The sequence below is a fragment of the Nicotiana tabacum genome, chromosome 1 (assembly GCF_000715075.1).
Source record: "Nicotiana tabacum cultivar K326 chromosome 1, ASM71507v2, whole genome shotgun sequence".
In the NCBI taxonomy this organism is placed as follows: Eukaryota; Viridiplantae; Streptophyta; class Magnoliopsida; order Solanales; family Solanaceae; genus Nicotiana; species Nicotiana tabacum.
This window is the reverse complement of record NC_134080.1, coordinates 113,271,833-113,416,011: the sequence shown is the minus strand read 5'-3', so window position 1 is coordinate 113,416,011 and position 144,179 is coordinate 113,271,833. Positions and strand designations below refer to the sequence as shown.

Here is a 144,179-nt window from a genome sequence, read left to right as displayed (position 1 = left end):
GGTCATTCTACTCGTAGTGTTATCTCTTATGTAAAGGCTCGGCGTATGGTTGAGCAGGGGTGTTTGGCCTGTTTGGCCTATTTGGCCTATGTTTGTGACTCTAGTGCTGAGGTTCCATCTATTGATTCTGTGCCCGTTGTTCGTGAGTTTCCTGAGGTATTCCCTTCAGACCTGTCGGGTATGTCACCCGATAGAGATATTGACCTTTGCATTGATTTGGCTCTGGGCACCCAGCCCATTTCTATCTCGTTGTATCGTATGGCCCGCCTGAGTTGAAACTGTTGAAGGAGCAGTTGCAAGACTTGCTTGAGAAGGGTTCATTAGGCCGAGTGTTTCTCCTTGGGGTGCGCCGGTGTTGTTTGTTAAGAAGAAGGACAGATCGATGAGAATGTGTATTGATTATCGGCAGTTAAACAAGGTTACAATCAAGAATAAGTATCCATTGCCGAGGATTAATGATTTGTTTGATCAGCTTCAAGGTGCCAAGGTATTTTCGAAGATTGACTTGAGATCTAGCTACCATAAGTTGAGGATTAGGGCACCCAATGTCCCTAAGATAGCTTTCCGCACTCGGTACAGGCATTATGAGTTCTTGGTGATGTCATTCGGGTTGACAAATGCCCCAGCAGCTTTGATAGATTTGATGAAACGAGTGTTCAGGCCTTATTTGGATTCGTTCGTGATAGTCTTCATTGATGATATTTTGATTTATTCCCGCAGCTGGGAGGAGCACGAGCAGCATCTTAGAGTGGTTCTTCAGACCTTGAGGGATAATCAGTTATATGCTAAGTTCTCGAAGTGCGAGTTCTGGTTGAGTTTAATTGCATTTCTATTTCATGTTGTATCAGTAGAGGGTATTCAGGTTGATCCGAAGAATATTGAGGCAGTCAAGAACTGGCCTAGACCAGCATCAGCTATAGAGATTCGGAGTTTCTTGGGATTGGCAGGCTACTATCGTCGGTTCGTGGAGGGGTTCTCATCTATCGCAGCCCCGATGACCAGGTTGACCTAGAAGGGTGCCCAGTTCATATGGTCGAATGAGTGTGAGGCGAGCTTTCATAAGCTCAAGACAGCTCTGACTACGGCACCGGTGTTGGTTTTGCCCACAGGTTCAGGGCCCTTTATAGTCTATTGTGATGCATCTCGTATTGGACTTGGTGCAGTGTTAATGCAAGATGGCAAGGTCATTGCCTATGCTTCGCAGCAGTTGAAGATTCATGAGAAGAACTATCTGGTTCATGATTTGGAGTTGGCAGCCATTGTTCATGCATTGAAGATTTGGAGGCATTATTTGTATGGCGTGGCATGTGAGGTATTCACGGATCAAAAGAGTCTTCAGTATTTGTTCAAGCAAAAGGAGTTGAATTTGAGGCAGAGAAGGTGGTTGGAATTGTTGAAGGACTATGATATCACCATTTTATATCATCCGTGAAAGACCAATGTGGTGGCCGATGCTTTGAGTAGGAAGTCAGCCAGTATGAGCAGTCTTGCTTATATTCCGATCGGTGAGAGACCGCTTGCTTTGGATGTTCAGGATTTGGCCAATCAGTTCGTGATGTTGGATGTTTCTGAGCCCAGCCATGTGCTAGCTTGCACAGTCGCTCGTTCTTCATTACCGGAGCGTATCCGAGATCGGTAGTATGATGATCCCCATTTGTGTGTCCTTAGAGACATGGTGCAACACGGAGGTGTCAAGTAGGTTACCTTGGGTGATGATGGAGTTTTGAGATTGCAGGGTCGAGTTTGTGTGCCAAATGTGGATGGGCTTCGAGAGTTGATTTTAGAGGAGGCCCATAGCTCCCGATAATATATTCATCTGGGTGCCGCAAAGATGTATCAGGATCTGAGGCAGCATTATTGGTGGAGAAGAATGAAGAAGGATATCGTTGCATATGTGGCTCGGTGTTTGAATTGTCAGTAGGTTAAGTACGAGCATCAGAGGCCCCGTGATTCATTTCAGAAGATTGAGATTCCTGAGTGGAAGTGCGAGCATATCACTATGGACTTTGTTGTTGGACTCCCACAGACTCAGGGGAAGTTCGACGCAGTGTGGGTTATTGTTGATAGGCTGACCAAGTCAGCGCATTTCATTCCTGTGGCAGTCTCCTGTTCTTCTGAGAGGTTAGCTGAGATCTACATCCGGGAGATTGTTCGCCTTCATGGTGTGCCTGTGTCTATCATTTCGGACCGAGGTACACAGTTTACCTCACATTTCTGGAGAGCAGTTCAGCGAGAATTGGGCACACGGGTTGAGTTGATCACAGCGTTTCATCCTCAAACGGACGGACAGTCTGAGCGGACTATTCAAATTGTGGAGGATATGCTCCGAGCTTGTGTCATTGACTTTGGAGGCTCGTGGGATCAGTTTTTGCCTTTAGCAGAGTTTGCCTACAACAACAGCTACCAGTCGAGTATTCAGATGGCTCCGTATGAGGCTTTGTATGGTAGGCGATATCGGTCTCCGGTCAGATGGTTTGAGCCGGGAGAGGCTCGATTGTTGGGTACGGATCTGGTTCAGGATGCCTTGGACAAGGTCAGGATCATTCAGGATAGGCTTCGTACAGCTCAGTCCAGGCAAAAGAGTTATGCCGACCGCAAGGATCGTGATTTGGCATTCGAGGTTTGGGAAGAAGGTCAAGCTTAGCCCTAGGTTCATTGGCCCGTTTGAGATTCTTGATCGAGTGGGAGAGTGGCTTATAGACTTGCATTGCCACCGAGCTTATCAGCCATGCATCTAGTGTTTCATGTGTCCATACTTCGGAAATATCATGGCGATCTATCCCATGTGTTAGATTTCAACACTGTCCAGTTGGACAAAGACTTGTCTTATGAGGAGGAGCCGGTAGCAATTCTACACCGGCAGGTTCGTCAGTTGAGATCGAAGAGTTTTCCTTCTGTTCAGGTTTAGTGGGGAGGTCAGCCTGCTGAGGCATCAACCTGGGAGTCCGAGTCCGATATGCGGAGCCGTTATCCCCATCTTTTCCCCAACTCAGGTACTTCTTTCTTATGTACGTTCAAGGACGAACGGTTGTTTTGAGGTGGAGAATGTGATGATCCAAAAGGTCATACCTTGTTTTTAAAATGAATTCTGCTTTTCGAGGCCTTTAAAACCTCTTTTAGCATCACCTCAATTTGCGTGCGTAGTCCGGGCGCGTAGCCGGAAAGACTATATGTGAAAATCTATGAAAAATGATAAATTTTGACTATAAAATAAATTAATTTGACTTCGGTCAACGTTTTAGGTAAATGGACTCGGAACCGTGATTTGACAGTTCTGAGGGTCCGTAGGAAAATATGGGACTTGGGCATATGCCCGGAATCGAATTCCGAGGTCCCAAGTCCGAGAAAGGCATTTTTGAAAGAAATTATTTTCTGAAAAATATAAAGGTTTTTTAAAGTGAAATGTTATGTGAAACATGTGGTATCGGGCCTGTATTATGGTTCTGGAGCCCGGTACAAGTTCAATATGATTTATATGTGTTAACGGTAAAGTTTGGTAAGAAACGGAATCCATTTTGACTGGATTCGGACCTTAAATGCAAAATTTTATGTTTTTAGAAGTTTTGAGAAATTTCATTGATTTTGAGGTTTAATTCGATGTTCATGATGTTATTTTGGTGATTTGATTACACGAATCAGGATTTTTGCTGGTATGCGAAGCCTGGCTTGCAAATGCGATATCGCAAATGTGAGGACTTGGTCGCAAATGCGAACCAGCCCAGGCCTGCCCTTCCTCGCAAAAGCGAGATGTTCCTCGCAATTCCGACCTCGCAAATTCACCTGCGAGATGTTCCTCGTAATTCCGACCTCGCAAATGCGAGGGTGCATTTGTGAGGGTTCCTTCGCAAATGCGATGTATGCTGGAAATGCTTAAAGTCGCAAATGCGACATGTTGTTCGCAAATGCGAAAGTCCAGATTTCCGGAAGGGTTCGCAAATGCGAGTCCTGTTTCGCAATTCCCAAGCTAGCAGAAGTCGGGGTTCGCAATTGCAAACCCCTGTTCGCAATTCCCATATCTGCGACCTGCAACATTTATGCTTAGATGAATTTTAACCCATTTTCATATCTTTTCAAAACACAACTCCCTATGGCAAGTTTTCAAGAACAACTCTTCTTCCAAATCGATTGTAAATTAATTTTAACCCATTTCCTTCAATCATTAACATCTTTTAACATGATTTCAACTCTAAATCAATGATTTTCATGGGAGAAATTGGGTGTTTTGGGTAGAACTTAGGTTTTTCAAAAATTGGGAATTTGGACCTCGATTTGAGGTCCGACTTCAAAACAAATCATATATTTGGGTTCGTGGGGGAATGGGTAATCAGGTTTTGACCATGTGGGCCCGGGGGCGATTTTTGACTTTTGGGTAAAACTTTGGAAAACTCATTTTCATGCATTGGGGTTGATTCATTTAGCAATTTTTTTGATGTAATTAAGTAACTTGTGACTAGATACGAGCAAATTGGTGGTGGAATCAAGGGGTAAAGCTATAATTGAAATGTGAATTGTGTTCGTGACATCGAGGTAAGTGTTTGGTCTAACCTTAGCTTGAGGGATTAGGAGTTGTATCTTATTTGCTACATGCTAATTGTGGAGTACGACGTATAGGCATGGTGACGAGTATTTATATGTCGGTGTCAAGCATGCCCGTGAGTCTTGTATTATAATTGTTATGACTCTACTGTGGTTTATTGTGCCTCACATGTTATTATCATCATTGTTCCCTTGCCGAGATGTCTATTTTGATATTATTGTTCCCTTAACGGGATATTGTTGAAATATCATTGTTCCCTTGTCGGGATGTTGTTGAAATATTAATGCCCCCTTGTCGGGAAGTTGTTTTATTGCTCTTGTTCCCTTGCCGGGATTCTTTGTGATTGTTGTTGATTTGTAACTGGGATCGGGTGGCACGCCGCCACGGAAATACATGAAATGGGAGCGGGTGGCACGCCTACCACAAGATAAATGAAATGGGAGCGGGTGAAACGCCTACCACAAGATAAATGAAATGGGAGCGGGTGGCACGCCTGCCATAAGATAAATGAAATGGGAGCAGGTGGCACGCCTGCCACGATATAAATGAAGTGGGAGCGGGTGGCACGCCTGCCACAAGATAAATGAAATGGGAGCCGGTAGCACGCCTGCCACGAGATAAATAAAATGGGAGCGGGTGGCACACCTGCCACAAGATAAATGAAATGGGAGCGGGTGGCACGCCTGCCACGAGATAAATAAAATGGGAGCGGGTGGCATGCCTGCCATGAGATACATGAAATGGGAGTGGGTGGCATGCCTGCCATGAGATACAGGAAATGGGATCGGATTGCATGTCTGCAACAAGATGTGAAATGAAAGTAAAATCTGCCTTTGTTTTCCTTATCCTTGTTAGTAGTTGGATTTTTTGTCCCTTTATAATTCTTTTAATATTCTATTTTTACCTGTTATTCCCCGAAGCATGTTTTTTCCCCTCCCATCTTTATTTGTTTATTTCTACTTTAATTTCCGTTGTATATTATATAACTGCACAGGTTTATTTGGTAGTCTGGCCCTAGCCTCATCACTACTTTGCCAAGGTTAGGCTAGGCATTTACCAGCACATGGGGTCGGTTGTGCTGATACTACACTCTACACTATATGCATGTTACGTCCCGCAGTATTATGTCGATGTTATGCTCTGCGGTAATATATTACGGTGATGTTACACTTTGCAGTAATAAGTTACGACGATGTTGCACCCTGCAGTATTTTACGTTAATTTTTTGTAAGGTAATTGGTATCAGTCCAAGAAAAAGATTATTTGGAGATTACAAGGATTGTAAGTGATGAATAAATTCGTGAAGGTGAGAGGGGAAGCAAGTCGAAGAAAATGAATTTCATTGAAATTTGGTATTTTGGGATAATATACGGCTCAAGCTAAAATACTCGGTATTTATAGACTAGTACCATACAACGTACCACATGACCATAATAGTAAGGCGTATAAGGTATGTGAAAAGTGAGTAATATTTCAAGTGAGTGGGAATAATTCTCAATTATGTGGATAATTGGTTAATTATTAATTTGACTAGGGAGTTAACAATTAATTAGAAATTTATAGATAAATGTTTAAGTGAAATTCTTGGATAATGATTAAAGGGACAACATCCATCTGAGATTATAGGAATTTGGCCACAAAATTTCCAACAATTCATTTGCTAAGTAAGTGGTGCCAGCAAGTGCCATTCTTAATCAACTTAATAATGACTCTTCCAATTAAGAGATTAGGTGGCAATTTAAAATGTCATACACATGACACATTAAAAAAAGGTATTATAAGTGCTTTAATAATGATGCATACTAGCACTGAGTTCATGAATGCAAAAAGGGTTCATAACTATATAATAGATGCTTACATTTGAATCTCCAGCTACAAAAGTGTTTTTAAATTTTCCCAAATAAAAAGCTCATGTGCTTACCAATTTACTCTCCTTGTGCAATTATGATTTGATCACGTTTATAGTGATATCCATACTCATTAGCTTCCTAAGTCAAACGAGAGAGAGCATATAGTATGTTGCTCTTGAAATTCCTTTGTTGTTTCGGTGCCAACTGAGTACGGTCATGAATTGAGGTTAAGGAGTATCTGGGTGCTTGAGGCAGCATTCTGACACATTCTTCTCATAGTTCAAGTTCGAAGAATATTGGAATTTTAATGACAGTAATCTCTTAGTAATAAAAAAGTGAATACATTTGGATAGATTCGAACACTTTGCTTGAGGAAAGGACAGAGACTGAATACGAATAAGAGAGATCAAGGTGGAGAAGACAATATCTACTACAATATGGAGTAGCATTCTTCTACGAGTAAAGTTTTTGAAGGTTTCTTTTGGTTTTAATATGGACATATTGGTGTTTGAAAGGTGAATTGCTAAGGAAAAGACTCAATTTGGGAGATCAATTGACCCTTGCATCAATTACTAAGACAAGGCTAACCAGAATTACACCAATACCCTACATGTCATAGAGAACATTGCTTAATAATTGAGTCTAACAATCCTTCTCAAGAATATCGTACGGATTTTTCCCTACTCCATATATGTTAAGGCTATCCCTTCTTTCTTTTGGCATGGTCCAAATTATACTGAAGAAACGAGCAAATACACAGTTTCTATAAGTTACTCTATTTATAGAAATAGTAGGGGTGTCTCCATTCTTGATTCCCCATGAGAATTATTATTATCTTCTGTTCATGGGTCTTAGAATAATACGCAGTTGGAAAAGTTTATCCGGGAGAAATATCGAGATTATTACGTATTTTTCATGCATTTCATACATGTGCATTGACTCATGACCAGATGGTGTTATACACACATATATATGTAAATATATGTATATGGGATATGGGAAAAGGTTACGGCGTTATGTACACACCACCACCTGATCAGCTGATATATGATGATGATGATGTTTCCCACAGTGGCTGTATGTGTTCAAACGACGTTATATACGCGTATATATGTATGTATATGAGATATGGGAAAGGTTATGGCGTTATATACGCACCACCACCTGATCAGCTGGTATACGATGATGATTTTGCCCACAGTGGCCGATATGATATGATAGGATGCCCTTAGAGGCTGATGATGTTATGAAATATGTACCTATGCACGACATGACATTCATACGCATATGCATGACGCTAAAAGTAATTTATGATTTACAAAAGATTTTCAGATTTACAGGTTGAGCCATGTACTCTATATGTTTTCCATATCTCTTATGTATTTATTTATGTGCCTTACATACTCGATACATTATTCGTATTGATGTCCCTTTTGCCTGGGGACACTGCGTTTCATGCCTGCAGGTCCCGATAGACAGGTCGAGAGCCCTCCAAGTAGGCTATCATCTCAACGAAAAAAGTTGATGCGCTCCATTTGCTTCGGAGTTGCCTGTTTGGTTAGTATGATTTAGACGTGTATTGTTTGGTATGGCGGCATTCTGTCCCGACCTTTATGATATTTATGTACTCTTAGAGGCTTGTAGACATATGTCGTGTACGTGAAAAATTGTACAGCCTTGTCGGCCTATGTTTTAAGTTTATAAATGATTATGTTGGCCTATTAGGCTCGTATGTCATGTGTATATGATGATGTAATAAGAAAGATACTTTACGTTGGTGCTCAGTTGAGTAAGGTATCGGGTGCCCGTCGTGGCCTATCGGTTTAGGTCGTGATAGTGCAGATCCCGGAGCAGCTCTTGGACCGTAGTTGGAAGTTACCTTCAGTCCACGCGGAGATCCAAGGTAGACCTGCAGGCATCCGCAGGCCCTAGCGTCTCCTCTATCTTTTATTTCCTGTTTCATCTTTTCGCTTCAGAAACAGTGTATTGATATTTTCTTCAGACTTTGTATGTAGTAAATCTTAGGTCGTCTGTGACACTGTGACACCAGGTTTTGGGTGATTAAGGCCTAAGTAGTTGTAATAGATACAGATTTCAGATATTTCATTATTTTCTTCCGCTTAATTTAAATTTCTGTTGTTTATACGTTTTCGCTTTATGTTTGTTAAAAATAAGTAAATGGATAATGAATCAATTAGCTTAAAGGTTTGGCTTGCCTAGCTTATATTAGTAGGCACTATCACGACTCCCGAGGGTGGAAAATCCGAGTCGTGACAAGTTGCTCTGGAGCTTGTGACTCTTTATTTTTTATTGTGTATTCATTCAAATTGGGCATGTATTATATTACCTCATTCATTTTGGTATATAATAATTTATTTGTAAACAAATAGATAAGAGGATATAGTGAAATGGATGGGGATATATTTGTCACGATCCAAATCCCATAATAGTTCGCGATGGTGCCCAACTATGAGGTTAGGCAGGCCAACGGTTGTCACGCCCCAAAAATTGAGAAACGCGACCGGTGCTCAACCGAGTAAACCCGACTGAGCAAGCCTGCTAGGTTTCATTCTACCCAAACTAATTCACGAACAAGTAGGAGATGGACTCCATTAATCATATTTAGTAAGTATTTCATTATCAACTTCCATTTCATCTCTATTAGTAGCATAAATCATAATTATCAAAATATTACAAGTTTTATAAATCTTTGCCAAACATCAATATTTCTACTTTAATTCCAATACCCGACACTACCCACAACCTATCTACGGAGCCTCTAAACACAATTGAAGAGTAGTGTAATATGGAAATGCCGGTAATAAGGCTCTGGCTATACCTCAAATACAAAGTACATGATGAACATATGAAATATGACCCTGAAACGAAGTGGGGCTCACCAAGTCAGCTGAAAGGATGATGCGGCACTTGTTGCGACCAACACTGCCTGCTATAGAAACACCTACATCCATTTAAAGACGTAGCGCCCCCGGCAAAAGGGACGTTAGTGCCATCGAATAGCACTAGTATGTATAACTAAACGCCATCTAGTTAGAAAGAACTTTCATACGAGAATAAAGAGGAAATCATAAAGACAACAAAGTTTCAAATAAGCACCATGTCAACAATATAAGGAGGTTCACAGGATTATCACATAGTTCTTGAAATTTTAGTTTGGAGCATCCCACACTGTTGTATCATTATCCACTTTGCCACCGCTTCTTTGAGCGAAGTCCGATCACGGCCCGATAGGCTAAGCTGTCTCCCAGAGATGTTATCATTATTTCATTCACACTTTCCAGTTTTCAATCATCAATACATTACCACCATGTGTATATATCATGGCGTCCGATCACGGCCCGATCGGCTAAGCCGCCTCCCCGAGACGTTACCACTTTCCATTATTCCTCTCACTCCAATCCTTGGATACACATGTATGAGTTTAACGGCACTTGGGGCCACAATTTCCACATTTCATAATTCACGTTTCACATTGTTCACATTTTAAACATTTGCTTTGCCACTCAAGATCAGAGGCACATACAAAGGCAATTTAAATCATAAGCATAGAGAGGAATTCGTCAAGTTTGGCATCTTAGCCCCAACGTAACCTTGGCATGACATTTAGGCATTTAGCACATAGATCATGTTCTCCACACATCCTCAATTTACAAAGAATGACACAATAAACACATGAAGAAGTACCTACCACATACACTCTCACAATAATAATCCACTTAACATAACAAGTACTGTATCAATCACGTTTCGAACTTACAACATTTCCACGGGCTCCATGGAAGCTCAATTTCTAAGAGACAGGGTTTTAGCCAATCATACCTCAATGGAGCTTTCCTTAAATTTTTACAATACACCAACACCTCTAGCAATAACAATCTATAAGGAAATAGAGGAAATCGATTAATAATTAGGAAGATTATCCATGGTGTAACTCTCTTAGGAATTTCATCAAACACCTAATATGTGAAGTAGACTACAAGGTTTAGAAATGGCAATTCCTTCCTCCCTCAACCAATTTTAACATGAACTACCCATATTAGTTATTTAACATCACATACTACAACTTAGTCCCACATGCATGGCCTATTTTTGACCCCCCCCACAACATATTTGAATCTTTAACCTATTGCACGAAGTTTTGGAAGTAGGACTTACCCGGATGGAGGACAATCTATGGTTATAATCCTTGATTCTTGAAGACTTGAGCAAGATTTGGATGATTATGAAGCTAGGCCCCTCCTTTATCTCTCTATATGCTCTCATCTTTCTCTAAAATCAGTAGAAAATGACCCCAAAATGAACCCCAAAGCCTATATATTTAAATGGGATCGGGTTATAAAAATAGAAAAAATAACCCTTCGAAACCGGATCTGCGATCGCAGAATGGACCACAAAACAAGAATGTGGGCTGCAGAATGCACCACAAAATAGGTGCCCAAAACTGGGCAACACTGGCCCAATTTGTGACAGATCTGCGATCGCAAAGTCAAAAATGCGACAGATTTGCGATCGCAGATTCGACACAGGATCGCATTTTTCCAGCCTTTGGTAATTTGATCATAACTTTGTGTAGGAATGTCCAAATGATGAACGGTTTGAAACATTGGAAACTAGACTCAAAGATATTTCATTTGATAGTTTTTACATCAAATAAAACCTTATACATATTTAGATATACTTGTTCAAAGTGTGATCTTGTGCAAACTTGGTTGGAATCTTAGCCTATTATGAAATTTTCCAATGTGACTTAGGCTTAGGCCTTTCCTTGGGCCCCAAATTACTTACCATAAGACTTGTACACTTATTTACCAAATCCAATTTATGCCCACCATGTTAATAGCACATAAAATATTATAATTAGCCTATGTGGCACCACGAAATCCTAGATTACTTAGTGAAATTTTTCGGGGCCTTACAACGGTGAACCTCCAATTTAATTATCCAATTCAGCCTTTAAATTTAAGATTTTCAGTAATTAAATGGGAATTAAACATGAAACTCATGGAAATATATACACTGCTTTACCAAAAATAATGGGTAAGAATAGTACATAGAGTAACGTGATAGTAACAATAAGTAAAACTGTGAAAGTCCTCGAGAAGCCCCCAAAACCTGGTGCCACAAGTGCATGAGCAATTTAGGGAATATACAAAACTACTACCGCTACTATCTAAAATAGAATAGACAGAAACAATAAATAAGGTAGAGGGAGACTCTGGATGTTGTAGATCGAAGCAAGGCAAGCAGCTCACCACTAAGTCTCTGCGAAACTGCATCTACGCGCTTGTGTGACCACGGGAAGTACCTGTCTCAGTACCTACACAATTAATGCAGGAATGTAGCATGAGTATGTAAATCAATGCATACCCAATAAATATCTAGTCTAACCTCGAAGAAGTAGTAACGAGGGGTCGACTTGACACTTACTAGTGGTCAAATAACAAAATACATAAAGTAGATGTGTATGAAGTGCAACAAGTAGCAATAAACATATAAACTTTAATAGTAAATTTTCAAACAATGATTAATGAAATCACTAACATGTCATAAACGGCCTCGAAGGCACGAACTCAGTTAATATCAATATCAAATCAAGTCTCAAGTATGAAGCACGAGTCTGCCGAGGCGAACCGTCTGATCCCATGGGAATAGTGATACACAGTACTGCCGAGGCAAACGACCCAATCCCATAAGAGTAGTATTTCATAATACCGAGGCGAACGACCCGATACTATAAGAGTAACTTACAACACTATCGAGGCGAACTGCTCGATCCCATTAGAATAGAGAAAATATCTCACTCGCGAAAATACATGCGAGTTGGAAAGACACAGATATATTATTTTATCAAATATTCTACAATTTCAAAAGTAAGAGTACCAGTCAATATTTTATTCTAGCCTCAGTCCCAGTCATAACTTAAAGAAATCAAATATACATGGTGAATGCAAATAACACATTTAAGGCATGATGTGAATCTAAGTCTACCCCGACATAACATGAATATAGCTACATACGAACTCTTGTCACCTCATACGTACATAGATCCCATGACAAGTAGCACACAATAATTAACACCTAAGGGAATAATTCCCTCTTACAAGGTTAGGCGAGAGACATACCTCGCTTCCAAGTTCACTATTCAGCTCTTAACCTCACTAGAAATCCTGAAACGATGTCGAGCAATCAAAAACTAGTCAAAAGTCGCATAAACTAATCAATATATGCTCAAAAGTTCATAATTTAACTATTAAACTAATTTCCCAACCAAATTCAAAAAGCCTATAAAAGTCACTCACGGGCCCACGTGCCCAGATTCCAGAATTTTTTGAAGATAAATGTTACCATGACACAATCTCATTTTTACCAAACCCTAGATTTCCAACAAAATCCCACAAATTTACAATAATTCCATGTTAAATCTACCTATAATCCATGTATTTAACTCAAAAGTGGGTGAACTTCACTTACCTTGTGTTGCTTGATGAAAATCCCAAGGGTTTTCTTCATTGCGATTGCGGAAGGTCCATCGCAATTGCGAAGCACAATTGTTCCAGCTGACCAGCTTACCCTTCGCGTTCGCGATCCCGAGGTCACGTTTGCGATGCCTAATAAACCCAACCCTTCACGTTCATGTTCGCAATTGCCCAGACGCGTTCGCGAAGGCCAAGTGTTACACCCCATATTTTCATACGTGAAAGTACGACGTAAGTCAACTGATGTAAGCTCGAAAATGAGATCCCCTTTGAAAGTATATAAATTAATCTAATGATATTACATCTCGTATTTTCGTTCAACATACAAAAGACTAGGTTGAGGACGAATGCGCTTAAACGTGAGAAAGGAGATTCTGGACAAATTAAAAAAAGCTGCTTTGTTACCCGATGTGCCTACTTCACCAACTTACACTTAATCAAGTAGGTGACAAGTAGGTGCATCACCTACTTAAGAGTTTGTGGACCAAACTAAAAGGGAAAGGAAAAGGATAGAGATGGGTAGCTCAACCCATCTGCCCAAGCCCATTAGTAGGGCCATATATACATAGATATTTCACTAAGAAAACAATTTAGAATCCCTCTCTCTCTCTATTAAAACATGAAGGAGCTCCAAAACATTATCCCAAGGTCTCTCTCAAAGTTATCCTAGGGTTCAAGACCAAATCCACAAGTTGGTAAGGTGATTTCTCTCTTAGAAGGTCAATATCACCTAGTTATCTCCCTCTACTTTATTGTTTGGGGTAAAGAGCTTGTTTGAGCTTGAAGTAAAGCTTAGTTGGACAAGTACTCTTGCTTCCAAGGTAAGGTTTAACTCTTCTATATGTATTTAAGATCATCTATATATATCTAGTTGATTTGTTAAAGGAAACTTGTGAAGTAGGTTGAACTTTATGTTGAGGTGTTGCAGTTGTTGGATTATTTTGGAGTTGAATTCTTATTTTTTTTATGGCTGGAAATTAGTAGAAATAACTTCAGAATACTATTGCCATTGTGGTTGATGTGTTTGGAAGAAGAGAAGGCTTGGAAAGTGCAAGTTAGAACTTAGTTGTTGGGTGAGATGGTGTGGATTGTTTTGGTGATGTATTATAACGAATAAGAGGTTATATATATATATATATATATATATGGACATATTGGTCTTCTTTGTGGATTTGAGGAAAAAGAAAAGAATAAGGGGAGGTGTTGTCCAAAAATTTGTAGATGAGCTAGTCGCTCATTTGTGCTGAGTTTTAGCTTCCGTAAGCTTAACAATGGTCCCTTATTATTTGTTGCAAATTGAAGTATTAATAGACTGAACCAACACTGTATGGATAAGCAAACAACAAAGGTATGTTAAAGTTATCCCTTCTTTCATTTTGGCATGATCCATATTGTAACGACCAGACCGGTCATTTTGAGCTCTAGCACGTCATTTAGCGGTTTGAGGCCTTGAGCAGCTTTACTTCAGGTATTATGACTTGTACGCATGGTCGGAACTGGAATTTCGGAAGCTTAAAGTTGATTTGGAAAGAGAATTCTCATTTCGGAAGCTTTAAGTTGGAAGAATTGACTAAGGTTGGATTTTTGAGTAAACGACCTTGGAATCAATATTTAAAGGCTCCAACAGGTTCGTATGATGATTTTGGACTTGAGCGTATGTTTGTATCGAGTTTTGAATGACCCGGGAGCATTTCGGCATCTATTGTGGAAGTTGGCATTTTGGAAGAAATTCATAAATTTGGGTTGAAGTGCATTTCAATATTATCGATGTCCGTTTAGGATTCCGAGTCTGGGAATAGCTCTGTATGGTGATTTCGATATTGGGAGCACGTTCGGATGTGGATTTGGAGGTTCGTAGGTCATTTCGGGTCGTTTGTCAAAAGTTAGAAATTTGAAGGTTTATGAGAAGTTAGACCGGGAGGGGACTTTTTGATATCGGGGTCGGATTCCGATTCCGGAAGTTGGAATAGGTCTGTAATGTCGAGTGTGACTTGTGTGCAAAATTTGAGGTCAATCGAACGTGATTTGATAGGTTCCGGCATGATGTAGAAGTTTGAAGTTCTAAAGTTTATTAAGCTTAAAATGGGGTGCGATTCATTATTTCGATGTTGTTTGATGTGATTTGAGGCCTCAAGAAAGTTCGTGTCATGTTTTGGGACAGGTTGGTGTGATTGGACAGGATCCTGGGGGCCGCAGGTATGTTTCCGATCATTTTTGGCTACTTTGGATGCTGATTTACTGATATCTGGTGTTGTTCTTCATGTTCGCAAGGATCCTCTCGCGTTCGCGAAGAAGGATTTGGCTTTTTGGATTTTGTTCTTCACGTTCGCGAAGAGGCTCTTGCGTTCGTGAAGAAGGAAATCTCTGTTGCACATGTCTGACTACGGAGGCTCATATCTCTCAATCTATAAAAAATTTGGAGATGATCCAAAAATGAAAATTGTAGTCTTTGTGTCTAGTTTTCGAAAAAGTAAACCATTTAGCATTTGGATTTGTCTACAAAAAGTTATGGCTGGTACACTACAAGCTGTTCGGGAAGATGAAGAAGGAATTTGTGTTACACAGGGCTGACTTTGGTAGCTTATATATCAAACTCTGTAAGAAATTAGGGGATAACTAAAACATGAAGTTATAGATCTTGGTGTCTAGTTTTCAGAAAGTTAAACCATTTATCATTTGGAGATGTGTACAAAAGGTTATGACCATTATACTATAGGCTGCCTGAGAAGAGTTTGGAAATGGATTTCGAGAAATTTGTTCATCGCGAACGCGATGGGAGGCCTGCGAATGCGAAGAAGGGTTGTCTAGCAATGTATAAGTTTGCAAAAATGGGTTTGGATCATTTCATTATATTTCCTCCATGGGAGACGACCTAGGAGCGATTTTGGAACTCCGTCTTCATCATCTATGTCAAGATAAGTGATTCCCACCTATTGCAAGTTAAATACTTGGATTATATATAGATTTTAACATGGAAATTCGGGGAAAATTAGTGCAAATTTGGAGTTTTGGTATAAAACCAAAAAACATGGTATTTTTGGATTTCGACCACGAATTTGGGCATGGAATTTAGAATAAATTATGTATTTGAGTTCGTGATGTTACGGGTAATGTTTATCTTCGAAAACTTTCGGAATTCGTCCACGTGAGCCCGAGGGTGATTTTTATCAACTTTTCGATTGGGGTTAAAAATTGTTATAAATTGGATTATAATGAGTATTTGAGTATATATTTGTTGGTTTGCACAATTATTGACTAGTCTTGGAGCGTTGGGCATCGGTTTGAGCCGTCGGAAGGGCTTGGGAGCCGAATATAGAACTTCAGAGCGAGGTAGGTCTCCTTTCTAATCTTGTAAGATGAAATTTACCCCATAGGTGAAATAATTCAATATGTGCTTCTATTTGTGGGGGCTACGTACGCACGAGGTGACTAGAGTCTGTGTGTAGCTACTATTATGCTTATGTGCGGGTAGTCTAGAACCCAAATCACGTTATATTTGTGATGCTTGCATCCTACTTGTTAATTTAACCATTTAAAACATATTGGAACTTGATAAAGGAATTTCAAAAGGTTAAACTTCACCTACTTGGTGTTTTGGATGGGTCACTTGACCGTTAACGAGAACTGATACTTCTTTGAACATCAAACCTAAATAAATCCTTGATTTGTTTGTTTGAATGTGTTTACCTTTGTGGAACGGGTGGAACGCCTCGGCAGATTAAATAGATGCATCTATGATTCGTGACGTTCGACCCTCCGGCAGTGCACAGTTTAATATTATGTTGGATCGGGCTATACGACCTCAGCATGATTTGCACATGACTTAATTGATTGTTTTGGAATTATTGATAATTGATGTGGCCTCATTGGCCGGAGATATAAATTGTTAAAAGATGAAAATAAATTTGAAAATCTCCTATTAACAAAAGAATTGTTTACCTGCTTCATGTTATTGAGTTTACAGTTGCCTTATAAAATCCATAATTTATCATATTATCGGTATATTATTGTTGGCAATAGTAAGTGTTGGAGTCGACCTCTTGTCACTACCTCTTCGAGATTAGACTGGATACTTACTGGGTACGCATTGTTTTCGTACTCATACTACATTTGTTGTACATTTTGTTGTACAGACACATGTATGTCTAGTGGCCTTGTGGGCTCAACGGCGTGGTTGGTATGGGCACTTAGCTGAGCTGCATCTTATGAGACGATTTGCAGTCAGCAGAGTCTCCCTCAGAGTACTTGTATTTTTCTTTTCTGTCCAAATTTGTATTCTTGACAGTTATTGTATTTTATTTTATTTCCTAGTAAATGCTCATGTACTTGTGACACTGGGTTCTGGGAGGATTATGGGATACTCAGTATTGAAATTGGAAAATATAATTATTATTCTGTAAAGTTTGCCTTTTTACTAGTTAAGTTGAAGGAAATTTATGATTTCAAAAAAATATTAAAATAAGAATTTAATTAATTAATTAGTGTTGGCTTGCCTGATAGTGGTGTCCGGCGCCATCACGATCTTTAACGGATTTTGGGTCGTGACAACATGGTATCAGAGTACTAGGTTCACTTAGGTCTCAGAAGTCATGAGCGAGTCTAGTAGAGTCTTACGGATCGTTACGGAGACATCTGTACTTATCTTCAAGAGGCTCAAGGCTGTTAGTAGCACTCCCCTTCTTGATTCCTCATCATGCAATTTGATTCCTTTGAAGCTTATGCCTTTGTTTCCTTCCTATTCAATCTTATGTGATGCTAAGCACTTGTTATAAATTGGTTATTGAGGAATTGTAATGGTACTACAGATGTGGTGTAGGATGTTTCTTCCTACGTATTTGATTGGGTTATTGTCTTCACCTTGTGGAAGGCCATTCTATCGTTTTAGCTCAGTATCAGTATAACCTAAAGTTTTGAGATTTGGCATTGATTGTTATGATGATTCGCGCATTGCTATCGCACAATGTCGTGTAATGGTAGGATGTTTGTCTATGCGTTGAAGAAGTGAATGACTTGGAAGGATGTTTACTCGGTGCAAGATTCAGTGATTCAGTATTTTATTTAAAGCGTGGTGGAATCTTCATCCGTGATGTGGTGTCGTCGTCCTTGATTGAATATGAAGTGTTAAGTTTGTTGGTGTTTTGGTTTTCTTCAATTCGCCTTTGGAACAGAGTATTGTGAAAGGTGGAGGGGCGGCTGTCAGAGATCATAGTGTGTGGTGGTTCAGGATCGAATCGGCATTCCTAGTGTTGATGGATCGAGAAAGATGATTTTCAAAAGGGTTTAGAGCTCGTGGCGATCTTCTAGTTCAAGTGCTACAAAGATGGATTTTGACCGAAGGCAACAACTGGCCAGCGAAGGATGAGAAAGGACATGTGGGAGGTTTCTTGCGGTGGTTAAACTTCTAGAAGTCCAAGTGTGAAAAGTAGGAGTCGGGTAGTTGCTAAAAGGATGAGTTTGACCAAAGTGGGAGAGTGGTGGAGTAGCATATGGGTTATGTGGTAGAGAGATTTGGGATTCATGGTGGACAGTGACAAGGTCTACGGACTTAATTTGGAATATTGGCTATTATACGGGGGAGATTGGATACGACAGGATGGAGTTGCTTGATATGCAGAAGGATACAACATGAATTTGGATTCGAATGTGTCACCGCACCTTTAGTTGATGTCAATGGGGAGTGAACAGGTTTGTACAGCTGGTGAATGGAAACAGACCCGGGATGGTTTATTGGCTTCGTAGTGATTGTGCTCGGTGCAGCATCATTGGAAGGTTTCGAGGAATTTAGGAGGTTGATGGCGCAAGGTCATGTCAGAGAGGAAGAATTAACCTTGGTGGTTTCCAGATTTAGGCAATGGTAGCTTCGAGCTAAGTGGGAGAGGCCCACCGCCTACAATTGGATTGCATGGCTATCTACTTGTGAGATTTCTGATCATTGGTGTATTGGTGGGTTATTACGTCTAAGGGAATGGAAACATTAGTGGTGATTTGAGCAAAGGATTGAGAAAAGTGTGATATATTGGGCCTTATCGGTTCATGTGCTAGCAGAGTCTTGGAGTTGATTATATCCAGGACCAAGTCAGAGTAGGTGACTCTCAACAACGGTCCTAGTGAATTCAAAAGTTAAAATGTGGTGACTAAGGATTTCAAGCCCGCATGGGGCTTGGAGTGCTCTATGTTATCTTCGGCTTGCAGTGTAGCATTAGGAGGAATGAGGGAAAATGATTTCGCATTTGTAGAGGAATTTTCAGAATGGGTGTACCAGTTGAGGATGTGAATATGCGCGCAAGAAGGTATGAGATGGTTTGTGGTATTTGAGATAACATGGTCTCGTGGTATAAGGTTACTTAGGATGAGTGCGGATTTGGGTTCGCGATGTTTTGAATGAAGCTATGATTATTCCTAAGGCATGTCTAGAGTAAATTAGAAGAAGTCGGATCGGTTAACAATGGTTGGATTGGCAAGATGGTGGCAATGATCAGTTCCTTCAACGTGATGAGTTACACATGTGTTTTGTGGCAGTACGTGCGAGGCTTGACGGCCACCGTAATTGATTTTATTTGGAGGCATTCGAGTATTATGGACTATTATGTGTAGATGGATCCCAGAAGAGTTATTGTGGTTTAGACCACTACTTGAGGTCGGTATTTTCTGTGGATATGAGAATTTAGTCACGTGTTGCCATGGTTCTCTTGAAATGAGTTGAGTAAAAGGTTTCTATATGATAAAGTGTTTACCCTATTAGTGGTTCGGGAGTTATGATGCAATTCTTGTACTCTTGCGCATTGGCATGATTAAGTGTATCGAGTAGCATGGGATTTGGAAGTTGGGGATCAAGGTTGTAGTTTGGTGTTGACAAGAATGTCACCAGCTTGGACGAGCAAGGAAAGGGGATTTAGATGATTAGAGTGAGCGGGTATTGTCTTCAGGGTCATCTGAGATCGGTGACATGTGTTAAAAGTTTCGTGTATTTATTTGCGGATCTTTGATTTGCTTTACAGCATTAATATGGCTGGTGGTATGGAGGTGCAAACTTGATAACCGGTGCATAAGGTCATGGGAGCGTATCCCATGGGAAGATTGTATCAGTGTGACATGTAGTCACTTGATTGAGTGAAGGATTGAAACCAAGTATGGAGATTGTGGTGCTATCGTTCATGTGAGAATTTATGCCTGAAGGGCACTAGGTTCATTTGGTTGTGGATTGTGGAAGTTTGTTCCGAATCAACGGTTGTTCTTGTCTGTCATAGGAAGAAGGGTTATTGTGGATCCTCGAAAGGTTATTGGCCCAGTGCGGTATGATCAGAATCGGCTTGACTTCCGTGGATGGATCTGAGATATAAATGTGGTCTCTATATCAGGCCGGATGTGTTCACTTCGGCATAGCGCTTCTTATGGAGGAGTATCCGAATGTTGTATGTTATTTTGTCGTTGTCTATCTATTGTGCCGTGTGGGTTGTGAGACGGCTTTATTAATTGCACATGTGTCGAGGTTCTGCATAGCGATGGTGTTATGTGAGCAAGATGACTCTCGAGATGCAGATCATATATCGCACCTTCGTCGTGTTTGAGTTTTGTAGCGTACGGCTATCTGTCTCCCCAAGATTTGTATTATGCACTTAGTATGCTTGCAGCTGATATTTGGGTATTTCATAGTCATGAGCATTTTAGCTCAGTAAAGTCTTTCCTTATACGGTATTATGTATGGATCGGGTTGCACGCCGCAACTGTGTGATGTTAAGTACAGTCCCTTATATCTATTCTTGTGTGCTTTGTTTCCCATTTTCTGAGGGAAGTTCATGACATCCTTTCGGTTGTTCAATTAGTTATGTGGGTCGAGTGGTTCTTTCTAGAGTTCGTTCTCCTTATGTATCACGTTCGAGTTTGTAGCTTGATGGCACATTATGGCATCATATGAGAATTTTGGCAATGTTTGAGGTGGCTTATTGCCTGAGCAGCTTGTACTGGGTGAGACGAGATTATTGGACCTGGGATCAGTGCGATCGAATTTATATGAAGTATATTAAAGAGCAAATATAGTTATTTGGTTCATAACGAGGCAATGGTTCTTGTCAAAAGAAGGAACTCAATAAATTATTGACTCAGCAGGTTGTCGTGAATTTCTACATATCTCTTCCATCGTGGTAGTATTGCAAGAGTTGGAACAGGACTTATATGAGTCATGAGGTGCGTGTGAGCATCAGATTCATGAAATGTCGGCTATTATTATCAGAGGATGTTATTATGGTCATATGAATTTTCCGGTGCATGGTGTTAATTCAGCAAAGGCATGCAATAATATTTTTGTACATCGTGTAGTCATTAATACGGTGTTCGTATGTTGGAAACAGTCCTAGTAGAGAATTTCGGGTGTTGGAATTTGGCTCTAAGGCTTATTTGGCTAAGTAAAAAGGGAGAATCTTCAAATTTGTTCGAGCAAATGTGCTCAACTGAGTTTTGGTAGCACGGGTAGGTGCACGAGGTGTTAAATAGTTATTTCAGACAACTCCAGCGCAGTTCTTAGCACGTTCGAGGACGAACATATGTTTAAGTGGGAGAGAATGTAATGACCCAACCATTCGTTTTGAGCTCTAGCGCGTCATATGGTGGTTTGAGGCCTTGAGCAGCTTCACTTCAAGTATTATGACTTGTACGCGTGTTCGAAACTGGAATTTTGAAAGTTTAGAGTTTATTTAGAAAGAGAATTCTCGTTTTAGAAGCTTTAAGTTGGAAGAATTGACTAAGGTTGGAATTTTGAGTAAACGACCTAGGAATGGGGATTTGAAGATTCTAGCTGGTTCGTATGATCATTTTGGACTTCGGCGTATGTTCGGATCGGGTTTTGGATGACCCGAGAGCGTTTCGGCGTCTATTATGGAAGTTGGAATTTTGGAAGAAATTCATAAATTTGGGTTGAAGTGCATTTCAATGTTATCCATGTCTGTTTGGGATTCTGAGTCTAGGAATAGCTATGAATGGTGATTCTGGTATTGGGAGCTCATTTGGATGTGGATTTGGAGGTTCGTAAGTCATTTCGGAGTCGTTTGTCAAAAGTTAGAAATTTGAAGGTTTTTGAGAAGTTTGACCGGGAGTGGACTTTTTGATATTTGGGTCGGATTCCGATTTCGAAAGTTGGAGTAGGTCCGTAATGTCGAATGTAACTTGTGTGCAAAATTTGAGGTCAATCGGACGTGATTTGATATGTTTCGGCATCGAATGTAGAAGTTTGAAGTTCTAAAGTTCATTAAGCTTGAATTGGGGTGCGATTCATGATTTCGATGTTGTTTTATGTAATTTGAGGCCTCGAGCAAGTTTGTGACATGTTTTGGGACAGGTTGGTGTGATTGGACGGGGTCCTGGGGACCTCGGGTGTGTTTTGTGTGTGTTTCGGATCATTTTCGGCTACTTTGGATGTTGATTTATTGATATCTGGTTTTGTTTTTCGGTTCGCGAAGAAGGATTTAGTTTCTGGGATTTTGTTTTTCGTGTTCACGAAGAGACTCGCGTTTGCGAAGAAGGAAATCTCTATTGCATAAGTTTGACTTCGGAGGCTCATATCTCGCAATCTATAAGGAATTTGGAGATGATCCAAAAAGAAAAGTTGTAGCCCTTTGTATGTAGTTTTCAGAAAGGTAAACCAATTAGCATTTAGACTTGATTACTAAAAGTTATGGCTGGTACACTACAGGCTGTCCGGAAAAATAAAGAAGGAATTTGTGTTGCACAGGGCTTTTGGCAGCTTATATCTCAAAATCTATAAGGAATTGGGAGATGACCAAAACATAAAAGTTGTAGATCTTGGTGTATAGTTTTCACAAAATTAAACAACTTGCCATTTGAATTTGTACAAAAGGTTATGACCATTATACTAGAGACTGTCTGAGACGAGTTTGGAAATGGCTTTCGAGAATTTTATTCATTGCGAACGCAATGGGAGGCCCGTGAACGCGAAGAAGGGTTGTCTGGCAATGTATAAGTTTGCAAAAATGGGTTTGGCTCATTTTATCTCATTTCCTCCATGGGAGACGACCTAGGAGCAATTTTGGAGCTCCATCTTCATCATCTATGTCAAGATAAGTGATTCCCACTTATTGCAAGTTAAATACTTGGATTATATATAGATTTTAATATGGAAATTCATGAAAAATTAGTGAAAATTTGGGGTTTTGGTAGAAAACCTAAAAAAATTGTATTTTTGGATTTTGACCACGAATTTGGGCATGGAATTGAGAATAAATTATATATTTGAGTTCGTGATGTTATGGGTAATGTTTAACTTCGAATATTTTCGGAATCCGAGCACGTGGGCCCGAGGGTGATTTTTATCGGCTTTTCGATCGGGATTAGAAATTGTTATCAATTGGATTATAATGAGTATTTGAGTATATATTTATGGGTTTACACAATTATTGACTAGTCTTGGAGCGTTGGGCATCGGTTTGAGCCGTCGGAAGGGCTTGGGAACCGAATATGGAACTTCGGAGTGAGGTAAGTCTCCTTTCCAACCTTGTAAGAGGGAATTTACCCCATAGGTGACATAATTCAATATGTTCTTCTATATGAGGTGATGAGAGTCCGTGCGTAGCTACTATTATGCTTATGTTCGGGTAGTCTAGGACCCAAATCACGTTATATTTACAATGCTTGCATCCTACTTGTTAATTTAACCATCTAAAACATATTGGAACTTGATAAAGGAATTTCAAAAGGTTAAACTTCACCTACTTGGTGTTTTGGATGGGTCACTTGACAGTTAATGAGAATTGATATTTCCTTGAACATAAAACCTAAATAAATCATTGATTTGGTTATTTGAATGTGTTTATCTTAGTTCACAGTTTAATATTATGCTGGATCGGGCCGTATGACCACGGCATGATTTGCGCATGACTTAATTGATTGTTTTAAAATTATTGATAATTGATGTGGCCTTATTTGCCGCAGATATAAATTGTTAAAATATGAAAATAAATTTAGAAATCTCCTATTAACAAAAGAATTTTTTATCTGCTTCATGTTATTGAGTTTACAGTTGCCTTATAAAATCCATAATTTATCATATTATCGGTATATTATTGTTGGCCATAGTAAGTGTCGGAGTCGACCTCTCGTCACTACTTCTTCGAGATTAGACTGGATACTTACTGGGTACGTGTTGTTTTCGTACTCATACTACACTTGATGTACATTTTATTTAACAGACACATGTATGTCTAGTGGCCTTGTGGACGTTGTATGTTATTTCGTCATTGGCTATTTCATGTAATACTCTATTATGCCGTGTGGGTTGTGAGACGGCTTTATTAATTGCACATGTGTCGAGGTTCTGCATAGCGATGGTGTTATGTGAGCAAGATGACTCTCGAGATGCAGATCATATATCGCACCTTCGTCGTGTTTGAGTTTTGTAGCGTACGGCTATCTGTCTCCCCAAGATTTGTATTATGCACTTAGTATGCTTGCAGCTGATATTTGGGTATTTCATAGTCATGAGCATTTTAGCTCAGTAAAGTCTTTCCTTATACGGTATTATGTATGGATCGGGTTGCACGCCGCAACTGTGTGATGTTAAGTACAGTCCCTTATATCTATTTTTGTGTGCTTTGTTTCCCATTTTCTGAGCGAAGTTCATGACATCCTTTCGGTTGTTTAATTAGTTATGTGGGTCGAGTGGTTCTTTCTAGAGTTCGTTCTCCTTATGTATCACGTTCGAGTTTGTAGCTTGTTGGCACATTGTGGCATCACATGAGACTTTTGGCAATGTTTGAGGTGGGTGAGATGAGATTATTAGACTTTGGATCAGTGCGATCGAATTTATATGAAGTATATTGAAGAGCAAATATAGTTATTTGGTTCATAATGAGGCAATGGTTTTTGTCAAGAGAAGGAACTCAATGAATTATTTACTCAGTGGTTGGTCATGAATTTCTACACATCTCTTCCGTCGTGGCAGTATTGCAAGAGTTGGAATAGGACTTATATGAGTCATGAGGTGTGTGTGAGCATCAGATTCGTGGAATGTCGGTTATTATTATGAGGGGATGTTATTATGGTCATGTGAATTATCCAGTGGTGCATGGTGTTAATTCAGCAAAGGCATGCAATCATGTTTTGGTACATCGTATGGTGATTGATACGGTGTTTGTATGTTGGAAACAGGCCTGGTAGAGAATTCCGGATGTTGGAATTTAGCTCTAAGGCTTATTTGGCTAAGTAAAAAGGGAGAATCTTCAGATTTGTTAGAGCAAATCTCCTCAACTGAGTTGTGGTAGCACGAATAGGTGAACGAGGTGTTAAACAGTGATTTCAGACAACTCTAGTGCAGTTCTTGGCATGTTCGAGGACGAACGTATGTTTAAGTGGGAGAGAATGTAACGACCCGACCAGTCATATTGAGCTCTAGCGTGTCGTTCAGTGGTTTGAGATTTTGAGCAGCTTCACTTCAGGTATTATGACTTGTACGTGTGTTCGGAACTGGAATTTTGGAAGTTCAGAGTTGATTTGGAAAGAGAATTCTCGTTTTGGAAGCTTTAAGTTGGAAGAATTGACTAAGGTTGGACTTTTGAGTAAACGACCTCGGAATCGGGATTTGAAGGTTCCAGTAGGTTTATATGATGATTTCAGACTTGCGTGTATGTTCGGATCGGGTTTTGGATGATCCGGGAACGTTTCGGCGCCTATTGTGGAAGTTGGCATTTTGGAAGAAATCATAAATTTGGGTTGAAGTGCATTTCAATGTTATTGATGTCCGTTTGGGATTCTGAGTCTGGGAATAGCTCTGTATGGTGATTCTGGTATTGGGAGCGCGCCCGGATGTGGAGTTGAAGGTCCGTAGGTCATTTCGAAGTTGTTTGTCAAAAGTCAGAAATTTGAAGGTTTTTGAGAAATTTGACCGGGAGTGGACTTTTTGATATCGGGATCGGATTCCGATTCCGGAAGTTGGAGTAGGTCCGTAATGTCGAATGTGACTTGTGTGCAAAATTTGAGGTCAATCGGATGTGATTTGATATGTTTCGGCATCGAATGTAGAAGTTTAAAGTTCTAAAGTTCATTAAGCTTAAATTGGGGGTGCGATTCATGATTTCGATGTTGTTTGATGTAATTTGAGGCCTCGAACAAGTTCGTGTCATGTTTTGGGACAGGTTGGTGTGATTAGACGGGGTCCTGGGGGCCTCGAGTGTGTTTCGTGATTGTTTCGGTTCATTTTCGGCTACTTTGGATATTGATTTACTGATATCCGGTGTAGGTCTTTGCGTTCGCGAAGAAGGATTTGGTTTCTGGGATTTTGTTCTTCGCGTTCGCAAAGAGACTTGCGTTTGCGAAGAAGGAAATCTCTATTGTACTGGTCTGACTTCGGAGGCTCATATCTCGCAATCTATAAAGAATTTGGAGATGATCTAAAATTGAAAGTTGTAGCTCTTTGTGTCTAGTATTCAGAAAAGTAAACCAATTAGCATTTAGATTTGTGTACTAAATGTTATGGCTGGTACACTACATGCTATCCGGGAAGATGAAGAAGGAATTTGTGTTGCACGGGGTTGAATTTGGCAACTTATATCTCGAAATCTATAAGGAATTAGGAGATGACCAAAACATGAAAGTTGTAGATCTTGGTGTCTAGTTTTCAGAAAATTAAATAATTTGTCATTTGGAGTTTTGTACAAAAAGTTATGACCATTATACTAGAGGCTGTATGAGAAGAGTTTGGAAATGGCTTTCGAGAATTTTATTCATCGCGAACGCGATGGGAGGCCGGCGAACGTGAAGATGGGGTTGTCTGGCAGTGTATAAGTTTGCAAAAATGGGTTTGACTCATTTCATCTCATTTCCTCCATGGGAGACGACCTATGAGCGATTTTGGAGCTCCGTCTTTATCATCTTTGTTAAGGTAAGTGATTCCCACCTATTGCAAGTTAAATACTTGGATTATATATAGATTTTAACATGGAAATTCATGGAAAATTAGTGAAAATTTGGGATTTTGGTAGAAAACCTAAAAAAATTGTATTTTTAGATTTTGACCACGAATTTGGGCATGGAATTGAGAATAAATCATATATTTGAGTTCGTGATGTTATGGGTAATGTTTATCTTCAAAAAAATTCGGAATCCGAGCACGTGGGCCCGAGGGTGATTTTTATCGACTTTTCGATCGGGGTTAGAAATTGTTATCAATTGGATTATAATGAGTATTTGAGTATATATTTATGGGTTTACACAATTATTGACTAGTCTTGGAGCGTTGGGCATCGGTTTGAGCCGTCGGAAGGGCTTGGGAGCTGAATATCGAACTTCGGAGTGAGGTAAGTCTCCTTTCTAACATTGTAAGAGGAAATTTACCCCATAGGTGAAATAATTCAATATGTGCTTCTGTTTGTGGGGGGCTACGTATGCATGAGGTGATGAGAGTCCGTGCATAGCTACTATTATGCTTATGTCCGGGTAGTCTAGGACCCAAATCACGCTATATTTGCAATGCTTGCATACTACTTGTTAATTTAACCGTCTAAAACATATTGGAAATTGATAAAAGGATTTCAAAAGGTTAAATTTCATCTACTTAGGTTTTTGATGGGTCACTTGACCATTAATGAGAATTGATATTTCTTTGACTATCAAACCTAAATAAGTCCTTGATTTGGTTGTTTAAATGTGTTTATCTTTTGTGGAACGGGCTGAACACCTCGGCAGATTAAATAGATGCATCTATGGTGCACGTCGTTCAACCCTCTGACAGTGCACAGTTTAATATTATGTTGGATCGGGTCGTACGACCACGACATGATTTGTGCATGACTTAATTGATTGTTTTAGAATTATTGATAATTAATGTGGCCTCATTGGCCGGAGATATAAATTGTTAAAATATAAAAATAAATTTAGAAATTTCCTATTAACAAAAGAATTGTTTACCTGCTTCATGTTATTGTGTTTATAGTTGCCTTATAAAATCCATAATTTATCATATTATCGGTATATTATTGTTGTCCATAGTAAGTGTCGGAGTCGACCGCTCGTCACTACTTCTTCGAGATTAGACTGGATACTTACGGGGTACGTGTTGTTTTCGTACTCATACTACACTTGCTGTACATTTTGTTGTACAGACACATGTATGTCTAGTGGCCTTGTGGGTGCAGCGGCGTGGTTGATACGGGGACTTAGGTGAGCTGCATCTTATGAGACGATTCGCAGCCAGCAGAATCTCCTTCAGAGTACTTGTATTTTTCTTTTCTATCCAAATTTATATTCCATATAGTTATTGTATTTTATTTTATTTCTAGTAAATGATCATGTACTTGTGACACCGGGTCATGGGAGGATTATGGGATACTCAGTATTAAAATTGAAAAATATTATTATTATTCTGTAAAGTTCGCCTTTTTACTAGTTAAGTTGAAGGAAATTTATGATTTAAAAAAATATTAAAATGAGAATTTAATTAACTATTTAGTGTTAGCTTGCCTGACAGTGATGTCTGGCACGACCTTTAACGGATTTTGGGTCGTGACACATATGATACAAACGAAACGAGCAAACGCACAACTTTTATGAACTCTATTCATAGAAGTACTAGGGGTGCCTATATTCTTGATTCTCCATGTGTCTTATTATTATATCTCTTATTCATGATTCTCAGAAAATATGTAAGTTGATAAAGTTTATTTCATGATATTAATCAAAGGGATAATAATTTTATGACATTCCGGGAGATCTTATTGACGTACTTCTCATGCATTGCATTCATCTATACATGTACATTGACCCATGACCAGATGGCGTTATATACATACATATATATATATATATATATATATATATATATATATATATATATATATATATATATATTTTAACAAATTGTTAAAATTTGTTAAAATTGTTAAAATATGAAACAATATTTAGAAATCTCCTATTAACAAAAGAATTATTTACCTGTTTCATGTAATTGTGTTTACAATTGCCTTATAAAATCCATAATTTATCATATTATCGGTATATTATTGTTGTCTATAGTAAGTGTCAGAGTTGACCGCTCGTTACTACTTCTTCGAGATTAGACTGGATACTTACTGGGTACACGTTGTTTTCGTACTCATACTACACTTGCTGTACATTTTGTTGTACAGACACATGTATGTATAGTGGCCTTGTGGGTGCAGCGGCGTGGTTGATACGGGTACTTAGGTGAGCTGCATCTTATAAGACGATTCGCAGCCAGCAGAATCTCCTTCAGAGTACTTGTATTTTTCTTTTCTATCCAAATTTGTATTCCATACAGTTATTGTATTTTATTTTATTTCTAGTAAATGCTCCTGTACTTGTGACACCGGGTCATGGGAGGATTATGGGATACTCAGTATTGAAATTGAAAAATATTATTATTATTCTGTAAAGTTCGCCTTTTTATTAGTTAAGTTGAAGGAAATTTATGATTTAAAAAAATATTAAAATGAGAATTTAATTAACTATTTAGTGTTAGCTTGCCTGACAGTGATGTCTGGCACGACCTTTAACGGATTTTGGGTCGTGACACATATGATACAAACGAAATGAGCAAACGCACAACTTTTATGAATGACTCTATTCATAGAAGTACTAGGGGTGCCTATGTTCTTGATTCCCCATGTGTCTTATTATTATATCTCCTGTTCATGGTTCTCAGAAAATATGTAAGTTGATAAAGTTTATTTCATGATATTAATCAAAGGGATAATAATCTTATGACATTCCGGTAGATCTTATTGACGTACTTCTCATGCATTGCATTCATCTATACATGTACATTGACCCATGACCATATGGCATTATATACGCATATATATATATATATATATATATATATATATATATATATATATATATATATATATATATATATATATATATATATATATATATATATATGCGTGTATATATATATATACGTGTATATATATATGCGTGTATATATATATATACGTGTATATACGCATATATATATACGCGTTACCACCTCATCAGCTGGTATATGTTGATGATTTCGCCCACAGATGCCGAGATGATATGATGTGATGCACTCAGAGACTTGATGATGTTATGTACTCATATACCTATGCATGGTATGCCATTTACACGGATATGCATGACATTATAAATGTTTCACGATTCACAGTGATATTCATACTTACATGTTGAGTTCTTTACACCATGTTTCTTTCATGCCTAACATACTCGGTACTTTATTTGTACTGACGTCCCTTTTGCCCGAGGATGCTGCGTTTCATGTCCGCAGGTCCCGATAGACGGGTTGACAATCCTCCTAGTAGGATATCAGCTCAGCAGAAGGTGTTGGTTCCCTCCACTTACTCCGAAATTGCCTATTTGGTCAGTATGATTTGGACATGTATTGATTTGTATGGCGGATCCCTGTCCCGGCCTTTATGACGTTTATATACTCTTAGAGGCTTGTAGATAGATGTCATGTATATGGATACTTATATGGCCTTGTCGGCCTATATTTTGAGTATACAAATGATCATGTCCCGTATGTCACATGTATAAGTTTTTATATCATGTTGGGTCATCCTATATCGAGTATTCTCTTATATTTATTCAGGTTATCTCATGATGGCTTTTCGGTTCATTGGCCCATGATAGTAGGATAAGAAGGATACGTTACATTGGCACTCGATTGAGTTAGGCACCGGGTGCCCGTCTGCCCTTCGGTTTGGGTCGTGACAGGCATGTAGAAATAGAAATCCCGACTTTCTTCGCATTCGCGAAAAGGCTTATGCGTTCACGAAGGAGGAATAGATCCTTCACGGTGTTCACGATAGCATCCTCGCGTTCACGAAGAGTAAAGTCCATGACCCTTCTCTAGCCCTCTTCACAATCGGGGGACAACCTTCGCGGTCACGAAGCACACTAGCAATTTTCAGCCAACTTTAACTTGCTCTGGGTGGTCGGAAACGTCCAAAAGTACCAACAGGTCCAATAACATACTACCGACTTACTCGAAGCCTCGGAATATATACAAATATATTCAAGTCACCCAGGACCCCGTCCAAACGTACCAACAGGTCCAATAACATACTACCGACTTACTCGAAGCCTCGGAATATATACAAATAACACTAAAACTACGAATTACACCTAAAAACCAAATTAATCAACTTCTAAGCTTCAAACTCATTTCAACCAACTCTGAACGCGACAAAACATACTTAGACAACTCGAAATGACGCCAAATTTTACGCACAAGTCATAAATCACAATATGAACCTACTCCTAGGCTTGAAATCCCAAACGGACATTGATAACACCAAAGTCCACTTCAAGTCAAACTTAGAAAATTCTAAAACCTTCAAAATGTCAAACTTCAACAATAAGCACCGAAACACTCCCGGTCCATCCGAAACTCGAGCCGAATATACTCCCAAGTTCAAAATTATTATACAAACCTAGTAGAACCTTCAAATAACGGTTCCGAGATCATTTACTAAAAAGGTTGACTCGAGTCAAACTTGGTCATCTTAGGCCATTATTATGGAACTAAGTGTTCTGAATTCAACCCGAACCCTTTCAAAACCAAACCAACCATCCCCGCAAGTCATAAAACAGTAAAAACACATACAAAAAAATCTTAAATAGAAAACGGGGATCTAGAAAGCCAAACGACCGATCGGATCATTACATATTTTATGCATGCAATGAGTAGATATCATGCCTATAGAATCTCTTTGCGCCTTTTTATATTATAACTTAGAAAAACATGTCTGTCGATTGTTATTTTTAAATGTGTTACATGCTTTCATATTTAGAAAATATGTCTATAGAAATTAATGTATGCAGTCTTATATGATATCATATTTAGTTTGTTACAAATTATGTCTACAGGATTTAATATAATTCGAATATGTCTTGCAACTAGAAAGTACGTCTCCGGGATAATATTTCAAGTTAGGAATGCCATTCTGATTATCCTCGCATCCTTTTTTATGTTGTAAATAATCTAGAGCATGCCTATAAAAAGTAATGGTTTAAAATCGATTCGTTCAATTAAACAGGTTAAGTTTACATCATATTTTCAGTCTCGAACTTCAGTTCTTCGCTTAGATATCTTGCCTATAACAATCAATTTGCAACTTGATTCTTGTTTTTTTATTTGAATTGTCCGCTAGCGATCCTACCTATATGATTAACTAAGGCCAAAATTAATATGCACGCTTAACCAATTAATAACAAATTCGGCCTGTCTAATGGATTATTGTCCAGAATTGCTCCAATGTACGCCGTCCTTTTACCTAAGTGTCTACTTTGGAGGCCAATTTGAGTCATTACGTAATTGCATGCAATTTGTTGAATTCCAATGTATTTTCTTTATGTGACACTAATAAGAATAGAAGTAGAAATCTGAGATTTTAATTAAGTCTAGAATCATCCCTTCAAAACAGTGTCTAAAGCCTCTTGGACTATAGAAAGAGGCGGATAGCTATTCTAAGACGCGATTTAGAATCAAATAGTGTGCTTTAGGTAATAACTCAAAAATAATAATGAGGATAGTTGGAGATGATGCACAAATTGCGCAAATAGTCATTGTACTTTGGCTATAAAAATCTTAGCAAACTTTGCACTGGAGTCGATTTTTTAGGCTTAACAACTTAGGTACCCCTTTTATATAATCAAGTAGTTCTCTAAAATAAAACTTTGTTAATATTTTACGTTTGAATTCCTTCCATGATTAGATTTAAGTAATCATTTACTTCTAATTGATTTGCATACTTGGCCACTTAGGTTTAATTAACAACTTAGCAACATATCACCTAGTACTAACTTAGTGTTGATAATCCAATAATCCCACATAGCTTAAATTTCGATTGGAAAACACATTTGTGGATCTCGAAGAGTGTTTAACACCTTCTTTTCGAGGTAACATGAAACCTTACCCGACTTTTGGTGACATTGACCAATTAAATTGGAGTTATTTGTAAATAGGTTCCTTAACGTACCTTAAAAATTGTTGGGTGGAGACTCCTCTCTTTCAATGGAGCGCCTACTCATACTATATTTTTACACTTGTTGTAAAGATTTTGTGTTGGACCCAGTGGAGTGCAGAAAGCTAACTAGCTTTCTTGGTTGTGGAGACTCGAGGTAGTGATGCACTCTCATCCGCAGTTCTTGAGGTCACCCATTTTTTAGACATTCTATTGGTTATACCAAATAATGTATTATTTATTTCAGACATTATATTTAGTAATTCTACAGAGCCTCGTGTACTTAGTGACTCTAGTTCTGGAAGGTGTTAGACGGTTGTTGGTTTTAATTGTGTTATACATTATTGAGCTTTATCCTTTATTTATGATTTTATGTTAGTTTATGCCCAGTATTATTCCCTTATTTCTGCTAAGTGTTGGTTTACCTAGAAAGTTGTGCTAGGCACCATCCATCACGACCCCTTGGTTGGAAATTTGGATCATGACGTGAACACTTAGGGGTCGTTTGGTAGGATGCATTAGATAAGCTAATGCATTAGATAAGCTAATGCATGCATTAGCTTTGTATATTAATAATACATTTTTTGGTAGACCTTTTGAACTTATGCATTAGTTATGCAAGCATTAGTTATACATCCTATTTGGTATTATCCTATGCATAACTAATGCATAGAAAACAATGGTATTATCAATGCAATGGGTTTTAATGCATGCATTAGCTTAGTTAAAGACAAAACTGTCCTTCAAAATTTATGCTTGATAAAAATATGCTAGTTAGTATATTAATGCAAGTTCAAAATAATCCGAATAGTGAGAAATAAAATTATATCCCTAGTAAATAAATAAATACTTAGCATATTTCCTTTTTTATAAATAAATATTTAATTTTATTTTACAATATAGGTAGACAAATAAAATAATTTTTTTAAAACTTTTTCATATAAAAATATTTCTCAACATATGTTTCTTTTAAAAAGTTAGAGTGTGGACTAGTTTTGAGGGCATTTTTGTAAACAAACAATTCTTTTAGAAACTATGCAATGCTTTAATACATCAAACCACACAATGGATAAGAAATATGTCAGCATAACTAATACCAGCACAACTAATCCAAGCATAACTAATATCAGCATTACTAATACACTCTATTCAGCATTATTCTTATGCACCCTACCAAACGACCCCTTAATCTATATACAAAATGTGTGTATAGTGTGGGTATCACACAGATAGAGCGCAAGATGTTGAAAATGAGCTGACATGCACTTTCTTCTTCCTCAATTACAATATTCTCTCATCTGTCATCGCTCATCTCTCTTCTCCCTCAACGAAACAAGACCCATATCTCCATACATTCCCCCCCAAAACTCCACTAGCAGCCTCTCCCATGACATAAAACCAAAAATACCCGTACAATAGTTCTATTTCTTTAAATTGATTCCTTTTTATTTAGATAGGACCCGTTTAAATATAATCTTATTCATTATTGGCATTGCAATACTCTCGAAATGCGAGGAGTCAAATTAGTCAAATTAGCAAACATGAAACGGAAAAATAAAAAGAAGAATAATACATGGCAGAGTATTACAACAGATCATAAAATACCTCAGTTGACTTTAAAATTAGATCAGCTTATAGATCTTGTTAGTGCACTAAAATGCAGCAAAACTGAAGAAAGATAGTGTAAAGTGAATAAAATCAATCTCACCGATTACTAGAAAAGCTCGATCAACATGTAAGAGAGGAAAAATTCAAACTATGCAATAATGGTCGTGAGAACTGTATATAGCGACTGATACACAACTCATCGACCCCGCGGGTCCCGCTTTTTTTAAACTCTCCAACAACCTAGCTATTATCATGTGAGTGATGGTTGATGGGAAAGAATTTATTGGTAACTAATGGAATTTCTTCTGAGTTCGACTTTTCATCAATGTTGTTATTTCTCTATAAAGGTTGGCCTTCTGCAAGAAGAATGGATAAAACAGATGGACACAAATGAGTTTTGGTTTGGTTTCAGTGATGTGGTGGAGACGAACGGTGATGGAGTTAAAATAATACTATTTTTTTCTATTTTTAATTTGCTCAAAAGCTTTTTTGGAATATAAAAATCGGAGTTCAATGTTTTTCTTTATACAATGGAATGCTCAACTGAATTTTCAATTTGTATTTTACCACAATGAATCATAGAATAAAATAGTTAGCTGTTATTGTTTAACCAAAAATCTGAGTCTTTGGTCAAAGCTAAAAAGAAATTCGGGTTACTGATAATCAAGAGACAAAAATAAAATACTTTTGAGAATGATGGTAAAACAGCAAATAGTTTTGTATTTCAATGAATTCTCAATAGTATTCCGTGTCCTTACAAATGATGATACTTCTTCCTTTTATAGATAATTCTATGTAAAGGAATGAAACCTCAGCTTTAATGATATAATTATGAGTAATAAATGACATTAAATAAGCCGTTATACAATCATTCCTATTAAATACCAATTTTCTAACGTATCAAGTATTTAATAATGAATTTGGACTCCTTTCTGTCATCAGATCTTTGTCTTTAATGTCTTCTAATCCGTTGGCCGTAAATAATTTAAATTGGTACGAGACTCGTATCTATACTTCGTCTCGTGCCTATTTAAATTCTTTTTCCCGTGGCTGTCTCCATCCGTGCCTCTTAGTCAATTGTTGCGCTTTGACCATTTAACTAAACCACGTGTCATGCCACATCATCTTTAATATAAACTCAGTTTTTTTCCAATACAAATAGGTCACTAGCTTTTTATTTATTTATTAATTAAATAATTGGGAAGTGGATCTTCATAAAAAAGGAATTTTTGCCACAATTAATGCTTATGACAGTATTAACGCCTTAGTAGTCTTTTCCATTTAATGTTCTGCCCATGTGTCATTTTCTGATTGATTCCGCTATTTACACCCTTTTTCGAGACTTCTTCATTCTCACTATTCACGAAGTGATAGCTGCCTTTATTATAGGCTTTCCATCATTACACTTCTAAGGTTGACGGTTCCCATTATATACATAATTTTTTCTTCCTTTGTCTTCTTCACAAATCTTCAGTAAACACTTTCTTCTTTATTTTTACTTTCTTTCGACTTATCCTTCCTAGCAATGTCTTCTTCAAACCCTAACCGTAAAAAAGTTCCAATTCTAGACTAATTCCCCAACGCCCCTGTTAGACACAGAAGAGACGGAGGAGGTAGGCTTCGAACAGGGTTAGAATCTACTCGAGGCGGCTCCTCTGGTTCTTCTTCAAGGAGTTCTATCCCAAAGGCCCCCTCTTCTAAAAGTAGAGAAATTCTTGATTCTTCTCAAGAACCCTCAGTTGATGAGATAGTTCCCAGCGATTTGTCTTTTGAAAGTGACAAAACGTCTCTTCAAAAACAAATTGCAAATTTAGAAAAAGCCGATACTTACCCTACAATAGTAACCGAGCTTACAATCCCCACCATAAGAAAAGATTGTAACTGGAAGGATAGTCTTCGAATGTCAATTCCTTCCCCAAATCAAAGAATTTTCTCCTTTAGAAGTGGGTATTCTTTTGTTTATACTTACCCCTTCACTTTAGGTTTTAATCCTCTGATTGACCTAGTTATTCTTGATTTTTGCCGTATCTTTACAATTTGTTTGGCCCAAATCGGTCCACTAGTGTGGAGAACAGTGGCTTGTTTGAGATACTTATCCTCCAAAGCCAATGTCAATTTCACCTTCTCTCACCTCATTCATTTATACCACCCTAACTTAATACGCCATGGGGTTTTTACCTTAACTGCAAGGAGCAAAAAAGTTCTGGTAAATCCTGAAGATGACAAAGATCGTGGATGGTATATCCGTTACGTTGCTGTTCGTACGGTGGACTTGATTGGCGAAACAAATATTCCCTTCCCTAAGAAGTGGAATTTTGAACGTAGGTTTCCTTTTATTTACCGTACCTACTTTTGAGAATTTCAAAAGAAATTTTGTTTTTAACCTCATCTCTTCTTGGTTTTTTGTAGCAACCATGGGAGATGTGGAACCTATTCCCAACTTCCGTGGTTGGGTAGACTCACTTTTGAAGATTGCTTCTAGGGAGCAAAGAACTTGGAAATCAATTTCTTCCTTACATGGCTGGAAGGTCAAAACACATGGTATGCCCCTTTTTATATGTTTTTTTTATATGTTAAGCATTTTTTCCTCAATTTTGATCATGTATATCTATCCTTTAATCAGGATTTGGCGTTAGAGGAATGACGGCTGAAGTAGCTATGGCCATTCGCATGTCTGCGAATGCTGCTCTTGATTTGGATAAGGCTCGAGCCTTGCTGCCAAAAAGGAAAGTTCTGAAGAAGAAGAGGAGGGTACCTCCCTAATTACCAGGCCAAGGGTCAGGAGGCGAATAATCATTGATGATGAAATGAAGACACTCCCGCTCGGACCTCCACCACCGAGCCTGTTTTGATTCATTCTGACGAAGACACCGAACCAAGAGATAATAATGAGTCAATTCAGCATCTTTTTGATAGTGGTTTCGGGAGTGGCGAGCTCGGCCCTGTTTTTGATGAAGCTCCTCTTTCCTCATTCGTTCCTATTTCCTCCATTCCTCTGCCAACCGTAAGTATTTCTTTACCAGTTTTGACGACTTCCATTCTTTTGCCGGTTTCTACCGCTCCTATGTTCGTTCCCTTGGCAGTTTCTACTGCACCTGCTTCCGCTCCTACGTTGGTTTCTACATCTTCTCCTTCCATTCCTGTTTCTACATCTTCCCCTTCCATTCCTTCCATTGCTCCTCTTTCCTCTGTTCGTCGTACAGAGACGGGTTCTGGCAGTGGAAGTATGACTATGAGAAGTGTTACTCTGGAAGTTCCTGCCAATCATAGCCTCTTGAGAAAGACTGGTAGAGCCGATGTTTGGCTCGAGCCCCTAATTGGAGATATTGAGAAGAAGAAAATGGAGAGCCATAGCTGCTTGACTCTGATGAATGACATAGTTCATTCTACTTTGAAGGTATTTTTCCTCTTCTTACCAACAAGTTTTTTTAATTATCTTCAATCTCTCATTTCTATGAGTTGTCTCTGTAGGCTAACCTTATTGGCACGGAATTAATGGGAAGAATTTCCCTTCTGGAAAGAAAAGCCCGTGAGTCTGAAAAGACTATCCACGAGGCCGAAGAAATAGCTAAGGGAGCCCAGCTTGAAGCAACCAATTGGAAGGAACAGTTTGAGAATGCTCAAGGGACCATAGAGGAGTTGCAAGAAAATAAAAACCTCCTGGAGCAGCAAAACCGTGGTTTGACTTCTGAACTGGCAACTGCCAAGGCTTCTTCAAGCCAATTTAAAAGAGACAAAGAGCTTTTGGAATGCTCTTTGTCAGAACAATTATCCAAGGCTAGTGAAGAAGTTAGGGAGCTTAAGGCACTTTTGGCTAAGAAAGAAGAGTATGCAGGAGAGTTAGTGCAAAGCTTGACTCAAGCTCAGGATGACTTACAGACCTCCTCTGACGAGATTCATGCCTTGAAGAGTTCTCATGCCTCTCTTGAAGCTTCCCTTGATTCCCATTTAGCTTAGCACCAAATCTTAAAAAACGATCTTGCTATGTGGGAAAAGGAATATGGACTTCTGGAGGAGAACTTCAACATAGAGGTGAGTTGGGCTTTCCTGAAATCTCGCCGTGATGCTTTGACGGAAGCTACTCAGGAAGGTTTTGACTTGAAGTCTGAACTGGCCAAAGTCGTAGATACCATCGAGAAAAGTCAACAATCTACTGATACTCCTTCTCCTATACTTGAAGCTCATGGAACGGATGAACTTTTAAATGAAGAAGTGGCTACTGCAGCAATTGGGGTTGCAATTGCTGCTCCCGAGGGTGAAACTTCTGATGTTCCAAACCCTTCAGTGACTAGCTGAAAATGAAATTGTTGTAAAGGATCTTTTGATGAAGTCCCCAGTTATCATAATGGGGCATTTGTATAAAACAAATATTTTATTGACTAAGTTTGTACTTAGTTTTTTTTTATATTAAGAAGTTTTATCTGTACTTCTGTATATTCTATTCTTGCCTATTTATCTAGGACTTATGGAATAACTTAGCATTTTTATCCTTTTAAAATGCTTTATGATTCTTCTCATGAATTATCAATATGAGGCTTATAAAAGAGGGCCCTTTTATTTTATCGACACTTAATGAAGAAGACGTCTCAACTTCATAATGGTGTTATAATACGATGAAAGAAATAGGAATACACATATTTTGTATGAAACAACTTTTGCAAGTTTTTATTCATAAACTTTAACAAGTGTTTGACTATTACATGTATTACAATACATCTACAACTTTCTCGTAACTGTTTTTCTTGTAACAGATTTGTACATAACATAGAATAAACCAGGTTTTTCTTCATAACCTGTTTCAGTACATAGTCATGACCCTATCTTTATATATTAAGAAGGGTTTGAGAGATGACTTTGCTTATGAGTTTTGAGAGATGACTCTGTTATTCTCATAACCGCTGAAGACTTCGTAACTTTTACTTCAACACTTGACTCTGTTGTTCGATATTCGTATCTGCATTTCTACACGTATCTGTGTACAGTATTGTAGTCCCCCAAGTGTTTGAGCAGTGAAGTATGAAGCCTCGAGCACTTGTTTATTTCTTTTACTTTGGCCCTTTTTCCTGAAACAGAAAGATATACGGGACTCGAAGGTGCGATTATAGATGAAGACTGCCTAACTCGTGTACATTTCCATCGGATTAATTGTAACCCTGGGCTAGGAATTTAAGAATACTCCATTTTGCCTTGCAGGTTGTGACTCATCATTTGGCACGAGTTAGGGTATTTTGCCTAGCATCTAAAATCGTTAGTAAAATATTAATAATCCATGAGAGAAATTTTAACATGATGATACCTGACCGTAGGTACTTTCTCAAAAGTAATATCTTTTTAAGTGGACGGCATTCCAATGTGAGGGTAAAACTTTACCATCCATTGTCTCCAACTGGTATGCTCCTTTTCCCGCAATGCCACGGACTTTGTACGGTCCTTCCCATGTTGGACTTAGCTTTCCTGAGTTAGCAGCCTTTGCAGATTGGAACACCTTTTTAAGCACGAAGTCCCCAATTTTGAAAAATCTGAGGCGTGTTTTCCTATTGTAATATTGTTCTATTACTTGCTTTTGTGCTGTCATCTTTATCAATGCAGCTTCTCTTCTCCCTTTAAGTAAATCTAGGCTAACCCGAATCTCTTCATCATTAGATTCCTCCATTGCCTGATCGTACCGTGTGCTTGGCTCACCTATTTCAACTGGAATTAAGGCTTCCGCACCATAAACCATTGAAAATGGTGTTTCTCCAGTGCCTGTTTTGGTCGTTGTACGATAAGCCCATAATACTCCAGGTAACACCTCAGGCCAATTACCTTTTGAATCCTGTAACCTCTTCTTCAAGTTGTTGATAATGACTTTGTTAGTAGATTCTGCTTGTCCATTACCTACTGGATGGTATGGCGTAGACGTTATTCTTTTGATCTGCCAACTTCGAAGAAATTCTGTGATTTGAGCTCTAATGAATTGTGGTCCATTGTCACACACGATCTCCTTTGGTGCTCCAAAGTGGCTTATTATATTTCGCCATATGAAGTCTTTAACTTCTTTCTCTCGTACCTGTTTAAATGCCCCTGCTTCTACCCATTTAGTGAAATAATCTGTAAGTACAAGTAGAAACTTTACCTGACCTTTTGCTTGTGGAAGTGGACCTACGATATCCATTCCCCATTTCATAAAGGGCCACGGGGCTATAACAGGATGTAGTAACTCAGCTGGTCTGTGCATATTATTGTCGTACCTTTGACATTTATCACATTTGGACACGAAACTGGTTGCCTCTTCTTCCATCTTAGGCCAATAATATCCTGTGCGAATTAATGTTCTTACCAGTGACCGTCCCCCTGCGTGATTCCCACAATGTACTTCATGTACTTCTCTCATCACATATTCTGTTTGAGAGGGTCCGAGACACCTTGCTAGTGGTCCACCGAACATCTTTCGATAAAGATTTCCTTGATATAAACAATATCGTGCAGCTTTTTTGCGAAGCGCGTGAGCCTTTCCTTTGTCATTAGGCACGGTACCGTGCTATAAAAAGGCAACAATTTCGTTTCTCCAATCCCATGTTAGATGATTAAAATTTACCTCATTTTTATCAGATTCGAGAACGGAATGAAATAGATGTATGACTGAAGCATTTGTATTGTTTGCTACGTCTGCTGCGGATGCGAGATTTGCTAAAGCATCTGCCTCTACATTCTCATCTCTTGGGATCTGCACTACTTTCCAAGTTTGGAATTGCTTTATTAACTCCCGTACCTTTGCGAGGTATTCTTGCATTTGTGACTCTCTGGCTGTATAAGTCCCCAGCATTTGATTAACCACGAGTTGAGAATCACTCTTGATTATAATCTGTGTTATGCCGAGTTCTCGTGCCAATTCTAAACCTGCAATTACAGCCTCATACTCTGCTTAATTGTTAGTTATAGAATGACATTTTATAGCCTGTCTAATAGTCTCACCCGCAGGTGGTACGAGGACTATTCCTAGGCCTGCCCCTTTTACATTAGATGAACCGTCAGTGAATAAAACCCAAGTCCCCGGGTTCGCACCATTAAAAACTAGTAATTCTTTTTCTGCTTCTAAATGCATCCCCTGGCTAAAATCAGCCACGAAATCAGCTAGTACTTGAGACTTTATAGCGGTCCTGGGTTGATAAACATCTTCATATTCACTTAGTTTTATAGCCCATTTTGCTAATCTTCCTGAAAGTTCGTGTTTATGCAAAATATTTTGAAGCGTAAAAGCAGTAACTACATTAATGGGATGACATTGAAAATAAGGTCTTAATTTTCTAGATGCCATGATCAAAGCTAATGCTAATTTTTCTAGCTGTGGGTATCGTGTCTCAGCTTCCAATAAGGACTTATTTACATAATAAATAGGAGATTGTTTACCTTGGTCTTCGCGGACTAAAACAGCACTCACTGTGACTTCAGATACGGCCAGATAAATGAGAAGTTTTTCCCCCACTTTTGGTTTTGCCAACAACGGTGGTTTTGACAAATAAGTTTTCAAATTTCTAAGGGCTTGTTGACAGTCTTCATTCCATTCAAAATGATCTTGCTTTTTAAGTGCAGAGAAAAACTTAAAACACCTTTCTGAGGATTTGGAAATAAATCTCCCCAAAGCGGCAATTCTTCCCGTTAATCTTTGTACTTCCTTTTTATTAGTAAGGATATCAGGGATTTCTTCTATTGCTTTGATCTGAGAAGGATTCACTTCAATACTACGATTAGAAACAAGAAAACCCAAAAACTTACCTGATGCAACTCCAAATGCACATTTTTCTGGGTTGAGTTTCATATTAAATTTTCGCAAAATTTCAAAAGTAACAGATAGATGAGAAATATGATCATGAGATTGTTGGGTTTTGACGAGCATATCATCTATATATACCTCCATTGTTTTCCCTAAATGTTCTTGGAACATTTTGGTGACCAACCTTTGATAGGTTGCCCCAGCATTTTTGAGACCAAAGGGCATTACTTTATAACAGTAAGTCCCCCTCTCTGTGATGAAAGAAGTTTTTTCTTCATCACCAGGATCCATTTTAATTTGATTATACCCCGAGTATGCATCTAAAAAACTTAAAAGTTTATGACCTGCGGTTGCATCAATTAGTTGGTCTATATGCGGTAAGGGAAAGGAATCTTTTGGACAGGCTTTATTTAAATCGGTATAATCCACACAAACACGCCACTTACCATTTTTCTTGGGTACGACCACCGTGTTAGCTAACCAAGTAGGATACTTTACCTCACGGATTGATCCGATTTTTAATAATTTTTGGACTTCATCCTGAATCACCTGGTTCTTGAAAGCACCTTGCTTTCGTTTCTTTTGCTTTATTGGTGTGAAAGAAGGGTCCTCATTGAGTTTGTGAGTCATCACATTCGGTGGTATCCCTGTCATATCAGCATGGGACCAAGCAAAGCAGTCTAAGTTATCTTTTAAAAATTCAATTATCATACCTCGCATGTTTAAGCTTAAATTGGCCCCGACATAAACCTTCCGTTCAGGCCATTGATCAAATAACATCACTGCCTCAAGCTCTTCAATTGTCGTTTTGATACTTTCATTTTCTTCAGGTTCCTGAATTGTGTCAGGCCTTGAGTCCAAATCTGTCTTTTCTTGTTCAGTTGAAGTTTGATCTTTTTTACCTTCAACTGTTTCCTGTAATTGCTATTTTTCTTTATTTACGGCGCTCGTACTCGTTACAGCGTTGACACTTATAGCCATCTGTTGATCCCCACGAATTTGGCAAATTCCCCATGGTGATGGGAATTTAATAACCTGATGTAGAGTTGATGGGACAACATCCATATCGTGTATCCATGGTCTCCCCATTATCATATTGTAGGCCATTTCCATATCAACTACCTGAAATTTAGTTTCCTTCACAACACCCATAGCAAAAGTTGTTAGAATTACCTCACCTTTTGTTACTACACTTGGATTGTCGAAGCCTGACAAGGTGTGCGCCTTGGGTATCATTTTGTCTTCAGCTTGCATTTCCCGTAGTACCCTTAGCAATATAATATTTACAGAGCTCTCTGGATCAATCAAAACTCGTTTTACATTAGTATCATGTACAAGTAAAGATATTACCAGTGCGTCATTATGTGGAGTTGTCACTCCTTCGGTATCTACGTCATCGAACGAAATACTTTTATTTTCAAGGACCTGCCTTTCCCGTGTGTAATTGTTACCTTAGAAACCTTGTTGGAGGCTGTGTAGGTTATGCCGTGAATATCTTCTCCCCCGCTTATGACATTCACTGTCCTCTTGGGTGAAGGAGGTTGTGGTGGCTCTTGCCTGTTTTTCATATAAGCTTGTTTTCCTTTCTCACTAAATAACTCGGTGAGGTACTCTTGCTTCAATAGATGATCCACTTCACTCTGCAGGAATCTACATTCTGAAGTTTTGTGCTCGTGATCGTTGTGGAATTCGCACCAATGATCTGGATTGCGTCTATTTGGATTTGACCGCATCTCTTTTGGCCACCGTACCTTATCTCCCATGCTTCTTAAAACAGCTACGAGCTCGGAGGTAGAGACATTAAAATTATATCCGCCGAATCGTGCCTTTAAACTTCTATCATCTTCTCGTGATTCTTGTCTATTCCGATCATTCCTGAACTTTGAAGAAGATCCAGAATCCCGGTTCCTCAATTTTTGATCATATTGCTGGCTATCTTGTTTCGACCGTGAGTCTTTTCCTGCAGGTCCCATATATGGATCGTACCTGTTTTTACCTGATCTTTTTTCGGTTTCTGATCTTCGGGGACCGCCCCTTTCTTCATGATGAAATTTAGGTACGGTATCTTCTTCAATTCGTAGCTCCGTACTATACCTGTTGTAAACATCATTCCACGTGGTTGCAGGAAATTCTCGAAGGCTTTCTTTGAGTCATCTCGTGGCTTCAGAACTTTTGTCATTTAAATTACTTGCAAAGGCTATTGCAGCCCAATTGTCAGGCACACGAGGTAGAGTCATTCTTTCACGCTGGAATCTATCAACAAAGTTTCTAAGCAACTCTGAATCCCCTTGTTTGATTTTGAAAATATCTTCCATTCTTTTCTCAACCTTTTGTGCTTCCGAATGTGCTTTAATAAAAGAATCTGCAAGCTCAGCAAAAGAATTAATAGAATTTTCAGATAAAAGAGAATACCAGGTTAATGCACCCTTGGTGAGTGTTTCTCCAAATTTCTTGACCAATACTGATTCAATTTCTTGTTTGGTCAAGTCGTTGCCTTTTACGCCTGTTGTAAATGCAGTCACGTGGTCATGTGGGTCTGTAGTACCATCATATTTCGGGATGTTAGGCATTTTGAACTTTTCGGAATTGGAAGGGGAGCAGCACTAGGCTTCCATGGTTGTTGTGAGTATTTGTCCATGTCTACTCCTTTTATTACAGGCGGAACTCCAGGGATTTGTTCAATACGCTCATTTTGTTCCTTAATCTGTTTCTGCAAGGTTAGTACTAAATTTTGCAAATATGAATTATTTGAATTACCTGGTCCCCCTTCCTGTGGTTCACTGGGGGTTACTCCGTTTCCAGAATTATCAAGACCAGAACGGGGATTCTCCAATGTATTATTATTAGGAGTTGGTGTGGGTGGTGCAGCAGGCAATTGACTAACAAGTGCCTGAAGAGCTTTGCTGACCTGTGCATCAATTAGCTTTTGTAAAGCTTCAGTTGTAACTCCTTCAAAATGCTCAGATTGCTCTTGTTGATCAGCACGACATGAGTGCCTTCACGAGATTGACGTGGTGAATTTAGAGGAGAGGGAACCACGTCATCTTGATTTTGATGTATTTGATTCTCATGGTTTCCCAATGTGTTACTACTGTTGTTGTCGGTGTTGTTGTTTGACATGGTGACGACAATAGATAAGATATAGCTTAAAAGAAAAGATTGTCAGAGTCCCGGCAACGGAACCAATTTGTTTAACCAAAAATCTGAGTCTTTGGTCAAAGCTAAAAAGAAATTCGGGTTACTGATAATCAAGAGACAAAAATAAAATACTTTTGAGAATGATGGTAAAACAGCAAATAGTTTTGTATTTCAATGAATTCTCAATAGTATTCCGTGTCCTTACAAATGATGATACTTCTTCCTTTTATAGATAATTCTAGGTAAAGGAATGAAGCCTCAGCTTTAATGATATAATTATGAGTAATAAATGACATTAAATAAGCCGTTATACAATCATTCCTATTAAATACCAATTTTGTAACGTATCAAGTATTTAATAATGAATTTGGACTCCTTTCTGTCATCAGATATTTGTCTTTAATGTCTTCTAATCCGTTGGCCGTAAATAATTTAAATTGGTACGAGACTCGTATCTATACTTCGTCTCGTGCCTATTTAAATTCTTTTTCCCGTGGCTGTCTCCATCCGTGCCTCTTAGTCAATTGTTGCGCTTTGACCATTTAACTAAATCACGTGTCATGCCACATCATCTTTAATATAAACTCAGTTTTTTTCCAATACAAATAGGTCACTAGCTTAGTTTATGTGCCTAAGTGAAAAATTCGGACACTTTTAAGCCGCCTAAAATAAGAATATAACACTTTTAAATTTGGTGTAAAATTAAATTTTACTGGAAAAATTTGTTTACGTGGCTGTTGTTCCCTTCAAAAGATGAAAGAAATAGTATTATTTTTCAACTCTTAAAGTGACTTTTACACTTACTTGGACACGTGGCAAGACTTTACTGAAGGCACATCTATCAGAGCGAATTCAGACCCATATGTTATGCAGTAATATAGATATAATTCTTTTTAAAAATTATTATTAAAGTAGGTATTTCCTATATAACTAGTCATACTTTATTATTGACCGCAAATAATCCTACATTATTATTCACCATGTAAGCAAAAGCATACATTATATCATTTGTATAATTAATCGATGAAACAAACAACCCCATATTGTTACACGAAAATCTATCTCATACAAAATTTTGTATAGATTTTCGATAAACTTATGAGAGTATTATTGATGTAGAATTTAAAACTATTACAACAAAAACTGACCAAGTGAAGTTTGGTAAGGGTAGTGAGTACGCAGCCTTACCCTACTTTGTAAAGATAGAAAGCCTATTCCGATATATCCTAGGCTCAGGAAAGCAAAGTCACATAGTCGAAAATAAATACAATAACAAATAAACCACAAAAGAAAATAGAAACACAAAGCAATACCGATAACAACAAGAAAACTAAAGCAACGAAACAGCTAGTAGTAATACAAATATAAGTATAAGGAAGTACGAGAGTTATATACATACTACAGGAAAGACAATGATAAATTCAAGACTACCTACTAGCCTTCTACCCTAGTTCTCGATTTCTGCACCTTACTATCCAAGGCCATGTCCTCGGTAAGCTACAGATGTGCTATGTCCTGTCTTATTACCTCTCCTCAATACTTCTTTGGTCTGCTTCTCCCTCTCCTTAGGTCCACCAAGGTCAGCCTCCCACACCGTCTCACTGGGGCATCTGGAGCTCCTCGTAATATGCCTGAACCATCTTAGTCTCACTTCGTGCAACTTGTCCACCACGGAAGCCACTCCGACCTTGTCCTGAATATCATCATTCCTAACCCTATCTCTCTTACTATTCCCAAACATCTATCTCAATATCCTTATTTTTAATACTTTTAACTTTTGGACATGAGAGCTCTTGACTGGCCAACACTCTGCCCCATACAATATTCCAACTAGTCGTGATGACACCTAACCCAACCGTCTAAGTAAGACAATATAACAAAAATCCAATTTCAAATGAGATTTACTGAGAAAATAATGATGATATAACTAAACTCTTATATAACAACCCAAGGACTGGTAGTACAAATCATGAGCTTCTAAGATTTAGAGTTTACAAAGCTGGTATGAAATAAATACATCATCTGTTCGAAACGTACAAAAATAGATTTATAAATCTAAAGCTACCAAGAACAAAAGGCAGCTATAACCGGAATATAGGTACATCATCAATGCCAGCTCCCACCATACACAACAACATTAACTCCAAAATCTGCACGTAATGTGCAGAAGTGTAGTATGAGTACAACTAACCCCATGTACTCAATAAGTAACAAACTTAACCTTAGGTTGAAAGTAGTGACGAGCTTGGACAACGGTCAGAGTACAACACCAATAGCCAAGAACAACTCGTAATAATAAGATACAAGTAGTACAAGCAATAACTCAAAGATACTATGCTCAACTTGTTCACAGTTAGGGAAAATAGGCATGCTTTTCAGGTATAACAATAAAACGCAAATTGCACCGAAATCACCAAAATATGAGTAAATATGAAAACTATAATTTTTCCCAAAATCTTTCAACAACAGATAAGATATTTCATTCTCAGATAGCATGAGGAAAGTACATCTTTATGCCTATATGTCAATGGGCATGTGAAGTCATGAATGTCACAAAATCGTGTAGCATGAGGAAATGCGTCTTTATGCCTACATGCCAAGTATGCATGTCAAATGTAGTGCATCACAATGATGAGTTCATGTACTCACACTCTCAGATTACTCAATCTCACTATCTCACACTCAATCACTCGGTACACTCAATCATTCGGCACTCGGTACTCGTCACTCGGAACTTGCACTCACTGCTAGTATGTCAGACTTCGGAGGGACGGATCCTGCCCAAGCGCTAATATAAGCCAACATGGCTTGCTATAGTGTGAAACCCGATCCCATCATGAATCAATAAAACCTACTGCGGCATGCAGCGTGATCCCATCATGAATCAATAAAACTGTTGCGGTGTATAGTCCAATCCCAAAAATATCACCCACAATCAGGCCCTCGACCTCAACTCAGTCATCAATCTCTCCAATCTCTCGGGATCACAAATCTCATGCCAATCATCCCAAACAATGATACATGATGTAACAATACATGATAATAGAGACTGAGATATGATATGCAAATGAATAAATATGACTAAGTATGAAATTACAATTTAAGCAAATAACTCAACAGTAGAAATGACCTCAGTGGGTCCTAACAAAATTAGCATATAACCTAAACATGGTTTCTAACATAGATCACAACTGAATTGCTCTAGAGCACGTAGAAATTTCATGGATAGAAACAAGATTTGGTAAATACACAGTACCACAAAATCCGCCAAGTCATAATTTCCACAATACATGCCCGCACGCCCGTCACCTAGCATGTGTGTCACCTCAACACAAAATACATAACACGTATGTTCAGGGATTCATACCCTCATCACCAAGTTTAGAAGTGTTATTTACCTTGAACAAGCCGAATCCAATACCGATCTAGCCAAACAATACTCTAGAAACACCATCCCGTGCGTATCGACCTTCGAACAACTCAAAACTAGCCAAAAATAACTCACAAACATCAAATAATGTCAAAGAAAACAAACTCAATGGATAAAGGTGTAATCTTCACTCAAAAGCCCAAATTCAACTAAAAAGTCAAACTCGGGCCCGTATCTCAGAATCCGACGAAACTCACAAAATCCAACAACCTATTCAATTACAAGTACAACCATACTAGTTTCCCTCAAATTTGACTCTGAATCGATATTCAAAACTCAAAAATTCACTTTATGAAATTTTAGACAAAAATCCCCAAATTTAACTTTGAAATCATCAATCAAATGCCAAAAACAAAGATGGATTCATGAAATATAACAAAAATTGAGTATGGAACACTTACCCCAATCTATGTGGTGAAAATCACCTCCAAAATCGCCCAAATCCGAGTTCCCCAACTCAAAATATGACCAAATAAACAAACTCTCGATATTATATGTTTCTGCCCGGCTGTTCTACCTCGTTTCTTGTGCTAAATTATCCCGAAACTCATTTTTGATGCCTCCAATGAATTTCTCATGAAACTACAGTCAAGTTAGGCTTTTGAATACTCCTTCTTACCTTATAATAAAGGAGATATGTTGGTTTCAATATTTGGAAATAGTGCAGATTATTAAATACGAATCCAATGGCAATTTCATAATTAATCTAAAAAATCTGGCAACCCAATTTTTAGTAAAATGACCACAAATTCCTTATACGATATCGAAACTTGATGATTCCAGTTGTTGTGGTTCCAAAATTACGATACATAATGGTTTAGTTGAAACACAAATCAAAGGCCGTTTTGCTCAATATGGTAACCTTTATGCTCAAATCGACGTCAAAACCGAAAACAATCACCATACAATCCAAACTTATCCAAACCTCATTAGAATTTAACCAAACTTTGTGGACATGTCCAAGATCATCATACAAACCTATTGGAATAATTAAAACCCGATTCCGAGTCCGTTTCAACTTCGGTCATCCCTAAATGGATAAATGGCCTTACAAAAGTCCACAATGATCTAACCATAGCACGTACTACCATCTAGCTAACTTTGTCCACATCTTCACAGTTTGCAACCCCGAAATAATCTGCTTTTGAGAACTCCCAGTCTTCAAATCCGTAGAACACATGAATCACCATAGCCGATCCTAACTCCACCACTCGAATGACTAACACATCTCTCATACATAATTATCCCCACGAGAAATACTTCTATAATTCTTCCATGCCACATAGCAAAATCTGAATATCAGCAGTCGATCAACCAGGCGAGTACCACAATACCAATGAAGCATCCATAAGTCAAAACACAATGTGCCTTCTGAAATGCACAACCTTCTTAGGCAATACCTAGTAATAGCATTCATCTAGTCATCTGAAACCATCCATGTTGTCTAGGAATTCATAACCTTCCTTCAAAACTGAACTGTGGCCTTGCACATGCAAATCTCAATCCCACAGGACGCACTGAATCCATCATGCCATTATATGAAAAGCATAAAAATCTCATAATCAACTTTGAGTCACCAGCAGAATACATACCCGACCAGTTAGAAACCTTCCATTTGATCCCATCTAGGAGAAAATCACAATGCGCAACATGGTCCTCACGTCGGTAGGAAATGTCCATCTCAAACCTTGGTAGAAACCATCGAGAACTCTTCGAAACCCATTTGCATGTAACCAAGCCATCAGAACTGAATCTCTTTAACCCAACCAAGCCACGCGTCGCCAAACACAAGAGTATTATTACAAAAAACCTGTAGATACTCACCACATCATAAGTACCCAAAGAACACATCATTATCCATTACCATGTTGATCCAATCTACTACCAAGATGTCCTATTTCTTTGATTTGCTTCCGAATTACCCTTAAGTTGACACTTCTCCTTGCCATAACACCACGATCCTTACCAGAAACTCACCACAAGAAATCCTATCATAAAACCACACCGCCCTAAGGCCCATAAGTCGTTGTATTCCCTCTTAAGCACCCCAAAAGTACCACAAGTGAGACACCCACTCTGAAGAGACCTTCTGTAAATTTAAAGTCATTCCTTTTACATTTTTGATACTGAAATGTAGAATCCATTGTGATATAGAAATACCGCAAGTCCCCATACCATCTAATGAAAATCTCAGATCTTAGCCATATACAAATCCGGAAAATCCTCAAATGCCACATATGAATCTTGAATCCATTAGAACCTTCTCGAGAGTCATCTACTCTGCTCAAATCTCAATTACACTGCCCAAACGGGTCGAACGAGCTGTGCCCCATTAGCACAATAACACCCAAAGAAGTAATCTACCTCTAAGTAACCGAGTAAGTTCCTCATGTGCTCTACATCCTTCATGAATAACAACTCAAATCATTCCATGATCTCCATATACCCATAAAGTGTAATACACCATGCATCTAGAAATTTCCTTGCTTAAGTCATCCTCAAAACCAATCTCTACGAGTCATAACAGATCCATAAATATGCCTCAGACCAAAACAAATAAACCACATAACTATGCAATCAAATTGTCGATAGCAGACTCCCCCACGTGGCTCAAAGCCATAGAACAAAACATTTGATAACTCACAATACCCATACTTTATTACTGCCATAATCCCGCACTGAGATTAAACTAAATCCTTCGTAAGCTCATGCAACACAAATCATAAAATACCTCAAATCATCTGGTAATCTCACATTCAACCTCGTGATAGTTAGGTCAACTTTCTCAATCGACCCAAACTCAAATCACAACACATATATCCCAATGGTAGAAAGAAACTCTCCACATAACATCATAAGGATCACATATCCGTAGACCACCACGCATGAGATAACCCACCTGTTTAGCCTCAAATTGGCATTTCACTACGCCCTACCATGGCCATAACCAGCATGCAATCACTTAACCTTCCCAAGTTTAAACTATTCAACAAGACATAAAAATCTACTTCATCCCATAGTTGGAAAACATGAAAGATCCCTCAACATGATCATAACTCGAGACTGTGAAACACATCAAGATAGAAATCAAGCATCCAATAGTCCTTTTCAGATCCCAAGCAACCCTTCTCGTGACATTCAAACCATCTGAACACATCCCGTAGTCACAAAACAATTATTATATAGCTATCCAATCACTCACTGAGCCATCAATCCCGCTCTTAGGGACACAATCGGACATATGAGTCCAAATCACATACTCACGCAACTAAAACCACCAAGCCCAAGCTGTGGTCCAAACTGGGCCTCAAGTCCTCTAGACTGGCCCATCACCAAAACATAGAAAACATATCTTGAACCTTATCCACAGAATCCAAAAGTCGTCGAAGCACAGCTGATACCGAGCACTCACATACGCATATGAGTGAGTGGAAGGAATTCAAAGAGATAGGCTTCAAGTTGAATCAATGTTGCATGATAAGGAAAGAAAGACGGGAAGTTTATCCTAAATGCCTTGTACCCTCTCGAAGATAGATATGGACATCATCATATCAATCCACAAGACTCTACTAGACACTTTCTCATGACTCGTAGAACCTACGAACCTAGAGCTCTGATACCAACTTGTCACGATCCAAAATCTAACTAGTCGTGATAGCACCTAACTCAACCCACTAGGTAAGCCAATTTAATAAAAATCCAATTTCAAATGAGATTTATTGAGAAAATAATGATGAAATAACTGAACTCTTATAAAACAACCCAAGGACTGGTAGTACAAATCATAAGCTTCTAAGATTTAGAGTTTACAAAGCCGGTAAGAAGTAAATACATTATTTGTTCGAAATGTACATAAACAGATTTATAAATTTAAAACTACCAAGAACAAGAGGCAGCTATAACCGGAACGCAAGTACATCTTCAATGTCAGCTCCCGCCATACACAATAACATTAGCTCCAAAATCTACACGCAAGGTGTAGAAGTGTAATATGAGTACAACCGACCCCATGTACTCAATAAGTAACAAACCTAACTTTAGGTTGAAAGTAGTGACGATCTTGGACAACGGTCAGAGTCCAATACCAATAGCTAAGAACAACTCGTAATAATAAGATAAAAGCAGTACAAATAATAACTCAAAGATATGATACTCAGCTCATTCACAGTTACTGAAAATAGGCATGCTTTTTAGGTATGATAATATAACGCAAATCTTTCACCGAAATCACCGAAATATGAGTAAATCTGAAAACTGTAATATCCCAAAAACTTTCAATAACAGATAAGATAATTCATTCTCAGATAGCATGAGGAAAGTACATCTCTATGCCTATATGTCAATGGGCATGTAAAGTCATGAATGTCACAACACCGTGTAGCAAGAGGAAATGCATCTCTATGCTTACGTGCCAAGTATGCATGTCAAATGTAATGCATCACAGTGAAGAGTTCATGTACGCACACTCTCAGAGTACTCAATCTCACTATCTCACACTTAATCACTTGGTACACTCCATCACTCGGCACTCGGCACCTGCAATCACTGCTGATATGTTAGACTTCGGAGGAGCGGATCCTGCCCAAGTGCTAATACAAGCCAACATGGCCTGCTGCGACGTATATCCTGATCCCATCATAAATCAATAAAAACTGCTACGACGTGCAGCTCGATCCCATCATGAATCAATAAAGCCTACTGCGACATGCAACCCGATCTCATAAATATCCATCACAATTAGGCTATCGGCCTCAATTCAGTCATCAATCTCTCGGGCTAACAAATCTCATGCCAGTCAGTCCAAACAATGATACATGATGTAATAATACATGATAATAGAGACTGAGATATGATATACAAATGAATGAATATGACTAAGTAAGAAATTACAATTTAAGCAAATAACTCAATAACAGAAATGACCTCAGTGGGTCCTAAAAAAATAAGCATATAGCCTAAACATGGTTTCTAACATGGATCATAGCTCAATTATCCTAGCATGTAGAAATTTCAAGGATAAAAATAAGATTTGGTAACTACACAGTACAACAGAATCCACCGAGTCATAATTCCCACGATGCACGCCCACACACCATCACCTAGCATGTGCGTGATCTCAACACCAAACACATAACACGTATGTTTAGGGATTCATACCCTCAGCACCAAGTTTAGAAGTGTTACTTACCTCGAACAAGCTGAATCCAATACCTAGTAAGCCAAACAATACTCCAAAAATGTCATCCCGTACGTACCGACCTCTGAACAACTCAAAACTAGCCAAAAGTAACTCAAAAACATCAATAATACCAAAGGAAACAAACCCAATCGATAAAGGCTGAATCTTTAATAAAAAATCCAAAGTTAACTAAAAAGTCAAACACGGGCCCGCACCTCAGAATCCGACGAAACTCACAAAATCCGATAAGCCATTTAATTATGAGTCCAACCATACTAGTTTCACTCAAATCCGATTCCGAATTTATGTTTAAAACTCAAATTTAGACAAAAATCCCCAAATTTCACTTTGAAATCATCAATCAAATGCCAAAAACGAAGATGGATTCACGAGATATAACAAAAACAGAGTATAGAACACTTACTCCAATGTATATGGTGAAAATCACCTCCAAAATCACCCAAATCCGAGCTCTCCAACTCAAAATATGACCAAATAAACAAACCCTCGATATTATATGCTTCTGCTCAGCTATTTTGCCTCGCTTTTTGTACCAAACGATCCCATAACTCACTTTTGATACCTCCAATGGATTTCTCGTTATATTCCAGTGAAGTTAGGCTTTTTAATCACTCTATTTGACTCTATAATGAAGGAGATATGTTGGTTTCAATATTTAAAAATAATGTAGATTTTTAAGTATGAATGTAGTAGCATTTTTGTAATTAATCTGAAAAATCTGACAATCCAATTCTTAGTAAAATGGCCATATATTCCTCATACGATGTCGAAACTTGATGATTTTAGTTGCTGTAATTTCAAAATTACGATACAGATATAATGGTTTAGTCGAAACACAAATCAAAGGCCATTTGCTTAATATAATAACCTTTATGCTCAAATCGATGTCGAAATCGAAAACAATCACCATACAACCCAAACTTATCTAAACCTCATCAGAATTTAACCAAACTTTGTGAAAATGTCCAAAATCATCATACAAACCTATTGGAATAATTAAAATCCGATTCCAAGTTCGTTTACCCAAAAGTCAAACCTTGGTCAACTTTTCCAACTTAAAGCTTCTAAAATGAGAATCATTCTTCCAAATCAATCCCGAACTTCACGAAAATCGAAACCAACCATATAAGCACGTCATAATACATAATATGAAACTACTCAAAGTCTTAAACTACCGATGGAAAGCTAAGCTCAAAACGACCGGTCGGGTCGTTACATCATGGGAAAGTTAGAATTTGTATATAGTAAGTCAATACTGGGTCGATCGAGACTCTTTCTTAGTGATATGGAACAATAGCATCGAATCATACTGGCACAGAAGAAGAAGTGGTTCCATCCTACCGACGAGACAATTCGATTTTTAGCCAGCTTGAAAGCTTGTCTTTTTTTATTTAATTCATCCACCCACGCTTTCACCCCCTATAGTGGTGGGGGGTTTGGCTTGACCCCTACCTTTTATACTAAAAATATAATATTACATTGGAGGGGGACATAAAACCAATATCTCCCGAAAAGGTACAACACCCAAAAATAGAGTTATTGAAATGTACCAAGGCTAAAGTGTGCAAGCACATTTAATAAAAGAAATAGAAGAGCTATTGCCAGCAATATTCCTTAACAATGGCTCCTCTTTGGCAGATCATGGAGGTTCGAAGAACCAACCTGAATGTTTTTTTGCCTTTATTCTAAAGGTTGGAATTTGCATCCTATCCAATCTGTGAGCTCCTTTAATCTCATTGGATAATTCATTTTCTGTCAAGTAAATTTCCTTATCAGTGATGGTGTTGGCATACTTAGATAGTAGGTCGACAACTCCATTACCTTCTCTTAAGCAATATTTTATCGTGATATCTTGTTATTTTATCATGTTTTAAATTTGTGTAATGAAGTCCTGTAGCTTCCATGGTATCTTAGATTTGCCCAAAATCATGTTACCACCAAAAGGGAGTCCATTTCTAGCGTAAGCTGTTGTAGATTTTTTTGGCAACACCATATAATATCTTGAAGGGCAGCTTGGGCCTCTGAATAATTATTAGTCAAGAATTAGATTGGTGCTACAAATGCCATCACCATGTAACCGTTTCTGTTCCTAACAACACCTCCAGTTCCTGCTCTATTCAAGTTATTCATGTAGCTTCCATCCGTATTGAGCTTTCAGGCTCCCTCTAGTTTTTCCCATTTGACTATGGCACTTGATAATTTAGGCTTGTAATTTTTTACCACTTGGCAGACTTTGATCCAGTTCCATTCCCAGTCCGTTTTGCTAAACTTCTTCCCGATGGAAACTTTAACCTGAAAAAGAACTTGTTGGTAAATTCTAGAAATAAATATAGAATTATGACCATATTTTTTTCCGCATCTTGCTTGCCATAGTTCCCAGCAAACTATTGTTAGAGTGATTTGCAGTAGATATATGTGAATTATGTTTGTTGCTTGTTTGTTCCACTAGTATTTAAATATATTTAGAATAGTCCATCCTTGCGCGGATATATTCTTCCATATTTTCCTAGCTATTTCACCTAAAACAAAAACTTGGTTCATAGTTTCTTCTTCTGGCATCCTGCATCAAACAAATCTAGAAACAATGTTCATGTTAAATTTTTTAATAATATCATCGAGCGACAATCAGCCTTTTAAAATTCTCCAAAAATAGTTGCTTCCTTGGTTGATTTTCCCAAAAATGTTAGTATCTACTTTTTCTCTCAATTCTAGTAGATTCCTCCATGTATAGGAGTCTTTGGAGTGTAGCACTTTGGACAGAGGGTTTGATCTCGGGCAGTATTTGGCTTTTAAAAACTTGGTCCATAGGTTGTCTTTCACTCTGAATCGCCACCATCTTTTTGCCGAAAATGAGTTACAAATGTCTTGGAGCTTTTTAAAACCAACACCACCTTCATCGCAAAGGTAACTCACATTATTCGACGAACTCCAATGATAACTCTTCTTGCCTTCTTTTTCATCCGAGAAGAAGTTAGCTAGATACATTTCAATTTGACTAATAATCGTTCTTGGGGACCATGGCAGCGAAAAGGTAGAAAGTCTGGGACTGTAGCACGTGATTAATGATAGTAGCTCTTCCACCAAAAGATAGCATTTTGCTTTGCTTACCTAATTCTAGAAAGAAGTATCATTAAAAAATAGAAATGTTAGCTGAGAAGCTCTTGCTTGCTTTGGGCAACTCGAGAGGAGAAAGATATAGTCATTATTTTAATTATTGTGGCAACCAAACGATCTCTTAAGGCCTTAAGTGAGAGCAAAATCAGATATAATATAGTTATGAGTTTATTCGAATCAAGGCTTTTGTTCAAAACTTATATATATTAAAAGAATTTAGTAAATAAAATACTAATGACAAATGTTAACAACAATGAATCAAACCGAGTGCAATAACTTTTAAACTTGAATCCATAAAATTCAAATCTGGGCCCTCCTCTCGTAAGTGTTTCCGACTAGACTAATCTACAATTCTACATGCACCTCGCTCAAAATAGATATTGGCTGCAACCGGGGCCAATGAAGTTATCCAGACAAGTATAGGGTTGGTACTGTAATTTAAAAATTTACAACGACCATATGTTAAAATAAAAAATCAGCCCCCTTTCTTTCCGTTCCCAAATTTTAAAACTCACAAGTTCAAATCCCACATCAGAAAAAAAATTCATACTAAAATCGAAAACGTTACTGCAACGCTGTCGGTTCTTCACCTCAAATCTTGAATCTTTCCTCAACGGCTTCTGTCGGTTTGCTTCAGTTCAAAAATTTCCCTTTCTGGGTCTTCTTGTACATATATATTTATGTGAGTTTGTCTGTTAATGTTACTTTTTCACTAGTTGGATACTAGTAAAACTGTTCAATCCCTTTTAGCTTGGTGGCTCTTCAAAAATTGAGACTAGTTTTAAGTTTTTCATGTAAGCTGCATTTTCTTGATTACTTTTTTTCTTCTGAATTTCACATTTTCTTGAACTTGTATTATGAGCTGATTCTTTGACCCTTATGATATTGGGATACTATATGAATGAAAAATGGGTTTAAATTTCTTTGATGACAGGTAAATTAGGTGCTTTATCGGCTAAGTTTTATTATGTCGCTGTTAAGTAGATTTTTCTACAGAAGGCCCCCAGATGGGTTGCTGGAACTTGACGATAGAGTATACGGTAAAACAACCAATTTTGACTTGATAATGTGCTTGATATTCTACATTTTATTGAATACTCGAAGTGCATTGTATTTTTCTCAAGTTTTTTTTTCCTTGTGTTGAATGTCTGCAGTTTTTGATTCTTGTTTTTCGACTGAAGTACTGCCTGAGGGAGTTTACAAGCTTTACTTGCACGAAATCATAAATGAACTGCACGAAGAATTTCCAGATTCCTCCTTTCTTGCTTTCAATTTCAGAGAAGGCGAGAAAAGGAGCCAGTTCGCGGAGATTTTATGCGAGTATGATGTAACTGTAATGGATTATCCAAGGCAATATGAAGGCTGTCCTGTACTGCCTTTGTCTTTGATCCATCATTTTCTATGTGTCTGTGAGAGTTGGCTTTCTCTTCGAAATCATAACAATGTGATTTTGTTACACTGTGAGAGAGGTGGTTGGCCCCTTCTAGCCTTCATTTTGGCTAGTTTCTTGATTTTCAGAAAGTTACAAAGTGGAGAGAGAAAAACTCTCGAGATGGTTTATCGTGAGGCACCTAAAGGTTTATCACAATTATTATCACCTCTGAACCCATTCCCTTCTCAGCTTCGTTACCTACAATATATATCAAGAAGAAATATATCTCCCGAGTGGCCTCCTCCTGAACAAGCTCTTTCTCTGGATTGCCTCATTCTTCGTGCCATTCCAAGATTCGACAATCAAAAAGGGTGTAGGCCAATTGTCCGCATTTTTGGCCGGAACCTTCTTAGCAAGGATGGATTGTCAACTCATATGTTGTACACCATGCCAAAGAAAGGTAGAAGTCTTCGACATTATCGCCAGGTAAAAAAACTGCTGTCACTGCATCATGTTTCTTGTCTTCTTCAATTCTGCTGTGGGGCAACATGATTATTATCATTTTGCAGAAGGACAGTGATGTCATCAAGATTGATATTCAGTGTTTGGTGCAAGGAGAAGTAGTATTGGAGTGTGTCCACTTAGACCTGGACCCTGAAAGGGAAGTCATGATGTTCCGTATAATGTTCAACACAGCTTTCATTCGCTCCAACATTTTAATGTTAAACTGCGATAACTTGGATATTCTATGGGATACAAAGGCACGCTATCCAAAAGGCTTTCGAGCTGAGGTGAATACTTTCTTGTGTCTGTCTGATTAGTGTTGGTTAAGTGGATCATCTTTGCTCTCCATATTTCTCCTCTAATTTTATACATTCTGCTCGCAGGTTTTATTTGGTGATGTTGAGAGCATCTCTCCTGCAAAAGCTCCCACTGCAGCTCTAAATGGTGAGGAGAAAGGTGGGCTTCCTATCGAAGCTTTTTCAAGGGTACAAGAACTTTTTAGTGGTGCTGATTGGGTTGATACTGGCGATGATGCTGCGTTATGGTTGTTTAAACAACTATCGGTGTTGAATGATATGAAAGATTTATCAATTTTGCAAAGTAGGATGAGCGGGTATTCGTCCCCGTTTGACTCTGAAGAAGAAAATAATGCATCGAGTATTGCTGACAGTTTGGACTTTCTGGACTCAGAGAAAGCTAGTAATCTTACTTATGCTAATACAACAGACATCAATTTTTTAGATGAACAGGATTCAGCTTCTGATGGAACTTCTGATCTGAAGATTTCTGAGGATCAAGTGAAGCTTTCAATGTCAGATATTGGTCCTGTTCAGTCTCCTTCTGAAAATAACAGTCAATTGGATGCTGTCATTGCTCCTGAACATTCAAAGGAAGTTCGAGATTGCGATACAAGAACTTCCTCTTCTTCTCCATTACCTTCACCACCTTCGTCACCTGTCCCTGTGATTTCTAGTACAAAAGTCCCTGAATCATCAGCACCATCTCCCCCTTCGGCACCCTCTGTGTTTGGTTCTCCTAGCAAGGAGGTTTCTTTACCTCCACCACCACCACCACCACCTCCTCCTATATTTGGTGGCCCTTCTTCTGTCCCGCATCCTCCTCCGCTTCCAGCACTTGCAAGTTCTAATAGATCACCTCCACCACCACCGCCACCACCACCACCTTCAATTGGTGGTAATAGAGGACCTTCACCGCCAAGAGAACATACTTCTTCAACTTCCCCTGATAGCTTTGCTAGAGAACCTCCGCCACCTCCACCACCTCCACCACTTCCAAATAAGAGCTTTTTATGCACGCCTGCTCCTCCACATCCACCTCCTGTCCCTACATTTTCTACTTCTCGAAGTGCTCTGCCTCCACCTCCACCTCCCCCTCCTCCTCCTCGGGGGTCATCTAACTGTAATTTATCAGCTCCCCCTCCTCCCCCTCCCCCTCCTTTTGTCTCTTCCAAGTTCCCCCCTTTATCTCCTCCACCACCACCACCTCCCCCTCCACCTTCCGTGTCATCTAAGTGTACGCCCTTGCCTTGTGTAACTCCCCCCCCTCCCCCACCTCCCCCTTCTGTCTCTTTCAAGGGTCCTCCACTTCCACCACCACCACTGCCTTCATCCTCTACATCAAATAGGTCAACTCCGTTGGCACCTCCACCACCACCTCCACCTTCATCCTCTACATCAAATAGGTCAACTCCGTTGGCCCCTCCACCACCACCACCACCACCACCACCTCCACCTTCATCCTCTACCTCAAATAGGTCAAGTCCGCTGGCACCTCCACCACCACCACCTCCACCTACAAGCAATTCTAAAAGGCCACCTGCACCTCCTCCACCTCCTTTGGGAGTTCCTAGGCAAGGTTCAACTCCACCTGCACCTCCACCAGCACCAAAGGCTCCTAATGCTCCACCACCTCCTAGGCGGGGTTTGACACCCACTCCACCTCCACCACCTGGTGGAAAGGGACATAATGTGCCACCACCACCACCTTCATCTACTGGACGTGTAAGAGCCTCTGTAGGCTCAAATGCTCTAGGGAAAGGGCGAGTTGCAGGAGGTACTTCAATTCCTCCTAAAAAAGCTTCATTGAAGCCTTTACATTGGTCGAAAGTTACCCGGGCCATGCAAGGGAGTTTATGGGCAGATACGCAAAATAAGGAAAATACATCCAGGTATGCAGATTTTATTTTGGGCGATGAAAAATTACAATGAGAACTTTCTGGATCATTTCAATTTAATACGCAGATCATAATGTTTGCTATTTATTTTTTCTCGTGAAACTCCGTTACAGGTCATCATTAGGCTAGTTCTGAGCACTTTGATTATACCCTAGCTTGCATGGGGTACTGCAATTTTGTTATTTATCTCTTTGTTATGGGAAATTCTGATCAAACCTTTTTAATGTATGTGGCAGAGCACCTGAAATTGATATTACAGAGCTCGAAAATTTGTTTTCGGTGGCTTCAGCTACTGATGGAACTAGCAAAGGTGGAGCTCGACGTGGTTCCAAAATCAGCAAACCAGAAAAAGTGCAATTGGCAAGTTATATATGCTTTATCTTGTTTCCAGTCTCTATAATCGTTGAATGTGCTGATGATTTGCTATTAAACAAGTTTATTACTTTCTCTTAAATTGCTGAGCAAGGCACACAATGGACATGTAGGATGAAAATGCCCCGTTTCCTTTGTATGTTTCACTCACTACCTTATCTGTTTTATTGGAGATACTAATCATTTCTGTCTTTGTTCCCTTCCTCTGGGACTCACTCACTTTAGAGTGCTTTATGTGTTAACAACATTTTTCTCTTTAGGCTCAAATTAAACCTTAAACTCCTCCAGTCTGCAGAATTGGATATGTAATGGAGGATACTATAATCTAGCTCATCCACTTTCTTCTCCTTCCTCTTTATTCCCTGCACGGACATGGAAGCCGAATCTTATCTTGTTAGATAATCCTTCTCCTATTGATACTCCTTACTTTCCTCTTAGCCAAATAGGCACAATGGTTTCTTAATGATGCTTGCTGCACTTGACTAATGGTAATTGAGCGTAGAAGTTACATTTATACATGGCACTTTAATTCATAGATTTATATCAAATCATCTGTCATTGAAGGGGAGCCTTGGCGTAACTGGTAAAGTTGCTGCCATGTGACCAGGGTGGTCACAAGTTCGAACCGTGGAAACAACCTCTTGCAGAAATGCAGGTTAAGGATGCGTACGATAGACCCTTGTGGTCTAGCTCTTCCCTGGACCCCGCGCATAGCGGGAGCTTAGTGCACCGGGCTGTCCTTTTATATTGGATCATCTGTCATCTGTTGCCCATGCAATTATGCTTTTTCTTCTTGCCCAAATAAAACATTTGACATTGCGTCTTTGCCTAATTTAAAAATGCATGAACATCGAGATAATGTTGAATTTGCACATTTATAAGGTCAAAGGGCATATGAAAGCGTCAATAATCTTCCATGACTAGTACATGTAAGATGATTGTTTTAATGATTTAAACTCAAGAGGAGTTTAGAAGTAAATACACACCTTGAACCACATAGATTTTTTGAAATGAGAAATGGACTAAATTGCTACTAGTGCCGAATTACCATGATATTCTTGAAGTACTTGGTAGGACTGTACTAGTGTACTCTGGCCAACTAACAGTGTTGTAACTCAATATCAGTCGTAAATCCGATCCAGAAATAGAGTGCTGCCACCTCGTGACCTTCACTTTCAATGCACCTAGTATTGGATGAAAATTCAAAAGTTCTCTTGCTTGTTTCCTTGGGCAGCTGTGTTACCTCCACTTTGGACTTCCCAAAACACGTAACTTCCACCCAGCCAGCTAATGGCTTTTGTGCCAACATAGAAGTGGTACTGAGACAGTCTTGTGACGAGTCAAATCTATTGAGGATACTATAACCTTCTTCATGTATATTTTATATCTTTTTCTTTTTTCAAAAATGAAAAGTAAGTGAAGTTACTCTTGGAGTAATAGCCAAGTCCTCAGTTATGGCCAAATTGTAAGGGTAGGGATGCCTTTTGGACTCATTGTCCTGATAGGCATTATCATGCAAGTTTTTCATGTAGTTAGGAGAATATTGTAGGATGAGTATGGATCTCTTTCTTTCACTAGTTAAAGAAAGATATTAAGAATTTTGGATAGGTTTTAAAGGGGGGTTTTAGTGGTAAGTTGTGGCTAACAATGTGGAAACGAAGTTGAAAGTAAGGCCTTAAATGGGTTTAACATAGGCGAAGTTTGGAAGCAAGCATTCCAAGATAGAGAAGAACATGTGGTTGCGGGACGCAGATATGAATGATGAAATGATGAACTTTGGGTGGAAAAGTTCTACTTTTTTCCATCCCAGAGGTAACACCATTTCTGTTCCAGGAAACTTAAGTTAGTCATCTTTGACTGAATAATGGAGGGATATCCTAGTGGTAAGGTCCTTCACCTCCGACCATGAGGTTGAGGGTTCGAGTCACCAAGGGGTAAAGAGGGGAAGACCACTTGGGCCTCCTAGATAGAGGTAGGAGGTTTGGAGGATGGGGTCCATCATATCAAAAAAATTTCAAATGGTTATCTTTTGAAAATTTCTTAGAAGTTGTTTTAGTAGTTTGTAATATATATTCATGTAGCAAAGTCATTTTTATAGGTTGTGATACATGTCTAGATGGATTAGAATGAAAGGGTTATGGAGGCTGTGCTCAAACATAGACGCGTCCCGTTGGGATGGCCATTGACCATGAATGAACTGCAGTTCACTTGCTACTTAATTTATCTGTTAGTGCTAACTTGGGAAGAGATAAATCTCTTCTATAGAAAGAAACATTTACTTTAAAGCTTTCACTATATATTATGAGATCACTATGGAATAATTGGTGTACTGTCTACTGGGTGTTGGCTTCTTTTTCTTCTTGAGGTATTGGGAGTCCATTTTACAGAACTCACTCCGTTTGTAGTGAAAGACTGGAAGTGTTAAATTTTGGTTTAACTTGTTAAAGAAAGGGAATTATTTCTTAACATATGCTTTTGTCAGGTTGATTTGCGCAGGGCTTACAATTGCGAAATCATGCTTACAAAAATCAAGATTCCCTTGCCTGATATGCTGGTGAGTTCTTTTAGCATCTTCTTGTTTCTACTATCAACTTCAATATTTTATCTATTGCACTAGTTTATGTATCCTAGTCCACAGGTCGGTCTTTTGACCAAACCTTTTTATTGTTTATCATATGAAACAATTATATTAGTTAATCTTTACTTGGCTTTAGGACAATCAGAAACTTTTGAAATCGAGCTGCTTATAATTTTAAAGGTGACACAAATTAACAACCAAAAAAAGTAATAATGACTCGTTATGCTTTTATCAATTGTAATCAAGTAACAAATAACATATACAATTGAATGTATATACTGTAAGACTTTATTTTCCAAAAGATTACAATTAAGTATTTTGGTTCTTGTCCCTTTTTAAATTTGCTAAATCTATAGAAGTATCTGATGAATCAAATAGATACAATATTATGCAAAAATATTGAATCATCATCATGGTTTTGATGGTTCTCAACAAATAAAGAATAAGATCATAGTATGTCTTGAACTCTAAATTGGAAGTGAAATATCTTTATTTCTGCTTAAAAAAGAGTGATATACCAATTAACTATCTATATTTCTACTCAATAAAAGAACGAAGAACGAATCCCAAACTGTTTGGGGTTGGCTATGTGAATCATCTGTATCCATATTGCTCTATGTCAGTCGTCAGGTCTTATTCAAAAGAGCTATGGTAGTTTGACTATTTTTATGAGAGCCATTAACCGATCACAATTCTCCTCGTAATTCAGTTTCGAGTTAGTTATGTTTTTCTCATATAGGTGGAGTTCACCGAGCACCTAAGAGTGTGGCCTAGTGGTCATTGAGGGGGGAGAGGCCCTAGGATTTTAGTTCAAATGCGAACAGAGGCAAAAAGTTAAGAGGCAGTTTCTCTCATCTGATTAAATTTTGGTGGGCATACCTATGCCGATAGGAGGTATCGCCTATAGATTAGTGGAGGTGCGTGCACAAGTAGGACCGGGCACCATTGTCATTGGAAAAAAAATAGACGGAGTTCAATGAAATGAATAAAAAGAGAAAATGAGTTATATATATTATGAAGGTAGAAGTTACTGAAGAAAGAACTAGCTACACCTACTGATCAAAAAGACATATTCATTCTTTTATAATTTTAACAACTTTAGAGAGTTGAAAAGATCATGTAATTTCACCTGACTTGAGGAGATCAAAATTAAATGTTAAACTCAATCGATATATTCTGTTGAAATTCAAAAGAATCACTATAGATATTGTATAAAATATTCTATCCTTTGGCTTTGTCATCAAATCGTATTGTAGTAATGCACAGTAATAATATGCTGATTCACACATGTGTTCAGTCAGCATGGTGAACATTCTTTAGGGATGCTCATGCATGGTTTCTTAGGATGGTTTTTTGTTTGTCTTTTTTGAGTTTTAATGAAGGTAGACTGAAATGAATGAAATATTTACCCTGAATCTCCTTTACTAATACAACAACTACGCCTCAGTCCCAAGCAAGTTGGGGTTGGCTATATGAGTCCTCACTGACCATGTTACTCCATTTAAACTCATCTCATGCCAATATTATGCGAATACAAGTAGGATTTCTTTTTACTAAAAATTTCTGGATTTCTGACACATTAGTATATGCATGTTTTACAGAATGCTGTTTTGGCTTTGGATTCGTCAGCTCTGGACATTGATCAAGTTGAAAATCTGATAAAGTTTTGCCCAACAAAAGAAGAAATGGAGACACTGAGGGTACTATCCCGTTCTAATCCTGGCAGTGCTTGCCTATCATGGCAAAGTTTAGCTCACAATAACATTTGTGTATTATGCATCTAGTCATTTATTTTGAGTTCATAAGTAATGTTAGAGATATCTTCTGAAATTAGCTTCAATTTTTGTTAAGTCTCCTCGTTTAGAGAAATTTTGTTTAACTCTCCTCGTTTAGAGGAAATAATTCACATTGAAGTTCTTACCAGTGGTACTTGGAGCCAAGACCAACACATTCACCTTTTGCATTTGTATTTGATTTTAGAATACTAGTTCAGCGAGTCATTGGAGCCAGTGGCCTATGATTTTGTTGATGTGCCTTTTGTGTAAGTAGCTGTGCAGATTGATGCCCATAATTCATTGACCCATTTGGCAGTTGCATGCTTATATGGAGTACGTACTTGCATCTATGATGTGCAAGCTTACGTTTGATGACTCCCTTTCCTGGTGTCTGTGGATGTGTGTATCATAGTCTGTTGTGTACGTAGATCCATACTTGTTTCTTCTTGATTTCCCATACCTTTATGAATTTAGTTGTGCTAGTTTCTTAACAGTGTATACTTGCCATTTAACAACTAAAAGTTAATTTTTGGTTTCAGAATTTGATCTTACTGGTTATGTTCTATTTTTCAGAACTATAATGGGGACAAGGAAATGCTTGGAAAGTGTGAGCAGGTCTTCTCCAATTTGACTATATATATATGGGGAAACCTATGTTGCTCGGACTCTCCGAAAATGTCAGTGGGTGCGTGTCTGATCCTTCAAAAATAGTGATCCGACACGGGTGCGGTGCTATTTTGGAGAGTCCGCGCAACATAGTGGGAAACTACAAAATTCTTTAGCCTCTAAGTTCTGAGTTATTAACTGGATTAATAAATGTTTCAGTTTTTCCTGGAGCTGATGAAGGTCCCACGAGTTGAGTCCAAGTTAAGAGTGTTTTCGTTTACTATCACTTTTTCTAATCAGGTATTCGCTCTTGTACTTGTTAGTGAACCAATGTCTATGCACTCTGCCATTGATTTTTCTATTGACTGTAATATCTTGAATTGTTCAGGTGACTGACTTGAGAACTAACCTAAGTACAATTAACAATGCTACTAGAGAGGTACTTTTAATACCTTATGAAGTTTGATTTGGCACATTCTGATTTCAACTGGATTCTAACTGCATTTCCTGATCGAGTAGGTGAAAGAATCTGCCAAACTACGTCAAATAATGCAGACCATTCTAACATTGGGAAATGCACTGAATCAGGGTACAGCACGAGGTACAAGTTTCTAAGATCTAGATCTTCATACAAAAAAGATTAGTTGTTTGGTGGAGGCTCTGTGAATAATATCTTTGTTTTTGTAATTACATTGCAGGATCTGCTGTAGGGTTCAAGTTGGACAGTCTTCTTAAGCTTTCTGACACTCGTGCTAGAAACAACAAAATGACCTTGATGCATTATCTGTGCAAGGTAGAACTATTGCATTATGATGCTTTTCTGTTTTTACCTTTATGTAAAGTTGACTCATTTTAGATCATATTTGTTTCCTGGAAATTTCTTTTTATCTTGTTGTAATTGCACAAAGACTGTAACTATTTGTTGCTGTTTTTTTCTATTAAATGTCAGGATGTTACTTTTGATCCGCAAGCTTGAGCTCTAAGGTAGTATATATCAGTTAGCTCTAAATTGAGAGGGATTGAAGGTGACTTAAGGTTAAGTTGAGTTAGATTAGTTTGGCTCAGTGATGATTGATGAGTGGCTCAAGATTGAGTTGACAAAGTGCGAAATTTTTCTGAGCTCTGTGTCATAACTTGCCAAAAATATTTTGCACATGCTACAAGGGCTAAGGTGGCCATTGACAGAGAGGAGGCGAGCGCTTTCAAGGTTTCAACATTCAAGATCAAATGATTGTTTGTTTAAGTTCAATAATAAAATAAGGGTAATCGGGGAAGCGTTGGCATGGTGCATGCCAAGATCAAATGATTAGTTTGGCCATCACACGTGGTAGTGTTGGCGCGATGGTGGAGCATGCACAAGGCATGGTGACTAGCCGCAGTGAAGCACGAGCGGGAGCCATAGCGTGCAAGCAAGGCTTACACCATAAGTGTGGCATGGTGCCCGACAAGGGCAAGGTATATGCGCGAGGCTAAATGCCCGTGGATAGCGCATGTCATGCACGTGGTGTGATGTGCGAGGATGATAAGGTACATGTCAAGGGACGGGGGTCCAAGCATGGCGAGGTTCGCAGAGTGTTATCAAAGGTGCGCTTAAAGCACGCTTAAGCCCTAAACCGGGGCTCAAAACATGTTGAGCGCTTCGTCTCGCTTAGTGGGTGCTTTAGTGTTGTCATCAAGGCTCTAAGACATACTTTTCCTTGCCAATGAGTGTAATCCTGAAGGGGCGTCACCAAACAATAGTTAAAGTCTGCGCTTTATTTGTGCTTTGCGCCTAAAGCCCCCACAGACCTTAGAGCTTTTTTGCGCTTTTCACCTTTGATAACATTGGGTTTGCACGGGTGATGTGGAAGAATGACCAATAATATGCCAAGGAAGCTTGAGGGTGTTAGCATATAGGGATGTGCTGTGGAATGCAATTGGTCTAGGGTGTGATGGAGTGCATTGGGCTGGGCATGGTCTATGGCCCAACCCCTCTGACAACAGAAGTGTCTAGAAGGCACTTAAGGGTTTAAGGTTGCTGCCAATGGACACTCTGGTGGTCAAGTCAGCCCTAGCCCAACTTTTTGAGTCTACAATGATCCTTGGGGGCTTATAAATAGGAGGAGACCCACACCTTTTGTAAGCAAGCAACCCACCAATAGATCTAGCAATTTCCAAAGTCCTAAGGGGTGGTTTGGTTTGAATACGGCTTATGCCGGGATAAGTTATACTCGAGTAAGTTATGCTGGGATTAGTTATGCTGGAATTGTTTTTTATCCATTGTTTGGTATGTTGTATTAAATATGACAATTGCATAATTTGTAAGAAGAATGTATAAGTTATACCGATGCTAATTACCACACCCTCTATAAGATATAAGTTATCCCCGTGTTAATTTTATTCCCGGGATAACTTATACCTGGTTTGCTAACCAAACGAAGTATTAAGATGGTATTAAATTTTTATACCAGCACTATACCTTCTTATACCTCATACCAAACGACCCCTAAGTGTACTACTAAGCATTCTAAAGCTTTATATGAGTGTCCTAATGTCATGTACTCCTTCAAGCATTGTGCTAAGAGTTGTGTTATAATACAAATGCCAATTCCCTCACTAACCAAGGTTATTTTCCAAGTCATCCATTGTTTCAAAGTGTCGTTTAAGCATTGCTAAATGCCACAGATGCTACTAACACTTCCAAAACCTCGAGGCGTACTTTGTCTAAGTGTAGAGGCTTGCTTGAGTCAAGCGACACATGTGGGAAGCTAAACCTAGCGTCTATCATGGGCTAAGTTGCTCCGACATGGCAATTTAGGTGCCGCACCCGTGTCGACAGGATACTAGTATGGGTGTGGGTATGGGATCCATACCGGATCTGGTCAAACAATTTTGGGTATTTTGACCACGATGGGCGGAAATATTCGACACGAGATACAACTTGATTCCCAAAATCAGAACCAAAACTAGGATAAATTTGAAGAAAATAGCATACCTTATCTAAGAAATCAATCCTTTACTTATCTATAACTTGAGAATAAAAAGAAATCCACACTTTACAAGCTTATACATAATTATTCCACAAAATTTATCATAATTTAAAGATATTTTTATATATTTTTTTGAATTATTTTGTAGTCGGATCCCCGCACCCGTATCCGTACTAGGATCCGTATCCTCAAGTCTTAGAATTTACATCTCGAAAGATTCGACCTCTAGATCCGCACCCTTGTCCGAGCAACATAGATCATGGGGGATAATTCGACTAGGTGCCGCACCTGACGCTAGTGAAATTGAAGATCAAACATGAAACTAGGTATACGAGACTCTTACAGAAGTTAAAAATTTCAAGCTTAAGTTATCTTGCCAAATGAAAACATTTTAATAAAATACACAAAAAGAACCTACAAATCGCCCAAAGGGAAGTCCAGATGTGTTTTCTCAAAATTAAAAAAATAAAAAGCAAAGAAAAGTCCAATGTGTATAGGTGCTTCTGTTGAGCACCTAAACAAAAAGAAGATTGTGTAACAAATCTCTGAGAAAAGGGTTCCATTCATTATCAAGGAGAAGGAAGTCAAAACTTCTAATGATGAAAATCTGAAAACTAATCCTTATAAAGTTATCTGACAGCTTAAGACTACCCACGGTATTAGCAGGATCAGCACCATTAGAAGAACTGCCACTTTTATGCCTTCTCAACATTGTATAACTTTGCTGGCTAACATTCACAATAAAGTTCATGGGTAGCTTATATTTTTGTTCATTTCCTATTTTTGTGTGCCAGTGATACACATCCGCGTTATGTGATTCGAGAGATCCATTTCCTTTTTATCATGTAACTTCCTGTTCTAGGCATTGCTCTAAATAGGATTGGTGGTCACATTGATTTTTCCATTTGCTGCTTTAGATTCCTCTTCTGCATTAAATCTATCCGTCCCATGATCCTTTTCCCCCATTTTAAGGTAATATTATTTGATGTGTATCTACCAAATTGTGAAATCATTAAAGTTCCTAGTCCACTCTTCGAGAAGTTTGCGGTGGGCCAAAACTTGTGTATGTTGAGGGAATGTTGGAACTTGGACTCTATTCTGGAACATCCAGAAAATGAAATTTTATTAAAATATTGGAACAACATAAGACCTTGGCTCTGAGATTTCTTCCTGGTCCAACACTGTTGTTAGTCGATGAATCTGCTTACTAACTGATAGTACACTGTATTGAAAATTATGCAAGTTTCCTTGTGGATAATAGCAACAAGCTGGAACAAGTTGGAATTAAAGCTCAGTTGTGGTATAGAAGATTAGACGTCTTTTGTAGAGAATCATGTTTTGATGTAAATTCTCTACTTTTGGGTATACTTCTTGTATACGGGAGTTTTTTCTCCCTTTTGATTAATACAATTTACCTTATCAAAAAAAGGCTCAGTTGTGCTGGTACCCTTACATTAGGTGGCGTTTTCCGTCCTTTTAGCTTGTTTTGAGATTTGTCAGTGGAAAATGTAGAGAACCTTCAGTATTAAAGGAACCACTAATTTGTTTGAAAAGACAAATTATTGAGTATTGGATTGAAATGAGTTCAAAGGAAATGGTGTACAATGCATATGAGGATTCATATAGCCGACCTCAACTATTCTGTGATTGAGGCGTAGTAATAGTAGTGGTCATTCTTTTTGACATGCCGGGAAAAAAAGGAAAAAAAAAGGAACGTCACAATAAGATTTTGAAACAGCGTCATACTGCCATTTTGTGAGCTCTTAGAAACAGATCTTTAGAACCATGCATCAAAGTGCCAAATCTGCATCATTTCCAAGTTATAACCACTTAAAAATTTTCTTTTTGGTGTTTTGCAGACAATTGATGACAGCTTTAAATATGTAACTAATTAATTCATGTGCACAAGTTATTTGAAGATTAATTAATACAAACTACTCCTAACTGCCTTATCGAGGTTTCTCATGGGGTTTGGATAGAGATACTGTCTTTTCTTTGCTAGCGCTGCTGAAAACAGTAAGAGAAAAGGAAGGAGAACAGATGCTGAAATTCACAGAACGAACTGAAGTTTTGTAAGGGGAGAAATTTAGAAATTTAATTATAAGTAATGAAAATATCAAGTTAAAAACAACTTCAGACACAAGCGCCAGTGATGAGATTAAATTACATCAGAAACAGTGAAAACAGAGAACTGATGAGGAAAGGGATGTGGAGAGAGGGTGCTGGATGCTAGGCAGGATGAATGTGCTGCTTTGCCACAAGTGGGTATGGCTATGACAGTGGCAGAAGCGAGGTTACTATATTTTCATGCCTCTTTTGTTGTTTATATCATCTGAGGTTTCCTCTTCAATGTCAATGGTGTGTGTGTGTGTGAAGAGATAGAGAGAGAGAGAGAGAGCGAAAGGGTCAGCCACTTGGCCAACCTGGACTTCTCTTGTGTCTTAACTCTTTTTCCATATGTATGTTTCCACTTTGCACTGCGATTCCAAAGATGTAAATCTGTCTTGTTTCTGTCAGCTCCTTGCTGAGAAAATGCCAGAGTTGCTTGATTTCGACAAGGATCTTCTTCACTTGGAAGCTGCTTCTAAGGTACTCTTTGCTGTACATAATGGTCTTCACTTGCAGTAATATTAGTATAACGGTGAAACTGAAATGTTTGTTTACGTTATATTAATTGATTAGATCCAACTGAAGTCTTTGGCTGAAGAAATGCAAGCAGTGAGCAAAGGTCTTGAGAAAGTTGAACAAGAACTTACTGCATCCGACAATGATGGTGCAATATCTTCAGGCTTTCAGAAGGTGAGATAAGAGAATGGTAAAATGTGATTGTTCCTACTTCCACAATGCCTTAGCTGGTTGCATATACTTTCAAGTTCATGTCTTTTTTTAGCTTTAACTTTTAACTGTTGAAGTCCATTTGACAATGTACCTGTGAGAGTGTTAGTTTGATAGTTAAATAGTAGTAAATAACCTTAATCCCATATGTATTAGGAGTAAGACATGTATATATATAGGGCTCATTGTATCATTGTAATTAATTAATCAATAATATTTTCTCCCGTGCATTCTCACATGGTATCAGAGCGGCAGTGAGAAAACATCAGGGAAAGAAAACCCACCCAAAATAGTCGTCGTGCTTCAATTCCGGCGACCTTTTAGAGCTGTTTTCTCGAAAAAAAAAACCAATTTCCATTGGTGTTGTGCAAAAACCAACACCACCACGAGGTATATCAGCTTCCGGCGACCAACCCATAAAAACTTCTCCGACAGACCACCTCCCACGTGCCCTCACGCGCCGCCGGAAAATATTTTCCGGCAAGTCTCCGTCGTCACGCGCCGGCGCGTGAGGCTTCTTCCAGCCATTTTTTTGGCCGAGCTTCTTCAGGACAGCCTGGTTGCACAACAATTCTGAGCCTACCCATACCTTTTTCTTTTTATTCCGAACACTTTGAGATTTTTCCGGCGTGAACAATAAGTTTTCCGGCGAGAACAGTAATTCCTTGAAAAATTCTGCTCTTTTCCGGCACAATATATAATGGCATTCGTATCAGAAGCCTTTAACTCACAATCCGTTGGATCCAATGCATTGAATCCAATCCAGATCGTTTCTTTTCCAGATTATATTGAGTTCCTTCAGTACAAAACACGTAAGCAGACATCTTCAGGATTAGCCTCCGTTGTTCCAACAAATAGTAGCATGACTTGTGTCTCCCAATCTTCAACTTCTGGAGTCTTGGGTCATTGATTCAGGTGCATCTGATCATATTTCTGGTAACAAATCTCTTTTCACTAGTATTTCATATTCTCAATCTCTTCCAACAGTCACAATGGCCAATGGGTCTCAAGCCATGGCAACTGCAATAGGTCAAGCAAGTCCACTTCCTTCCTTACCTTTAGACTCAGTTCTTTATGTTCATGGTAGTCCTTTTAATCTCATAGCCATTAGTCGCTTAGCCAAATCACTTAAATCTACTATTTTATTTCTTTATGTCATTGTTTTAATACAGGAACACACAGGGCGGATCATTGGTACCAGACGTGAATCAGATGGACTTTATTACCTTATACTTGCAAAATCACATAGACTCGCATCTTGTCTTCCTCCAATAACTTGTCCCGTTACTGATCCACCAGATTTATTACATAAACGGTTAGGACATCCCAGTTTGTCAAAACTTCAGAAAATGGTACCTGACTTATCTCACTTGTCCACTCTAGAGTGTGAGTCATGTTAGCTCGGTAAGTATACCCGCTCCCATTTCCCGCGGCGTCTTGATAATCGAGCTGAGTCACCTTTTACTTTAGTCCATTCAAATGTTTGGGGTCCTAGTCGGGTCAGTTCTACCTTGGAATTCCGCTACTTTGTCAGTTTCATTGATGATTATTCCAGGTGCACTTGGATATTTTTGATGAAAAATCGATCTGAGTTGTTTTCTATTTTCCATACCTTCCACGCTGAAATTCAAAATCAAGTTGGGGTTTCTATTTGCACATTTCGTAGTGATAATGCCCTAGAGTATTTGTCTTCCCCATTTCAACAGTTTATGAATTCTCATGGGATTATTCATCAGACATCTTGTCCGTACACATCCCAACAAAATGGGGTAGCTAAAAGAAAGAATAGACATCTTATTGAAACTGCTCGTACCTTACTCATACAATCTCATGTTCCGTTGCGTTTTTGGGGGGATGCAGTTCTTACATCTTGTTATCTTATTAATCGTATGCCATCTTCAGCTATCCAAAATCAAGTTCCATTCTCTATCCTGTTTCCCCACTTATCTTTGTTCTCTCTTCCACCCCGTGTCTTTTGGAGTACGTGCTTTGTTCATAACCTTACTCCAGGAAAAGATAAGTTAGCTCCTCGTGCTCTTAAGTGCATATTTCTGGGTTACTCGAGAATGCAAAAGGGATATCGATGTTATTCTCCTGACCTCTTCACAGGTCCAGTTAATCACTTAGATATTTCTGAGGTGCTACCAGTTCCTTCTTTTGGAGATTCAGTCCTTATCTCCCATTCATCTTCCTCCATAGCTCCACTACCTACAGTTCCAGTTGCAGCTCCACCACCTATAACTCCAGTGCCACCACCGAGTCCAGTGCCACCACCTAGTCCAGTTCCACCAACTATAGCTACAGTGCCAGCACCTAGTCCAGTTCAACCTTCTACAGCTCCACTCCTGACTTATCATCGTCGTCCGCGCCCAGCATCAGGCCCAGCTGATTCACGTCCTGCACCTGACCCTGCTAATACTGCGGACTTGTCTCCTCTTAATCAACCGATTGCACTACGAAAAGGTATACGGTCCACACTTAATCCTAATCCTCATTATGTCGGTTTAAGTTACCATCGACTGTCTTCATCCCATTGTGCATTTGTGTCATCTTTGTCTTCTGTTTCCATCCCTAAGTTAACAAGTGAAGCACTGTCTCATCCCGGATGGCGACAAGACGAGATGTCTGCTTTACATACGAGTGGTACTTGGGAGCTTGTTTCTTTTCCTTCGGGTAAATCGACCGTTGGTTTTCGTTAGGTGTATGCAGTCAAAGTTGGTCCAGATGGCCCGGTTGATCGACTTAAAGCTTGTCTTGTTGCCAAAGGTTATACTCAGATATTTGGACTCGATTATAGTGATACTTTCTCTCCCGTGACTAAAATTGTATCAGTCCGCCTTTTTCTATCCATGGCTGCTGTTTGTCATTGGCCTCTCTATCAGTTGGACATTAAGAATGCTTTTCTTCACGGTGACCTTGAGGATGTGGTTTATATGGAGCAACCACCTGGTTTTGTTGCTCAGGGGGAGTCTAGTGGCCTTGTATCCCGGATAGCGACAAGCTATGATTGACGAGATGTCTACTTTACATACGAGTGGTACTTGGGAGCTTGTTCCTCTTCCTTCGGGTAAATCGACCGTTGGTTGTCGTTAGGTGTATGCAGTCAAAGTTGGTCCAGATGGCCAGATTGATCGACTTAAGGCTCGTCTTGTTGCCAAAGGTTATACTCAGATATTTGGACTCGATTACAGTGATACTTTCTCTCCCGTGGCTAAAATTGCATCAGTCCGCCTTTTTCTATCCATGGCTGCTGTTCGCCATTGTCCTCTCTATCAGTTAGATATTAAGAATGCTTTTCTTCACGGTGACCTTGAGGATGTGGTTTATATGGAGCAACCACCTGATTTTGTTGCTCAGGGGGAGTCTAGTGGCCTTGTACGCCGGTCCCTCTATGGTCTAAAACAGTCCTCGAGCCTGGTTTGGTAAGTTCAACATAGTTATTCAGGAGTTTGGCATGACTCGTAGTGAAGCTGATCACTCTGTATTTTATCGACATTTTGCTTCAAATCTCTGTATTTATCTGGTCGTTTATGTTGACGATATTGTTATTACCGGCAATGATCAGGATGGTATTAGTAAGTTGAAACAACATCTCTTTCAGCACTTTCAGACTAAGGATCTGGGCAGATTAAGTATTTTCTGGGTATTGAGGTCGCTCAGTCTAGCTCAGGTATTGTGATCTCACAACAGAAGTATGCCTTAGATATTCTTGACACTCCGATGGATCCGAATTCTAAACTTCTGCCAGGACAGGGGGAGGAGCCTCTTAGCGATCCTGCAAGATATAGAACCGGTAGGTAAATTAAATTACCTCACATTGACTAGACCTGACATTTCCTTTCCTGTGAGTGTTGTGAGTCAGTTTATGGATTCTCCCTGTGATATTCATTGGGATGCAGTTGTCCGCATTCTTCGGTATATAAAATCAGCTTCAGGCAAAGGCTTATTATTTGAAGATCGAGGCCATGAGCAGATCGTTGGATACTCAGATGCTGATTGGGCAGGATCACCTTCTGATAGACGTTCTACGTCTGGATATTGTGTCTTAGTAGGAGGAAATTTGGTGTCTTGGAAGAGCAAGAAACAAAATGTGGTTGCTCGGTCTAGTGCAGAAGCAGAATATCGAGCAATGGCTATGGCCGAATGTGAGCTAATTTGGATCAAACAGTTGCGCAAGGAGTTGAAATTTGGTGAGATTAGTCAGATGGGACTTGTGTGTGATAATCAAGCTGCTCTTCATATTGCGTCAAATCCAGTGTTCCATGAGAGAACTAAACACATCGAGATTGACTGTCACTTTGTTAGAGAAAACATACTCTCTGGAGATAATGCTACAAAATTTGTGAAGTCGAATGATCAGCTTGCTGATATTTTCACCAAGTCCCTCACTGGTCCTCGTATTAGTTATATATGTAACAAGCTCGGTACATATGATTTATATGCACCAGCTTGAGGGAGAGTGTTAGTTTGATAGTTAAATAGTAGTAAATAACCTTAATCCCATATGTATTAGGAGTAAGACATGTATATATATAGGGCTCATTGTATCATTGTAATTAATTAATCAATAATATTTTCTCCCGTGCATTCTCACAGTAACTTAACAATATTTTGTAGAAAACTTATTCTAGTACATGGGAACATTGTCACATTTGCACGTGATTAAGTCTGATTGACCGAAAGTCATCCGAAGCTTTTTATATGTTGAGAAGATCATAAAAATCAACGTCTAAAAGTATTAACAATTCTCTCGTGATTTTCTTACGACAAAAGTGAAATGAACAGTTGCGCAAGGAGTTGAAATTTGGTGAGATTAGTCAGATGGGACTTGTGTGTGATAATCAAGCTGCTCTTCATATTGCGTCAAATCCAGTGTTCCATGAGAGAACTAAACACATCGAGATTGACTGTCACTTTGTTAGAGAAAACATACTCTCTGGAGATAATGCTACAAAATTTGTGAAGTCGAATGATCAGCTTGCTGATATTTTCACCAAGTCCCTCACTGGTCCTCGTATTAGTTATATATGTAACAAGCTCGGTACATATGATTTATATGCACCAGCTTGAGGGAGAGTGTTAGTTTGATAGTTAAATAGTAGTAAATAACCTTAATCCCATATGTATTAGGAGTAAGACATGTATATATATAGGGCTCATTGTATCATTGTAATTAATTAATCAATAATATTTTCTCCCGTGCATTCTCACAGTAACTTAACAATATTTTGTAGAAAACTTATTCTAGTACATGGGAACATTGTCACATTTGCACGTGATTAAGTCTGATTGACCGAAAGTCATCCGAAGCTTTTTATATGTTGAGAAGATCATAAAAATCAACGTCTAAAAGTATTAACAATTCTCTCGTGATTTTCTTACGACAAAAGTGAAATGAACAGTTGCGCAAGGAGTTGAAATTTGGTGAGATTAGTCAGATGGGACTTGTGTGTGATAATCAAGCTGCTCTTCATATTGCGTCAAATCCAGTGTTCCATGAGAGAACTAATATGTGTCATAAATGGATGACAATTAGTTTCACTCAAAAAATCAAGTGAAAAGGGCACGCATGGGAAAGGCCCCCCATTTGGTTTGTATCGGACATGGTTTTCAAGTGGAGGCTAACTGGTATTGCAGTCAAATATGATTGCAATGCCCTCGATTTGGTGTACATGCATAATTTTGTTGAACTTCTGAAATATGTGGTTAATTACTTGGTCATTTCTTCTCAGGTGTTGAAGAATTTCCTTGATACTGCTGAGGCTGAAGTCAAGTCTCTCACTACTCTTTATATTGAAGTGGTTAGTTTTCCTGCATTCATTATGTCATACTTTAATACTCCTGGAAGTTTGAGCCATGTCATGTTTGCTCATTGTTCTATCTCGTAAATCTACAGGGAAGGAGTGCAGACTCCCTGTCCCTGTATTTTGGCGAGGATCCAGCTCGATGCCCCTTTGAGCAAGGTTAGAACTACATAGGATATAATTTTCTTGCTGTGTTATGAGTCATCTGGTGAGATTTCTGGAAAAGAAAAAAAATAGAGTCTTGTAGCTGTTTGGTGCAACACTTGGTAGCTATTTCAGTATGGGTTATCTATACACTATTTTTTAGTAGTTTAAGCGTTTAATGTGAAGACTATGTGATGCACAGTGTATGTCGCTTTCCTATGATCCGTTGTCAGGTTGATGCCACCCTTCTTTAGGTCTTTTGTAGCATCTGTTTAGTGCATATTGCCATTGGCTAGATTTTTCGAATTGCATTTGTCCTGGGGATCTTGTTTAGTTCATGTATCATTTAGATCAAGATTTGTATGTTCAACCAATGTGAAAATTGCTTCAACAGATTTCTCCTAGTGTAGCAACTTCTTGACCAGGCATATCTATTAATAACATTTTGATCTATGTGATAAATTTTGATGGTCTTCATATCTTTTAGTGTGAGTGATGCATATGTTTACTTTCTGGATGCAGTGACACAGATTTTGGTGGTCTTCACCAAGATGTTTAAAAAATCACGCGATGAGAATGAACAACAAGCTGATGCTGAAAGGAAGAAATTGGAAAAGGAAGCCTTGAAGGAACAAGCAGCCGCTAGTTCTTCTGGAAAGAAAGAAGTTGATGCTGATCGAATAAAACTAAACTTTCGAAATCAGTTACATGCTGTATGATCAGTTCAAGTCGACCAAGCTTACTATACTCCATAAGCCGAGAGAGTGTATACGGAGAACAGTTCATAATCGGGTAAAAAAGATTTACATTCTTGATGATAGCAGCCTTGGAGGGCTTTGCTCAAACAAGTTGATGCCAGTGTACTTCAGTGTTAAGTTTTATAGTTAGTTATATATGTACATAATTACCATAGTTTTATTTCTTGCCATGTAGAATCGCGCGGTACTGCCATGATTACTCCAATTTTGTATCCAGAGGTAAAAAATCGGTAGATCTCAAAATTCGAGAGGTTTCCAAGTTGTACATATTGAAGTTCCATATCTGTGTATATGTATTTAAAGGTGATTTATTTTTACCATAAGCTGTATTTCATAGCAATGGAAGTTCAAAAAAATGATGATGATGGAAAAAGGATCATTTCATAATATTTATTGATAGAACAAAGAACAAACTAAATGAAAACTTTCCTCCTTCGCTTCGTCATATCTCTTAGATCATTTAAATTATTGGTAGATTTCAGATGATGAATTCAAACACTTCTAATTTCAAATTTGCCTTTATCCACACAGATATCTTATTAATGAAGTGGAAAAAAGTATGTAATGAAGTGACATCTATAACGGTTGGACCATTTCAACGTTACGAGTCTCTGAAGTTACAATTTCACATGCTGTCATGATTGCTTTGCATATTTTTACAAGAAAATTCTAAACATAAAGGAAAAAAAAGAAGAAGCAAAGATAGTTCTATCAGTTTGTTATTTGAACTTTTAAGATAACTCAGCACTTCTTCCATGCAATGATGGTCATGAATGAGAATAGTAGTATAACGTACTGAATGAAAGATGAGGTTACTTTACATAATAAACAGGCAATCGAAGTAAGTATTATATAAACTTAAACTAATTTCCATTTTGGGTTGTTGTTGCACTTTGCAAAAACTGAGTTTGTATCTTGTTGAGTAGGACATGTTTCATGCTGATTCGATCTTGAGGCAATTCAGCTGTGCAATGTAAGGCTAATTCCATTAGCAACTTAAAGCAAGTCTCTTTGGAAGAAAACTGCTCATCTTCTCTTGAAAACAGATTAGCATCTACAATATCTACCACATTATCAGGGAATGCTTCAAACACCCATCTCTTCAAGGTGAGTTCTTCAACGAAGAGATCGTCCGTGGGTTTCTTTCTTGTAAAGGTCTCCATTAACAAGATACCACAGCTGTAAACATCTCCCATGGTTGACACTAATCCTTTCGATCCATATTCTGCAACTAGCTTCCGCATGACAACTGATCATTTCGATCCTAAATATTTTTCGGAGGAACATACATATTTCTTCCATAACCAAAGCGAATGATGAGCATATTCGACAATAATGATGGATTTTGCTAATAATTAAGTTCAAATTGATTTTGAAGAGTAGAAATTCCACCTAACACACATCACCGTTTGAGCCAATTACTTTGATAACAATTAGAAAAATGAAAATCAGTTAATGTGTATGCTTTAAGAAATGGTTTGATTTGTAAGGTGATGTTCTCAAAAGAATTGGAGAATTATTTGTGTTCATGAAATACATTCATTGTTGGTAATTTTTATTCCAGACAGTTGCCATTAAAGCTTTAAACGTGACGAGAAATACCAAGATGAAAGGAGAACGGGTTAGAGAGAATGGCTATAAAAATTAATTTAAATGTAAATTAATTCCATATTGTCCAATTGAAAATTGACATTTGTACATATTAGTTAGTCTTTAACTCATTTTACGCCTATGACGCGCTCCCATGAAAGTGCAAGCACATTCACTGCCACATCATCATTGAAGGGACCCCACAAAGATAAAGTGTGTAGTTAGAAATATATACATTTTCCTAAAAAAATATTTGATAAGAAAATGCTTGGTTGTTCTTATGTGTAAATATTTTGGCTGTTTGTTTGGAAACACATGATTTCTTAAATACTATGAATATATCATTAGTTCACGATACATATTATCTTACATAAATTGAATTGCCTTGCATAATAATTCAGCTAGCTCATAATATTATAAGTAATTGAATCTCTTGATTGTTGTTATGTCATTGCTTGCACTAATTCAAATTTAGCTCAGATTAGACATATGTGATCACATACGGTATGAGAGAAGTAACCAACTTCCCTGGGGTATGAGTGACATAGTTACCGGGGCTAGCTATCCCATACTCGTAGGTGTTCCATTATAAGATTCAGATTCAGAAAGAAAAAAATATGGTTAACCTCCTTGAGTATAAATTAAAAGCCAACAAGGCAGGAAAAATGATACATCCATCCTCACACTTGGTGCCATGGTTTATTTAAATTTATGTGTTCGGGAGAATTGTCCAATATCCCCGAGTGTAAAAATTGCCATGGTCGCGAAATGAGCCAGCCATCCTCACACTCACAGGCGTTGAGCGTGTGGGTGACAAAGCTAGTGGTTAGATTTCGGACTTCTCGTGGATTCAGTAGATAGCATCAATTGATTCCTTCCAGCTGTAGTTGACTATAGACTTTGAGTTATTTAGATATTTTTGTTACTCCAGGAGGATGTCCCGAATTATACTGCTCTTAGATTTAGTCCTTAGAGGGTCATGACTGTCATGATGGGTAGCTTTTAGATACTATTTTCTAAACTTTTGTTACAGTTTTCAGATACTTATGATATGTGATTATTCGTATTACGCTTGTTTTAATAAGCTTAGCATCATATTCTGTAGTTAGAACGTGGTTCGCTCGATGGACAGGTTGGTTAAGTGCCATAATGTCCTACCCCTGTTTCAAGGCGTAACAATTTATAGACTTATTGAGGATTTATTTTTACTAGAAGGTCTGAGGCAGCAATTTTCACTAATGCTTTTCCTTTTCCTTTTTCAGAAAAAGATACTAAATAATCAAATGAAATAATAGGGTACAAGTAAAGTAGAGTGAAGAGTAAATTATTCTATACTGTAAGAAGAAGGAAACCTATATGCTTTTGTTGTTCTTTCTCCTCGTTGCTAGACTCGGGACTAAGGCATTAATCCGCTAAAGCTAGTGGGCATTTTATGTAAGGGTTGCTCTAGGAGTAGATTTTGGGTTTAGATTCAAAATCTTGATTCAAAAGGTTCAATATATATAATTTTTTTTTGTATATATAATTTTTTTTATATAATTTTTTTTTTGTGTGTATATAGATGAGACTCCTCTTCATTTCCTATTGTACTCATTTCCCCAAGTTCTTACTTGATGGAGTCACATGGCATAATTGAGAATTAAAAGTTGAAATTTAATTAAGCAAAGCAAGGCTCTAACCATAGTTAATTCCTTCCATATAGAGAATTTCCTTATCAATTTCTTAAGTTTCCAATAATTCTTTTTTTTTTCTTCCAGTTTTCTGAACTTTGGTTACCCTTGCTTTTAACCTCTACTACCTATACAAGGAGAAGGGCAAGGCTAAGTCCACGAATTGGGTTTATATAAGACTTCAAAAGTCGAGACTATATGTGTCGACCTTTTCACTTAAATTTGGAATACTTCTTAAATTTGAAATACTTCTTTGTGATGTACATAATTTTAAGGTCAAACAGATTCTTTTTTATTTTTATCCGGCAATAGTATTTTGTAGAGTTTTAAACATTTTTTTTTATCATTTGTTAATTAAATCTCAACCTTTAATTCTTGACTATGCTATGTGGTTCTCAGAAACTTGGGGAAATGAAAAAAATAAGAAATGAAGAGCAACTCCATCCTATACATAGTTCAAAACAATAAGTTCAGTTGATCAAGCCACAAAATTCGAGGTATATTTATAACGATCCGACTGGTCGTTTTGAGTATTAACTTTCCTTTCCATGTTCCGAGACTTTTTGTAGCTCTATTTGATGACTTATGAGTTGTGTGTGTGGTCCGCGTCGATTTTCAAAAAATATAAATGTGAATTTTTAAAGAAAATTTGATTTTTGAGTTTGAAAATGACTAGAGTAGACCACGATCAAGATTTTTAGTAAACAACCTCGGATCGGTATTTTGACGATTCCGGTAGGTTCCTATGATCATTTTTGACTTGTACATATGTTTGGTTGGAGTCCCAGGAGACCCCAGGCCATTTCGGCGCATTATGTGAAAAGTTGGCAAATTGAGTTTTAAGTTGAAATCCATGGGTTTTGATGATCGATTCTTGTTGTTTGATGTTATTTTGATGATTTGAGGTAGCAAGCGAGTTTGTATGATGTTATTACACTTATGTGCATGTTTGGATTGAAGCTCGATGAGCTCGGCTGAGTTTTGAATGTGTTTTGGAAGGAAATGAACTGCCGAATCGAAATCCTGCATCTAGGTTGCAGGTCTCGCAAATGCAAAGACTTGCTCGCAAATGCGAAGCCAGGCTCGCATTTGTGGCTCGCATTTGCGGAGTTGGGATGAGGACTTCGCATTTGCAAAGAAAACATCGCATTTACGACTAGTGGCGCATTGCATTTGCGGTTGTGAAAGATGGCTCATATTTGCGACTCTGGGAAAATCTGGGTTGCTTTGCTTTTGCTACACCTGTACCTGCAATTGCAAACTGGTGGCCTTCGCAAATGCAAAGGGAATGTCTCATTTGCGACTACTGCACTGCTGGGACACTGATTGTATTTGCGATTAGTGGTTCGCTTTTGCGATGGTCGCAATTGCGACATCTGCAGCTGGGTAAAAGTGGAGAATTTCAGAACTTAGCTTATTTACACTATTTTTCAACTCTAAACTCCATAGGGGCGATTTTTGAAAAAGATTTTCTTTCCAAATTCATTGGTAAGCATCTTTAACTAGTTTTCAATTAATTTCAAACACTTTTCCATGAATTTTAATATCAAATCTACGAATTTCAAAATAGAAATTGGGGGTTTTAGGTAGAATTTAGAGATTTTGTAAAATTAAAATTTAGATCTCAAATTGAGGCCGGATTTCGAAACAAATCACATATTTGGGCTCGGGGATGAATGGGTAATTAGAATTTGGTCCGAATCTCAGATTTCGACCACGTAGGGCTAGGTTGACTTTTGGGATTTTGGCCAAGACATAAGCTTTATTGATTGAGGATGTTTCCTTTAAGCAATATTTGACTTTACTAGATGATATTTGACTAGGTTTTCATTGTTTTAAGGGGTATTTCTATAGAAGATGGTATTGGATTGTGGAAATTATTCCGGAATGAGGTGAGTATCTTGCCTAGCTTTGTTGGGGGAATTTTTTCTACTAATTGATATTATTTTCTCCATACGGAGGTGATGCACAAACAAGGTGACGTCCGTATATAAATTTTTTTCATGCGGGGGGGGGGGGGGGGGGGGAATTATATGCTTCTTTATGCCTTTGTTGAACTTGATAATCCCTTAACCTATGCTTCATTTAATTCGATGACTAATAAACTCAATTAATTGTATTAGAAATCATGTTAGAATAGATGACATCTTAATAAGGATTTAATGTGCTGTTTTTGAGATCCATTGCATACTTAACTTGATCGTGATATCACGAACCTATATTCATACCTACTATTGTCATGTTACTTGAGCTTCTTTATTCGTTATAAGAGATGGTGATTGGGACCTTAGGGCTATGTTTGTCCTGATGAGTATTTCCGTATGGTTGATAAGATGTTAGCACGATGAGTATTTCCGTGCGGTTTGAAATGAGATTAGTTTGTTGGTTATTACCATGTGAAAATAAAGGAAGTTGGAATTCTGTTATGGTTACTCGTTCATTAAACACTTAGATACCCTTTTCTTTGGTCTACTAATGTTTGTTGTTTTGTAGACATCTTCCGTTTAAGTTCCTTATGTAGTTACCTCTGTGTTTTCTATTTGGGCTGTTACTATTATAGCTATGTGTTTACCTTATTTGTTAGTGTTACACAGGCTTTTACTTGATTTACTTCTGCTACATGTCCTTTTTGAATTCTTATCTTTACTTGTTATTAGCCCATACCCGTTACATGCCTCTAATTGTCACGTGATTTACTTGTTAGATGCCTTAACCTGCTACATGTCTTCATTTACTACATGTTTTCACTTACTAATTGTCTTCACTTACTGTATGCTTTTACTTACCATATGCCTTCACATATTAAATTCCTTTACTTGTTATATGCTTGTACTAGCTACGCGATTTCGTATATTGAATGCCTCATTTGTTCCTTGTTCTACTTGACAAACATCTTTACTTGTTTCATATCCTACTCTCCTTTGCTTAACCGGATTATGTGACCTTTAGATTGGTTGCGTGTTATGCTTTGTGGAAGCCTTGTTATTTTATATGGTAGACTAGCTTTTGATATTGGCTCATCTTACCTTGTTTGAGTTGTATTACCTAGTTGAATACCACGTGTTCGTTTTCTCAATGTTACATTGTGAAATTATTCCAAGTTCGGTTGATGTTGTGATTTCATATGTTATTACTGATATTGGGATCAGGTTGCACGCCACAATAATATTTATTGATATTGGGATCGGGTTGCATGCTGCAATAGTGTTTATTGATATTAGGATTGGGTTGCACGCGACAATACTATTTATTTATAGCGGGATCGGGTTGCACGTGTCAACAATGTTAATTGAGATTGGGATTGGATTGCACGTCGCAACGGTATTTATTTGCAATGTTTGGTTATGATCCTTGCATGTACTTCATGATTATTGGTTCAGTCGTAGAAATGGGCATGAGGTTATGACTTGTTGCCATGTCTGTTAACTGCTCCATAGCTCTCCAATTGATGCTCTTACCATTATTCGACATATCTTTTGCCTTGTTTCTCCAGCTTATTATCTGCACAACTACATGGTAAGTGAGTATCTTTAACTTAAAACCTCGTCACTACTTCACCAAGGTTAGTCAAGATATTTACTGAGTACATGGGATTACTTGTGCTCATACTACACTTCTGCACCTTGTGTGCAAATCTTGGAGCTGCTAGCTATGAAAGACGAAGCCATGCATTGAAGACGTACCTGCGTTCTAGATTCAAGCTACCTCTTATTCATTGTAGTTTAGGATTTAAGTTTTGTTTATGTAAACTTCAAACAGATATTGTATTTATTCTTCCTATCGATTTTGTAAATCTAAATCATAGTGGCTCATGACTTGTACTACCAATCCTTGGGGTAGTTATATTGAATTGGGTTATAGTTTCTATTATATACATTGTTGAATTCTCAGTTTGGTTGTAATTTATGTTGTTTGGCTTACTTAGCAGGTTGGTTAGGTGCCATCACGACTAGGTGGATTTTGGATCCTGAAAATATTGGCTTTGAATTCCCAACGAGGTGTTAGTTGATGGGTTGTTCTGCTCTCAGAACTCCGGAAGGTGTTGCTAAATAATACAAAAAATTTAATTGACATCACTAGATTCGTATAATACAAAGTGTCATGAATGGAAAATGATTACAAGTGCATAAACTGATATAATCCAACTAAAATATTCCATAAGCGTTAAACTGGAGAGACCAAATCTATATATTATCAAAGGACAAAGTGTGGATTTGAGTATTAGCCCTTAATTCCGTATTTCGAGACCTCCGTTAGCTATGTTTGATATTTCTTGGTTTGTGTGCATGGTCCGTGTCACCTTTTGAAAAGCTTTTATGTGAAAATTTGAAGAAAATATGATTTTTGGTTTTAAAAATGACTTGAGTTAACCACGATCAACATTTTATGAAAATGACCTCGGATCGGTATTTTATAATTCCGGTAGGTCCGTATCGTGATTTTGGACTTGGGCAGATACCCGAAATTGAAATTAGAGGTCCCTAGGTTGATTTGACTCATTTTGCCGAAAACTAGTATTTTGATAGTTTGGAAATTTTTTAAGTTTGACCATAAGTTGACTTCATAGCTAACAGGTTCATATTTTGATATTGAAACTTAAAATAGGTCCGTATTGCTATTTGAAACTTGTCTGCAAAATTTGGTGCGATTCAGAATTGATTTGACATGATTCGGATGCTTAGATATGATTCTAGTTGTTCTTGAGTTTACTTTGAAATTTCATTCATTTTGAGGTTCGATTTGTATAATTTAGATGTTATTTTGGTGATTTGATTGCGTTATTAAGTTCATATGATGTTATTACACTTGTGTGCATGTTTGGTTTGGAGTCCTAGGGGCTCGGGTGAGTGTCAGACGCGTTTTGGATGAGTTTGGATGGTTTGAAGTCAGCTGGTGTCCTTCCAACTCTGGTGTTCTGATGCAGATCTCGCATTTGCGAGGTTTGGCTCGCATTTTCGAGCCTCACTTTTGCGAACAAGAGTTCGCATTTGCGAGCAGGGCCTGAGATTGGGTAACCTCGTATTTGCGAGGAAATGGTTCGCAATTGCAAACATCTAAGGATCGCTTTTGCGATCACGTGGTCGCATTTGCGATGCCTGGCAAAATAGGAGTTCTTCGCAATTGCGAAGATATTGAATGTATTTGCAAAGGCTGGTTATTCACATTTATGATCAAATTTGTCGCATTTGCGACTTCTATTCCTCTAAGACAGGGTTCGCATTTGCGACCCTTTTATAGCATTTGCAGTGTTCGCAATTGCGAACAAGACTTTGCAATTGGGACATTTGCAGCTGGGCAAAGGAGGGAAAAATTGGGACTTAGCTTATTTCACACCATTTATCAACCCTAAACACTCTAGAGGCGATTTTTCAAGAGACTTTTCTTCCCAAATTCATTGGTAAATGACTTTAATCCCCTTCTTTTCAATTCCCCATTACTTTTCATGAGATTTTAACATCAAATTGAGGATTTCCATGGTAGAAATTGGGATTTGGGTAGAAATTGAAGATGTTTGTAAAATTGAGAGCCTCAAATTGAACAAATCACATAACCGGGCTTGGGGTGAATGGATAATCGGATTTTTGTCCTAACCTCGGGTTTGACCAAGCGGGTCCAGGGTTGACTTTTGTTGACTTTTTAAAAAATGATCAAAACTGAACCTCTTTCATTAATGAGTAGTTTCTAAAGCTTATTTTGAATCATTTGATCGATAAATTTCTAGATTATGTTGGTTTGGAGGCTCGTTCGAAAGGCAAGGCCGTAGAATTGGTTGATTGCTTTGATTCACTGAGTGAGGTAAGAGTTGGGTCTAACTTTGACTTGAGGGAATTAGGAATACTTGAACTATATGTTATGTGAATTATGTAGGAAATGACGTATAAGTGAGGTGACGAATGCATATACGTTGACTTGATATTTATTTCCATATTTTCATTCATTTCATGATATATCTTGCTTCACGCTTAAATTGTTACATGCCTTTATTTGACTTCTACGCATTAATTGTTACATGCCTTTTTTTGACTTCTATGTTTTAATCGTTACATGTCATTTAGTCATTCCTTTGCCTTAATTTATCTATTCCTTTCATGACTCCATGCTTATTTGTTACTTGTTTCTACTTACTTTAATTGCATACTTTAATTGTCACATGCTTTAATTGTTTGTAATATTTGTTGCATTCTATAATGTAGCTTCATTTGCGTGAGTTATTTAGTTGTTATATACCGATAAATTGGTAAAGTTGAGATTTCGAGTTGTTAGAGTTTTTTTGATTATTATGTGATTCTTTATTACCTTGTACATTTACCCTCTTAATGGAGTAATTCTTGTAAATTTGGTTGTTGAATTGTTTATGTTGATTGAAATTGTTTGGGAAGTGTGATGACTCGATAGGTCACTTTGAGTTTTAGCCTTCATTTCTATGTTCCGAGTCCCCGAATAACTTTGTTTAGCCTTCCTCGATTTGCATGTGCAGTCCATGTCCTTTTCCAAAAATATTTTATGTGAGAAATTGAAGAAAATGTGAAGTTTAACCTTAAAATGAGTTGAGTTGATTATGGTCAACATTTTGCATAAACGGATCCGGATCAGTATTTTGACGTACCGGTGGGTCCGTATTATGATTTGGGACTTGGACGTATGCTAGAAATCAAATTCGGAACTCCCTAACTTGATTTAATGTGATTTATTGAAAACTAGTAATTTGAAGGTTTAAAGAATTTTTAAGTTTGACCGTAGGTTGGCATTGTTGCTATCGGGTTTGGATTTGGGTTCCAAAACTTGGTATAGGCTCATTTCACTATTTATAACTTGTTTGCAAAATTTGGTGCAACACAGAGTTGATTTGACGTGATTCGGATGTCCAATTGTAAATTTGAAAGTTCTTAAGTTTCTTTGAAAATTTCATTTATTTTGATGTCCAATTCATAATTCTAGGTATTATTTTGTTGTTTTGATCATGCGAGCAAGTTCATATGATGTTATTACACTTGTGTGCATGTTTAATTTGGAGCCGTATGGGCTCGGGTGAGTTTTCGATAGGCTACAGAGTGATTTTGGGACTTAGGCATGTGCTGTTTTTTGCTGATATTTGGAGTCTGGTGTTTTGTGCTTCGCGATCGCGAAAGGGAAATTGGGACTGGGACGGAGTTACTCTTCGCAAATGCGAGGTACTGGTCACAAACGTGAAGCGGATGAGGGCTTACTCTTCGCGAATGTGAAGCTTTGTGGGGTTCTGGGGGAGTTGAGCAGTGACTCTACGCGAACACGGACATTGGCTCGCGAATGCGAAGGCGAGGGGGGAGGGTGCTAAGCCTTCACAAATGCAAAGAGTTGACTGCAATCGCGATGAACTTTGGCCAGTGCTCTTCGCGAACGTGTCATGTGCTTCGCGAACGAAGGACTCCTGATGCCTAGTCTTTAAGACTTCTAAAAATCGGGATTTAACCCATTTTTTCACCATTTCCAAGTTTGAGCTCGGCCTAGAGGTGATTGTTCTTGACGATCCAGCCAGTCGTCTCATGAGTTACCGCTCCGTTTCCCCCATTTCTACTTATTATTGCTTTGTTTATCGGTATTATGTGTTATCGGGTTGGTTGGCTCGGGTTCGGAAAGGTTTTGGTAAGGTTTGAGACACTTAGTCTCTTTTGAGAGAGCTTAAGTTGAAAAAGTCAACTGGATATTGACTTATGTGAATTAGGGATCGGATGTGAATTCCGATGGTTCAGATAGCTTCAGGAGGTGATTTGGGACTTAGGAGCATGATTGAAATGGGTTTTGGAAGTCCGGAGTAGATTTAGGCTTAAATTGGCGAAGTTGGAATTTTGGCATTTTCCGGTTGCTAGGCGAGATTTTGATGTAGGGATCAGAATGGAATTCCGGGAGTTGCAGTAGGTCCGTTGTGTCATTTGGGATGTGTGTGCAAATTTCAGGTCATTCGGACGTGGTTTGATAAACCTTTTGATCAAAAGCGGAATTCGGAAGATTTTGGAACCTTAGGCTTGAATCCTAGGTGTTTTGGTTGATTCGATGTGGTTTGAGGTGTTTGGAAGATTGGTATAAGTTTGGATAGTGGTATATGTCTTGTTGGTGCTTTTGGTTGAGGTCCCGGAGGCCTCGGGGTAATTTCGGATGATTGGCGGAAGATTTTTAGTTGGGTTTGCCAGCTGAAGATTTCCTACTACTGTCATAACCGCACCTACAGCTAGGGGACCACAGGAGCGGGCTCACAGGAGCGGGGATGGAGCCGCAGATGCGGCCAATAGGGAGATCAAGTGGAGCCGCAGAAGCGGACATATGAGCGCGCATCTGCGATGGCGCAGGTGCGAGAGAGTGACCGCAGGTACGGTCCGGAGGATTTAAGTCATTTTCGCAGGTGCGTACCTGGGACCGCAGGTGCGACCATTTCACCGCAGGTGCGGTTTTGCTGGGCCAGAAAGTATATATACCCTCCTTCGTGATTTTTGAGTAGTTCTTCACCATTTTCATTCGGGTTTGAGCTTAGGGGAGCTATTTTGAAGAGGGATTCAATGGATAACGCTTGGAGGTAAGATTTTTGAACCTAATAATCGATCCTATGGCATTATTTCACTCATTTGGCTTGAAATTAATGGAAATTAAGGGTTAACAATTGGGAATTAGGGGTCAGTGTTGGAGATCTTTGAGTGAGGGTTTAAGGGGTCATTTGTGGTTGGATTTTGGGACTTTTGATATGAATGAACTCGTGGAGTGATAAGGATTCCGTTGATGTGAATTTTGTTGGATTCTGAGACGTGGGCCTGGGGGTCGGGTTTTGGTTAATTTCGGGATTTAAGTTGTAATTTGACTATTTTTGCATGGGCTTCGTTCCCTTAGCATATTTTGACGTCATGATTCTGATTTTGGATAGATTCGACGTGAGTTGAGGCCGATTCGAGAGGCAAAGGCATCGCGGGCTAGAGTTTGGACCGGATAGAGGGTGAGTAATGATTGTAAATGTTGTCTTGAGGGTATGAAACCTCGAATTTTACATCGTTCTGCTATTTTGAGGTGACGCACACGCTAGATGACGAGTGTGGGGTCGTGCACCATTGGGAATTGTGACTTAGTCCGTCCCGTATGATTGTTTTACCACATATTTGATTAAAAACTATTTGCTATCATCATGTTTGGGCTGAATGCCATATTTAGGCCTCGTGCCAACTATTTTGGACCCTTAGGGGATTTTTACGACTATTCCTCACTATTTTGACTTTATACTTGTACTCAGTCATGCTATATCCTACTATTTTCATAACTCAGCCATGTTTACTCTATTTTGACATCTTAAATGATATTTTGAGCTGAGAATCATATTTTACTGTTCCCGAGTGGCTTTAGAGATTTCTGACTGAGTAGGGCCGAGGGCCTGTGTTGTGAGGTTACTATGGGGTCGGGCTGCGCGCCGCAGTAGTATCATATTGATTCTTGATTATGAGGTCGAGGGCCTGAGTTGTATGCCACAAGGTGGCTTGATATGAGGTCGAGAGCCTATTTGATTATGCCACGAGATGGCTTGATATTGCGCTTGGGCTATAAGGGGCCCCTCCCGGAGTCTGTACACCCCCAGTGAGCGCGGGTACCCAGTGTGATATGTGATATAGCCTGAGGGGCTGATGTTGTTCCATGTTATTGCCCGATGGGCTGCTACGAGTGATTGTGAGATAGCCCGAGGGGCTAGTTCTGTTGGTATTTTTCCCGAGGGGCCGATTTATGTTTCTATCTGTTCTCACTGCTTTTCATTCACTCGTTTAAACTGCTAAAAGATGTTTTAAAGAGGTTTTCACTGAACGAAGGTGTTTTTATGAGCTTTCACTATTTTATTGCATTGTATTGGACTGCCTCGTTGTAGCATTTTGCTGTGTCTTACGTGTTTTCTTATCACTCAGCTTTTTTTACTTTTATTACTCACTGAGTTGGTGTACTCACATTACTCCATGCACCCTGTGTGTAGATTCAGGAGCTTCGGGTCCCGCTAACGAGTGCTGATTACTTCTAGCAGGCGGTTCGGAGTTCACTAGATAGCTGCTCGGTGTTCGCAGCCTAGTGCTTATCCCTCTTATCTTACTTTCCTTATACTAAATCTGTAATAGACTGTGTAGTCCTTTTTTATATTCTAAGTCGGATGTTTAGATACTCGGTGACACCCCAATGTCAGGCTGTGTTTATTTCCGCACTTGTTCTATTTCACTATATTTTGGGGTTTATCACTTATTAATGGCTAAATTATGAATTATTATAACTACTAATTGGCTTGGGGGTATGTGTCGGCTGGCCTTGTCTTTACGAGAGGTTTCATCACGATGGGGTCCGGATTTAGGGTCATGATAAGTTGGTATCAGAGCCTAGGTTACATAGGTCTCACGAGTCATGAGCAGGTTTAGTAGAGTCTCGCGGATCAGTGCAGAGATGTCTGTATTTATCCTCGGGAGGCTGCAGAACCTTTAGGAAAACTTCATATTCTTGAAATTCTTTTCGTGCGAATCTGTTGATCCTAGTACTAAATTTCTGTTATTTTATTCTCTCACAGATGGTGAGGACACGAGCGACCGGTTAGGATGGACGACCACCAGTACCATCAGTTGTGGCCACTAGAGGCCGAGGACGAGGTCGAGGCCGTGGTAGGGGCAGGGGTGTAGCCCGCACAGCAGTTAGGAAGCACCTATAGATCCACCAGCCGCCCAGTTCATGATCAGGTTCCAGTTGTGGATGCTCCAGCAGCACCAGCTCAGGCACCAGCTGTGCCCATTGTGATTCCGGGTGTTCAGGAGGCCCTGGCTCAGATTCTATTAGTATGCACTGACCTAGCTCAGGTGGTCTCAGTTACTACAGCCGCAACTACCTCTCAGGCCGGGGGAGGCACTCAGACTCCCGCCGCTCGCACACCTGAGCAGGTCGTGCTGGGACTTCAGACACCAGGGGCACCTTCAGCCCAGCCGGTTACAGCTGTTCAGGACTATGTGGCTCCTGTTATGCTAGAGGATGAGCACCGTAGATTAGAGAGGTTTGGTAGACTTCAGCCTCCGAGTTTCAGTGGTGCAGAGGGAGAGGATGCCCAGGGTTTCTTGGACAAGTGTTAGAGGATTATTCGTACAACTGGTATTATGGAGACTAGCAAGGTCGCTTTCACTACCTTTTAGTTTTCTGGAGCTGCCTTCACTTGGTGGGAGGCTTATGAGAGGCGTAGTCTTGTTGGTGCAGCACCCCTTACCTGGCAACAGTTTTCCATTTTATTTTTGGAGAAGTATGTGCCACAGTCTCGTAGAGAGGAGCTGCGCAGGTAGTTTGAGTGGTTACGTCAGGGAGATTTGACTGTGACACAGTATGAGATGAGGTTCTTAGAGTTAGCTTGTCATGCTGTTTGGTTGGTTCCGACAAATAGAGAGAGGATCAGGAGGTTCGTTGTTGGCCTCACATATCAGCTTTGCATTTTCATGACCAGAGAGAGGGTGTCTGGTGCTACTTTTGAGGAGGTTGTTGACATTACTCGCGAGATTGAGTCAGTTCGTCGCTAGGAGCGAGATGAGAGCGAGGCCAAGGGGCCTTGGGGATCTGGTAGTTATTGTGGTGCTCCTTCGAGGGGTCAGTTTCATCACGGCAGAGGCCGTCCATTCAGACATGCTCAGTTAGCTTGCCCAGGTTATCGTGGGGCGTCGTCGGGTCATGGTTCTCACAGTTCTCATCAGGGACATTCATCACTCAATGACCTTCTAGCCTAGAGTTCGCCTCATGCTCCATCAATTCAGGGCTCTTTTATGCCAGGTGCATCTGTTAGTCATTCCGGTGCTAGGGGTTCCCTTTAGTCTCCATCTCCAGCACCAGGGAGTTGTTATAAGTGTGGAGAGTTGGGCCATATGTGGAGGCAGTGTCCTCGTCTTCTTGGAGGTTCATCTCAGTAGAGGAGTCAACCATCGACTTCAGCTCCAGTTACTTCACCAGCACTCACCCAGCCAGCTAGGGGCTGCCCCAAAGGGGGAGGTCGATCAGGTGGTGGTCAGGCTCGTTTCTATGTACCCCAGCTAGACCCGATGTTATTGCTTTAGAAGCTGTGATTACAGGTATTGTTTCAGGATGCCATAGAGATGCCTCTGTGTTATTTGATCCCGGTTTCACTTTTTCTTATGTATCATCATATTTTGCTTATTATTTGGATACGCCCCGTGAGTCTCTTATTCCATCTGTTCGTGTATCTACTCCGGTGGGTGATACTATTATTGTGGACCGTGTGTACCGATCATGTGTGGTGACTATTGGGGGTCTGGAGACTTGAGTGGACCTATTATTACTTTGCATGGTGAATTTTGATGTGATATTAGGCATGGATTGGCTATCTCCGTGTCATGCTATTTTGGACTGTCATGCTAAAACAGTGACGTTGGCTAAGTCGGGTGTGCCACGGATTGAGTGGCGAGGTTTGACTGATTTTGTCCCCAGTAGAGTGATTTCGTTCTTGAAGGCCCAGCGTATGGTTGGTAAAGGTTGTCTTTCATACTTAGCCTTTGTGAGGGATGTCGGTGCAGAGACTCCTAGTATTGATTCTATTCCTGTTATGAGGGATTTTTTCGATGTGTTTCCTGCAGACCTGCCGGGCATGCCACCGGACAGGGATATTGATTTTGGTATTGATCTAGTGCCGGTCACTCATCCCATTTCTATTCCACCGTATCGTATGGCACCAGCGGAGTTGAAGAAGTTAAAGGAGCAGCTTCAGGAACTCCTTGATAAAGGGTTTATTCGGCCTAGTGTGTCGCCTTGGGGTGCGCCCATTCTATTTGTGAAGAAGAAGGATGGCACGATGAGGATGTGCATTGATTATAGGCAGTTGAATAAAATAACAATCAAGAACAAGTATCCTTTGCCTCGTATCGATGATTTGTTTGACCAGCTTTAGGGAGCGAGAGTCTTCTCCAAGATTGATCTCCGTTCAGGTTATCACCAGTTGAAGATCAAGAACTCGGATATTCTTAAGGCAGCCTTCATGACCAGATATGGTCATTATGAGTTCCTTGTTATGTCTTTTGGGATGACCGATTCCCCGACAACGTTCACGCATTTGATGAACAACGTGTTTCAGCCTTATCTCAACTCGTTCATTATTGTTTGCATGATGATATTCTAGTGTACTCGCGTAGTCAGGAGGAGCACGCAGAGCATTTGAGAGTTATGTTGTAGAGGTTAAGGGAGGAGAAGCTTTATGCAAAGTTCTCCAAATGTGAGTTCTGACTCAGTTCAGTGGCTTTCTTGGGGCACGTGGTGTCCAGCAAGGGTATTCAGGTTGATCCGAAGAAGATAGAGGTGGTTCAGAGTTGGCCCAGACCGTCCTTAGCTATAGAAATTCACAGCTTTCTTAGATTGGTGGGTTATTACCGCTGGTTTGTTCAAGGATTTTAATCTATAGCATCACCCTTTACCAAGTTGAATCAAAAGGGTACTCCATTCAGGTGGTCAGATGAGTCTGAGGAGAGCTTTCAGAAGCTCAAGACAGCCTTGACCACGACTCCAATATTAGTTTTTCCATCAGCTTCAGGTTCATAAATAATGTATTATGATACTCCGAGAGTTGGTATTGGGTGTTTGTTGATGAAGGATGGTAGAGTTATTGCTTATGCTTCTCGTCAGTTGAAGCCCCATGAGAAGAACTACCCTGTTCATGATTTGGAGTTGGCTGCCATTGTTCACGCATTGAAGATTTAGAGGCATTATTTGTATGATGTGTCTTGTGAGGTGTTTACTGACCATCGTAGTCTCCAGTAGTTGTTCAAGCAGAAGGATCTCAATTTGAGGCAGCGAAGATGGTTAGAGCTGCTAAAGAATTATGATATTACTATCTTTTACCATCCGGGGAAGGCCAATATAGTGGCCGATGCTTTGAGCCGGAAGGCGGTGAGTGTGGGGAGTTTGGCATATATTCCAGTTGGGGAGGGACCTCTTGCAGTTGATATTCAGGCCTTGGCCAATCGGTTCATGAGGTTGGATATTTCGGAGCCTAGTCGGGTATTGGCTTGTGTGATTTCTCGGTCTTCCTTATTTGATCGCATCAGAGAGCGCCAATATGATGATCCTCTTTTGCTTGTCCTTAAGGACAGAGTTTAGCACGATGATTCTAGAGATATGACTATTGGTGATGATGGGGTGTTGAGGATGCAGGGCCTGATATGTGTGTCTAATGTGGACGGGCTTCAAGAGTTAATTTTAGAGGAGGCCCATAGCTCGCGATATTCCATTCATCTGGGTGCCGCGAAGATGTATCAGGATCTGAGATAGCATTATTGGTGGAGGAGAATGAATAAGGACATTGTGGGATTTGTAGCTCGGTGTCTCAATTGTCAGCAGGTAAAATATGAACATCAGAGACCGGATGGCTTGCTTCAGCAGATAGATATTCCAGAGTGGAAGTGGGAGAGGATCACTATGGATTTTGTAGGTGGACTCCAGCGGACTTTGAACAAATTCGATGCTATTTGGGTGATTGTGGATCGGCTGACCAAGTCTGCGCACTTCATTCCTGTGTGTACTACCTATTCTTTAGAGCGGTTGGTAGGGATCTATATTCGGGAGATTGTTCGTTTGCATGGTGTTCCGGTTTCCATCATTTCAGATAGAGGTACTTAGTTTACATCGCAGTTTTGGAGAGCGGTGCAGAGAGAGTTGGGTACTGAGGTTGAGTTGAGCATAGCCTTTCACCATCAGACGGACGGGTAGTCCGAGCGCACCATTCAGATATTGGAGGACATGTTGCGCGCTTGTATCATTGATTTCGGAGGGTCATGGGATCAGTTTCTACCGCTCACAGAGTTTGCTTATAACAACAGTTACCAGTCGAGTATTCAGATGGCTCCATATGAGGCCTTGTATGTGAGACGGAGTAGATCTCTAGTTGGTTGGTTTGAGCCGGGTGAGGCTAGGCTATTGGGTACAAACTTGGTGCGGGATGCTTTAGACAAGGTGAAGGTGATTCAGGAGAGGCTTCGTATAGCGCAGTCGAGACAAAAGAGTTATGCTGACATGAAGGTTCGGGATATGTTCTACATGGTTGGTGAGAAGGTTCTGTTTATGGCTTTCCAACGGGACGGGCCGACCCATCCCATCTCGCGTCCCGTCCCGATCCCGCCCCGTCCTGTCCCTTACCGCTTCAAGTTAAATGGGATGTGCCAATGTTAAACGCGACACGGGATGGGACGGGATGACCATTTTGTCCCATTTGTCCCGTCTCATTTTGTCCCGTTTCTTCCTATCCCGTCCCGCGTCCCGCCAGATTTTTTATTTTTTTAAAAATCTAGCCATTGGACAATGACTTAAATTGCAAAAATAGCCGTTTCCAACAGCTATAAACGGTCAAAACAGCCCCTACCCCCCTCCCCGAAACACCCCTACCCCCTCAAACTTTTAATATAACCCCTAAGTTTATTAAATTACACTTTGGCCCTATTTTCTACTATAAATACCCCCCATTCTTCTTCATTTTTTCCCACAAAAAATCAATCTTCTCTCTCAAATCTCTTACATTCTAATATTCTATCTATATTACTCTCTCAATTTTGTTACTATCAACTATCAAGTACAACTATCAAGTATCAAGTGATAACTTTCAAGTTTCAAGTATTTGGACAAATATTTTGGAGCAACTTTCAAGCTTCAAATTAATTCGTCAAGTATTTGGAGCAATATTTTGGGTAATTTCTTCAAGTTTCAATATTTAATCACGGTCCACTCGTTCCATCTCCTAATTTTGATATATAATTTTTGCGTATCATTTTAGTGCTTAATTTTTGTGTTTACTTTATGTGTTCTATTTTCATATTTCATTTGTGTTTTTAATTTTTGTGTTAGCTTTTTTAATTTAATTTCATATTTTAATTATGGTACCTAAAAATATATTTGGCATTTTTAAAAAAAGTAGTAAAAAAATAGTAAAGGTGAAAGTAGTAGTAATCCTAATCCTAGTCCTAATCCTAACCCTTCTCCTAGTCCTAGAATTAGAAAACATATAGATAAAATGACTCATGTTGATGAAACTTCATTTTCCCAACCCCCCGCATGTTATAATATTAATGTCGAAGAACAACTAGATCATGAAACTTTACAAATACAATTTGGCAATGATATTTTTTTGAGGACGAAGAAAATGAGGATGAAGAAAATGAGGAAGAAGAATTAGATGAAACACCCACTAGTCCCGCAACACAAGCTCCAACTCAGAGTCAATCTCAGTCTGGAGTTTTACCCCCTGTACCCCTGTAAGGGGTAAGCCTAAGGCTGAACGTCCCAAAATATCACTTGTATGGAAAATTTTTAAACATGATAAAGTCAATTATCATGCTATATGTGAAAAATGTAAGCAACAATTTGCACACACAACAAGTGGTAAGACGGAGGGTTTAACTAGACACTTAAGAAGGGATCACAAATCTTTATGGATACAAGCTAACATAGAAGCCGGAAAAATTATAGATCGTACCATCAGTATTGGCACTCCTAGTGGATCTGGTTCTAATCAAATTCAACAATAACTTGACCCTGCTTCTGGTCATGTTTTACGCCCCTATAATAAAGATAGAGATCGTGAGAACTTAGCAAAAATGGTGGCTGTCTGTGGCTTACCTTTTACTTTTCCTTCTCACCATGCTTTTGTGCATTATATACAAGAAACTTATAACCCTACTTTTCAATGTTTTCCTAAGACCACAGTTAGAAATGATGTTTTAACTTTCAAACCGAATATCTTCAGTATATTCGTTGTGTATTTTTTCCACTTAGATTGTAAAGTGTCTCTCACATTTGATATAGGTCGTAGTCCTAATGGTTGTGATTATTTAACTGTTACATGTCATTGGGTTGATCATCACTGGAACATGCAAAAACGTATTATTGGTTATAAATTTATTGATTCAAAACACACTGGAGCATATATTGCAATTACTGTTCTACAAATACTTGATTTTTATGGACTCATTGATAACGTTTTAAATATCACCTTAGATAATGCTTCTGCTAACACAACCGCAATAAATAGCTTAAAATCTAGACTTTGTCCAATTAATCTAGTAATTTTTTATGTTAGATGTGCATGCCATATTTTTAACTTGGTTGTGAAAGATGGTCTTAATTTATTTTCTGATGCTTGTAGTAAAATACAACATGCTTGTGGCTATATTTTTCGTGCTCATAAACAAAGTAGAATTTGTGAATTTGCTCAACAATGTGCTAGTGCTAACCTTCTATTTAGAAAGTTCCAAAAGATGTTTGTACTAGGTGGAATTCTACTTATGAAATGCTTAAGTTTCTTATGATTATCAAGTGCCTATCCAAAAGGTATTTAATATGCATAATGGTATCCCCGCTGATCAAATTGTTGATTCTGATTGAGATGAGATCAAAGAGCTTATTAAAATTTTAGAAAATTTTTATTATGCTACAAAATAATTTTTTGGTATATATTATCCTACTGTTACACAAATATTATGGTATATTTGTGGAATTTTTGTTGTATTTGGTAAGTATAAAACAAATCCAACTTATGCACCAGTCATTAATGAAATGATTTCAAAATTTAAAAAGTATTTTTTCCCTATTCCAGAAGTTTATTTAATTTCTACTCTACTTAACCCATCTTTAAAACTAAGAGGTGCAAAAGGACTTGTTCGTAAAATTTATGAGAATTTAGCAATTCAAGAAAATAAACAACCATCTCTCAAAGACTTCCAAGCTAGCATATATTCTTTGCTAGATCAATGTTTGATAAATATAAATCTATGGATACAACAGGTTGTGAAACTGCTCCTTCGACTTCTAAGTCTAGAGCAGAAGTTTTATGGGAAGATATGGATGATATAATAGGTTTTGATTCCTCTATTGATGATGAACTTGATTCTTATCTTAATCAAGGATTGGAAAGTATTAAAGACGAAGAAGGCAAGGAACAACTTTTTTCATGGTGGAGGGAGCATGGCCAGGCTTTTCCAACACTTTCAATAATGGCCCGAGATATCCCGTTTATTCAAGCATCATCAGTAGCATCAGAGAGTGCTTTTAGCGTGGCAAGATTTCAAATTGGAGATCATAGACATGCATTAGCGGAGGACAGTCTAGAGATTTCCGTATTATTCAGAGATTGGATTAATTCAGATAGAAGAAATCGTGATTTTGAAAAATTAACTAATAGGAAAGAAGAAGAAGAATATAATGAGATACTTACAACTGGGAGCGATGACGGCACGGAGTTCATGGAACATCAATCAACATTGCCAATTCCAGCAGAATGTTCGAGAGATATTATTGATAAGTTGCAAAGAAGCTATATAGGAGCTTACAAATATTAGTATGATAATTTATAATTGGCTACTAAGAGGCCTAGTTCAAACAGAATCCTTCCTAGAAGGTGGTTGCGTAGATTAGATGCTCTTCAAAATAATTATATTTGTATTTGGGATTTGAAAGTTCTATTAATAAAATAAAAGACTCTAAGCGTTGAATTTTTTTTTATGAATTGTCTTAGTTACTTAATAGTTAATACTTTAAAATTATATTAAATAAATTATAACTCTATTATAAATTTATAATTACCAAAATGTTTCATTACAAGTCTTTTGTTTTAATATTTTATAATTCTTTACTTAGTTTTCTAATTTTTGTTTTAACATAATAACATTTAAGTTTATTAAATAACTAAATAAGTCAAAAATCTAGCCGTTGAAAACTTTAAAAACATAGTAATTTTCAAAAAACTAGACATTTTTTTATAAAAAAATACACTTAAGGCCCACGAACCCGTCCCATCCCGTTCCGTCCCGTCCCATCCCATTCCGTCCCGTCCCATCCCGTTTTTTAGTGGGACGGGATGGGACGACCGTTTCGTCCAGTTTGTGCCGTCCCATTTCATCCCATCCCACCACCGTCCTGCTTAAATGTCGTCCCGTCCCATCCTGTTAATTTCGTCCCGTCCCGTCCCATTCCGTCCCGTTGGACAACCATAGTTCTGTGGAAAGTTTCACCCATGAAGGGTTTTATGAGATTTGGGAAGAAAGGTAAATTGAGTCCTTGGTTCATTGGGTCTTTTGAGGTGCTTCGGAGGATTGGGGAGGTGGCTTATGAGCTTGCTTTGCCACCCAGTTTATTGAGTGTACATCCGTTATTTCATGTTTCTATGCTCCGGAAGTATATTGGCGACCCGTCTCATGTTTTGGATTTCAGCACGGTTCAGTTGGATGATGATTTGACTTATGATATGGAGCCAGTGGCTATTTTGGAGCGTCAGGTTCGAAAGTTGAGGTCAAAGGATATAGCTTCAGTGAAAGTGCAGTGGAGAGGTCGTCCCATTGAGGAGGCTACCTGGGAGACCGAGCATGAGATGCGAAGTAGATATCCTCACCTATTTGAGGCTTCAGGTATGTTTCTTGACTCGTTCGAGGACGAACGTTTGTTTAAGAGGGGGAGGATGTGACGACCCGGCCAGTCGTCATGAGTTACCGCTCCGTTTCCCCCATTTCTGCTTCTTATGGCTTTGTTTATCGGTATTATGTGTTATCAGGTTGGTTGGCTCGGGTTCGGAAAGGTTTTGGTAAGATTTGAGACACTTAGTCTCTTTTGAGGGAGCTTAAGTTGGAAAAGTCAACTAGATGTTGACTTATATGAATTAGGGCTCGGATGTAAATTTCGATGGTTCGAATAGCTTTGGGAGGTGATTTGGGACTTAGGAGCGTGATCGGAATGAGTTTTGGATGTCCGGAGTAGATTTAGACTTAAATTGGCGAAGTTGGAATTTTGGCGTTTTCTGGTTGATAGGCGAGATTTTGATGTAGGGGGCGGAATGGAATTTTGGGAGTTGTAGTAGGTCCGTTGTGTCATTTGGGATGTGTGTGCAAAATTTTAGGTCATTCAGACGTGGTTTGATAGACTTTTTGATCAAAAGTGAAATTTGGAAGATTGTGGAACCTTAGGCTTGGATCCGAGGTGTTTTGGTTGATTCGATGTGGTTTGAGGTGTTTTGAAGATTGTTATAAGTTTGGATAGTGGTATATGTCTTGTTGGTGCTTTTGGTTGAGGTCCCGGGGGCCTAGAGGTGATTTCGGATGGTTGGCGGAAGATTTTAGTTGGGTTTGCCAGCTGAAGATTTCCTACTGCTGTCATAACCGCACCTGCGGCTAGGGGACCGCAGGTGCGGGGATGGAGCCGCAGATGGGCCAAGAGAGAGATCAGGCGGAGCCGTAGAATCAGACATATGAGCACATTTACGATGGCACAGGTGCGAGAGAGTGACCGCAAGTGCGGTTCGGAGGATTTAAGTCATCTTCGCAGGTGCGTACCTGGGACCACAGATGCGGGTCCGTAGGTACGAGCATTTCACGTAGGTGCGGTTTTATTGGGCCAGAAAGTATATATACCCTCCTTCGCAATTTTTGAGTTTTTCTTCACCATTTTCATTCGGGTTTGAACTTGGGGGAGCTATTTTGAAGAGGGATTCAAGGGATAACGCTTGGAGGTAAGATTTTTGAACCTAATAATCGATCCTATGGAATTATTTCACTGATTTGGCTTGAAATTAATGGAAATTAAGGGTTAAAAATTGGGAATTAGGGGTTGGTGTTGGAGACCTTTGAGTGAGGGTTTGAGGGGTCATTTGTGGTTGGATTTTGAGACTTTTGATATGAATGAACTCGTGGAGTGAGCACGGGTACCCAGTGTGATATGTGATATAGCCCGATGGGCTAATGTTGTTCCATGTTATTGGCTGATGGGCTGATACGAGTGATTGTGAGATAGCCCGAGGGGCTAGTTCTGTTAGTATTTTCCCCGAGGGGCCGATTTATGTTTCTATCTGTTCTCACTGCTTTTCATTCACTCGTTCAAACTGCTAAAAGATGTTTTAAAGAGGTTTTCACTAAACTAAGGTGTTTTACGAGTTTTCACTGTTTTATTGTATTGTATTGGTTTTTACTACCTCGTTGTAGCATTTTGCTGTGTCTTACGTGTTTTCTTATCGCTTAGCTTCCTTTACTTTTATTATTCACTGAGTTGGCATACTCACACTACTCCTTGCATCCTGTGTGTAGATTCAGGAGCTTCGGGTCTCGCTAGCGAGTGCTGATTGCTTCCAGTAGGCGGTTCGGAGTTCACTAGGTAGTTGCTCGGCGTTCGCAGCCCAGTGCTTCTCCCTCTTATCTTACTTTCCTTGTACTAAATCTGTAATAGATTGTGTAGTCCTTTTTCATACTCTAAGTTGGATGTTTAGATGCTTATGACTGGTGACACCCCGATGTCAAGCTGTGTTTATTTTCGCACTTGTTCTATTTCACTTTATTTTGGGGTTTATCACTTATTAATGGCTAAATTATGAATTATTATAATTGTAAATTGGTTTGGGGGTTTTTGTCGACTGGCCTTGTCTTCAAGAGAGGCGCCATCAGGACCGAGTCCGGATTTAGGGTCCTGACAATTTTTAAGAGAAATTTCGTCCCCACTTCATAGGTTAGTATAGTTTAACTCGTTTTCTTCCATTTCCATCAACACCCATTGATTTCTAACCTTTAATATATGCTCGTTCATGGTAGAAATTAGGGATTTGGGTAGAGTTGAGAATTTTTGTAAAATTGAGATTTAAACCTCAAATTGAGGTCGGATTCTGAAACTAATCATATAATCGTGCTCGAGGAATGGGTAATTGAATTTTGGTTCAAATCTCGGTTTTTGACCAAGCGCGCTCGGGGTTGACTTTTGCTGACTTTTTGGGAAAAGTGTAAAGATGTTTGATTTATCTATTGTAATTTATTTCCCTAGCATTGTTTGTTGATATTAAGTCGATTTTAGTTAAATTCGATTGGTTTGGAGGTGAATTTTACAGGAAAAACCCTGATTGAGCTTTGAGTTGATTGCAGAGCGAGTTAAGTTTTGGATCTAACCTTGATTTGAGGAAATTAGGAATCTTTGAACTATATGTTATGTGAATTACATGTGCAACGGCGTATATGCGAGGTGACGAGTGTATATACACCGTCAAAATAATTGTTTCCATGCTTTCTCGTATTTCATGAATTATTTTATTTCCTGCCTTAACTGTTATATGCTTTAATTCCTTTCTATGCCGTAATTTGCTAATTATCATTAATTATTCTTGTATTATTCTCCCTTTCATAACTCCGTGGTTAATTGCTACTTGCCTTATTGTCTTACTTTCATACCTTAATTGTCGCGTTTTGTATTATTTGTAGCAATCCTTTGATTAGTATGCGGTTCCTTTATTGAATGCTTTCATATTTTTTAATTGTAGAGATTCTTGTAATTGAGCTATTGGATTGGTTACATTTATTTTAATTATTTATCGATCAAGTTGCACGCCGCAATGGTTGTGATATGGTGGAATAAGGGAGGATTTTGATATTAATTATGATGATATGGTGGGATTGGGTTTCGCGTCGCAATGGTTGTGTATGTAATACTTGTTATTGATAAATTATGACATGGTAAAATAAGGAGAGGATTATGATATTGATTCTGATGATATGGTGTGATCGGGTTGCGCACCGCAACGAATTTTTATGTGATTCTTGATATTAATAAACGATGTTATGGTAGAATAAGGGAGGATTGTGTGTGTACGGTGGGATCGGATTGCGCGCCGCAACGGATTATGTATGTTGTATTCGTTGTTGTTATTGTGTTGGTTTCTAGCTTTATTATATGAAATTATGAGATCAATTATTCTGAGTTCTCTGATTGCGAGGATTGAGCTCATTTTCATAAATTGACTGCTTTACCGTCATTTTCTGTTTTCCTCCCTATTATTACTGCGTACAATTTATTATAAGTGACCCGCCTTAGCCTTGTCACTACTTCGTCGAGGTTAGGCTCGTCACTTACAGAATACATGAGATCGGTTGTACTCATACTACACTCTGCACTTCTTGTGTAGATTTAGGAGTTTGTCCTAGCGGCGGTCAGTAGATTGCTCGGATCTAGTACTTGACAGAGACTTGAGGTACAACTACACAACGTTCGCAGCCCCGAAGTTCCCTTCTACATTACCTTAGCTGTTTATTTCAATTCAGACAGTTATGTTTTTATTCAGACTATTATTTGTAGTACTCTAGATACTCGTGTATTCGTGACACCAGTTTTGGGATTGTATTGGGATATCGCCATTATTTTAGTTTATTCACTCTATTTCAGTTTATTCAGCTTATTGGTTTTTATTTGATTTGAATTGTTAAAAATGGCTAATAATTATATCTAACGTTGGCTTGCCTAGCAAGCGAAATGTTAGGCGCCATCACAGTCCCGAGGATGGGAATTCCGGGACAGGGAACGGGTTGTACATCACAACGGAAATTGAAATGGTGGAATAATGATGGATTATGATATTGACCAATGATGATATGGTGGGATTGAGTTACTCACAACGGTTTGTATGTGTGGTACTTGTTTGAGATCGTTGGATTTACCTCGGTATTGTGATATGAGACTATGAGACTTGTTATTCTGGGCTCTCTGGTAGTTGAATTTCGAGTTCGTTTTCATGAGTTAACTGATTTACTTCCATTTACTTCTTTTCCTGTTATTATTATTATTATTATTATTATTATTATTATTATTATTATTATTATTATTATTATTATTATTATTATTATTATTATTATTATTATTATTATTATTATTATTATTATTATTATTATTATTATTATTATTATTGCGTATAGGTTATAGTAAGTGGCCCGCCTTAGCCTCGTCTCTACTTCGTCGAGGTTAGGCTCGACACTTACAGAGTAGATGGGGTCGGTTGTACTCATACTACACTCTACATTTCTTGTGTAGATACCGGAGTTAGTCCAGCAACGCTTAGTGAGATTGCCCGGATCTAGCTACCTGTGAGACTTGGGGTATAGCTGCACGACATCCACAGCCCTAAAATCCCCTTCTATGTCATCATTGATGTTTTTTTAATTCAAACAATTGTGTTTATTCAGACTATTATCTGTAGTACTCTAGACGCTCATGTATTCGTGACTCCAGTTTCTGGGATTATATTTGGATTACGTCGTTCAGCAGTTTATCACCTTATTTTAGACTATTCGGTTATTATTGTTATCATTTGATTTGAATTGTTAAAACTGGTTAATAAATATAGCTGATGTTGGCTTGCCTAGTAGGTGAAATGTTAGGCGTCATCACGATCTCGAGAATGGGAATTATGGGCCGTGACACAAAGCTCCATATATAGAATTTACCTGACAAGTTATTCCATCCAAGAAACATATCTTCAAGCTTTGACATGTTCCACATGTCTCTTGGTAAATTTCCTACATTAAAATACAACATATCAGGAAGAAATAAAATTAAAGGATCACTTCAAGAAGAAATTAAAAGGAAATGAGAAGTAGTACAGCTAGCCTAGTTAGTTACCTGTGAATCTGTTATAAGACAAAGACAGATATTTAAGTTGAGTGCATTTATCCAAACCACTTGGAAGTTCACCCACTAAGTGATTATGTGCCATAAATAAACTTTGCAACAGTGGGAGATTACTGCACATGTCATTTGGCAAAGTACCAGTTAGATCATTGAAACCCAAATCAATGAGCTTTAAAGATGAAACATTGAAAATGGACAGTGGAACATTTCCAAATAGATCATTTTCAGAAAGATCAAGGAGCTCAAGCCTTGGGAGAAATCCAAGGCTTTGTGGGATTTGACCAGTGAGATTATTCATTTGCAAAGACAAGTACTTGAGCTTCTTCAGAAACCCAACTTCATTGGGGATTTCACCTATAAAAGTGTTGTTGCCAATTTCTAAGAAACTAAGGAAGGAGAGATTCCCTATTTCTTTAGGAACAGACCCTCCTAGTCTTAGGCTCTTGAGGTTTAGTGCAACAACTCTTTGATGCTTTGTGCTACGAGAAACACCAATCCAACTGCAAACTGTAGTGCCTTGTTGTGTCCAGTTTTTGGACAGAATTTCATTAGGATCGTTGGTTATTTGTGCTTTGAAGGCTAACAGAGCTGATTTGTCAGTTGATATGTTCCTTATTACTGAAGCAGAAATATTATTGATGCAGTAGATTAATAAAAGGAAGCCAACAATTATTGCCCTTGCCATCATTTTTTTTTTCAAGAACCAAATTTTTTGAAAGGTGTAGTATGAAGGAAAATGGAAAAGGAGAAGAGAAGTTGTATGTATTTTTGTTCTTTCAGCATTATATAATGGAATTAATTAATTGCTTCACCACTTGTCTATACATAACTCCTCTCCTCAGAAGACAAACCCAATAAGTGTTTGCATGCAATAAATGATTTTCTTTTTCTGTTTGAAAACTAAAATATATAGTCGTCATGCATGGTCACCTGTTGTTGTTTCAAATCCCACATTCGACTCGCGATATTACATTTACTGGGGAGAGTAATATGCAGTCTTATGTTATGTGTCATACTATTTTAGTATGTCATACAATTATTATTCGTGGAGTTAAACCATTTCTTTTCTTTAATTAAGTGTTTTCATATTTTCTTATTATATCTTAATTAGTTATGTCAAATTATGATTTTTAATTCTGTTCTCCAAGTACTAAATTATTTTTAAGAAATTAAGATAATGAAGTCCCAATTGTGACAAAAAATCAATTGCTTGATTTGATCCGTGTACTCAGAATTCCTTTGTTACATTTGGACGAATATTTCCGGTCATTAAATATGTGAAAGTAATTAAATCTAAAAAAGCTGCACAGATAATGTGTATATTTAAAAGTTTTGGTTTTCTAGTTCAAATATCTGAAGAAAGTGAAGAATCTATATATTATTAAAAGGAGAAGAAAAAGTCCTCTCCTTAAGCCAAGTGGCAGCCTAGAAACAAGCCACATGGCATAAGTAGTTCATAATTATTTATTTAGTTAGTCATTGTTTTTGAATTTAAATATATATAAAATAATAAATAAAATATATTACAATAAAAAACGAAAATTAAAAAAAATTGTCCATTTAAATTGGAGAGTAGTTTCAAGTTGGAGTTTTTAAATTAAATTAAAATAAAAAACTAAAATTACAAAAAATAAAAAAACCGCCAATTCAATTTTTTTTAATTATTTTTTTTTCGTTTTTAAAAATAAAAAAATTATTTCTATATCTATATATTATTTTGGAGTTTGAAATAATATTATATATATATATATATATATATACTAAAACAAATAATAACAAAAGAGAGAAAAACCTAATTTAATCCTCTAAATCATGTACCCACTTCCCATCCCCCCATTTCGCTTGCACGTCAACACAACCACCTGCATACATGCAATTGAAATATAGGACATTACACGATAAAAAATGAGAGAGATCAAATATTAAATAACTGGCGTTTACAATAAACCCGGATTTTTACCGATAGTAGCCTTTCTCTCTCTATATAGATATAGAAAATCTTCAACATATAATAAAAGAAGAAAAAAACTCACCATATTAAGCTAATTGGCATAACCATAAGATGAAAATTGTAAATTTTTAGGACAAAGCTCCACTTCAAATTTATTTGGTAAAATTAAGTAAATAAATAATATTAAAAAATATTGTTGAAAAGAGAAATCATACCACAAACCAGATCATGTAACTAAAATCTTAATATATTAAGCCAAAAACCAAAATACAATAATGAATGTTTTTGAAGAAATAACAAAGAGTTAATTTAAATACAAATTCTCGAGTAAGTTATTAAGAAAATAAAACCCAAACGTTAAAAAGTCATTAATTACTAATGAAACATAATACTAAAAAGACAATCATGAAATATTAATAGATTTTACGACAAATGTGTTAAAGAACTTCTCTATTCTCTACACTGATTAAAAGTTATATTTAAAATAACACATGAAAAATAATAAAATATTTTAGTATAAAATACAAAACGTTAAGACTTATCTTAATTTGAGTTGAGAATGTCTTTTGAATTATGATAATAAAGGTAATAATAACTAAAATCATAATAAACAAATAGTAATAATAATAATAATAATAAAAAGTCCCAGACCCCACGATGTGAGATAAGACTGGTATGTTGTTGTTGTTGTAATAATAAAAAATAAAAAATTTCAGCCATAGCGTAAAAATATATATACTAATTAAATTTTTCATGTAGAAAATTTTAGTTAATAAATATAACTCATAGTTTTATAATAGAAAATACAAAAATATGAATATACTATTAGGATATTATACAAGCGATAAGTATATATATTATATATTTTAATATATAAGAAATTAAAAAGTATTAAAAATATTGGTAGGTTTTTTATAAAAACAAAAAAAAGCTTATCTCTTTATAGTTTTGATGAATTCAAATTTATAATTTAGTTATTTAAATTTTGAATAAAATACTTCAAATATTACAGTACAAAAGAATGTACGAAAAGAGGGCGATAAAGATAATTTTATGATATTTTTATTTTAAATTAATTAATAAAAAATACAAATAAATAACACTCAAGAAAATTATTGATAAATTTGGACAATTGAAGAATTTTGAACAGTATAACATAAGTTTTAAAAATACAAATATTTCCAAGGTTTGAAAATATATATTTATATTATATTAAAAGAGAAGTAGTATCAAATATTAAGCCAATTGACAAGTTAATAAAAAGCCATATTAGTACTAAGTACTTACTATATTTTTGTACACTACATAAAATAATAAAATAACAACTAATATTTACTAAAATAATATAATATATCAGATCATAATTTTATAAGATTAATATTCTGCCAAATTATCTGCGCATCGTATGGGTTCTAACACTAGTTTTAGTAACATGAATATCCAAAAAAAAACATACTAGCTTTTTCTTTTTTGATTTTTCAAACTAGATTCTCGTGATCTTATATGAATGTATTTCTTAATCTTTACCAAATTGAAATGCGATACCAACTATTTATACTTCTCACTGGATCAAAATATCTGTTTTATGCATAGAAATCGTACTCGAATAGTCTCAGTACTTATCCTACTTGTAAGGGGGGTATTTTAAATATCATGAGAATTGTGAGAGTAGATATTGTATGGGTCCAAATTTAACCAATCACGAACAACGACGAGTACGACGAATGACGGGGTCTCCTTGAGTCGACGTCCTGAGGGAGACGACCTTAAGGCAAACAAGAGACTGTACGACCCTTGTTATAAGTATAAGCCCATTAGGGAATATTAGAAATATTCCTTCGAATATTCCTTGTAATTTTTCTTTTACAGCTTAGATGAGTTTCATTCTTTGTATATATAGAGGATAATAACCTTGTAAAAGGGGATTAAGAGTTTTTTGATTACACTACTATTTATGAGTGAAAAGAAACTTTGTGACCGTCTTCTCTTTATCTATTATTTTTTCTAGAGATTATTATACTCAGCTAAGATTTACCCCTTCATCTTTAATTGATTTGTTCAAAAAGGTTTCAATATCTTTTGAGTCAAACGGATATATTTTTGGCTCTAGCATGCGTAAGATGAAGGTAAAGGATCTACAATAATGTAGCAAGATGAAGGTTATTGAATAGCTTTTCCGTTCCATTGCCATCTTATAGGGCCACCTTCCTAGCTCTTTGTTTTTTATTTTTTTCTATTTGGTGCATTTAAATATTAAAAATATATTATTAACATATGAAAAGTCAATAAGACAATCTCTAACATGTAGGTCATACATATTTACTTCAATTCAATGTCGTTGTTCTAATCAGCTGGAAAGATGGAGGGCATTGATTCTAGACAATGACAGACGCCAAATTTTACCCTTTTTGGTATTTGCTCGTATACGGTAGAAATTGGGGCTACCCGATTTCATCCTTTGGTCGAAATAGGAATGTCGTGTCAAAGAGCTAGGACGTGAGTCCGGAATCGAAACCTGTTTTCGGACCGAGGTCGATATCAATTGCGGCCAGAAAGAGGCAGACTTCAAGTGAAATCGGTATAGCTTGATAACGGAAAAGGTGAGATATCCGCGATTGGTCAAGGATCGTGGCGTGAATCTCGGAACGAATCAATCTACGGCGGTTAATCAGATGTTAATATGGTTTCATACCATAATTAAAAGTGTACCTTATTTAGGACTCCTCTATTATATAAAGAGAGATCACATTCATTTGTAAGCATCATTGTTCACCGATAAGAATATATACACTCGTTATTTTCCTGCTAGTTCACTTACTATTCATCAGAGTTGCTTTATCATTTACTGTTCTTATTATTCCACCTTGAGATTATCCCGAGTCGAGGTCGAGACCTGGCTAGCATACTGGTTTGATTTATTTTATTCTCTAATTTATTCATTTACTTTCTTGCTTATCTATCGGTATTGGACGAAATCACGTATCCTTAAAATCACAATATAAGTTTAATTGTTATTCGAATTTGAGGGTAAACAGTTTGGAGCCCACCGTGTGGGTAAGTATAATAGTGATTGTTCGGTGTTGATTTTGATAACACACATTATTTCACGCTTGTTCTTGTCGAGTATCTTTGCTCTCGGATTAAACATTTCAAACTCACAAAACGCACCCACACATGGTGACTATGGTCTCGGGTTTTACGGGGAAAATGACAATGTAATTACTCCAGAAGCCGAGGTTCTACACGCTAATCTCGGGGAGCACCGGTTGCCAATCCAGTCGATGTCAGTTCGCACATTGTTTTAAATGCGGACCTAGGCGCGGAACCTGAAGGGAGTATACGCAGAGAAGACTGATCTAGTGACCAAGGTACACATGGCAGATGAGACGGAGGAGTTAGTCTCCAAGTTGTATTCGATATGCTAAAGGCTCAACAAGCCGCTATTGCTCAGCTACAAAATCAATATAGAACTCCGAGGGGTCGAGCCATAAATCACTCGTCGTACCGAGCTAGTGCCAGAGAAGTCGAATAGTAACGAACCAGGGATCGATCCTGCAATAATGAAAATGCTCGAGGAGCTTACCAAAAGAATCGAGTTAGGAGAGAAGAAAATCGAAGCTAATGATAAAAAAGTGAAAACATACAACTCCCGAGTTAATCAGATACCGGGGGCACCACCAATCTTGAAAGGGATGGATTCAAAGAAATTTGTACAAAAGTCGTTCCCTCCGAGTGCGTCTCCGAAACCCATTCCAAAGAAGTTTCGTATACCAGACATACTTAAATACAATGGGACCACCGATCCCAACGAGCATGTCACCTCCTACACATGCGCCATCAAGGGTAACGATTTAGAAGATGATGAGATCGAATCTGTTTTATTGAAGAAGTTCGGGGAAACCCTATCAAAGGGAGCAATGATTTGGCACCACAATCTTCCACCAAATTCCATGGACTCGTTTGCCATGTTGGCGGACTCTTTCATGAAGGTGCATGTCGGAGCAATAAAGGTTGCGACAATGAAATCGGACCTTTTCAAAGTAAGACAGAGGGATAATGAAATGTTGAGAGAGTTTGTATCCCGATTTCAAATGGAACGCATGGAGTTGCTACCGGTCACATATGATTGGGCCGTTCAAGCTTTCACTCAGGGATTGAATGAACGAAGTTCGATAGCATCACGTCAGATGGAGCAAAATTTGATCGAGTATTCGACTGTAACTTGGGCAGATGTACACAATCGGTACCAATCGAAGATTAGGGTCGAGGATGACGAATTAGGAGCTCCTTTCGGTTTAGTGCACTCAAACAGGTCAGCAGCCAAAAATCAGAGGGACATCGATAGGGAGCCTAGATCAAACAAAGATCAATATCAACAGTACACCTCAGATCGCAGGAACAATGGTCCAGGATGCAATTCCTCCCGGAACGATCGAAGAAGCGATCGAGGACAGAATTCTCAAGGACTCATGAGCAAAAGTGGTTATTATAAGTACGCCGATCCCGTAGAGGCACCTCGATTGTCAGAATATAATTTGTGTCGATGTGTCAGGCATTGGATCAGCAATTGGAAGAATTAAAAATACCAAATGGACCAGGCCCATACAGACCGATCCTTCCCAAATGAACCCAATCTGATGTGTAAATATCATGGCACGCATGGTCACAAGACCAAGGATTGCAGGAAATTGAGAGAGGTGGTAGCCCGTTTATTCAATGAGGGCCATCTTCGAGAATTCCTAAGTGATCGAGCCAAGAATCATTTCAAGGAAAGGGATGACAATAGGAAAAATGAACAGGAGGAGCTGCAACATGTAATTCATATGATCGTTGGAGGGGTCGATATTCCACAAGGGCCCTTGTTCAAACGCACTAAGGTATCAATTACTAGGGAGAAATGGACCTGAGACTATGTGCCAGAAGGCACCGTATCATTCAACGACGAGGAAGCAAAAGGAATCTCTCAGCCTCACAACGACGCTCTGGTAATTTCTATCTTATTAAATAAAGTTCAACTTAAGCTTGTTTTAGTGGATCCAGGTAGCTCGGAAAATATCATCTGATCAAGGGTCGTGGAACAACTCGGCCTACAAGAGCAGATCGTGCCCGCAGCTTGGGTCTTGAACGGTTTCAATATGGCCAGTGAAACAACTAAAGGAGAGATTATCCTACCGTTGAACGTGGTTGGAACTATCCAAGATACCAAGTTTCACGTAATCGAGGGCGACATGAGGTACAATGCCTTGCTCGGGAGGCCTTGGATCCACAACATGAGGGCAGTCTCTTTGACTCTCCACTAAATGATGAAATTCCCAACGTTGAACGGGGTAAAAATAGTGTACAGTGAGCAACATGTTGCAAAAGAAATGTTCGTAGTCGATAAGGTAATATCGATATCGGTGATATCAACATCGGAAGGATCGACCATCAAGGGTCATGAAGCCAAATAGCAATCACAACCACCAGCCTCGACCGAATTGGAGAAGCAGGAAATGGAAGAGGAAGAGGAAGAGGAAGATTTTTTGACCCCTCGAACTTTTGTTGTTCCCAAAGTTTCCAACGCCACCAAATCAACGGTCGAAGAGCTGAAACAGGTTATATCGATGGAGTACCTACCCGAGCGAAAGGTATACCTGGGAACAAGGTTAACCCCCGAACTCAGGAAAAAGCTTATTCAATTTCTTATTAACAACATAGATTGTTTGCTTGGTCCCACTTAGACATGACAGGGATCCCGCCGGAGATAACAACACATAGACTAAGAGTGGACCCAAACTTCAGACCGGTGAAACAAAAGAGAAGGCTCCAGTCCGAGGTAAAGCACGCATTCATAAAAGACGAGGTAACTAAACTCCTCAAAATAGAGTCCATTTAGGAAGTGAAATATCCCGAATGGTTAGCCAACGTAGTCGTAGTTCCTAAAAAAGGGAACAAACCTAGGATGTGTATAGATTAGAAGGATTTAAACAAGGCATGTCCCAAAGATTCTTTTCCATTGCCTAACATCGATCACATGATCGACGCCACGGCCGGCCACGAGATCCTTAGTTTTCTCGATGCTTATTCTGGGTACAATCAAATTCAAATGCACTCGGAAATCAAGAAAAGACTTCGTTTATCACCAAGTATGGAACATATTGTTATAATGTAATACCCTTCCAGCTGAAAAACACAGGAGCTACCTACCAACGCCTAGTAAATAAAATTTTTGAAGAACAAATAGGTAAGTCAATGGAAGCATATATTGATGACATGCTAGTTAAATCCCTGTGCGTAGAGGACCATTTGACACATTTGCAGGAAACATTCTAGATATTGAGAAAATACAATATGAAGTTCAACACCGAGAAATACGTTTTCGGGGTCGGTTCGGGAAAGTTCCTTGGCTTCATGGTGTCGAATTGGGGGGTTGATATCATCCCTGATAAAATCAAGGCTATCGAAGACATCACTGTCGTAGACAATGTTAAACCCATGCAAAGGCTGACAGGGCGGATAGCTGCCTTAGGCCGATTCATCTCGAGATCGCCGGGTCGGAGTCATAGATTCTTCTCTCTACTTAAAAAGAAGAACGATTTCTCCTGGACCCCGGAATGCCAACAGGCGTTAAAGGAATTGAAGCGATACCTCTCGAGCCAACCATTGCTTCATACTCCAAAGGCAGATAAAAAACTCTACTTGTACCTGGCAGTCTCAGAAATCGCGGTAAGTGGTGTCCTGGTTCGAGAGGAACAAGGTACACAATTCACTGTTTATTATGTAAGTCGAACTCTAGGAGAAACAGAAAGTAGATATCCACACTTAGAGAAATTGGCACTTGCACTGATAAGTTCCACTAGGAAGCTAAAACAATATTTTCAATGTCATCCCATATTTGTATTAACTACTTATCCGCGTCGTAATGTTTTGCATAAGATCGAACTATCGCGCTGATTTTCCAAATGGGCAATCGAACTCAATGGGTATGATATCGAATATCAACCCCGAATGGCCATCAAGTCTCAAATTTTAGCAGACTTCGTGTCCAATTTCATGCCAACCTCGTACCCGAAGTTGAGAAAGAACTCTTTTTAAAATCGGGTACATCATCGGGGGTGTGGACCCTTTTCACAGATGGTGCTTCGAATGTGAAGAGGTCCGGGCTAAGCATCGTTTTGAGGTCGCCCACAGGCAATATGATTAGACAATCTATCAAAACCCCTAAGTTGACTAACAATGAGGCCGAGTATGAGGCTATGATTGCAGGTCTCGAGCTGGCTAAAAGTTTGGGAGCTGAGGTCATCGAGGCCAAGTGTGATTCCTAGCTCGTGGTTAACCAGGTCAACAAAACCTTTGAAGCCCAAGAAGATCGAATGCAAAAATACTTGGATAAATTGTAGGTAACCTTACACCGGTTCAAAGGATGGACCGTACAGTATGTACCTCGAGAACAAAATGGTGAGGCCGACACCCTTGAAAACTTAGGGTCATCAGTTGAAGATGATGAAATTAGCTCGAGGATTGTCGTCCAAATCTCGAGACCGTGATCGAAGAAGGTCACGCTGAGATAAACTCCACAAGCTTAACTTGGGATTGGAGGAATAAATATATTGAGTACTTCAAAAACGGAAAGTTCCCATCAGACCCTAAAGAATCAAGGGCCCTACGAACAAAAGCTGCTCGATTCACATTGGCTATAGATGGAACATTGTACAGAAGGACGTTCGACATACCATTAGCAGTATGTTTGGTACTAGGGGACATCCATTATGTTCTACGAGAAGTCCATGAAGGTACATGCGGGAACCACACCATTGCCGAATCACTAATTCACAAAATTATCAGAGCAGGATACTATTGGGATAGTATGGGATAAGACACTAAGGATATTGTTCAAAAATGTGATAAATGCCAAAGGTATGCACCAATGATCCATAAGCCCGGGGAACAACTTCATTCGGTTCTATCCCCATGGCCATTCATGAAATGGGGGATGGATATCGTCAGCCCTCTGTCAGCGGCTCCAGGTAAAGCTAAATTCATTTTGTTTATGAATGACTACTTCTCTAAATGGGTGGAAGCACAGGCCTTCGAGAAAGTCAGAGAAAAAGAAGTTATATACTTCATCTAGGATCACATCATATGCCGATTTGGGATACCTGCTGAAATCGTATGCGACAACCGAAAGCAATTCATCAGCAGCAAGGTAATGAAGTTTCTCAAAGAACATAAAATAAAAGGATCTTATCAACACCGTATCATCCAAGTGGAAATGGACAGTCCGAGTCAACGAACAAAACTATCATTCAGGCCGAGTCAAAGAAAAGATTGAACGACGCCAAGGGAAAATGGAGAGAAATTCTACCCGAGGTCCTTTGGGCATATCGAACAACATCGAAGTCCAGTACGGGGGCAACCCCGTTCTCCTTACTGTATGGCTCCGAAGCTTTGATTCCAATCGAAGTCGGGAACCTAGCGCCAGATTTCGACATACAATGGAAGAATCAAATCACGAGGCTATGAATACTAACCTCAAACTATTGGATGAAAAATGAGAAGCTGCAGTTGTTCGGATGGCTGCGGAAAAACAACGAATCAAGAGATATTATAATAGAAGAACCATTTACCACTTCAGAATCGAGGACTTAGTCTTAAGGAAAGTCACCATTAACACTCGAGATCCTAATGAAAGAAAACTCGGCCCAAATTGGGAAGGACCCTATCAAGTCTCGATATTGTTGGAAAGGGATCTTACAAGCTTGGCATGATAAATGGCGAGCAACTACCAAACAATTGGAACATCTCGCTCCTCAAGCGATACTACTATTAAGGTATGGCCTTCTCCTTTTTCATTTACATTTTCACTAACTTATTTTTAGATTTTTAAGCAAAAAAATTGGAGTAATCGTCAAGTAGGAAGATATTAGGACCCTAAAGCACACGTTGCACTCTTTTTTCCTTCGACTAGTTTTTATCCCAAATGGGTTTTTCTGGCAAAGTTTTTAATGAGGCAACTATTGTTCGTGCTGACTTAGAGTATCCGAGTTCTCCTTAAATTCAACCTTGAATACTGGGGGACATCACCCTCGGTTGATTTATGTTCAAGGGAAAATACTTCGTGCCAAAAGGGCCTCGATAGGAAAACTTTGTAATGGGCCAAACGGTCAAATGAACCGTGTCCACGTAGATTAATCGAGCCCTAATGGCGAAACATGTGCGCATGTATAAATTATTTAAAGAAGCATTTTTCCTCATCAAATACCTTGTGCCTCAAATAAACTTTTCTACTATACAAGCTCATTGCTTATGAGTTTTGTGAAAAATGGCTCAACGACCAAGTATAAATACACCTCGAACGATCGACCCCCTTACTCGGGGACTACCGTCGAAAATCAACATGTTTGAATTATCTAAAGACCTCAAAGAGGCACCCCTCGATTTATAGGCCAAGGCCATCATTCTCGGGGACTAACGCTTCGAAAAAGTTCGAAGTGTTGTTGGGAAAATAAATCCAAGAGTCACACCCAAAGGCTACAGCCAAACTAACGTGGCTTGGAGACGTCCGAACCCTGCAATAAAAACAGGCCTTCAAATTCTTTGAAAACCGGTTCATAATCAAAAGGCTTCGATAAAATCAGCCCTCGAAAAACCTTAAGAGGTATCGAATTATCCAAATACAAACTTGTGTTAAGTCACAAAATACAAAGGGGTTTCGATTGACACTAAACCCTAAAAAAAAACCAATGGGTATAAAAAATATATGCTAAGGCATAAGAAAATTTTACTGAGTCTTTGAGCCGAAAAAGGAAACAAATAGCCATCCTTTGGAGGCCCTATCGGCCCAATTCAAAGAGCCCAAGGGCCAACACACTTTGAGTTACAGAACACGTTCTCACTTGATTCGAACCTAAGGGTCCTGCTATCCCGAATTCGAACAAGAACCTACTCGACTACAGATCGAGGATCCATTGTCGTTCAAAACAAACCTAAGGGTCTTTTTACTTCGAATTCATGTTTCACTCGAATCCGACTATAAAAGCAGTATTATTATTGTGGCTTCGATCAAGTCATTTAAAACAAAAGCCTCGAACATATTGTTGAAGAATAAAAATGTGCTAAAATTTTACAAAGCATGAAACATGTTTGAAGACAAAATTTTAGAAGACATTTAAAAGAGAAATTTCTTTATATATATGAGCAAAAATATGTACAAGGGATCGACAAGGGTCTTACAAAAGAGAAAAGTAAAAATAAAATCCTAACTATGCCCGGTGTTGATTTCTCCCTCGGGGGAAGCTTCTCCTTCGGGCCCCTCGCTGTTATCAGACCCACATTGGCTGCCTCTATCATCATCGTCATCATTGGAGGAGGCAAACAACCTGGCATCAGCTTCAAGCACCTTAGATATAGCTATCTCCTTGGAGAGGTCAAAACCTCGAGCATGGATTTCCTAGAGGGTCTCCCTTCGAGATTGGCACTTAGCCAGATCATTACTCCATCATGCTCGATCAGCAGCCTCCCTAAGCTGAATTTGGGCAGCCTCGACATCATCCAGGTACACGACTATGGACTTGTCAGCTAAGACCTTTGCCTTTTCGACCTCCGCCTTGGCATCAACAAGCTCGGCCTCGAGCTCTTCGATCTTTTTGGTCTGGGCTGAGCTCTTCTCTTTAGTACTTTGAAGTTGAACTTCGGCTGATGACAATCGCACCAAGGCAGCCTCTTTCTCCGCAACTAGGCAGTTCATGTTCTCTTTTCACTAATTGCAGTCATCTTTAACTTGATCGACTCCCCCCCTCCCCGAAACATCTCAATCCTTTCAATCATTTGCTGCAACTGAGACATCGAGCTGTTAACCTCCACCCTTGGGTCAAGCCCATGTTTTCTCAAAAGGACATTTACCTGCTCATTCAGCTTGGCCTCTTCCTTACGAGCCTGGGCCAAGTCTGATCGAAGATCCCTGAGCTCTTCATCCTTTTGACCGCAAAGGATATTCAAAGCATTCCTCTCCTCCGAGGTCTTTTGGAGCTTGACCTCGCATTGGTTTAGGTTGGCCCGAGACTTGGTAAAAGCCTATATGAGAAGAAAGATATAAGTTAGGTTAAAAGGAGAAGAAGGAAAAGAAAATTGCAACAACGGGAATTAGCACTTACTCGAGATAAAAGGCATCAGACCTCTTCAAAGAGGGAAGATGCATCATTGAGATCAGTGGCATCATCGACCCCGGTAAAGCAATCGCGAAAGGGATCCTCTTCACTAGGGGCTACGCCTATGTTAGGGATTTGTAGAGCCCGAGCATCCCTTATAGCCTCCTCAGAAAAGGCTGGTAGAGAAAGAGAGTGACATACTATCACAGCCCCAAGCGAATCTCTCAGGGCACTCTGTTTAGCCCTGGGGGTCTTAGAACCGGCCTCCTCCGGTATGTTTGTTGATGGCCGAGGGATAACCTATACCTCGGATGATTCAGGGGCTTTGCCCAAATCTTTCTTTGAGGCATCCTCATCACGAGGCCTGGTCTCGGCAATCGCCTCCGGCTTGGAAGGCTTGGCATCCTCGACCGATTTCTTCACTAGAACCACCAGCGCCGAGTCATCGCCCTCATCTTCCTCTTCTTCTTCCCTCAACTGGCAGACCGACTCTATAGTCAGAGGGATGCCATTTCTCATGTGTCTTCGAGCTGGAGCCCTTTTAGGTTGGGGGTCCTCGGACTCCGAGACCCTCTTCCTCTTGTTATCTTTCCCCGACTTCGAAATTAGGGACTCGACCTCTTCCTTGCCACTCGGGGGCCTCAAGATTATGTCTTTATTCGGGCCTGCACGAGAAGAAGCTTAGTAAAAAAGAGAAGTATGGGAAGTACCTTGGATATAAGGAAGAAAACACTCACCATGGTTCTTTACCTCCCATCTGCCCCTTGCCAAGTCACGCCAGCAGCGCTTGGCATGGGAGGAAGTTGAGGCCAATTTTCAAACCCAGTCTTCGAGGTCAGGGACTGCGAGAGGCATCCAGGCAACCACTGCATAACAGATGAAAGCATTATATAAAGCAAAAAATGGAGTACAAAGACTAATGGGTAATACATTACTTATGATCGGGGTTCCACTTCTCGGGGAACAACAGTTTCTCCTTTGGGATGAGGTCGCAGGTCCTTACCCATACGAATTGGCTCATCAGACCCTGGACCTTGTCCTCATCGACGCTCGCAAAAAAGGCCTTCGTTGCTTGACCTTGGAGCTTGATCAACCCTCGAAAATGCCGAGGTCGATATAACCACATGAGGTGGCTGAGAGTGAACTCCAGCCCCTCGGCCTTGCTGGAAAAGAAGCGGAGCATGATCAGTATACGCCAGAATGAGGGGTGAACCTGGCCGAGGGTGACCTGTTACCTCTTGAAAAAGTTGACAACAACTGGGTCTAGAGAACCCAATGTGAAGGGGTAAGTGTAGACACTTAGAAACCCCTCCACATAGGCGATAATACTCTCTTCGAGAGCGGGGATTTGTACCACGACCTCAGCCCCCCAGTTATAGTCTCTCTTCACAGCCTCGAGATGGCAAGCCGTTATCAAGCAGATGTATCTCGACACGTGTTCAAATCGGCTAGGGATCGATGGAGGGTTCTTGACTTGGAAGTTGGATTTTAAGACACAAGGCCGGGAACGTACTCGTGAGGGAGAGGTTCCACCGGCATATTGTCGCCGGCCGGCCAGGAGGAAGAGGAAGAATCTTTCTCCTTTTGTGGGACGATCTTGGGGTTTTCTGTCATGACCCAAAACTCACCTGGTCATGATGGCGCCTCTCGTGAAGACAAGGCCAGCCGACACAATACCCATTTTAACCCTTTAATCATTAAGAGTCATTTTTAAGCCTTTAATTAAACAAATATTTCATAATATGAGTCTGAATGAACAGTGCGGAAATAACATACAAGCCCGACATCGGGGTGTCACTAGTCATGAGCATCTACTACAACTGTCTAACTACATCAAGACAAACATGGTCGGGAAAAGTCACAATTTATACATAAGGAAGAATAAAGAGGGAGAAAGCAGAGCCGCGATCGCCAGGCAGCTGCCTTGCTAACTCCGATAAAACCGCCAAGCTCAAAAATACTTGAATCTGCACACAAGGTGTAGGGAGTAATATGACTACTCCAACCCAGTAAATAATAAAAGAAAATAAAGTCTGAGCAGTAAGAAACGATGAATCCACATTATGATAAACTCAGTAAACACAACAAGCTTTCAAATCAGAATACGAGTCAATCGTCTCATTTAAAATCCAACTTTTGGTAAAAATCATTTGAAGATGCTTCCAACAGTTTCAAAAGAGTTTCAATAAAATTTATAATTAAAGAGATGAAAATCGTAAGTGGCCCCTCGAGCAAAACATAGTTCGTATACAACCCCTTGGGCAAAATAGGAATCATAAACGCCTCATAACATGAAGATCTCAGTGGAAATAACAAGGCCAAACTAGTGATTAAATTCTGGACATCTCATAAAGCTCCAGCTTAAATGAAAGTTGTTTAAAAACATTTGCTCAAAATATTCGACAGAGGTTAAGTATAAAGATGAGTGAAAGCAGTAAACAAATCAACGTATTCGATAGAAACTCACTTTAAAGGGAAGAGAAAATCAATAAGTTCATAAACAGGCCCCTCAGAAAAAGCATCACTCATGCATATGTATATATCTATCACCCCTCGGGCAAGCCTCTTAGTCACTCGTGACTCAACTCTTACCAATCAGTGCTCACACTCAACACTCACACTTAATAGGTACCATATAGTAACCGTTGCGGCGTGCAGCCCGATCCATATATATAGTCGACTGCGCTCACTGGGGACGTGCAGACTCCGGAGGGGCTCCTACAGCCTAAGCACTATATCACTGCGGCGTGCAGCCCGATCCATATACATATATACATACTGTCATGACACGGAATCCCACCCTCGGGAGTCGTGATGGCTCCTACTCGTAGAAGCTAGGCAAGCCATGAGCTTAGAAATCATTAACTACTTTATTTTAAAACTTCTTACCAATTATAATAACAAGGAAATAAACCGTTAAATAACAGCGGAATATGAAATTTAGCGGAAGTCTTAAATAAATAGAAAACGAAAATGTCTCAAAGACCATCACGTGCCTCTAACCAGAACCTGGTGTCACAACATCCACGGACTACTAAGAGTACTAAATACAACCGTTTGAAAGAAATATAGCACTATTAGTCTCGAATACATGAGATAACAGAATATGAAATAAGATAGAGGAGACGCTAGGCCTGCAGACGCCTGCAAGTCTACCTCGGTGTCTCGGTGGACTGAAGCCTAGCTCCCGAGCTACTGCTGCTGACCAAAGGATACTCTGGTATCTGCATAGAGTGCAGAGTGTAGTATCAGCACAACCGACCCCATATGCTGGTAAGTTCCTGGCCTAACCGTGGCGAGGTAGTGACGAGGCTAGGACCAGACTCCAGATAAACCTGTGCAGTTATATAATATATGGCGGAAAACGTAAACATGTAATAAGCAATCAAAGCTGGGATGGGGAACATGCTTCGGGGGTAGGAGATAAAACAGAATATCAAAGAATAATAAGAAAACTACAATTTAACTTCTAACACGGATAAAAAGAAATAAGGCAATTTTCACTTTCAGTTTCATCTTGTTGCAGGCGTGCAACCCGATTCCATTTCTCATATCTTGTGGTAGGCATACCACCCACTCCCATTTTATTATATTTTGTGGTAGGTGTACCACCCGCTCCCATTTCATTATATCCCGTGGTAGGCGTTACCACCCACTCCCATTTCATTATATCTCGTGGTAGGCGTATCACCCGCTCCCATTTCATTGATCTTATGGTAGGCATACCAACCCAGTCGAATTTATACATAATTGACTCAATATCATCAATAAGTGCTAAACAATCCAATTCCAATGTTCGATTATAACTTTCCAATCATTCTTCCCAAAATCCCATAAACCGACCCCGGGTCTGCTTGGTCAAAACACGAGGTTCGGACCAAAATTCGATCACCCATTCGCCCACGAGCCCGAATATATAATTTGTTTTCAAATTCGATCCCAAAACGAGTTCTAAATCACAAATAATCAAAAAGCCCTAACTCTACCCAAATCCCTAATTTCTACCCTTAATTACATATTTTAGGCCTAAAAATCTAGTGGGTTTTGATGGAAAATGAAGAAAACAAGTTAAAGATTACTTACCCAAGAGATTATGTTGAAGAGAAGCTTCAAAAATCGCCTAAGTGCTTTGGAGAAGAAGAGGTTTGTGAAATTTTTATAAAATCCCGAAAGTGTTCTGTTTTTGGCCTTTTTAAAATCACTGGGCGAAAATGCCCTTTGCATTCGCGACTGACCCTTCACGTTCGCAATGGTCAGGCTGGGTGAGCCTTTGCGTTTGCGTACACGGGCTTGCGTTCGCGGAGAGTAATCTCCTCGAGCCCTCGCGTTCGCGTCCAAAGGTTCGGGTTTGCGTAAGACAACTACCCCACCCCTTGCCCAGGCCCAATTGGCCTTCGTGTTCGCGTGGCCAAGACCACGTTCGCAAAGGGTTACCCCCCCAAAGCCTCGCATTCGCGACCTGAGCTACGCGTTCGCGTAGAAGGAAATTCCTTCAGAAACAATTAACCCATCGCGTTCACGTGGGTACTCCCACGAATGCGAAGAAGGAAGTACCAGAAACCCAACAGCTGAGAAACCTGCAATATTTTCTAAGTTCGAAACCCTCCGAAACACACCGAATCACACCCGAGACCTCGGGGCTCCTAACCAAACACACATACTAACTCAACTACTTCATACGAACTTATCCGTGTGATCGAATCGCCAAAATAACCTAAAAAATAATGAATCAAACCTCAAAATCATAGGATTTTTCTCAAACTTCATAAAACATCAACTTTAGCAATTTAGGTCCGAATCACGTCAAACGGACTCCGTTTTCAACCAAATTTTACAGAAATGACTTAAACCATATATAAGACCTGTTCCGGGCGCTGGAACCAAAATACGGGCCCGATAACATTGCTTTCTAGTCAGATTTCATTTCAAAATTCCTTAAACATTTTCAGAAAACAATTTTACTTAAAAATTCATTTCTCGGGCTTGGGACCTCGGAATTCGATTCCGGGCATACGCCCAAGTCCCATATTTTCCTACGGACCCTCCGGGACCGTCACATCACAAGTACGGGTCTGTTTACCCAAAATGTTGACGGAAGTCAAATTTATTTATTATAAACCCAAATTTCATCATTTTTCATAGAATTTCATATTTAAGCTTTCCGACTACGTGCTCGGACTGCGCACGCAAATCGGGGCAACTCTAAATGAGGTTTTCAAGGCCTCGGAAGCAAAGAATATAATTAAAAATAGGTGATGACCCTTTGGGTCGTCACATTCTCCACCTCTAAAACAACCGTTCGTCCTCGAACGGATAGAAGAAAGAAGTACCTGAGTCGGGGAAAAGATGAGGATAACGGCTCTACATATCAGACTCGGACTCCTAGGTCGATGCCTCAGGAGGCTGACTGCTCCACTGAACACGAACAAAAGGAAAACTCTTCGACCTCAACTGACGAACCTGCCGGTCTAGAATAGCCACCGACTCCTCCTCATAAGACAAGTCCTTGTCCAACTGGACAGTGCTGAAATCTAACACGTGGGATGGATCGTTGTGATACTTCCAAAGCATGGACACTTGAAACACTGGATGCACGACTGATAAGCTCGGCGGCAATGCAAGTCTATAAGCTACCTCTCTCACTCGATCAAGAATCTCAAACGGGCTAATGAACCTAGGGCTAAGCTTGCTCTTCTTCCCAAATCTCATCACGCCCTTCATAGGTGACACTTGGAGCAATACTCGCTCACCAATCATGAAAGCCACATCTCGAGCCTTGCGGTCTGCATAACTCTTTTTCCTGGACTGAGCTGTACGAAGCCTATCCTAAATGATCCTGACCTTGTCCAAGGCCTCCTAAACCAGATCCGTACCCAACAACCGAGCCTCCACCGGCTCAAACCATCTAACCAGAGATCGACATCGCCTACTATACAAAGCCTCATAAGGAGCCATCTGGATGCTTGACTGGTAGCTGTTGTTGTAGGCAAACTCTGCTAAAGGCAAAAACTGATCCCACGAGCCTCCAAAGTCAATAACACAATCTCAGAGCATATCCTCCAGAATCTGAATAGTCCGCTTAGACTGGCCATCCATCTGGGAATGAAATGTTGTACTCAACTCCACCTGAGTGCCTAACTCTCGCTGAACTGCTCTACAGAAATGCGAGGTAAACTGCGTACCTCGGTCCGAAATGATAGACACAGGCACACCATGAAGACGAACAATCTCCCAGATATAGATCTCAGCTAACCTCTCGGATGAATAAGAGACTGCCACAAGAATGAAATGTACTGACTTGGTCAGTCTATCAACAATGACCCATACTGCGTCGAACTTCCTCCGAGTCTGTAGGAGCCCAACAACGAAATCCATAGTGATCCTCTCCCACTTCCACTTAGGAAGCTCAATCCTCTGAAACAATCCACCAGGCTTCTGATGCTCATACTTAACCAGCTGGCAGGTAAAGTGATAAAACCAGATTTAAACAATAATCAGGTAAAACATGACTGAGGATAAAACCAGATTTAAACAATAATCAGGTAAATCACAATCAGTACATAACCATTAAAATATGCTAAGGGAACAAAGCCTACTCGAAAATATCCAATTTATATCAAAAATCCCGAAATCGCTAAAAACCCGGCCCCGGGCCCATGTCTCGAAATCCGAAAAAATTGACATCAATAGAATCCCCATCCTCCCACGAGTTTATACATATCAAGAACATCAAAATCGGACCTCAAATGGCCCCTCAAATCCCCACTCAAAAGTCTCTTAATCTCAAGCCCTAATCCCTCAAGTTTCTTCCTTAATTTCCACTAATACCATGATTAAATAATGGAAAAATGATCATAAACATGAGTAATGAAGCTCAGGGAACTTACCAACTGATTCTCTTCTATTTTCCCTTGAATTCACTGCCCTAGCTCGCTTCCCGTCTTAAAAAATGGAGAACTTAGCAAAATGCGCGAAGGAACATTATATACTTTCTGACCCAGGTATTTTCGCACCTGCGGTCCCGCTTCTGCGACTATTCCACCGCATCTGCGGTCTTCATTAAAATGACAATCTCCGCATCTGCGGTTAAACACTCGCACCTGCGCTGCCGCAGGTGCGCCCACGACACCGCTTTTGCGGTTCCTAAAGGACATCACATTAGCCGCATCTGTGGCTGCCTTACGCTTCTACGATCATCGCACTTGCGGCCTCCCAACCGCAGGTGCGGTTATGACAGAACCAAAAGCTTCGGCTGCAAACTCAATTCCAAATTCTTCCGTCACCCATCCGGAATCACCCTGAGGCCCCCAAGACCTCAATCAAACATGTCAACATAACCCATAACCTCATTCAAACTTATTCCAACCTTTAGAACACTCAAAACAACATCAAAATACCAAATTGCATCGGATTCAAGCCTAAGAATCCCAAAATCTTCTAAATTACTTTCTTGATAAAAAAAACCCGACCAAACCATGTCCGAATGACCTGAAATTTTGTACACACATCCCAAATGACACCACTAAACTACTGCAACTTTCGTAATTCCATTCTGACCCCTATATCAAAATCTCACCTATCAACTGGAAAACGCCAAAATCTCAATTTCGCCAATTCAAGCCTAAACCTTCCACGAACCTCCAAAATGCATTCCGATCACGCTCCTAAGTCCCAAATCACCTAACGGAGCTAACCAAATCATAAAAATCCCGATCCGTGTTCATATACCAACAAGTCAAATCTTGGTCAAACCTTTCAAATTTCAAGCTTCGAACTGAGAACTGTTCTTCCAAATTTATTCCGATTACCCTGAAAACCAAAACCAACGATTTACATAAGTCACAATACATCACACGGGGCAAGTAATGCCTGATAACTGGCGAGCAAAGTGTAAAAGCTCAAAACGACCGGTCGTGTCGTTACATTTTCACCGTTAATTCAGGTAGAAGGAAGCGGAAAAAGGTGAAACTTGGTATTTTTGGTACTAACAAAGTCGACTCAATGGATGGTGAAAGAGAAGAGATGGAGAGAGTAAGAGACTTAGAAAACTTGGTGGAGGTGAAAGTAAAATTTTGATTCAACCTAAGAGCCTGCATTTATAGATTTACGGCGACGATTCGGTGGTGCTAGTGGCCGACCATCCACTGACAAACATTAATGGTCTGGGGAACTGTACTGACGGGACATTTTGGTCACCTCAATAGCTTACGTCACGGGGATGACATCATTATCAGAGTCTCCAAAAAATTGAGGCTCAAGTCGTTTCTTATCATTTTACTCTAAAAAACGAGGGGACTATCTGTATATGGTAGAAATAGGGGCTAACTAATTTCATCCTTTGGTCGAGATAGGAATTTGTCAAAGAGATAGGACGTCGAGTTCGGAATTGAAGTCTCTTTTTGGACCGAGGTCGACATCAATTGTGGCTAGAAAGAGACAAACTTCGAGTGACATCGGTACAACTTGATAATGGAAAAGGCGAGATATCCGCGATTGGTCTAGGATTGTGGCGTGAATCTCGGAACAGATCAATCTATGACGGTTAATAAGATGTTAATATGGTTTCCTACTATAATTATAAGTGTACCTTATTTAGGACTCCTCTATTATATAAAGAGGGATCCCATTCATTTGTAAGCATCATTGTTCACTGATAAGAATATATACACTCGTTATTTTCCTGATATTTCACTTACTGTTCATCAGAGTTGCTTTATCATTTACTGTTCTTATTATTCCACCTCGAGATTATCCCGAGTCGAGGTCGAGACCTGGCTAGCATACTGGTTTGATTTATTTTATTCTCTAATTTATTCATTTACTTTCTTGCTTATCCATCGGTATTGGACGAAATTACATATCTTAAAACCGCAATATAAGTTTAATTGTTATCCGAATCTGAGGGTAAACATTGCTATTTTTGTCTAAAGTCTTCATATACGATTTGATGATTTGTCAAATCACTGAAATGACGTTGTAAGTTAATTATTGTCTCCATAAACCAAATCTAAATGTACAACTTTGCTCCACACAATGTCTATAGATATATCGTTTGACTAACAATTTGAAGACTGGTTTTGTAAGAAATGAGAAGTTCAAGTTGGCAGTGAAGTTTTGCAATGTTAAAGGACAAATTAACGCATCGACCTTACAGAGTTGAGACTTGTATATGTGAATTGAACCCCCATATATATATATATATATATATATATATATATATATATATATATATATATATATATATATATATATATTATATATTAACTTTTATTTTATTATCATATATTAACTTGAGATCGTTATAGAAATTCATAAATTTCAAATTCTAAATTCGCTTCTTGATTATACATCGACTTAAATCACAACTTGTACAGTCCAAAGAAGACAAAAATGATGTAGAACTCTACAGATAGTCAAATTCTTGGCCCAAAATTATAGAATCGGCTGCCATCTTAATCCAAATCCCCTTCCTAATATGAAACTGGTTTATGCGCCTTTTCAAATCTCTCTCATAACATAACATTTTTTGTTTGAGTTTGATTTGATTTTATTAATATATTTAGATTTTAAATTTTCTGAAGAAAGAGCAATAAGTTTACAATAATTGACTTTTAAGGAAAGATTTTGGACTTTTATAAGTTGAAGATCCTTCCTTTTCAGACAATAATACAACATACCACAATGTAACCCTTAAGAAAGTTTTATTTAGGGAGAGAATTTGTCACGACCCAATTTGGAATCGTGACCGGCACTCGCCGCTCAGGAGCAAGTGCTCCCAAGTAAGCCTCATCGGTATTTTACAGAAAATCGGACAAAGCTTTCCCTGTTTTTGGACTATTCGAAAAGTTTTCCTTTCTTATAAACAAGTAACAACCAACCAATATTCACCTAAATCAATCACAATTTTCATCAACTAACCACAATCGCGTTTCCACTAATATTACCGACCTCCTCAACATAATAGAACCAAAACCAACTCTAAGAATACGGAAAGAAAGTGTAATACTAGTAATTAGTCCATATCAACAAATGAATACTTACGACACTAATAAGATAACGATGGAGCAACTCTAAGAGTTCAAAGAAAAACTAGCAAATAAATAAAACTCTTCGCCCACGCGAACGTGTGCATGTCTCACCAAGAAGTATCGACCTACACGCTCTAATTAACAAAATCCTCGCCTGCGTCAATTGCTGTCTGTATAAAAAAAATAGCGGGGAGTGAGTCGCTAGTTCAGAGAGTAATAATACTTACCCACAATCGTTTTTATTGAGGAGAAGTCAGAAAACATGCTAGTATATATTAAACAGAAAATATCATAAAAATGTCCTTTCAGAAACAATAAATAATTTTTATTCTCATCATGTTTTTCCTATAGTATAATACAATTGACAATTTAGGTAGGTTCGGTAACCACTGTATAATATCAATATTCATATTTGGGATGTTTCAATGAACGAATCATGTAATCGGTATAACTGTGGACTTCTTCGCAAGAAGTCAAATATAATGGTAGCCCTATTCAAGGAAAATCAGTAACGGTATGCTAGTTCTACCAAAGGAACTATAGCAAGTATAACTCTTCGCCCTATTATAGGAACTGTAGCCCTACTCAAGGAAAAGATAACGATGGAGAAACTCTAAGAGTTCAAATAAAAAACTATAGCAAATATAAATAAAACTCTTCGCCCACGCGAACGTGTGCATGTCTCACCAAGAAGTATCGACCTACACGCTCTAATTAACAAAATCCTCTCTTACATCAATTGCTTTCTCTGTATAAAAAATAATGGGGAGTGAGTCGCTAGCTCAGTGAGTAATAACACTTAACTACAACCGTTTTTATTGGGGACAAGTCAGAAAACATGCTAGTATATTAAATAGAAAATATCATAAAAATGCTCTTTCAGAAACAATAAATAATTTTCAGTCTCATCATATTTTTCTTGTAGTATAATACAATTGACAATTCAGTAATAATATCGGTAACCACTATATAATATCAATATTCATATTTGGGAGATTTCAATGAACGAATCATGTAATCGGTATAATTGTGGACTTCTTCGCAAGAAGTAAAATATAACGGTAGTTCCTACTCGAGGGAAATCAGTAACGGTATGCTAGTTCTACCTGCTCACTAACGAGGACTGTAAGTAATCGATAATTACAAGGTGCACCAGGTCTAACGAACCCGCTGATAGCTACGAGATCCTTCAAAGTATACTTCCATTGATACTTGTCTCTGTAATCCGTATATACTCATAGGAAAATATTTTAAAATAATATAGGGCATTTCGGTTCTTATCAAATCATGTAATTTCATTGCGATAATAGTAAATTAAAGTAACGGTAAAACATATCTAGTGACAACAAGAATATTTAAAACAACGGTAATCATCTCAAATAACTATTTCAGTATTATATCGAGTAAAAGACTTGTCCCACATGCAACTCAAAATAATCGGTAACACATTCATATTAAAAATCATGTGTAAATCATGCAAGTTATGAAAATACAAATTGCGATAAGATTACTACTTCACAATACTCGTGTGAAATACCATACTCGTCACCTTGAGCGATCCGTACGACTTTCTTCAATCAATCTATAACCATATCAGCATCGATCTCGTGTTAATTGCCTTATTTAGGCTAAATTCATCACTAATTTAGAATACCCAATCCTCCGATTTTATATTTGGCTCTTAATTCGTCGAATATATTTACCCAATAATTCCACTTATTTTACTTGAAATATCAAGACCCATTTCAATATCCCAACTCACAGCTATCAAAATTCCATTGTAATCTTTTTTTTCCAATATCACCAATATTAGTAGCAATCATATTTGGTTACCAATCACTACAGAGACAAATAAAGCTTCTGAAGGAATATCGTTTTTATTGGTATTTACACAAATATATAAGTTTCCAACTTCAAACATATAGTGTATTCACCAATTCATTAAAAATTCCATGGACTCTATTATTTCATAAATATTAATTCTTCAACTAACTCTCAACCCCAACACTATAGCCATGAAATTTATGAACCAAATTTATGAATTGAGTTTAGAAATTTATCTTCTTTTTCTCTGTTTAATTAGCTTTCTATCTCGAATACTTGTGCTCCTCTTCAATGGCAGAAAAAGTGAAACGTCACGTTTCCTTTGGTTCTATAAAGTGGGTGGCAAGGATTTATTTTTTTATACCAAATTTCCTTTGTTTAATGAAATCATAGCTAATATTATGCTAAATATTGAATAAAGGAATCAAATTACCATGGAAAAGTTTAAGAATTCAATTACCTAGCTTGTTCCCCTCCTCTGTAAATCTCTTTGCTAGAACAGTGCAAACCCACTTTGTGAATACTTTCGATCGCCTCTGTGCGTTTTGCTTCTGCCGAACTAAGTTGCTTTCCCTTTTTTCCTTTGTTTCTGTTAACGCAGAGATTTACCCCTATTTCATCTTTTATTGTTTTTTGTTTATTAGTTAATTTTTTATTTATAAATTACTTAATTGCCCTATTTTTAATGAGGACTATTACATTCTCCCCACCTTATGAAATTCGGTCCCCGAATTTAACTCAAGTACGTATATGTAGTCTTCACTGGCAAAAAGTGTGTTGATTTTGTCAGTCGATTTACAATTACCTACATATAATCATAACCTCTAAGAGTACGGGGTAGGCTAGTCACAAAATCCATGGTAATTCTTTCTCATTTCCACTCCGGAATCTCAATTTGTTGTAGTAGTTCTGCGGGTCGCTGATGCTCAGCCTTGACCTACTGACAAGTCAAACAGTTAGAAACAAAGTTAGTAACATCTTTCTTCATGCCTTCCCACCAATAAAATTGCTTTAGGTCATGATACATTTTTGTGGATGCAGGATGTATAGTGTATCTAGAGTTGTGGTCTTCTTCAAGAATAGCTTGTCTCAACCCGTCTACATCTGCTACACATAGCTTGTCACCCATTCGAAGAACACCATCACTTTCAACAATCATATCGTTGCATTTACCAACTAAGGTCTCATCTTTGTATTTGCATAATCGTTCGTCCTCATATTGGGTGGCCTTAATGTGCTCGACTAATGAAGACTTAGCCTAAACACAAGCCAACAATACCTCTGAACTTACGACACTAAATCTGACGTTTGTAACCTCTAGTCTATGCATATCTTCAACCAAAGGTCTCCTTGTAGGAACTATATGTGCCAAACTTCCCATAGATTTTCTGCTCAATGCGTCAACCACCACATTGACTTTTCCAGGATGATACAAAATAGAACAATCATAGTCCTTGATAGTTCCATCCACCGACGTTGCCGAAGATTTAGATCCCTCTGCTGAAAAATGTACTTCAAACTTATGGTCAGTATAAATTCACAACTTTCACCGTATAGGTAATGCCTCCAAATTTTAAAGCAAATACCACTGCAGCCATCTCCAAATCATGTGTAGGATAGTTTTGCTCGTTCTTTTTCAATTGTTTCAAAGCATAAGCTATAACGCGACCACTTTTCATGAGAACATATCCTAATCCCACCCTCGATGCGTCATAGAACACTGTAAATCCTCCGGAACCTGATGGTAAGGCTAATATTGGTGTAGTTGTCAAACATGTTTTGAGTTTCTGAAAGCTATGATCACATTCCTCCATCCACTGAAACTTTGCATTTTTCTGAGTTAGCTTAGTCAGTGGCGCTGCTATTATGGAGATATCCTGCACAAAATGCCGGTAATAGCCTGCTAAGCCTAGAAAACTACGAATCTCTGTAGGAGAAGTAGGTCTGGGCCATTTTTGCACAGCTTCTGTCTTCTTAGGATCTACCATAATTCCATCTTTAGATACAACATGCCCCAAAAATGCTACTGAGTCTAGACAAAATTCACACTTCAAGAACTTAGCATAAAACTGATGTTCTCGCAATGTCTGCAACACAGTCCTGAGATGATTCTCGTGTTCACCTTGGCTACGAGAATATATCAGGATATCATCAATAAATACTATTATAAATCTATCCAGGAACGACTTGAACACCCTATTCATTAAATCCATGAATTCAACTGGAGCATTAGTCAGTCCAAAAGGCATCACAAGAAACTCATAATGCCCGTATCGAGTCCTAAAAGAAGTCTTGGAAATATCTTCATCTTTAATTTTAAGCTGATGAGAACCAGACCGGAGGTCAATCTTTGAAAAGTGGGAAGCTCTTTGTAATTGATCAAACATGTGGTCTATACGAGGCAAATAATATTTATTGCGTATTGTTATCTTGTTCAACTGCTTGTAGTCAATTCACATTCTTAGAGATCCGTCTTTCTTCTTTACGAACAAGACTGGTGCACCCCATGGTGATACACTAGGACTAATAAAGCCCTTATATAACAAATCCTGCAACTGTTGCTTTATCTCCCTCAACTTTGCTGGTGTCATCCGATATGGGGTATCGATATGGGCTGTGTGTCAGGTGGCAAATCAATACCAAAGTCTATTTCTCGTACTGGAGGCAATCCTAGTAAATCCTCAGGAAATACATCAGAAAATTCTCTCACTACTGGTACATTTTCTATACTAATTGTTTCCTCCATTCTGTCATTTACAATAGCTAAGAGACCCAAACAACCTTTCTTCAAAAGCCGTTGAGCCTAAAAGATACAACTTAGCAAATCTCTGGAACCTGACCCCTTTTTAGAACGAAACTGGGTTCGTTTTGTATCTCAAACTTAAATATCTTTGCATGACAATTGAAGATAGCATAGCAAGATGATAACCAATCCTATAACGACCCGACTGATCGTTTTAAGAATTAATGCCCCAATCCCCTAATAACTGCATTCCTCGTGTTTGTTTCTGCTATTGTGAGCTTCCAGGAGATTTGTTTGGAGTTTCGGAGAGTTTTTGGGACACTTAGTCCCTAAATGAGAGTTTATGTTTTAGAATTTGGACCGTAGTTGAAGCAGTGTGAAGACGTTCTCGGAATGGAATTCTGTTGATTCCGTTAGCTCCGTTGGTTGATTTCGGGCTTAGGGGTGTGTTCAAATTGTGTTTTGGAGGTCCGTAGCTTATTTAGCCTTGAAATGCCGAAAGTTGAATTTTTGAAGTTTCCGGTTCGATAATGAGATTTTGATATCGGGGTTGAAATGCAATTCCGGAAGTTGGAGTAGCTCCGTAGAATTGAATGCGACGTGTGTGTAAAATTTCAGGTCATTCGGACGAGGGTTGATATAATTTTTGATTGAAAGCGTAAATTGGGAGTTTTTTGAGTTTTTAGGCTTGAATCCATGGTTAATTCGATGTTTCGATGTTGTTTTAGGTGTTTTGAGGACTGGTATAAGTTTGGATAGTGGTATATGACTTGTTCGTGCTTTTGGTTGAGGTCCCGGGGGCCTCGGGATAATTTCGGATGGTTAACAGGAATTTTGGAGTTGGGAATTTGTAGCTGAAGCTGTTGGATTGTTGTCATAACCGCACCTGCGTGTGTGGGACGTAGGTGTGGCACCATAGAAGCGGCTAGGTGATCGTAGAAGCGGAAATTGGTCTAGGCTCCAGATGCCGCAGGTGCAAGAAGGAGAACGCACCTGCGAGGTCGCAGGTGCGAAAAGGCAGTCGTAGAAGAGGAAAATTGGGTTTAATGAAAAGTCGCAGGTGCGACTTTGTCTTCGCAGAAGCGGGACCGCAGGTGCAGTCCCAGAGCCGCTGATGCGGTTTCACTGGTCAGAAAAGGGGCAGAATCGAGGGTTTAGTTTCAAACCCTTAGAAGTTGATTTGGGAGCTCGGGATTGGCGATTTTGAGAGAGATTTTCACCTGGGTATTTTGGGTAAGTAATTCTTACTCGGTTCTGACTAATTTCCACAAATTTATGCTTAAATTCATCCTTTAAATTCTAATTGGGGGTGGAAAAATTGGAGAAAAGTTGGACAAGTTCTTAGACCTAATTTTTGCATTTGGATCAAGATTTTGATGGCGGATTGGAGTAATTTCTATATATATGAACTCGTGAAAGTGTGAGGATTCCGAATTTGTAAATTTTACCCGATTTCGAGACGTGGGCCCGGGGGCGTTTTGGTCATTTTCCTAATTTCGTGTATTAGCTTAGAATTAATTAGTAGAATCAGTTACTTGAAGTTATATTTACATTATGCAATTGATTTGAATAGGGCCATTTGGAGTCGAGTACTCGTGGCAAGAGCGTGGCTTTGGGTTGATTTTAAGCCGGTTCGAGGTAAGTGGCTTGCCTAACCTTGTGTGGGGGAAACTCCCTTTAGGATTTGGTATTATTGATATTTGAAATACCTTGTACGTGAGGTGACGAGTGCGTACTTGTGCTAATTGTTGAAAATCCGGTTTTCCTTAATCGTGTTTTCCTTTCTTGTTTATACTACTTGTAATTTAAGCCTGTTGTTAGCTTAGGGAAGCATGTCTAATTGACTTAATTGCTTTACTTTCTCAAACTGCCTTATTTGGATTATGTGCAGCATGCTAGGCTAGAAATACCTATTTTACGTTGGTATGAAATTTGAATTGAATTGTGTATTCTTCGTGTTGTTGCTGTGTGTTTACTTTGGGACTACGGGACGGTATCTTGGGAGATCCCCATGCACTTTTATATTGGAACTACGGGACTGCACCGGGTAAATTCCCTCAGTACCGAGCATTTACATTTGGGACTACGGATCGATATTCGGGGAGATCCCCACGCACTATGAGTTGGATTACGGGACGACACCCGGAGATCCACTGGATATTTACATTTGGGACTACAGGACGGTATCCTGGGAGATCCCCGGTTGTTATATCTGTGTTGAGCTGTATTCCTTCTGTGATTATTTTTCTCTGTGGTAGCTGTTGTTCTTCTTTCTCTCCTGTGTTACTTCTTACTACTATACTTAATTATGTTGTCTTATTCTATACTGTTATACCTTATATTTCAATTAACCTCAGTAGGGCCCTGACTTTCCTCGTCACTACCCGACCGAGGTTAGGCTTGACACTTACTGAGTACTGCTGTGGTGTACTCATGCCCTTTCTGCTCATGTTTTTCATGTGCTGATCCAGGTATTTCGACTCAGCCCTACTACCCTTGAGGCAAGGCGATTTTGCAGAGACTTCGAAGTATATCTGCCGCATCCACAGACCGAGGAGTCCCTTTCTATTCTCTCTCAAAGTAGTAGCCCTTCCGTGTTAACTTTTTTTAAGACATTCTGGACTTAGACACTTGTAGTTATTCAATAGCTTGTGATTTCATGAGATTCCAGGTTTTGGGAATGTAGTTTCAGTTTGAGAGTTGTATTGTATATGCCGAGCGGCATCTTAAACACTTCATTTTGTTATTCCGACAGTTTTGGCTAGTTTTGTTCTATTTGTTTCTTTTCCCGCAATTTGTTAGGCTTATATAGTCGTAGGGACTAGGTGCCGTCACGACAATTTACGGATGGCGAACTGGGGTCGTGACAAATCCATTTCCATCAGCATGTCAAAGTCAATCTATCAAGTACAATAAGGTCAGCTAGAGTATTTCTACCCTCAACCTGAATTTGACAAGCACGATACATGTATTCAGCTAATAGTGACTCTCCAACAGGAGTAGCAACTAGAAAGGGATCATTCAATAACTCAGGTTGTCTACTAAACCTCAAAGCAAAGTATGAGGACACATAGGAGTGAGTAGATCCCAGATCAATCAACGCAAGTGCATCAAATGAACAGATAGAAAGAATACCTGTAACCACAACATTCGAGGCCTGAGCATCCTATCTAGTAAATGCAAAAACTCTCGCCTGACCTCTACCAGCATTCCCTTGTCCTTGGTTCACAGTAGCACGATCTCCAACACCTCGACCTCTATTTTCTGTACTTGTAGCACCTGAAGTATTACGAGTAGTTTGAGTGGGTGCAGTTGACTGAATAGAAGCCTAGTCGAAATCCCTCGGAGGCTAAGGGTAATCCCTCAAGTGATGTACCAACTGGCCACACCGAAAGCACTCTCCAATTAGAACACTACACTGGCCCAAATGTGATCTACCACAGGCCTGGTAGACTGGAGTAGTGGCATATATCTACCCAAAATTATGATGTCCAGATGATGATGGTCCCCTAGTAGCCTGTCTATAATATGGCCTGTATGTGGACTGTGAAGACAAGTGTGTCCCTATCTAAGAACCCTATTACTGATGTCCCTGACTTCCTGCTCTGCAATTTTCACTAAAACCGCCACTGAAAGATCGCCCTGTCCTGGCCTTCTTACGTAAATCACTGGCTGCACGCTCGTCACGTCCCTTGTTTTCAATCTTTCTAGCGAGATCGACTACATTAGAGTAGGACAAAGTCTTCATCTATGGGGCTACTACAGTATATAGACGACCAACCAACCCATCAACAAATCTCTAAACTCGAGCTTCTTGGGTAGGCACTAAGTAAGGAGCATATCTAACCAGATTACAAAACTTGATGTTATAGGTTGACACATCCATATCTGGAGTCTGAACTAATCTCTCAAAGTCTCTAGCATATTTTTGCCTTAGGTTATCTGGAAGAAAATGATCCATGAACAACTAACTGAACTCGTTCCATGTCAGTGGTACTGCTCCTGTTGGCCTTCCTAGCAATACAGTTTCATACCATATGTTGGCCATATCCTCCAGTTTGTATACTACGAGCTCCATGGCTCTCTCACTAAAAAATCCTAGAGCACGTAATGTCTTGAGTGTCCCATCCAAGAAACTTTAAGGATCTGCTGAATTATCAGAATCTGTGAATTTTGGTAATTTCAATTTCAAGAACTCTTGTAGGGATACCTCCTTATTCCCGAAAGTCTGAATTTGTGCAGGTGCTTGTGTCTGTAAAGTAGCCTGAGGAGCTAAACCTCCACCTTGAGTAGGCACCAATGCCTCTAACACATTCAATAACCTTGCCATTGCATTTGCATGTAAGGTAACAGTAGGTACAACAGTTGGCACTAGTGATAGAGCATCTTGAACCCCCTGTTCTTGCACTTGATCTGACATAGTAGCTTGGGGTTGACCCATGTTACCAACTTCAGGTTGAGGAGTAGCCTGTCATCTAGTTTGATGAACACCAACATGATCGCCACCTTGGGTAGTACCACGTCCAGCAGATGAGGGTGTGTGTGTCCTAGCCATCTGTGAAAGAAATACTCCAAAGTCAATATCAAGTTATCACAAACGCACGATCAAAGAATGAAAGAAGGGAAAACATTCTTAGAAGTGTAGTAGCCTCAAGATCGTAAGTATGAGTGTCTGCGTACCCATGAACCCGACTCTATTAAACATTGCTCCATGACCCGAGACTTAAAGTCTAAGCTCTGATACCAACTTTTTCACAACCCAATTTGGAATCGTGACCGGAGCTCAGGAGCAAGTGCTCCCAAGTAAGCCTCATCGGTATTTTACAGAAAATCAGATAGAGCTTCCCCTATTTTTGGACTATCCAAATTTTTTTTTGTCTCATAAACAAATAAAAACCAACCAATATTCACCTAAATCAGTCACAATTTTCATCAACTAACCACAATCGGATTTCCACTAATATTACCAACCTCCTCAACATAATAGAACCAAAACCAACTCTAAAAATATGGAAAGAAAGTGTAATACTAGTGACTAGTCCATATCAACAAATAAATACTCTCGACACTAATAAGATAACGATGGAGCAATTCTAAGAGTAAAATAATAGACTATAGCAAATAAATAAAACTCTTCCCCCACGCGAACGAGTGCAGGGCTCACCAAAAAGTATCGACCTGCGCGCTCTAATTAACAAAATCCTCGCTTGCATCAATTGCTTTCTCTGTATAAAAAATAATGGGGAGTGAGTCGCTAGCTCAGTGAGTAATAACACTTAACTACAATCATTTTTATTGGAGACAAGTCAGAAAACATGCTAGTATATTAAACAAAAAATATCATAAAAATGCCCTTTCAGAAACAATAAATAATTTTCAGTCTCATCATATTTTTCTTGTAGTATAATACAATTGACAATTCAGTAATAATATCGGTAACCACTATATAATATCAATATTCATATTTGGGAGATTTCAATGAACGAATCATGTAATCGGTATAATTGTGGACTTCTTCGCAAGAAGTAAAATATAACGGTAGTTCCTACTCGAGGGAAATCAGTAACGGTATGCTAGTTCTACCTGCTCACTAACGAGGGCTGTAAGTAATCGATAATTACAAGGTGCACCAGGTCTAACGAACCCTCCGTTAGCTACGGAATCCTTCAAAGCATACTCCCATTTATACTTGTCTTTGCAATCTGTATATATACTCGTAGGAAAATATTTTAAAACAATATAAGGGATTTCAGTTCTTATCAAATCATGTAATTTCATTGCGATAACAGTAAATTCAAGTAACGGTAAAACATATCTAGTGACAATAAGAATATTTAAAATAACGGTAATCATCTCAAATAACTATTTCGGTATCATATCGAGTAAAAGACTTGTCCCACATACAACTCAAAATAATCGGTAACATATTCATATTAAAAATCATGTGTAAATCATGCAAATTATAAAAACACAAATTGCGGTAAGATTACTACTCACATTACTCGTGTGAAATACCAAACTCGTCACCTCGAGCGATCCGTACGACTTTCTTCAATCAATCTATAACCACATCAACATCGATCTCGTGTTAATTACCTTATTTAGGCTAAATGCATCACTAATTTAGAATACCCAATCCTCCGAGTTTTATATTTGTCTCTTAATTCGTCGAATTATATTTACCCGATAATTCCTCTTATTTTACTTGAAATGTCATGACCCATTTCAGTATCCCAACTCACAGCTATCAAAATTCCATTGTAATCTTATTTTATTCCAATATCACCAATATTAGTAGCAATCATATTTGGTTATCAATCACTACCGAGATGGAAAAGCTTATGAAGGAATATCTTTTTTATTGGTATATACAATAATATATAAGTTTCCAGGCCCAAACATATAGTGTATTCACCAATTCATTAAAAATTCCATGGACTCTATTATTTCATAAATATTAATTCTTCAACTAACTCTCAACCCAACTCTATAGCCATGAAATTTATGAATCAAATCTATGAATTGAGTTGAGAAATTTATCTTCTTCTTCTTTGTTTAATTAGCTTTCTGTGTTGAATACTTGTGGTCCTCTTCGATGGTAGAAAAAGTGAAACCTCACGTTTCCTTTGGTTTTATAAAGTGGCTGGCAAGGATTTATTTTTACTAGATTAATAGTAACTTGAATTTTGTTGATAGCTAATAGTGTGCTAAGTATTAAGTAAAGGAATCAGATTACCATGGAAAAGTTTTAGAATTCAATTACCTAGCTTGTTCCCCTTCTCTGTAAATCTCGTTGCTTGAACAGAGCAAACCGAATTTGTGGATACTTTTCGCTGTGCGTTTTGCTTCTGCCGAACTAAGCTGCTTTACCTTTTTTCCTTTGTTTCTGTTAGCGAAGGGTTTTGCCCCCATTTCATCTTTTATTATTTTTTTATTAGTTGATTTTTTTGTAAATTACTTTATTACCCTATTTTTTAATGAGTATTACAGAATTGTTCTCTAAAAATCTGTATTCGCTTTTGAATTAGTGAATCATATTTCTTTGTTACCTTATTTACCGTCATCCAAGATTTGTTTTGTTAGCTTTCGCATAACGCCTAGTAATTTTGATCCAAATAATTGATATCGGAGCAAAGTTGAACACTGATTCAAAGTGGGTTATATTCTAGTTGCAAATAATTTGACGGTAATGAAGATTTTTTATCGAAGTGTGTGACAACCAGATAGGTCATTTTGAATACTAACCTTAATTTTCATGATTCGAGACCTCCCATAGCTTTATTTGATGTTTCTTGGTTTGGGTGCATTGTCTTTGTCGCTTTTCGAAAAGCTTTATGTAAAATTTTGAAGAAAATGGAAATTTTGACTAAAAATGAGGCTAAGTTAACCACGATCAATATTTTGGGTAAATGACACTGAATCAGTGTTTTGACGATTTTGGTAGGTTCGTATTATAATTTTGGACTTGGACGTATGCACGGAATTGAATTTAGAGGTCCCTAGGTTTATTTGACTTGTTTCGTCTAAAGTTGGCAATCTGAATGTTTAGAAAATCCTTAGGTTTGATCATAGGTTGACTTTATGGTTATCGGGTTCAGATTTTGATTTTGGAACTTGGAATAGATCCATTTTGCTATTTGAAACTTGTCTAAAAAATTAGTGTAATTCTGAGTTGGTTTGACAGGAATCAGACGCTTGATTATGCCTCTAGCTACTCTTGAGTTTCCTTTTGGATTTCATGTGTTTTAATGTCCGATTAGTGGTTGTGGATGTTATTTGGATACTTTGATCGTGCGAGTGAGTTCGTATGATATTTTTAGACTTGTGTGCATGTTTGATTTGGAGTCCGAGGGCCTCGGGTGAGTTTCAAATATGTTACGGATGAGTTTGGGCACTAATGCATCCACTAGTGTGCTTTCAGTTCTGATGTTTGTTGTAGATATCGCAAATGTGGGGTCTAGCTCACATTTTCGAGCCTAGCTTTTGCGAACAGGAGTTCACATTTGTGATGTTGGGCCGGTAGGCTAGAACTTCGCTTTTGCAAAGAAACATTTTACAATTGCGATCTCAGAATCGCATTTGTGATATATTTGACGCAAATGCGACCTATTTTTTTGCGGGAGGGGGAGGGGGGGCAGTTTGCATTTGCAAATAAAATGTCGTATTTGCGACTAAGCTGGGTAAAACAGGGAAAAACGGGATTTAACTTATTTTACACCATTTCCCCATTACTTTTTATGAGTTTTTAATATCAAATCTAGGATTTCCATGGTAGAAATTAGGGATTTGAGTAGAATTTGAAAATTTCCCAAAATTAAAATTTAGACCACAAATTGAGTTCGGATTTCGAAACCAATCATATAACTAGGCTCAAAGGTGAATGGATAGTCGAATTTTGGCCCGGATCTCGAATTTTGACCAAGCAAGCCCGGGGTTGACTTTTGTTGACCTTTCAATTTCAACAAAGATTGAACCTTTTTCATTAATGGGTAGTTCCTAAAGCTTATTTTGAATTATCTGAACGATAATTGACTAGATTCAGTTTGTTTGGAGGCTTGTTCAAAAGGCAAAGCCATGAGTGGTTGATTGATTTTGTTTCGGAGTGAGGTAAATGTAGTATCTAACTTTTACTTGAGAGAATTAGGATTTGCTGGTTGTTTGCTATTTGAATTATGAGATAAAATGGCGTATATGCATGGTGACGAGTGTATATGTGCTGCTATGGGATTTAAGTAGGCAGAGTTTGGGCTATTTACTTTCATGTCTTCATTTATCCCATATTATCTCTTGTTACATATTTTAATTGATACATGTTCATATTTGTTATTCATGCTTTACTTGTTACATGCCATGTAATTGATACTTGTTTCTATATGCATATCTATCACCCAATATCTGCTACATATTTCTAATTGCATTAATTATATATTTTCATTGACTCATATTTTACTTGCTTTATTTGTCCTTATATTAGTTGATGCACTTTATTATGTTATTCCATTCACGTGAGCCATTTAGTTACTCTGGTATTAATGTTTTGCCAAGATTTGGGATTATGAGGTATTGGTTATCCTTCGTTTCTACTGGTAGTTCTTTAATGTTCCGCTCATTCATTTCCTTTCGTGTTGAGATTTTTGTCAATGGTTGTGTTGAGTTGTCAAAATCATTGGGGATCAGGTTGCACACTACAACAGTTATTGTGTTAAGTGTTGGGATCCGGTTGCATGCCACGACATAGTTGATGTGTTATAGTTATTTGTTGTTGTAAAGTTTTATCTCGACCTTGTAATATGAGATTTGAGATCATATTATTCTGGGGCCTTCTGGTAATTGATATTCGGGTCTGAGTATATGAGTTTACTGCTTTATTTCTTTTCCTGTATTCTGTTATTATTATTTTATACAGGTTTATTGTGAGTGACTTGCCATAGCCTCGTCACTACTTCGTCGAGATTAGGCTTGACGCTTATAGAGTACTTGGGGTCGGTTGTACTCATGCTACACTTCTGCACCTCTTGTGCATATTCCGGTGTTGGTCCTAGTAGTGCGTAGCGAAGACTGCTCAAATTCAACTACTTTTGGAGAGTTGAGGTAGAGGTGCTGGTGTTTGCAGTCCTTGAAGTCCCCTTCTTCATATTTTACTGTTTATATAGTTCAAACAGTTGTAACTTAGTTCAGACTATATTTGTAGTTTTCTTGTTACTCATGTACTTGTGACTCCAAATTTCTAGGTGTAAATTTAGTACAGTGTTATTTATGTAATACTTTGTTCATTCCCGAGTTTATCAATTGTTAGTTATCACTACTCTGTTATAA

At 38.7% G+C, this 144,179-nt stretch overlaps 2 protein-coding genes and 1 long non-coding RNA gene across 4 annotated transcripts; 1 reads left to right on the top strand and 2 right to left on the bottom strand.

Moving 5' to 3' along the window:
• The first annotated feature begins 57,628 nt into the window (after positions 1-57,628).
• LOC107784550 (formin-like protein 14) lies at positions 57,629-79,331 on the top strand. Of its 2 annotated transcripts, none has more exons than XM_016605697.2 (18): positions 57,629-57,782; positions 58,035-58,140; positions 58,255-58,958; positions 59,042-59,263; positions 59,360-61,164; positions 61,407-61,530; positions 64,025-64,096; positions 65,722-65,820; positions 66,469-66,510; positions 66,721-66,801; positions 66,890-66,940; positions 67,021-67,102; positions 67,200-67,294; positions 71,988-72,059; positions 72,153-72,269; positions 78,038-78,106; positions 78,202-78,268; positions 78,776-79,331. In XM_016605697.2, exons 2-18 carry the CDS (start codon positions 58,068-58,070, stop codon positions 78,970-78,972), a joined length of 3,972 nt encoding a protein of 1,323 aa, XP_016461183.2. In that variant the 5' UTR covers positions 57,629-57,782; positions 58,035-58,067; the 3' UTR covers positions 78,973-79,331. The 2 variants fall into 2 exon arrangements, with proteins under 2 accessions (XP_016461183.2, XP_075109027.1); XM_075252926.1 differs by having other exon boundaries at positions 57,647-57,894.
• A 378-nt stretch (positions 79,332-79,709) lies between these two features.
• Positions 79,710-107,461, bottom strand: LOC107784549 (uncharacterized). The gene is made up of 3 exons (XM_016605696.2): positions 106,683-107,461; positions 106,508-106,579; positions 79,710-80,242 (listed from the first exon to the last, which is right to left on the bottom strand). Exons 1-3 carry the CDS (start codon positions 107,377-107,379, stop codon positions 79,875-79,877), a joined length of 1,137 nt encoding a protein of 378 aa, XP_016461182.1. The 5' UTR covers positions 107,380-107,461; the 3' UTR covers positions 79,710-79,874.
• Positions 107,462-129,594: 22,133 nt separating this feature from the next.
• Positions 129,595-141,246, bottom strand: LOC107784548 (uncharacterized). Its single transcript, XR_001647708.2, has 5 exons — positions 141,100-141,246; positions 140,361-140,423; positions 139,528-139,588; positions 137,499-138,918; positions 129,595-129,966 (listed from the first exon to the last, which is right to left on the bottom strand). It is a non-coding gene; the product is annotated as an uncharacterized LOC107784548 (long non-coding RNA).
• Between the last annotated feature and the right edge of the window lie 2,933 nt (positions 141,247-144,179).

Coding starts and splice junctions, on each gene's coding strand:
- LOC107784550 (XM_016605697.2), top strand. CDS start 58,068: ATGTCGCTGTTAAGTAGATTTTTCTACAGAAGGCCCCCAGATGGGTTG. Junction 66,941..67,020: donor TTAACAATGCTACTAGAGAG/GTACTTTTAATA, acceptor CTGATCGAGTAG/GTGAAAGAATCTGCCAAACT. Junction 67,295..71,987: donor TGATGCATTATCTGTGCAAG/GTAGAACTATTG, acceptor TGTTTCTGTCAG/CTCCTTGCTGAGAAAATGCC.
- LOC107784549 (XM_016605696.2), bottom strand. CDS start 107,379: ATGATGGCAAGGGCAATAATTGTTGGCTTCCTTTTATTAATCTACTGC. Junction 106,580..106,682: donor GTCTTATAACAGATTCACAG/GTAACTAACTAG, acceptor ATTTTAATGTAG/GAAATTTACCAAGAGACATG. Junction 80,243..106,507: donor TGGATGGAATAACTTGTCAG/GTAAATTCTATA, acceptor TGCGGAAGCTAG/TTGCAGAATATGGATCGAAA.